The sequence below is a fragment of the Agelaius tricolor genome, unplaced genomic scaffold, assembly GCF_023055355.1.
Source record: "Agelaius tricolor isolate 1412-34295 unplaced genomic scaffold, bAgeTri1.0.p SCAF_14, whole genome shotgun sequence".
NCBI lineage: Eukaryota > Metazoa > Chordata > Aves > Passeriformes > Icteridae > Agelaius > Agelaius tricolor.
In genome coordinates this window covers 11785727-11892546 of record NW_027269274.1, presented here as the reverse complement: position 1 = coordinate 11892546, position 106820 = coordinate 11785727, and the positions used below count along the sequence as shown (strand labels likewise).

The 106820-nt window shown below is 55.4% G+C and overlaps 8 protein-coding genes across 9 annotated transcripts; 7 read left to right on the top strand and 1 right to left on the bottom strand.

The window, feature by feature from the left end:
* The first annotated feature begins 1388 nt into the window (after window positions 1-1388).
* SLC26A6 (solute carrier family 26 member 6) lies at window positions 1389-7065 on the top strand. Its single transcript, XM_071439686.1, has 19 exons — window positions 1389-1531; window positions 1825-1970; window positions 2067-2177; window positions 2447-2619; window positions 2698-2862; window positions 2990-3142; window positions 3327-3409; window positions 3502-3649; window positions 3757-3870; window positions 3976-4053; window positions 4185-4280; window positions 4403-4509; window positions 4598-4667; window positions 4820-4912; window positions 5019-5123; window positions 5629-5805; window positions 5924-5978; window positions 6260-6381; window positions 6461-7065. Exons 1-19 carry the CDS (start codon window positions 1404-1406, stop codon window positions 6482-6484), a joined length of 2148 nt encoding a protein of 715 aa, XP_071295787.1. The 5' UTR covers window positions 1389-1403; the 3' UTR covers window positions 6485-7065.
* Window positions 7066-10118: 3053 nt separating this feature from the next.
* UQCRC1 (ubiquinol-cytochrome c reductase core protein 1) lies at window positions 10119-18954 on the top strand. Its single transcript, XM_071439682.1, has 13 exons — window positions 10119-10250; window positions 10606-10746; window positions 11175-11261; window positions 12261-12390; window positions 13135-13333; window positions 13895-13974; window positions 14118-14233; window positions 14640-14783; window positions 15527-15687; window positions 16653-16738; window positions 17190-17278; window positions 17844-17919; window positions 18735-18954. The coding sequence occupies exons 1-13, from the start codon at window positions 10179-10181 to the stop codon at window positions 18797-18799; spliced, it is 1446 nt and encodes a 481-aa protein (XP_071295783.1). The 5' UTR covers window positions 10119-10178; the 3' UTR covers window positions 18800-18954.
* Window positions 18955-30232: 11278 nt separating this feature from the next.
* COL7A1 (collagen type VII alpha 1 chain) lies at window positions 30233-61489 on the top strand. Of its 2 annotated transcripts, none has more exons than XM_071439679.1 (120): window positions 30233-30426; window positions 32391-32481; window positions 32590-32770; window positions 32851-33010; window positions 33106-33199; window positions 33283-33441; window positions 33638-33801; window positions 33899-34028; window positions 34107-34229; window positions 34785-34934; window positions 35634-35753; window positions 35874-36020; window positions 36187-36303; window positions 36378-36527; window positions 36757-36885; window positions 36970-37116; window positions 37278-37403; window positions 37473-37616; window positions 37698-37823; window positions 37897-38043; window positions 38124-38252; window positions 38331-38477; window positions 38637-38756; window positions 38841-38987; window positions 39064-39200; window positions 39282-39408; window positions 39486-39629; window positions 39701-39858; window positions 39951-39992; window positions 40134-40160; window positions 40276-40320; window positions 40532-40624; window positions 40948-41019; window positions 41359-41394; window positions 41469-41522; window positions 41716-41784; window positions 41876-41989; window positions 42271-42297; window positions 42442-42495; window positions 42608-42670; window positions 42793-42852; window positions 43000-43035; window positions 43168-43212; window positions 43411-43446; window positions 43557-43601; window positions 43705-43740; window positions 43821-43847; window positions 43948-43977; window positions 44151-44222; window positions 44320-44379; window positions 44495-44530; window positions 44672-44752; window positions 44878-44913; window positions 45013-45057; window positions 45155-45226; window positions 45333-45377; window positions 45484-45510; window positions 45587-45628; window positions 46236-46316; window positions 46476-46511; window positions 46616-46651; window positions 46737-46817; window positions 46999-47034; window positions 47236-47307; window positions 47501-47545; window positions 47729-47764; window positions 47910-47945; window positions 48039-48143; window positions 48302-48337; window positions 48514-48549; window positions 48718-48765; window positions 48885-48920; window positions 49158-49289; window positions 49424-49633; window positions 49727-49762; window positions 49941-49985; window positions 50154-50225; window positions 50347-50391; window positions 50533-50595; window positions 50682-50726; window positions 51009-51044; window positions 51322-51357; window positions 51544-51588; window positions 51820-51852; window positions 52011-52073; window positions 52157-52192; window positions 52281-52361; window positions 52449-52517; window positions 52600-52635; window positions 52732-52773; window positions 52909-52953; window positions 53483-53527; window positions 53651-53686; window positions 53785-53844; window positions 53970-54095; window positions 54228-54299; window positions 54579-54614; window positions 54831-54890; window positions 55045-55089; window positions 55166-55201; window positions 55305-55340; window positions 55425-55481; window positions 55711-55782; window positions 56030-56101; window positions 56187-56222; window positions 56303-56383; window positions 56457-56510; window positions 56726-56779; window positions 56856-56918; window positions 57020-57082; window positions 57372-57488; window positions 57820-57897; window positions 57977-58030; window positions 58226-58274; window positions 58373-58486; window positions 58848-58937; window positions 59288-59371; window positions 59464-59580; window positions 60181-60360; window positions 60478-61489. In XM_071439679.1, exons 1-120 carry the CDS (start codon window positions 30349-30351, stop codon window positions 60525-60527), a joined length of 9246 nt encoding a protein of 3081 aa, XP_071295780.1. In that variant the 5' UTR covers window positions 30233-30348; the 3' UTR covers window positions 60528-61489. The 2 variants fall into 2 exon arrangements, with proteins under 2 accessions (XP_071295780.1, XP_071295782.1); XM_071439681.1 differs by having other exon boundaries at window positions 35850-36020; window positions 58373-58408.
* Window positions 61490-63758: 2269 nt separating this feature from the next.
* On the top strand, window positions 63759-64235 carry UCN3 (urocortin 3). The gene has a single exon (XM_071440140.1). The coding sequence runs from the start codon at window positions 63759-63761 to the stop codon at window positions 64233-64235; it is 477 nt and encodes a 158-aa protein (XP_071296241.1).
* A 2096-nt stretch (window positions 64236-66331) lies between these two features.
* On the top strand, window positions 66332-85805 carry COPG1 (COPI coat complex subunit gamma 1). The gene is made up of 24 exons (XM_071439677.1): window positions 66332-66535; window positions 68961-69013; window positions 69764-69844; window positions 69941-70012; window positions 70801-70880; window positions 72135-72210; window positions 72329-72421; window positions 72764-72850; window positions 73001-73158; window positions 73756-73889; window positions 74459-74526; window positions 75262-75450; window positions 75901-75996; window positions 77378-77621; window positions 77991-78066; window positions 78366-78469; window positions 78582-78707; window positions 79104-79172; window positions 79547-79689; window positions 81149-81320; window positions 82275-82372; window positions 83693-83831; window positions 84771-84869; window positions 85436-85805. Exons 1-24 carry the CDS (start codon window positions 66499-66501, stop codon window positions 85564-85566), a joined length of 2625 nt encoding a protein of 874 aa, XP_071295778.1. The 5' UTR covers window positions 66332-66498; the 3' UTR covers window positions 85567-85805.
* A 118-nt stretch (window positions 85806-85923) lies between these two features.
* On the top strand, window positions 85924-91305 carry HMCES (5-hydroxymethylcytosine binding, ES cell specific). The gene is made up of 6 exons (XM_071439678.1): window positions 85924-86111; window positions 87813-87956; window positions 88297-88416; window positions 88961-89121; window positions 89580-89772; window positions 90187-91305. The coding sequence occupies exons 1-6, from the start codon at window positions 85929-85931 to the stop codon at window positions 90391-90393; spliced, it is 1008 nt and encodes a 335-aa protein (XP_071295779.1). The 5' UTR covers window positions 85924-85928; the 3' UTR covers window positions 90394-91305.
* Window positions 91306-92755: 1450 nt separating this feature from the next.
* Window positions 92756-95220, top strand: LOC139595896 (histone H2A type 2-B). The gene is made up of 2 exons (XM_071439676.1): window positions 92756-92900; window positions 92972-95220. Exon 2 carries the CDS (start codon window positions 93038-93040, stop codon window positions 93416-93418), a length of 381 nt encoding a protein of 126 aa, XP_071295777.1. The 5' UTR covers window positions 92756-92900; window positions 92972-93037; the 3' UTR covers window positions 93419-95220.
* Window positions 95221-98576: 3356 nt separating this feature from the next.
* On the bottom strand, window positions 98577-99632 carry H1-10 (H1.10 linker histone). The gene has a single exon (XM_071439674.1). The coding sequence runs from the start codon at window positions 99446-99448 to the stop codon at window positions 98792-98794; it is 657 nt and encodes a 218-aa protein (XP_071295775.1). The 5' UTR covers window positions 99449-99632; the 3' UTR covers window positions 98577-98791.
* Between the last annotated feature and the right edge of the window lie 7188 nt (window positions 99633-106820).

Here is a 106820-nt window from a genome sequence, read left to right as displayed (position 1 = left end):
GGGTCTGGGGAAAATACCCTGGATGCCATGACCAGAGGCTCTGGGTAAGCCTTCTTGTCCTGGTCACAGCTCCTGCTCCAGGGCATGGGTTGGGGAGCAGACATCCATGGGAGCCATGGGGGCACAGCAGTGCTCTGGGGAGGCAGCTCTTGGCAGGAGGGTGGCACCAGGTTGTGCCCAGTGGCAAGAAGCCCCCTGCCTTGCACGTGACATGGGTGGTCAGGCATGGCAGCATCCTGGATGGAGCTGGAGACCAGGAGCTGAGACTGTGGTAGACAGTCCCCAGAAGGGGATGGCTCTTGGCACAGTGGAACAGTACTGGGTCTGCCACAGCTGCTGAACCCAGGGCACCAAGGGGAGCATGGTGGGTGCTGTGCATCCATGGGAGTGGGAAGCGGGGTGGCTTCTTGGCAGGGCAGGAGGAAGGGCAGGAGGCAAGGAACACTGTCTCAAAGATCACTGGCTGGTTTTAATAAATAGGAGGAAGCTGAGCACACGCCTGACTGGTGGCTCCTGACCAAGTTGAGCACATCAGGTAGGAGGGCTGGGGTAACACAGGAGCTCAGGCTGGCACAGCCCCAGGCACTCAGGGAAGGGATTGTGGGTCCAGCTGCAAGTGGATGAGCACCTTAACACTGATCAGGCCACCAGCTGGGTGGGCTTGGAATGATGGTGCAGCTCTCAGAGCGAGCCCTGAGCAAGCACAAGCTGTAGATTTGTACAGGGGTTCCTCAGACCCACCATCCCAGCCCTGGGAAAGGCGAGACCTCAGCCCAGCCTGGCTCCTCTGCTCACAGGCTTATCCCACTCCGCACTACAGGGGTCAAGGGAGGGCACTGTTGGAGGGATGGTGAGCCATGACATTTGCCGGGGTTTCACATTCCTGCTTCTCTCATGTGTAAAGGGACAAAGTCTGCAGATGGGGCTGTGGGATGGATAGGGCTCTGCCCAGCAGCTGCACTGGCCCACTGCCCTGCCTTGCTGCAGTTCACAGAGGGGAAGGTGTTTGCACCGAGGTGGGTCCTGTGTGGGCAGGTGGAGAGGGAGCCCCCCAAGGCAGCTCTGCTGGCAGACCCCACCCGTGCATTTCAGTGGGGTGGATGGGGCTGCTCTGGGGCAGGAGTGGGCAGCATTGATTGCCAAAACCTTCCCTGCCCACCTGCTGACTGCCTACTGCTCTCCATTTTGAGGCAGTGCTGCTGCTTCGGGACTCCCAAAACTCAGCTGGTGCTTATCCTCAGGGCCATTCCTGCCCACCTGGTTGGCAGGTGGGATGGTTCCATGGGCAAGGGGAGCTGGAGGAGGGGCTTCAGGGTGGATGGGATGCCCCTGGCTGTGGGAATGCGGCTGAGCTGTCCCTTGTGTCCTTGCAGTGGACTGGCATTCCAGAGAGCCAGGTGGGCATGGCAGCAGAGATGGCCCTGAGCCACCGAGGGCCCCACAAGGTGCTGAGTGAGGCTGAACTGGAGGAGGTGGCACAGAGGAAACCTCCCACCAGGCCCTCTCTGCGTGGCTATCTCCGCAAGACCAGGTAAGACCATGTGGCCAGTGGGATGTGCCTGGACCTTGCCCCACACAGTGTGGGCCCCACCTTGCCCCATGCTGCACCCCAGCCCCGCCACCACAGGGAGCTGCAGACCTGGGGGTTCATTTCCCTATGCCCAGACACCCATGTGCCCACTCTGTCCTCCTGCCTGGAGGGACACCAGCCACCAGTGCATGGAGCTGATGGTCCCACATTGCTTCCCATGGGCCTCATCCACCCTCACTGATGTCCCCAAGCCCCCTGCAGTTGTGCTCAAGTTCAGCTCCTGCTCCTTCCAGGAGCAGATGCTCGGGCTCTGCTGCCAAGTCCCTGCTGTTCCGCTTCCTGCCCTTCCTGCGCTGGCTGCCCCGTTACCCCATCAAGGACTGGCTCCTGGGTGACATCGTCTCAGGCTTCAGTGTGGGCATCATGCACCTGCCCCAGGGTGAGTGATGCCATGCCCAGGCTGCCAGGGGCCCCCCACAGCTGGGGTGGTCAGGGGTTGGCCATTGGTGACATGTCTCCCTTCTCCACCTTCTAGGGCTTGCCTATGCGCTGCTGGCTGGGCTGCCGCCGGTCACAGGGCTCTACTCCTCCTTCTACCCCGTCTTCCTCTACTTCTTCTTTGGAACGTCAAGGCACAACTCCGTGGGTGAGCTGAGGGACCATGTGCTTGCACAGCAATGGTGGGCAGGGAGCAAGGATGTCCATGGCACAGCATTACCACATCAGCAGCTGGGGGAACCCTTCCTGCCTTTACTTTGCTCCACCAAGAAGGGGGTTGGCCAAGCCAGAGCCAAAGTACAGTGTGTGTGCTTTGAGCCTGGCCTAAGGAGAGAGGAGCTGACACCTTAAGTTGTCCTCTCAGAGAGGTCCTGGTGCCCACCTTGGGCTCCCTGCCCACACTGTACCTGTTCTCAGGTCCCTTTGCTGTAATCTCTGTCATGATTGGGAGCTTGACAGAGTCCCTGATGCCCAGTGAGAACTTCCTGGTGTCCATCAATGGCAGCAATGCAACGGTTGATGAGGAAATGCGTGATGCTGCCAGGGTGGAGCTGGTGGCCACCATCACTGTCCTGACGGGTATCTTCCAGGTAAGGTGGTCCCAACCTAGTGTAGCAGAGAACAGGAGACTGTAACCTGTGGGTCATTTCTGCCATCTGTTCTTCCAGGTGGCCCTGGGCCTCCTGCAGTTTGGATTTGTGGTGACCTACCTCTCAGACCCGCTGGTGCGTGGCTACACCACTGCTGCCTCTGTGCATGTCCTCGTCTCCCAGCTCAAAAATGTTTTTGGAATCTCCCAAGGCGAGGCCTCAGGGCCACTCTCGCTGTTTGTGGTGAGTGGGGGCTTGCTGGCACCCAAAGACCCCTGGTGCTCACCTCTGGGGCACATAGAGGCCTCCAAAAACCTTCTGGGGAGGCATCTGCTTTCCTGAGCACATTCCCTCCTCCTGTGTTCTCTAGACTGTCATCGATCTCTGCAAGAAGCTGCCAGACACCAATGTGGGCACCCTGGTGACCGCCATCATTGCCATGGTGGCCATCTTGATTGTGAAGGAGCTCAACCACAAGTTTGCTGCCAAATTGCCCATGCCCATCCCCATCGAGCTTATCACGGTACCCAGAGCTGCCCCAGCCTCCTGTGGCGACACAGCCAGGAATCCCTGCTACATCCCTGCCCCCTTCAGGGTGGGGAGTGGTGGGATTGAGTTCCTTGGCAAGTGCAGCTCCAGGGCATGTGTTCCTCCACCACAGTCCCTGTGCAGGAAGACCCTGCCTCACTCCAGTCATTCTCCCCCAGATCATCGTTTCCACTGGCATTTCCTATGGGGTCAACCTGAAAGACAAGTTTGGCATCTCCGTGGTGGGCAACATCCCCAGTGGGTGAGCAGGGCCTGAGGGTGCAGGGGGCTGTGCCAGGGCACCATGCTGCCCACAGCACCCCTGTTTGAGCCCCATCTCTCTCTTGAATGTAGGTTGAAGCCACCTGTGGTCCCTAACATGAGCTACTTTGGGCAGGTGGCAGGCAATGCCTTTGCCATTGCTGTGGTAGGCTATGCCATCTGCATCTCCCTGGGCAAAATCTTTGCCCTGAAACATGGCTACAAAGTGGACAGCAACCAGGTGATGCTCTGAGGCACAGGACCCCCACCCTGGGTGAAAGCTAATCTTGCCCTTCTTGCAGGCAGATGAAAGCACGGTGCTGCCCTCCCACTGCTCTGTCCCTGCAGGAGCTGATTGCACTGGGTCTCTGCAACTTCTTAGGAGGATTCTTCCAGTGTTTTGCCATCAGCTGCTCCATGTCGAGGAGCTTGGTACAGGAGAGCACAGGGGGCAACAGCCAGGTGGGTCTGGGCAGCGCTGCCCCCCTCTCTGGGGCTGAACCAAGGGCAGGCAGCACAGCAAGCAGTGGGGGCTCACCCCTTGCCTCCTGCTCTCCTTCTGCACAGGTAGCTGGTGTCATCGCATCCCTGGTCATCCTGGTGACCATTCTGAAGATTGGAGAGCTCTTCCGAGACCTGCCCAAGGTACATCTAGTCCCACAGCCCCAGTGTCACATCCCTCACCTGTGCCTGTCCCATGGCACGGTGATATGGTAAGTGAACAGCAAAGAGATTTGTCCTCAGCTTCCTCACAGCTGCAGAGATTTCTCTCCTAGGCCATCTTAGCTGCCATCATCATTGCCAACCTCAAGGGCATGTTCAAGCAGTTCAAGGACTTAAGCACTCTCTGGAAGTCCAACAAGGTGGACCTGGTAAGGTGCTGGCCAGCCCTGGGGCTGTGCTCTTGTTCCTGGAGAGGATTTCTCCACCCTCCCTGAGGCTTGTGGGTGCCAGTGGAGAGGCTGTGCTGCAGCTGACTGTGTCCCCTCTCCAGCTGGTCTGGGTTGTGACATTCATAGCCACCCTCCTGCTGAACCTGGACATCGGCCTGGCGGCCTCGGTGGCATTTGGGCTGCTCACGGTCATCTTCCGTACCCAGCTGTGAGTACCCCGGGGCTGGGGCCTGTGCCACGTCCCAAGGGCAGGAGGAGCCTGTGCTGACCTCAGCCCCTTGCTCTCCTCCCTGCAGCCCCCACTACTCCATCCTGGGGCGCATCTCCGACACCGATGTCTACAGGGATGTGGTGGAATATGAGATGGTAACAGCACCAGCCATGGCGGAAGAGCTGCCCGCACTGGGAGGCAGCTCAAAGCTCACTGGAAAAAGGGGCTGGGGGCATTTTGGTGGGGGGAAGGGGAGGGGAACAGGTGGCTCCATTGCTGGGGTAGCACCCTCCCCATCTGCCCCCAGGCACAGGAGGTCCCTGGTGTGAAGATCTTCCGCTCTTCCTCCACCATCTATTTTGCCAATGTGGAGCTGTACGCCGAGGCCCTGAAGAAAAAGGTAGGAGAGCCACCAGCCTCAGAGTGCTTCCTCTGTCTCCTGCCTGGCTGCTAGCAGCAGGGTGGTGTTGGGGCAGCTGGGGACACAGGGCCACATTGCTTTGCAGAGCGGCATTGATGTGGACCGCCTGATTGAGAAGAAGAAGAAGGCCCTCAAGAAGCTGAAGAAACAGCAGAAGAAACTGGAGAAGGAAAAGGCAAAGAGGAAAAAGGTGCTTCCTTGATGCAGGGGACCACCCCTCCAGTGATATCCTGCACCTCTTCCCTCCCCAGCTCTGACATTTGTGTCAGTGCACTGGTGGGGCTTGGTGGCCCACACTGTTCCCAGTTCAGTTTAGGGCCAATGAGTGAGAAAGGCACTGGGACTGAACTGAGTCACACCACCCAAGGTTGGTAGGAAAGCTGGGCTGTTAATGATTATGTGCTGGAGCTGCCAAGTCATTAACCTTTTGCAAGTTAATCAGAATTAAGAGCAAGGGCAAAGGCTGGCCTGGCGCCAGATAATGAGCCTGGCTCTGCAGAGTGCTGCTGGGGAGAGGGATTTTGATACATCTGAAAAGAGTCCAAAAGTTGGTGAAGATGTGAGAGGGGCACCCACTCCTGTGGCCACCCACTGCCTGTGCCCTCATACGGCCAAAGAGCCTCACCAAGGTGAGCCTGGGGGAACACAGCCATGACCAGGGTGCTGCTGACACCGGGTCTCCTTCCCTTCCCCAGAACGTAGAGGATGGCCCAGGCGTGTCGGTGATTGAGTTGAGTGCAGGAGAGAGCAGTGCACCCTCAGAGCCCACCCTGCAGAGCCTAGGGCTGCCCAAGCCCAGCTTCTATGCTGTCATCTTGGACTTCAGCCCCATCAGCTTCGTGGACACTGTCGCCATCAAGATCCTGAAGAATGTAAGGGGCTGGGGAGCAGGCAGGACAGCAGCCTCACTGATGGTGTCTCCGGGGCCCTGTGGGGTGCCCTGATGGCTGCTGCCCATTCCTCTTCTGGGTAAAATGTTCCCATTTGCAGATCTTCAGGGATTTCCATGAGATAGAAGTGGACGTCTTCATTGCCAGCTGCCCAGGTGAGGGGGATCTGCAGAGTCATGAGCCCTGTCTGTGTGCCCCTTTGGCCACACAGCTGATAGCTTGGGGGGTCCCTCCATGGTGCTCCCACCCCCAGGGTTTCCTCAGGGGATGGGTCCTGCAGGTTGGATCCCATGGATCCAATCTGAGTTTTGAAGCTGGGTCCCTGGTGGTGACCCTGGTGTCCCCCACAACACAGGAGGTGGGAGGAGGCTGCTGCAGGTGGGTGACAGGGGCTCAGCTGGGTGCCATCACTTTAGATGCTTATCCCTCCACACAGTATCTGTCCTAGCCCAGCTGGAGCGAGGCAACTTCTTCAGTTCAGCCATCACCAAGCACTCCTTCTTCCCCTCGGTGCATGATGCCGTGGTGCACATCAGCAGGGAGCGGCAACAGGCCTCGGTGAGCACCCAGCCTTGCTGTCCCCAGCATGCTGATGGAGAGGGCAGCCACACCAACCCCTCCCTATCTGCCCCCTCAGGTGGAGCACGGCACCAGAATGTAGCCCTTCAAGAGGAAGACATCTCCCCCAGGAGACGGGTGGGCAAGGAAGGCTTTGCCCCCCTGATGGCAGCAACTCACCCACCCTGGGGCCCAGATGCCCCAATCCCCACCAGCCCCTCTGGACTCTCAGTACTGGGGCTCTGCCCTGTCCATGAGCCTTGCTTTGATGGGGCTGCTGCTGGAGGATGGAGCTGCTGCTGGCTGTCACACCGAGGGGCTGCCTGCTGCCCCCACACTGCCCAGCACGGCCTGCCCCACCAGGCCAGGACATGGTTTGGGGGTGATGGAGGGACCAAAGGCTTCCTGCTCTCAGCAGCGGGCTGGCATCATGAATAAAGCTCCATGGTGTTCACCAGGGTTGGTTTGAATGCCCTTTCCTCAATAATGGTACTTTTGGGCCAGACCACCCAGCTGCACCCTGGCAGTGCTGGGAATGGCCTCCCTGTGGGTGGGCTCCCAGCACCCTCCCTGTGGCTCTTTTCTGCCACTTCTTGCCATCACCTGCTCTGGGTAGCAATATGGGCAGGGATCCTCATCCTCAGAAGGGTCACAGCACCCTCCTTGCCTGACTAGGGAGCCACCAGTGCCTGCTGGCTGCAGTCATACCCACACCAAAGGGGCAAGTGCTTGCAGCCAAGAGAAGGCTGATACGGGGTTTTGGGGGGCAGGGGTAAGGCTGGTTCCACAATTTCAATATCTAGCATTCATTCAATTTTTTTTTTTCTGTTTCTGTGTCTTTAATTATAGAGTTGCTGCCTGTATGATGATTAATAGGAATAGTTCTTTATGATCCTTCCCTTGCTGACATGAATAACTTTCATCTTTTCCTGGTTGTACCCGTGGCTATGCATTAAGGAAGAATAGAAGGGAATAAGTTTTAGGGATATGTTGCAAGGAACCAGATTGGTAGTTCTGGTTCCATTTCTCATTGTCTAAGAAGAACTCAGATTATTTTTGGACTTTTCATAGACCTCTGTCTAGGTTAGTATTAGTCTTTGATTGACCCAGTCAACTTTAGGCTTCTAAGCTTGACTAGTGAATGTAAAAGAGAAAGTCACAGAGCTTGGGTGGTTCCTGTGTCAGCAGCTTCTCAGAAGTAGGGAGATTTATGTTCTCAAGTTTATTACTTCAGCTACCAGATTATGCTCAGCCCAAAAGACGGTGAGAAGGTTGGTTTCACCAAATGGTGAAATAAGTGTTTCTGCTATTTGTGACTATTTTGTATTAACTGGGGTTTATTACAAGAAAGTTTGATTAAATGGCATGCATCTGGTCTTGGGGGAAACAAAATATTCTTTGTAGGCTGAGATGGTCTTAAAGGACATAAAACTTAAAATACAGTCCTTCCTGCTTGTTTCAGTTCCATTTTTGGGCTCTACAAACAAAATATGAAACCTCCACCAATAGGGAGGGAAATTTAATTTGACTTCCTCCTTTTTAGAGAGAAGCTAATTATAAAACTTTAACCAGGATCAGAGCAGGCTGTAAAACAAGAAGAGTGCAATGCAAAAGACCAATCCTATCCTCTTAGTATTAATACTTGTGACTGAACTTGAGTGAAATGTGTCAAATCTTGGGTATCACATCAGTAATAGGTACTTCAGCTGCTGTACTTCTCTCCTAAAGCTAAAAATATAATCCAAAATATCGTGATTCCATGGTCACAGTTCACCCTGTGATGTTGACAGGTGAAAAAGGAGCAGAAGGTGCACATTACCTGCAAGTTTAATTGTCTCTCTAAATTTATTGGCTGCTGATTTCCTGAAGGTTTAAACAGGTCAGTTGCCCATATCTTTCAGGAGTTTTGGTCATGTTTTTCTTGGGATTCTTCTAATCTTTTCCCACTAGTTCAGCCTCTGCTCTCAATCCTTTTCTGAAGTACCTCAATAGCCTGGAAATGTATTGTTTTTATTTATCACACCATTATTCTCTTCAAAGGGCTGTTTGCTTTAAGTGCCATTTATGCTGATTTTTTGCTAGCTTATTTTCAGATGCCAGCAGGTGTTTTGTAATAGCAAGTACACAATCCTATAGCTTGGTTTTCTTTTTATTTAGTCTGTCTAGAAAATAGAATGACTGAACATCTCAGGCAGGATTTTCTCTCCACAATATGCTTCACTTGAAGGGCATAGATTTGTATCACTAAGATCATGTACCTAAAATCTTGGCACTGAAGAAACTAGTGGTTTGCCAAAAAGGGGATCAGGAGAAATGTTGTAGAGCTGCTCTGTGCATATTAATGAAATGCCAGACAGTGAAGCAGTGGACATTTCTGGGGTTTAGTACCATGTTGCTGCATTGGTGTCCATTTTCTCAGTGTATGTTAAAAAAGCCAATCACTTGTTTTCAAAATTTTTAAAAGTTTAAGAGTAATAAAATGGTTATGAAAATAGTAATACAATTAGAGTAATAATAATTTGGACAAATTGAATTAGGACAATATGAGACAATAAAGACAAAGAGTTACAGACGTCCGGGTACCTTTTTCTGGGCAACACGAGCCTGAAAAAGGACACACGTTAACAAAGGATTAACCCTTAAAAGCAACAGCCTGTTGCATATTCATACACTTCATACATGATGCATAAATTCCATACAAATACAGGATTCTATCTGGTCAGCATCAACTTCTTCCTCTGAATGCTAACAGCACCTTCGAGGTGGGAAGAAGTTCGTTTCTTCTGATAAGAGGGCAATAAATTCTTCTCTGAAAGATTTAGGTGTCCTGTGGCTGCTATCTCGCTGCGAGTCCTTTCTTTAAAAAAAAGTATCCTACATAGCATCGTTTCTATTTTAACAATTTTTATAACCTAAAACGATATTTAACACACTACTTAAGAGAATTAATACAGCATTACTTTCTAACACAACACATAGAATATTCATTTTATTATTTGTGAAAGCCAATCATAAAATACATGCATTTTTCACAGTGTATCAGTGGCATATCTGTCTATAAGTACGCTGACTAAGATTTCTAGCATTTCATGCCGTTTCCTAACTGTAATTTTAATGCCTTCCTTCAGATTAAAGGATGATATAATCTTTACATTTTGAAAATTTTTGTTAGGAAACACTATGCCACAGTAGGCATCAGTCCCCCTTCCTTTTTTTTTTTTTTTTTTTTTGCCTAGTTTGTAATTTTCAGAGACTCATTGAAATTTCTGCTAATGTCAATAAGAATACAGTCATTTCTTATACCACTTACCAGGGTTGATGCTGATGCATGTTGCTTCATTCTGTATCTGACCTGCCACTTTTTGTGATCTGCAGTTTGCTGTGATTTGGTAAGAGCTGGCATACACTGCCAACTCACAGCTGGTGTGTTGGGATTTAAAGGGCTTTGATGGGTTCCTTTCTGAGACTGCCACGCACTGGACTTTTACATCTACAACCACTTCACCTTCCATAGGTTGTTTCAGTATTTAATACTCTTTCTCTGAATGTAAGCAATAGACTCCCATTCCCGGTACCCCCATTCCCGGTACCCCCATTCCCGGATCCCCATTCCCGGACCCCCATTCCCGGTACCCCCATCCCGGCCTGTCCCGCCCCCGCGCCCCCCCCCGCTGCGCCCTCCCGCCACCAGGGGGCGCGCCCGCCCGCCGGCCCGTTTCGCGCGCGCCCAGCACCGCCCCGGCCCCGCCCCCGCGCATGCGCGCCGCGCTGGGGCAGTCGGTCTGCGGAAGAAGAAGATGGCGGCGCGCTCAGTGTGCCGGGCGGGCAGCGCGGCCGGGCGGGCGCTGCTGTGGGGCCCGCGCCCCTCCGTGAGTCACCGCGCCCCGCGGGGGCAGCGCGGGGGAGAGCCCGGCCGCGCCGCGGGCGGCCCCGCGGTGCGGAGTGGTTGCCGGGCCCGCCTGTGTCCCGTCCGGGAAGGTCATGGGGACGCGGCGGGCGGTGGGAGCCCCCGAGCCCCGGAGCAGGGCAGGGCGGGCGGGGAGCAGCGGCTGTCACTGTCACCCGGTGCGGGGCTTGCTAGCGAGCCGCTCTCCGCCCGGTTCTGGGGTGTGACCGGTTTGTGCGGCTTTTCCCTTGGGGTTTCCCATCTCTTCAAACCTCTGAGTTCCCGGCCCTGCCGAGGGAACAGCCTGTTAGTAGTGATGATAGCCTTTATTTTTACAGGCAGCTTTATTGACTTTGACAAGGAAGCGAGGTGCTGCCACCTATGCCCAGACACTCCAGAATATCCCTGAGACCCAGGTCACCACCCTGGAGAACGGCCTCCGTGTAGCCTCAGAGGAGTCCAATCACCCAACCTGCACCGTAAGTTTAACATAAGTTAGGGTCTTATTTGAAACAATCAGCCTTGCCTAGCCTGCAGCTGGTGTTCCACAAGGGAACAAACCCCACTGCTTTTCTTTGTGAACAGGTGGGATTAATACAGCAGCAGGAGACCCAGACTGGTGTTGTATTGTCTTTAGACAAGTTTTTGTGCTCTACAAATTTGCTCAGCCTTTTGTATGAGCAGTAAGTGAGCAGTAAAAGTTATCTCTGTGGCAAAACCAGATTTGGTGAAGCTGAGAGAGAAAAAGCCAAAATAGTGCAGGGAACAGTTGCTACTTTGTTCTTATTTTGGTTCTTGTAGTGTAACGTCTGTGGAGCAGACTTCTTGTCCTTGCTGCTGTGTTTGTGTCATTAGGATGCTGGTTGTTTTCCTCTCTGATGTTGGTACTGGCTGGTTTTGCTGCCAGGTGGGTGTGTGGATCGAGGCTGGGAGCCGCTATGAAGACCAGAAGACCAACGGGGCTGCTTTCTTTGTGGAGCACATGGCCTTGAAGGTGAGGATGTGTGCCAGGTCTGCACACAGCTGCCCTGAATGTTCTGCCCATATATTGGCCCCTCGTTTTGGAGGCTGTGGCTGTTGATTGAGGGTGTAAATCAGGTCATCTGAGTCCTAGAGTCTTTGCACACAGTATTAAAATAAGTCTAAAAAGGCATCTAACTTATGTGGTGCTTATTGGTTGAATGTGCAGCAACTTGCAAGTATGCATAAATTAAAAATAACTCTTATTTACTACTTGCTGGTTTTTCCTCTTAAAGGAAAAAATGCTGTAATTAAAAAGTGTGGCACATATAGAGCACTGTGTTATGAAGCATCTTTCCTCAGGTTAGCACAGAGAGTTTAAAGCAGCATTTCCTGTTGCCATTTATTTTACTTCTCTTACTGGACTAGCAAAATTCAGAGGCTACAATTCTTGCTTTTCAAATTATGCAGGTGTCTGCTGAACAGGGCAGAAGACATCTAAGCCTGGGACTTGCTGACTCAAGTTCAGCCTGTGCCTTCATAGGCAACTACAGCATCTAGCTAGCTCTTTAAGAGATGGGCCCTGTGTTAGAAAAAGTCTTCTGCATCTATTTATCTTCTTCTCTATGTCACTGCTTGGATAGCCAGAAACCTGTTTATTTTTGGTTTGGGCTTGTTGTTAGTTTACTTCCAGGGATGTGCTGTTCAACCACTGTTGTCTCAGCATAGGTTGTCTCCTTCCCTGCTGAGTTTGTGTTGGTTAGTGGTAATGACAGCCTTTATTTTTTCAGGCAGCTTTATTGTGTTTCAATAAACACAAGCTTTATTGGCAGTTTGTCTTGGTCTTTCAAAATACACCTCAGCCATCCTTTATCTAGAGGAAATAAACCAGGTATTAAATCTCCTGTCTTGTGCACCTGCTCTTGGCTTTTATGAATCACAAGACAGTGTTTATTGTTATTTTCATTGCTTTAATTCTGACCTAAAGGGAAGTTTGTTCATTTCATAGCTGAGTTTGTCTGGTTTCCTTTAGGGCACAAAGAAGCGCCCTGGCTCAGCCTTTGAGAAGGAAGTGGAGAGTCTGGGAGCTCACCTGAACGGGTACACCTCCCGTGAGCAAACTGCCTTCTACATAAAAGCCTTGTCCAAGGACATGCCCAAAGGTAGGATGGCCAGGGCAAAGTCTGATTGGGAGGTTAAGTAAGTGCATGTGCTTCTGTTTCTCATCCCCAAGCAGCTTTTCTATCAGCAGACCAGGACTGAAGTTGAAGCTGAGCAGTAAATTGGAGGTTCTGGCTGGTAGCTGAAGAGAGCAGTGCAGTGATGTGGTGCTTCAAGGCTGTGTGTTCATGTGTCCCTAAACCAAGGGTTCCAGTTATGTCAGGCTGAACTGCCTTGTCAGGAGGGAAGATGGGAGGCATTCACCAGTTTGTGGTTGTTTTATGGAGCTTAGCAACTGAGGTCAGCAAGAGCTACTGTGTGAGGAGTCCTCAGTGCAGCTCTTGCAGGTGCTTCTCATGCTCTGTGCTGCCATGGGCTGCCTTTTCTGGGTCGGTTTTGGGCAGAGGCAGTGATTTGAGTAGGGGCCTTATTGTAGACATGGGGTGTGCTGTAAGCATCACAAACTCTCTGTGAAGATTCGGTGTGTATCTGGAAGAAAACCTCTTCACCTTCTGCAGATGTAGTCTGCACTTTGCTGGTGAGGGTGCTTGGCAAGCTGGTCTGGAGCCTTCTTACTAAACCAGTGTTGTTTGTTCCTCCCAGATGCTTTGGGAATGGGTAGCACTCAGCTCTGTTATGTTGCATGCCCTCCTCCTCATGGTTTTTGCTCACTCCTGTGTGTTTCCTTTCAGCAGCACTGGGTAGCAGTCAGGCAGTGGGATGCTAACTTAGGAATTGTGTTGCAGCTGTCGAGCTTCTGAGTGACCTTGTGCAGAACTGTGCACTGGAGGATTCTCAGATCGAGAAGGAGCGTGTTGTCATCCTTCAGGAGTTGAAGGAAATGGACAGCAACCTGGCAGATGTCACCTTTGATTACCTTCATGCCACTGCTTACCAGGGGACTTCGCTGGCCCACACCGTTGAAGGGACCACAGACAACATCAAGTGAGCAGCAGGCTGGATGTGGTGCACAGCCTTGGGATGCAGCCTGTGGGGTGCAGTGATGACTGCAGTGTGTACATGGAGGTGATCTGAGCCCGTGGGCTTCTCCTTGTGCCCTGACTCTGTTTTCCCCATTGGCACTGGTGAAAGTGTAATGCTGCAGGCATTCCTTAGAACCACCCCATGCAAGCCCTTCCTGAGGCTGGTAGGGACAGGTTGAACCTTCTCCCATAATTCCCAGTTTGTTAGAAAAATTAGAGAGCTAGGGATGCTAATTAAAGCAGTGGCCTTGTGTTAGCTCAGTGTCTGGGTTCAGTACTCTCCAGTCTGTATTGAAGTCTGTCTTGAACTCTCCATCTTGGCTGCTGGTTCCTGTTCTTTATGTTCTAGAATTAGAGCACAGGGCGAACACAGTACACAGTGCAGTCTTGCTTCTAAAAAGCATTGTTACCCTGCAGCCAAGACAGTCATTGCTGTCTCTGCACTGTGAACTTGCTTCTTTTAAGCCTCTCATTCCTGCAGAGTTGGAGATGCTGATGCTCTGGATCTCTGTGTTCTTTCCAGGAGGATGACTCGAGGAGATCTGGCTTCATATGTTGATACTCACTTCAAGGCACCGCGTATGGTCCTGGCAGCTGCTGGAGGTAACTTCTAGGTCCTTGTAATCCTGGGAAGCCTCAGTATTTTCATGTGATCAGACTTGTCTCATATCACTAATGTAAAATCAAATAATTTTGTTAAATTAGTCTGTTTTAAGACTGAAGATCTCTCTCTTTATCGTTGCCAGGTATTTCCCACAAAGAACTGGTAGATGCAGCTAAGCAGCACTTCACTGGGGCACCTTTTACATCCAAGGGGGATTCTGTGCCTGCCCTCAAGCGCTGTCGCTTCACAGGGAGTGAGGTAAATTTGTTTTGGTCTCCATCAAAATGAGCAGCTGTTGCCCAGCTGTGGAATGAATGTGAAAGCAATTAGAGCTGCTTCTCAGTGGAAAAGTCTGTTCATTTGTGTCAGAGAAGCTGATGATGCACCATCTTGGTAGTGCTCCCATGTTCTCTTCTTGGGGATTATTGCCACGTGTTGGGTTTTAGATGGGACCCAAACCCATTAGGAGTGTGGGGCTATTGCTCATATGATCTACTACAAAACTCACATCAGAACAGCTGGTTTGTGTTCAGTTCTGCCTGGGATTCTTTTATTTCACTGGAATAACATCAAGTGCCCCAGTTTGTCAGCCTGGCATTGCAGCAGGCTGCAGACAGATCACAGTGTTGATGCAGTTCTCCCCCACTCTTTGATGATTTTCCAGATCCGTGCCAGAGATGATGGTCTGCCCCTTGCCCATATTGCTCTTGCTGTGGAGGGGCCAGGATGGGCTGATCCAGACAACGTGGTCCTCAACGTGGCTAATGCTATCATAGGGCGCTACGACCGCACTTTCGGAGGTGGGAAGGTAAGAGTTGTGAGTGCAACAAGGAGAGCCTGGAGCCTTTTCATGTGAAGTATTATGGAGAATGTGCTTTTTTATTATGGTGGATGTGCTTTAGGAGAGGCTGTTGTGGTTGGCTTCCAACTGTGAAGGGGTTAGGAGCCTGGAAAGTAGAATAGAAGTGTAATCAAGGCTAATCCAGGACAGTTCTTGAGAGGTGATGCCGGCAAATGAACTGAACCTTTTGTGCAAGAGGTGTAGCTGGTGAATTCACAGCAGCTTGTTCCCACCCTCACAACTAACCACTTGGTGGGGGTGGTGATGGAAGCAGGACAGAATACTCTACAGTCTCATGATGCAAGCTTGTCTTACCACTGCAGAGCAAATGGAACTTGTTTAAAACCTCAGTATTGCATCCATTATTGTCTGAAATATGTCTGGCCTGTATGTCTGTGCTAACCCCTGCTGCTGGGAGACCTTGTCCTTCTCATTTTTTTCCACTCCTGCGGTGGTGTGCATACCAGCTTTTCATCTGCAGCTGGGAAAGGAAGTGGTTCTGCTGGATGGACTCCTAGGCCATTGTCTGTGGCTTTTCCAGCAGTGATTCTCATCTGTTGACCACATGAAGGCTCTAAATTAAGCTCTCCTTCAGCAAAGTGTTCCGCTCTGTCTTGTCTATGGTCTTTGTGAAAACAGCTCAGTGGGAAAGAATTTGAGCTGCGAGGAAACTGAAAATTAAATGGCTGACAGCATCTCCTTATTTACAGAATCAGTCTAGCAAGCTGGCTACGCTTGCTGTGGAGCATAATCTCTGCCACAGTTTCGAGCCATTCAACACCTGCTACTCTGACACCGGCCTCTTTGGTTTCCATTTTGTTTCTGATCCTCTCTCCGTAGATGATATGATGTTTTGTGCTCAGGGAGAGTGGTAAGTACAACTTTGGCACAAACTGGTGTTCAAGATCTGAGCCTCTTGTAGGAGACTGAGCTGCTGGGGGAGCATATTAGGTTTACAGAGAGCTGTGTCTCTTTATGAACTTCTTGATAATGTGCATTCTGGTTAAGTGATCCTGTAAGTAGTTTCTGTAAATCTCTAAGAATGTGGCTTTTGAGGAGTTGTTTTAGTCCCTTAGGGCTCCTCTGGTCTTTTGTTCATGCTTTCAAGTATTAGCACTGAGGCTTTGGGGCTTTTTATATACAAGTGAGATCATTCCTTAGACAAGGCTTTCCTGGGTGCCCAAGAGATTTATCTCCATTGTCTTGTTAAGCCTGAGCAAAGCAGGCAGAGTTCCTGCTGCTCAGGCTCTTGTGGCTGATGAATGACCTGCTGCTGGAATCATGCCAGTGTTTGGGAGCCTTCTGGCTGTCCATCTTATTGTGTCCATGAACCAGTTCAAGGCTACATCTGAGCTACAAGCCACTCTGTGTGGAGCAGGTGGAGTGAGCCCTTGCCCCAGAGACATGGCCCATTGGCAGGAGAAGAAGGGATGTAGCAGCTGGAGTCCAGACAGACTGTGGAGCTGTCTTGTTCTTTCAGCATCAGTTTCCATAGCAGCTTGCCATGCATGGGAATGGCTGACACACCTTCCCTCTCCTGTGATAGGGCAGTGCACAGCACGTGCTGCTGTGCCTGCTGGGCAAGCCAGAGCCAGCACCGGGCTGCTGAACCTCTGAGTGTAACTCAGCGTGTATCCTGCTGGCTGAATCCCCTGCCTGTGTGCTGGAGCTCTGCCTCCTGCTGCTCTGTGGAGATCCAGGATGAATGTCAGCCTGCAAGACAAGTAGTATTGCTAACAGCTTATTTTTGAGGAGACTGGGAAAGGGAGGAATTCATGTTCTGTCTGAGCAGACAAACATCTTAAGAGTTTTCGTCATCTTCCATGTCTTCTCCAGGATGCGTTTGTGCACCAGTACCACAGAGTCAGAAGTGACAAGAGCCAAGAACTATCTCCGAAATGCCATGGTGGCTCAGCTGGATGGTATGTTCTGGTTGATGGATTGACCACTGTGCAGCTTTCAGAGCGTTTCTGCTTGAGGTTCTCCTGGGGAGCAGGACCTGTGCTAAAGATTGCAGTTCTGCTGGCAGGCACTGGGCGGAACTTCCTTTTCCTGCTCCACACTCCTCCTGTCATGTTGTCAAAGCTGCTGACCCCAGCCTTCTGTGCTCCCAGGAGTGACATACTGCTGGTGACCTAAGAACTGAGACCCTCAAACTGGCCTGCCTTGGCTCTAACACTTGGGAGACAAGTAAAGAAATCTGTGTATCGTGTAGCTCCTGCTGGAGCTGCATAGAGTGGGAATTAGAACTGTGCTTTGTTAGCAGAGGGTTTAATGCTTAGACTTTCTACTCTGTGCTTTGGCTGATGATCAGGCTGTGCAATTCTGGAAGGCTTCTTGATGCACTGACCATGCAATATCTTCAACATCCAGGTACCACACGAGTGTGTGAGAATATTGGAAGCCATCTCTTGCACTACGGGCGCCGTATCCCTCTGGAGGAGTGGGATGCCAGGATTTCTGTAGGTATCCATTTGTTTTGGCTGGTATACCTGAGCGTGGTTGGTGTCAGCATTGTCTGGCCTTAGTCTGCTGCAGTAACACTGCAGTAACATGTGGCTTACTTATCCCTTAATCAACTGCCTGGAGTCAGTCCAGTGGTTATCCTGCTGACACTGATGTAACTGTCAGAATCTCTGGTTTAGACACAGTGTACACTGTGTCCCTGTGACTGGAGTCAGTCCATCCCAAGAAGAGGGCATACAATTGTGTTAAGGAGCACAACCTGAAATTCCTGTGACAGTTTTCCTAGTGGTGTCCCACACCTAGTTTGTGGAATTTCTGCAGCCACTCTATTGCTTAGAAGACTTCTGATTTTGGTCTTGTCTTCTGTACCCCCAGGGAGAATGCACTGTGTAGGGAGGTTAGCCATCCTTGCAGGCAGAGCTGGGCAGTTCATGCAATTGGCTCCAAGGGTCTGATTGTATCTTTTAATGATCTTGATATGTAATGGCAACAGTTAGCTGCAACTTTGAGAAGTGTAGATCTGCTGGAAGAGTCATTAATTGCTTGTTGGATCTTTTTTAGGCCGTTGATGCAAAAATGGTGAGAGATGTGTGCAGTAAATACATCTATGACAAATGCCCGGCAATTGCAGCAGTTGGTGAGTAGTAGGTGACAATGAGTACACACTTAAAAAACAAGGCAGGGCGAGAGCTGAGTGGAATTGTTACAGGCAGTCCTCATGTGTCTGTCCTGACTCGTTAAGCCACTCTGGTTCTTCACTGATACCCTCCTGCCTGTGCACATGAGGTGTGCCAAGGCACATTTGCCACGAGATCAGACTTGCAGGTGATGGAGATGCAGTGGCAGTGAGCTGCTGGCTGTGCTCCCACCTCTGCCTGCTGTGGAGCTGTGACTAAGACTGGGAGTCCTGTAGCTGGGTGCGGGCCCAGCACATCTGCCAGGTGTCCTTACCCTGGGGTCAGGGTGGTTTATGTAAGGGAAGTGAAGGGACCTGATTCTCCTGTGCTGCTCTGGCATGTCTGTCTGGCCAAGGACAAATTCCTTTCGGAAAACCTGCCTAAGCAGCTCAGCTCTGCTGCCTCCTTCCTGTGTGTTGAGAATTCCCCTCCTCCTTGCAGCTGTTTCCTCTGGCCTTCAAAGTGGAGCAGGCTGGAAAAGGGAGACAGTGTTTGAGCAGGAAGTTGAAATGACTTGGTGGTTCCCTGTATTTGATACCTGTATGGGAGCTGTACTGAGCATTGTGGGGCAATGTGAGAAAACACCTTATTCTGTCAGGAGCTGGTATCTGCTAGTTTTCCTGATGAAAATTTGAGCTGTGGTTGCCTGGTTTTGTGCAGAGCTGCTATGATTGCAAGCACAGGCTGCTCTGCCACCATCTGCTGTAAAAACCATAAGAAACTGTAGAGGGATATTTTAACTGTGTCTCAAAGTAACTTTACTCTGTTCACTCAGGTCCCATTGAGCAGCTCTTGGATTACAACCGCCTCCGCAGTGCCATGTACTGGGTCCGTCTCTAGGATGTGTTGCCTGCAGATTGGAAATAATGAAGCTGTGGACTGTGCCAGGTTCCCTCTGGCTCTGAATGTCCTGGGCACCACGGGCAAGCTGAGTCCATTCAAAGCAGCTGTCTTCTCTGTGTTAAATGTATAAAAATAAATACATCCTATGTGGAGTTGGTTCTGCTGGTAGTCAGCTGTTCTTCCTGGGTGGTTTGTGTAGACAGTGCTTAAGAGCCAAACTGGGGAGATGGGATGTAAGGAGCTGGAGCTGTTGATAGGTTAACATCTGTCCAGAGGGGCTATGTTATAATAACCTATATGATTCTATATGGAGATGTGGTACCTCTCATCTTAAGCTTCCTGGTTATCTGTAAACCAGCTCAGCAATGAGCAGAGATTATTGTGTAGTGGTGGTGTTGGACTACACGTTCCTCTTTTACTCTCCATGCAGTCAGGCTCAGCTAGGCAATAACTGAGAACCTTCTTACTGGCCTGTACCCATAAGATAATCTCTAGGTCTGAGTAGTTGGAAGAGCTACCCAGCCCTGCCTTTTTGGTGTTAAACGGGTTGTTACTCCGTTGTCTTGCCTCTGGGAAGTTGGAACATGGAACAGAAAGCTGAGAAGGGGGATGGAGAAGTTTCCCACCAGGTGGCACTAGCCTGTCACAGCTACCCTTGGAAGCTGCAAGGTATTCCTGTTTGATTTTTCTCTTTGGGATAAATGTCTCTGAGGTTCTCATTTAATTTCCAGGTTCTGCCCTGACAAGGGAGATTTAAAAATAGTGTAGAAGTTTCTCAGAGTTAGTCATTACACTTGAGACTAATCCAGTGTACTAAATAATTTGTGCTGAATCTGGATTCTTGATCAGAGAGTCAGTGTGTCTGAGCCCATTGCATATACTAGGCAAGTTTGAAACTGTTAAATGCTCTTGATGCAATTTGGGTTTAACTATTGTCACAAGCTCTGGCTTGTTACTAGTGCACTGAGGGCTGAACAACTAAACAAGCTCACTTATGCCTCCAGCCTTGTGGAAGCAGTAAATGGTTCTGTCTTGGTTTTGTGACTGCAATCAGACTGTAATCCTCTTTTATCTTCCATTGCTATATATTTTCCCCTCTTGGTTAATTTTCCAAAGTGTTATGCAGTTGGTGAGAAATACAAGGAAAGAGATCCTTGCTTAGCATTTCCTACAAGTTTTCTTCTTTGGAGGTATCTCTTTGGGAATGTATGTTTTCCTTGAGTAATTAATTCCTCAGGCTCTCTAGTTTATTCTAGGAACACATTCAGACCCCTCAGCAACGGATGCTTTCCAAATTGCTCTGTTTTTCTGGAAAAGCAGCTGCCTGTGCTGAGCCTTGCTCCCAGCACTTCAGCAAGGACCAACTCCTGGCCAAAGGCTGCAGCTCTGCTAGGCTGCTGGCTTATGCAGCCTTTAATGGATTTTGTAGATGCTTTTGCCATGTAGAACTCTGAGTATCTGGGCTGATCTGGATTAGAAACCATGCCCTGGTGGGTGGCACTGGATGCAGAGGACTGTTGGGTGCCTGTTAAGAGTTAAGGCTGAGCTGTGCCCAGGATGTTGGCACTTTCAGGCTGCAGTTGTGGTGGCACTGTGCCTTGTAGTGCCTGTTGTGTTTGTGTGCTGTGGCAGTCCATGCTTCCAGAAACATGAGCGTCTCACCAGCTCCAAGGATTGAGAGGTTTGCCATATTATTTTTTTCCTTGGTAAACAACAATTGTGGATGTAAAAGGTGGGAAAGGGAAGCCCATTCAGGAGTCAAGTGTTCCTGCTTGGCAAAGGCACCATGCTCTGAGCCTTATCAGGGGCTTGGGAAGTGTAACCTGGAATTGGTGCAGAGTCATTAAGCATTTGGCAGCCGAGTGCTTTGATACTGGAGGAACTGAAGCTCTAATCTCATTGGCAGGTCTCTTGCTTTTGGAGGTGTTTCTGTTCCTCCACCAGAGTATCCAAACTGGGAAATGTCTGGCATGGCAGAAGTGTCCTATCTCAGCTTTTCCTGAACCTTGAAAAAGAGATCTTTTGCTGGACCTCTCCCCCTTCCCTCCCCGCAGTTTCCGCTGCCCAGTGAAGGACAGTGCCAGAGGATGGAGTTGGAACCATCCCTAGAAGCATCCCAAGTTCACTGTAACTGGAGATGGCCTGGGTGACCTAATAAATCTGTTTCCTGGCTCCATGGACAATGCAGGATTGTTCAGTGAGGCTCTTTGACCAGTTAAGTTTTCAATGGCTTAAGTGTTTTATTTTGCTACTTGGAAGGTTACTTGGGATCCCATTAGTCTGTGCTGATAAATTTAGCCTAGTGTATGGATTGGCCTTTGCTCCCTCCCCTCCTGCATGGTCTTACCCTCTCCAGATTAAGTCCCCTCTTTCAAGCTGTTGTGGTTTTTTACTCCATGACACCTTGGCATTCCATCTGTTGGCTGCTAAAGGAGATTTGGAAAGGAGGATACTCTGTGCACCCCGTGCAAGGCTGTGCAGTTTCCTGCACAGGATTTCAGTGGCTTGTCTCCACTACACAGAGCTATTCCAGGAATGTAAATCTAGCAGTGAAAATGGTGAGTGCTCACCAGAGCCCTGTGCTGAGTGCTCCATGTTGTCCTGGTCTCTGCAGGGAGAGCTGCTGGTACCCCCAGTGCAGGGCTGCAGGGCCCAGCAGATGTACAGGGTGGATCTGCTGTGGAGCAGGCAGCCCCTTTGATATGTGAGATGCTTGTTTGTGATTCGGGTGCTTGCCAAGAGAGGGGCCACAGCAGCCAATTGTCAAGAGTTGCCTCACCTGAGCTAATTACCCACCCTGGAAAGTACAGTTGATACTCATCATGGGTGCTGAGCCAAGCCTCTCCTGGGGAAGCAGGGAGCTGCAGGGAGTCTTTCACAGAAATGAGAGGCTTGGAGCTGTGCCATTCCTTGGTGCCAGAGAGCTTTTGGGAGGAGAGCCCACAGCCCTCTGGGCCTGCTTCTCTACCTGCTGTCCTGCTAAGGCTGGTGAAAAATGGCAGTGGGAGCCATAGGTGAGTGGGGTTTAGAAGGCAGGGCAGCTCTGTAGTGTCTTGTGTTGCTGGAGCCTTGCTGTGCTCAGCCCCCTGCTGCAGGGATTGACTGAGGTGTTGGCATGGCTGTGAGCAGGGGCTTTCTCCCCCATCCAGCCCCTGTCTAGTGTGGTTTGCCCAGGAAAGGGATGGGTTCTCCCTGTGATGATGTCACTCAGGGGGGCTGCAGGATTGCCAGGCTGAGGGAGGTACCTGGTGCTTGGTAGTGCTGACCAGGACTCCTGCACTTCACTGCTGAGACTCTCACCAGGAGAGAGGAACAGTGAGCAGTGGTATCTGGACACATATCCAGCAATCCTGTTTCCTATTTGGGAAAGGAAATGCCTCGTGTAAAGCTTTTAGTGTATTCATTGCGTGGAAAAGCAGTGGACAAAAGGCCCATCCAGGCCTGACTGCCAGCAACAGCCATCCCAGGCTGCTGTGAGGCACGAGGCATGGTGGCAGGAGCTGCCTTTGTCTGCACTGGTGTGCCTGGAAGGGCTGAGCTGCAGCCCTGAACACCCTCATTAAAAGCTGCTTTACCCCACACGCCATCCAAAAAGGTTGGATGGTTCTCACTTTTCCATGCAAGTCTCTGCTTTCCAGTCTTTTCCCCTTATACATTTTCCTTCCTCGGGGCTGTGAGGTTTTAGTGGGGCTGCCAGGCTGAGGTTTGGCTTTGTTGCCCATTCAGACCATCACTGGGGATGCCCAGAAAAGCTGTTTGAAGTGTGGGGTGTGGAGAAGGATCTGCCCAGGAATGGAAAATGGAGCTGCTGGGATGGCAGCCTGGGGAGCTCCCAGCCCTGATCTGTGGGAGCAAGAGGGATTTTTTTTTCTGTACTAAGAGGTGTCAACAGTACCTGTGCTGGATCACCTGCCAGGTGCCCTGGAGACACTGCTCCTGCTCAGTGTCCCACCATCCACTGCTGAGCCTCTGCCATGACCTGGGGTTATTTAAGGCTCCATATCCTGCTGTAGTGGGAGAGCTGCACAGCCGGGACAGCATGAGGACAATGAAGGAAGCAGGATTAAATGCCTGAAGCAAGGTTTGAGCAAGGCTTAAGATACTGAAACAGGAGCCTGAATATCTGAGTGCTGTTCCTGGTTCCACCAAGAGCCTGCAGTGTGACATGGGGCATTCAGGTTTTCGGGGCACTGTGTTAAGATGGGTGCTGACACCAGGTGCAATGCACAGAAATAAAGCTGCTCCCCATGCACTGCCCTCAGGACACAGTGACTGAGGTGTGCAAAGCATTTTGTAAAGCAGCCCCAGTACTGTGCACTGCTTTCTGCTTTGCATGTGACTTTTATTCCGAGTAGGCACTTGGATAATGCTCTGAAGGGAATGTGCTGCTTATCTTTGATTTGTTATATTTAGGGAAGAATGAGTTGGCTCTTCTGGAGGGGATTTTTTTCTTCCTCATTTGAATGTTTAATCTAGGGAACTACAGTGATGTTGCTTCAAGATTTAGCAGTGGATGTATTTCAGCTTCAGGAAAGTGCACTCTGAGTTTATCGGGGTGCACTGTAGGGCTCAGCATTGTGCAGATTCCTGTATACCAAACCCATGGCCCCCATTCAGGTCATGTCACTCTTGAGCAAAGCTCAGAGTGATGGAGAAACAGGCTCAGTGCTACCCATGGAACATGGAGGGTGGGATTTCCAGGTAGGGATAACTGCCCGTGCCAGGGGGTGTCTCACAGGGAGCTTGGTGCAGAGTGGCTCTAGGAACTGGAGCAGCATGTGTCTGTGGCAAGTTCCTGCCTCTGCTCCCCTGGCACAAAGAGCCTGCCAGGGGGAGGAGATGGCAGGTGAGTGTGCTTGAGTTTTGGCCATCCCAGCTCCACGTGGCAGTTCTGCTTTTTGCACCCCTTCCCCCCGCTGCCTGCTGCGAGGCTGGAGGTCCCTGCTGCCCCTGGCTGCTGTCCACTCTGGTTCTGTGGCTTCCCCTGCTTTGTTTACTGCTGTTCCAGATGTGCAGCACTTGGCAGGAGCCCCTATGACGTGGGAACACAAGTATCTCCTGTTCCTGCCTCGCACGCGCAGCACTGACTCACAGGTGACCTTGCCCCAGCCCTGCTGAGGGGGACGGAGGATGAGATCCTCACGGTTCAAGGTGACTGCTGAAGGTGGTGAGGGGGCACAGACAGGATGCTGTGCTCTTCCCTTCTTGGTGGCCACACAGAGGGGTGCAGAGGTGCTGGTGATGTGGTTTCTGCAAGGACCTGGAGCTCTGAGAGCCCCTAAGTTGTCACTGCTCTGGGGATGCACAGCGTGGATGCAGATCGTGCCCCACCGCCATTGGGACCCCCACCTGTGCTGCTCAGCCTTCCCCTGGAGCTCCCCAGCACCCTGCCCCACAGTGTGGGGTCCCTGTGTGGGATGGACGTGTCCACCCGCCCTGTGCCATCCTGGTGACGCCCTCCTGCTCCACGAGATGTGAAATCATCCAGGGGAGGTCTGGGGAGGGAGGAGTTCCCATGGTGACAGACAGCGATTCACCCGGCAGGGCAGGGCGGGTACTTCGTCCTTTTTATTCTTTTCTTCTGGAGTCGGGCACCCGGCCAAGGAGCTGAAGGAGCAATGGCACAGCCTCGCGGGGGAGAGACACAGGGCAAGTCTGGTCTCGTGAACTGCATTAATCCCTCTGGAGCAGCTTCCCCTGCAGCCTGGCTGCTGCCCCACACGTAGGGGTGAGCCTGACCCTTCCTGCAGTGTTGATCCCCTGGATGCTGGCTCCCTGCAGTTTCCTCAGCACCCCAACAGACTGACAAACAGACCTTGATCCTCCTTCCCATGGATCATCGGTCATGTGTGAAACATTCAGGGCAGTATCCTGCAGCTGCTGGGGATCCAACACTGTTAGCCAACACACCCTGCTATGGGCAAGTGTGGGTAAAAGAGCTTTGTGCCATCCACGTGCCTTTATCAGTGCCCAAGGCTGCAAAAACCCCTTACCCAGAAGCTGCAGCATGGCCCAAACTCTCCACGGGTAAGAACCCCTTCCTGAGCCCCTGCCTGTCCCAGGCAAGGCCCCTGCCACACCCAGGTGTGAGCTGTGCCATCCCCTCCCTGGGAGCACTGCCTGCAGGTCCTTGCTGGGCTGCATGTCCCAGATCCCCTTGTGCAAGCAGCAGCCAAACCCCAGGAGAGTGGGACAGGGGCTCTTTCATGAGCCCTGCCAGAAATTTATATAGAGCTGCAGGTAGTTTTTGGGGGGGTTGATGCAGATTGTGAAACACTTGAATAGAGGCAGAGAGGAAGCATTGAGCAACCACCCTGTCCTCCCAGCCATCAGGCCTGCATCCCAGATGCAGAAGTGGGGAAGTGAGAGCAGGATCATGCAAAAGAGGAGTGAGAGAGGGACAGCCTTTCCCTGGCACAGGGGCTGTGAGAAATCTGGATTTGGAGAGATGAGGTGGGCAAACTCCTTGTGCAGCTCCAGAGTGTGAGTCTCTTGCTGTCACTTGTGAGCACAAGCTGGTGTGTTGCTCTGCCAGGGCCAGTGGAACCAGAGCCTGTGGGCTGGCAGCAGGAGGGACTGAGCACAAGGCATTAGTGACTGGTTATTGCCATGTCTTGGGAAGGCAGTGTCAGTCCACTGTGAGCTGTGTGCAGCAGCAGGGTCCAGCATGTCCATCCCTGAGGGTTGGGATAGCCAAGGTACTCCTCCCCTGGGAATAGAGCTATCCTGAGCTATCCTGAGCTCCTGCAGCCAGGGAGGCATCTGTTGTTGCCATTGAAAGGAAGAACAAATATACCCAGCCCCATCAAGCTGTGCAAAGTCCCTGCAAGGAGCAGCTCCTTGCAGCACAGCTGGCAGCATCCCTGGAACAGCTCCAGCTCCCTGGGCCCACATGCTGCCTCTCTGCCTTTCTTCCCCCCTGCTTGGCCATTGCTGTGAGCCCCTGTCACCACCCTACTCCCCCCCAGCACCCCATGCCATGCTGCTGCCTTCTCCTGCAGGTTCTCCAGGGGGCTCCCAGGGCTGGCTTAGCCTGCAGCTGGCCTTGTGTCCCTGGGTGCTGTGCTGGGAGCTGGGCAACTGCTGTTTCCTAGAAAAGCTCAACAATAGGCACAGAACAGATTCCATGTGCAGGGAAGGTGGTGCTGCCTTGTCCATCTAGCCCTGTACCATCTGCTCCCAGCAGTGCTGGGAAGGAGGGATGGGGCAGCCATGGCTTCATGGTGCTTGTCCCACTCTTATAGGGAGTGGAGATGGTGCCAGGTTTGGGAACTGATGGGCAGCTTGTCCCCACATGTGACAGGAGCTGCTGTGTCCCCCCTGGCTCTGCAGGTCTGGGCTCTGTCCTGGCCTCCTGCAAACAGTCCTGCCTGGCTGCTCCCGTGGCCCCTCCCGTCCCCTGAAGCCGTGGTGCCCCTGGAAGCCAAATGTGGGGCAGAGCACCCTGCAAGGCCAGGAGGAGCCCCTGCTGTGGCAGCCCCCGGCAGGGCCTGAGCAGTCCCATGTGTCACACACCTCCTCGGAGGGATGCTGGTGAGGCCGGGAGGCGTCCAGAGGCGCGGGTGGCACCGCGCTGCTTGCAGGTAAGATGATTTCCTGGCTTTCCCCGGCGCTCTAGGGAAGCACCAGTGACCCGGCCTCGCCCCGAGCTGCTCTCCCAGCTGTAGGAATGCCACCTTTCACCTCTGCATCCCTCCCCTGGCCCGAGGCTGGGCCGGACAGCGCTGGTTCCCGGGGAGCCCGGCAGGGCAGGGCAGGGCGGGCTCAGCCGCCCAGCCCAGCGTGTCCAGTCACGCCCTGCGCGCCCCGGCCCAGCCCGCACATGCCCGAGGGTGTGCGACGTGGGCTGGCAGCGCTCCCTCGGCTTCCCTTCATCTCCTCCTTCCTGCAGGCACCCGGAGGAAGCCGCTCCCTGTGCTCTGCCGGTGCCGGCGCCTGCATTGCAGTGGGTCCCTGGGTCTCTCTGTGCACCCCAAGCCCGGCTGTGCCCCAGGCTCTGCCAGCCACTGCCTGCTGCTCCCTGCACACCCTGCAGCCAGGACTGGGCTGGGAGCACCTCAATCCTCATAACCCCAGGGCAGGGAATCTTTATCTGCCCCTACAAAGAAGCAGAAGTTTCCTTTCCACACTGTGTGTGATGGGCTGGCTGGGGGATCTCTGGGGCATAAACACCCCATGGGATTGTCAGCTTGAGGAAAAGGCAGCCCTGGCCCCATGCAGAGGTGCTGGGGGAGCTTTGCTGCACCTGGGCCCCGCATTTCTGCCATCTCCTACATGCCCCTTCTCAAGGGCAAGGTAGGTTGATTTTCCTGAGTCTGGACCCAGCTGCAAGTGTGGACTGCAGGGCCAGGAGTGAAGGGCAGCAGCTCGTGCCTCAGTCAGTCGAGGAGCTGGACTCCTGCAGAAGAGCCAGGCTGTGTGTGTGGCCACCTGCAGCATGGGCACTTCAGCCCCTGCCTGCATTCTGCTTACACCTTCCTCTTGCCTTCCCCTGGATCCCTGACACCCACCCCAGCCTCTCTGGGTATCCCCAGCACCACCCAAAGCCCGGCCACAAGATGCAGCTGAAGGCAGCTTTTTAACTAGGGGCTCTAGAGCCCCATTCACTGCTGCTGGCTCCTTATCCTGCTTCCATCATCCCCATTGTCACCTTCCCTTTCTGGCATGCTGGCCCCATGCCATTGCAAAGCACTGCCAGCCCTTGGCAGAGCCCTGGTGGTGCCTGGCTCTCCCCTCACTTGCTGTCCCTGAGAAGCAGCCTGGCCTCTGTGGTCAGGCTGACCAGGGCTGCCTTCTCCTGCACTGCTTGGCCAAGGGGAGGGTCACATCCTCGTGGTGTCACCATTCCCTCCTGAGCCCGTTTTGCACGGCCAGTGGGGCCACAGTGCAGCACAGGTTCGTGCGATGCTGATGTGCAGCTGTGCTGGCAGCAGCCTCCAGACACAACAGTTTACAGACAGGAAAAACTTTCCATCCCTCCACAGCAGTTGTGGGAGAGCCAGGACATGCACCCACCCCATGGGGAGCCCTGGTGGGGGGGCACAGCAGGCTCAGCCTGACCCCAAGCTTGGCTACAGTGGGATCACTTACCTCCATCATCATTCTGTCACCAGACTGCTGCTGCCTCCACAGTAGGTAAGGTCCCCCAAAAATGGGGCATCCCCTTCACTTTGGACATCTCAAGAGCTGCTGGGCAGAGAGGGAAGCTCGTTGGTCGTGGCTTCATCCTGATATCATACCTTGATCCCCTTTTCCACAGGGATGTGGCCTTGGGCAGCAGCAGGATGGAGGGTGCTCTGGCACAGAGGACCTGGGGAGGCTTCTATGTGTTTCCCTTGTGAAGTGCAGCCTGGAGGGCTGGCATGGCTTTTTCCCACCCCAGACCCATCAGGGTAGGTCAGCAGGAGGTAAGGGCTGACTATTTCCCACCCTGGTCTATTTTGTGGTCTCTTGGGTTGCTGGGTTGTCTCGTGGGGTGACACAAGCATTCCCTAAGGCTGCAGCCTGTCCCTCTGGGCTCTCCCTGAGCTGACTGGTGATAGCCAGGGGTCATGGGCCCCTTTTCTGGGATGCTGGGCTGCGTGGCTGGGTGCCACATCATGGAGCTGGCGGTGGCTGGTGCTGGAAGACATTCCTGGAGCATGTCTCAACTGGCCTCTGTGGCAGACAAGGTTCCCCCTCCAGGCTCTGGCCAGCTTCTCCACTCCTCCCCTGCCTCAGCACTAGCCTCCTGCTGCTCCCCTCCCCAGTGTGAAAGTGCTGGGAGAGGTGGCTTCTCCCTCCCAGCAGCCCCAGAGCTGTGCCATGCATCTCCACTGGCTGGGAATGCTGATATCTGCTGGAGTGAGGAGCACTGCAGGAACACAGCAGGGCCAGAAAACTGAAATCCTGTAAGGGTTGTGCTGAATCCTGGCCCATGGCAGATCAGCACCAGAGGCAGTGGCTGCAGCATGGAGAGGGTGGGCAGGGGATGGGGGCAGCAATCCCCAGAGCACCACAAGTGCAGCAGGCTCTGTACCCCACCATGATGTGGGACTGTGCAGCAGGCTCTGTACCCCATCATGGTGTGTGATTCATCCCGTCCCAGAGAGCTGAAACCTCACCTGGGGCTGAAGATTTTCTTCTTGTTTCCCGCTAAGGCAGCAGTGAGGCCTCATGCCTGGCAAGCAGGGGCAAGGAAAAGCTCAGCTCTTGTCCTACCCTTGTGCACACTCTCAAACCAAGGGGTTCCCTTCCCAGGGGTAATATGACCCCTGTGAGGCTCAGGGGTAGTGCTTGCCTGGGCAGTGCCCTGCAAAGATCAGGGCTGTTGGGACCCGTGGAGGTGTCCTGGAATGTCTCATGATGTGGCCAGCTGTTGAGTGTCATTTGGGAACTGGGTTGGCCTGCACAGGTGAGGAGCTGGGGTCGGGGTCAGCGCTACAAATGTTGTCTGTGTAGAGGAATCAGTACACTCTGGTGCCGAGCCAGCTGGGAGATGGGGAAGCCCAGGTCTGGGCTGTGGGAATGACTAGTGGCTGGGCTGCCAGCCGTCCAGGCTTTGAGAAGGCTTTTCAGCCTTTGAGGATGTCCCCGGAGGGGTTGGCGTGCAGCGGCGCGGGGGTGCCCGTGAGTCACTCACACCTGGCGCTCTCCATCTGCACAGGCATGACCGTCCCGCGCCGGCGGCCGCAGATTCCTTCCCTGCTCCTGGTATGCGGAGGGAAGCTGGGAAACACCGCGGAGGCGGAGACACTCCGGTTCTGGGGACCCAGCAGCCCTGCGTGCCCCGCTCCAGTGCACACGTAAGGGCAATGCTACTGGCAAGATGGTCAAGATGCTGCCGTGGGCGACTGGGGTTTGGGGAGCACCCCAAAGCAGTGCCTGCCGCAGTCCTGGGGGCCGAGGTGGTGGGCAGAGCCCCTGGCACGGCTGTGGAGTGTCGCTGCCCCGGTGTCGCTGCCCGGGTGCCCGCTGGGCGCTGCCCGCCCCGGCGCTGCCCCGCTGGCCGCGGTGACCCCCGGCCGCCCGTGCCCCGCCGCCGGCACCGCGCCGTGGGGCGGCTCCACAGCTCCGGGCCCGGGGCCAGCCACAGAGCCCTTGGCAGGCCCCTCCGCTCCCTGTCTAACCAAGCCCCTGGTCTAATTGGGACAGGCCGCCCTGTCTTCATTAAACGGGCTCTGGCGGGAGGAGGGTCTAGGGATGGTCCTGACCTGAGGATGCTGGACTGACGGCCGGAGCCGCAGGGCTGGGGCAGGCAGGGGCAAAGCTGCGGGCATGGCGAGCTCCGGAACCCGCCCGCCAGCCCTGGGGGCCAGGGCTGAGGTCTAAGGAGAGGAAGGCTAATGAAGAGGAGGGGATGCACTGCTTGCTGTACCTTTAAGAAGAGCGAGGGCATCGCCGCTCCTCCCCTGCCTGGGAACAGCTTGTGCCTGGGAAAGTTGCCTGCAGCCGACCCTGGAGCATCTTTGCTCGGTGGCCGGTGGCCCTGCCCCCGGCCCCCAGCTGTGAGGTGGCCCTGGGCCCCAGAGATCCCCACTCTTGCTCCTCTTGCTGCCCACAGGAAGATGCCTCTGGACCTGTCTGTGCATTGCCCTGCCAGGAGCCGGAGGGGAGACCCTGGGGCAGTGGCCAGGAGGGCACAGGTACGTGGGGTGCTGGGGACGGGGAATGAGGGCTGACCAAGGGGACAGAGGACAGGTGGCATGGGGTGCATAGCAGGTTCCTTGAGCCAGGATCAACCCCAGGTGAGCACAGGCACCAGTGGGGAGGATGAGGTGATGAGGTGCTGTGTGATGTGCCCCAAGGAGCGGTGTAGTCCCACAGGTGGCCCAGGGTGAGGAGCACCCTGAGGGTCAAGGGTGCACCCTGGGCTGAGGAGGAGCCTCAAGGGACTGTTCCACCAGCCACAGGATGGGCAGGAAGTGAGACCAGGGCAACACGAGCTCCCCGCCTGCCTTGCTGGGCATCTTCACCCTTTCGCCTCCTCCCAGCAACTGCAGCCACATCACCAGTGGCTTTCCAGCAAGTTTCTCCAGCTCTGGGGTAGGTCTCAGCCACAAGCCTGCTGTGAGATGGAGTTTGAGAAGGGCAGGATGATGTTCCCACAGCTGACTCCAGCGCAGTCCCTGTACTAGAACCATGCGTGCCAGGGCTCCGCATGCTGGGTACCCCAGCCCTGTGTGCAGGAGGGATCCTGGACGGGGCCTGGCTGTCCTGCAGCCTGGCAAGAGCTGTGCTGGCATGGGGAGCAGCCCTTCACCACCAGTGCCCTTCCCAGGGCTAGTGCTCAGAGCCAGGCTTTAACCCAGATGGTGCCAGGCGCTCAAGTCCCTGTGGCAGCTCCATCCAGGTCTGCCTGGATCCAGGCCCCAAGTCTCCATGACACATTCCCCTTGGATGGATGGATGGATGGATGGATGGATGGATGGATGGATGGATGGATGGAAGTGGGTGGCCAGCTCCTGGATGGCACGTTCCAGAGCTGCTCACCTTCCTGAAAGATGCAGATGCTGGAGGGAAAACTGCCTTGAGCCTTACTGGGGTCCACTCAGCCCCTCACGGAGGTCTCGGTGGCAAATCCAGCAGCAGCCGTTCCCGGGTGTCCAGCCCTCTCCTGCTCCATCTCCATGCCGTGCAGCCGCTGCACGCCGTGCAGCCGCGGGGCAGCCCGAGTGGCCCTGGAGCGGGAAGAGCCTCAGGAGCTGCTTTCCTTCCTTCCTTCCTTCCCTCTCAGGGGAGCGGTGGGAAAAGCCCTTTGGGAGGCCGGGCTGGGCGGGGGCCGCGCCGCTCCGCTCCCCCCGACCCGTGCTCCGGGCCGCCCTCCATAAAGGGGCGGGAGCGCCGGGGGCCGGTGCGCGCCGGCACCGCCTGCGCCCGGCACGGCTCGGCACGGAACGGCTCGGAGCGGTGCGGGACGGAGCGGCCCCGCGGGGGCGGCGGGTGAGCCTGGAGCCGGGGCGGGGGGCACTGCGGGGCAGGTCGGAGCCTCCGCGGGGGCACCGCGGGCACTCGGCCGCGCTCCGCGGCGGGGCTGGCACCGCCCGGGCCGGGCTCAGCTGGGGCTGGGACCCGGCGGAGCCATCGCGGGGGTACCGGGCCAGGTGCCGTCCGTGCGGCGGGGCTGGCACCGCCCGGGCCGGGCTCAGCTGGGGCTGGGACATCGCGGGGGTACCGGGCCAGGTGCCCTCCGCCGCGGCGGGGCAGGGGCTGGCGGGCAGGGCTGCCCGCGCTGGCTCCCGCTGCCCTGGAGCACCTTCCTGGGGCGGAGGAGCCCTGCGGGCGGGGGCCAAGCGCGCCGCTGCTGCCCGTGCCGTGGGGCAGGGGAAGGGGTGGCGGGGGCAGATCCCGGGCTGTAGCCGGGCTGGGGCTCTCTGTATCCCCCGCACCGCGGACAGCCCCACCGGCTGCTCACGGGCCAGCTCCTGCCGCCTGTCCCGGCCCGGAGCGGGGCTCTCCCCGCGCCGTGCGGTGCCTGGGGCGCACTGGCACCCTGCCCTCCCAGCGCTGCCAGGCGTTCTGGCACGGGTGGTGCTGGGAACCTCCCGAACTGCTGTCCCCAAGGCTTGGGGCTGCTGTGAGACTGTGGTGGCAGCATCCTGTCCTGCAGGCTCCCACGATGAGCAGCCAACTCCTGCTCCTGGCTGTGCTCCCGGCGCTCCTGCGTCCTCCAGCTGCCACGGCACAGAAGAGGAGCCAAGGTAGGTGATGAGCACTGGGTCCACACGGTGGGTGGCACAATAAGAGGGCTTCAGCACCAATGTGCCACAGCGCCAGTCTGTGCCCTGAGTGCTGTCACTGCTCCGCAGCAGTGTGTGAGGATGTGCTGGAGGCTGACATCGCCTTCCTGGTGGATGGCTCATCCAGCATCGGAAGGAACAACTTCCGTGCTGTCCGCACCTTCATGGAGGAGCTTGTGGGGCCCTTTGTGCAGGTGGTGGGTGAGAAGGCAGTGCGCTTTGCCATGGCACAGTACAGTGATGACCCACGGTGAGCCCAAGGGAAGGGGCATGTGGGATGCAGGGTGGCAGGGCTGGGTGACAGTGACAGTGTGCCCCTGCGCTCTCCAGGGTGGAGTTCTCGTTCTCCCAGCACACTGATGGCACAAGTGTCCGGAGGGCCATCCAGCAGCTGAGCTACAAGGGTGGCAATACTCGCACGGGCGCTGGCTTCCGCTACATTGCTGACAACTTCTTCAGCCCCACGCAGCGCCGGCCTGGGGTCCCCCAGGTATGTGTGCAGAGCAGTGACCCTGGCAACATGGGGAGAAGTGTCAGGCCCATGGACCCCAAGCTGGATCCCACAGTTCTTTCCTGGCCCTGCAGATCTGCATTCTCATCACGGATGGCAAGTCCCAGGATGATGCTGAGGGGCCGGCAGCGAAGCTGAAGAGCCAGGATATCAAGGTCTTTGCTGTGGGTGAGTGAGGCTTCTGCAGCACATGAAAGAGTCTTCTGCTTGGTTCAGGTTCCCCCCTCACCCATCATCTCCCTGTGTCCCAGGTATTAAGAATGCTGACCGCAAGGAGCTGATCCGTGTGGCCTCGATGCCTACTGATGCCTTCTTCTTCTACGTTGGTGATTTCAAGCTGCTGGACACGCTGGTGCCACTGATAACACGGAGGGTGTGCACCACTGTTGGGGGCACCCTGCGCCTGCTGGGTATGAGCCCCCATCCTCCTCCCTGAGGGGCACAGGTGCTGACAGTGCTGGGTGTCAGACTGTGCACCCTTAGCATCCGTCCCACCACCAAAATGACCTCCCGGCTATCCCATCCCATCGGGCACATGTGTGCTGCCACAGCAAGATCTCTCTGCTTCATGCATGTGCAGCCAACAGCCCCTGTGCTACTCCACAGATGGGCCAAGCCACACTGGCCCCTCCAACCTGGAGATCCCAGAGCGGGGCCTGGATCATCTGCGGGTCCGCTGGAGGGCAGCCAGTGGCCCCATCACTGGCTACCGGGTGCAGTACGTGCCACTGACAGGGCTAGGGCAGCCCATCCTGGCAGAGAGGCAGGAGGTGAGTGCTCCCACCTGACTGCTCAGAGCTCCTGGGGTTCCTGGTGGCTCCATGTGTGACCTGGGGAAGATGGGGGGGTGACATTGTTCCTACCCAGGTGAGCGTGGGGCCACGGGAGACAAATGCTGTGCTGCGGGGACTGCGCGTTGGGACAGAGTACCTGGTCACTGTCACCGCCCAGTACGCCAACAGCATTGGCGAGTCCGTGTCCGGCCGAGCACGGACACGTGAGTGTCCATGTCCATAGGGATGGGTGGGTGCAGGCATGGGGCTGGGGACTCATCCCTGCTTCTGTGTGCCTCCAGAAAGCCGTGCTGGCTCCGTGCTGGATTTTCGCGTGGTGGAGGCTGGACCAACCTTTCTGAGGCTGGCCTGGCAGCCTGGCCCCGAGCCCCCCCAGGGCTACAGCCTCAGCTATGCTGTGCAAGGTGAGGGCATGGGCCCGAGGAGGGTCAGTGCTGCCTGGGCACCCTGCCTTTGTGCACCCCCTGGGCAGAGGGAAGCAGGGATGAGTGTGAATGCAGGGATACATGCCCGGAGTGCAGTGGGTGTGTATCCACCCACCCTCACACGGCAGCCGGCACGCGTGCGCTGGGCGTGGGGTGCGTGGTGTGCAGAGCTGTGGAGGCAGCCTGTGTATTCCTACACCCCGAGGCTTCATGTGCAAGGTTCAGGGTGTGTGCTTGGGCGTGCACAATGGCTGGGGCCCTGGCATGTGCCCCCATGGCTGCTGCACATGGGGGGCAGGCAGCAGACCCCCGTTCCAGCCAGGGACGGGGCTGGAGCCACACACCTGGCAGCCTCACCCTGGCCTGGGGCGTTCCAGGGGATGCCCCTGCCCTGGCCCACGTCCCAGTCTCTTCCCAGTGCTCCCCACCCCTGGCACTGGCTGGCATCCTCAGGGCAGGGTGCAGGCCTACAGACACCCCTTCCCTGCTGGGCCTGGTGTGTGTTATGTCCCTGTGCCCCTCACACCCCTCCAGGAGCACCTCAAAGAGAGGAGAAGAGCCTGACAGCCAGCGCACAGTCAGCCACACTCAGCAACCTGCAGCCCAATACTGAGTACGTGGTGATGCTCCAGCCCCACTATGCACAGCAGCCTGCTGCCCCTGCCACCCTCACCGCCCGCACACGTAAGTGCTGAGCCCAGCCCTGGGCCCAGCCAGGGTTAGGAATGGGTTCCCAGCACAGGGATGCCCCCCTCCAATCACTGTGCCCCATTGGGATGGGGCTGCCTGGCCCATGGCTGCCTGTGGGGGTGGGATGGGGAAGCAGGTGAGCATGGCTACAAGGCGATGCTCTGGGCCCCAAAAGTTGCTCCCAGTGCAGGATGCAGCACTGTGTGCTCCCAATTTCCTTTGCAGCCTTCTGGGAGTGTTTCCACCAGAGCTTTCTTCCCATGACGTAAAAAATGTTGACTGAAAAAATGCAGGGTTTGAGTACAGTGCTCTGTGGGAGGAAAGTGTGGTTTCCACCAGGGCAGAGGCTGTTGGAAAGCATCTCCGGGTAGGAGTGGGGGTGAGGCTCCAGGGCAGCACCTTTGCAAGCATCTGATTTTGGCAAACCAATTCCTTCAGCTGCCCCAGGCAGTCTTAACCCACAGAAAGTATTTAAGGCATTAAGAGGAAGACATTTGAGCTCCGTTTTGCACAGTTTGATGCTTTGAAGGAGCCGCCTGAGCGCGGGCTGTGCTCAGTGACCTCAGTGTGGTTAGCACTGGTGAGCAGGGGCAAGGGGGCTTCCTGGAGACAGCAGTTTGCAGGTGAAGGTGCTTCCTGCTGCCTCCTGCCCCATTCTCATGGGGGAGATGGACAGTCACCTCACTCCCACAGGGCACCTGGTGGGCGTGCAGCACTTGACAGTGCACAACGTGTCAGCACACAGCATGCTGCTGGCCTGGCAGCCTGTCAGTGGCGCCACCGGCTACCGCCTCTCCTGGGCAACCCGCACAGGTAGGTGCTTCTCCCACAGCTTGTGCCCCTTCTGCTGGTGGCCCCTGAGGAGGGACAGGAGGGAGCTGGTGGCACCTTCTGCCTGACCTCCCCAAGGGACTGCTGCACTGGCTCCCACAGGGCAGGACAGGCACAGGGTGGACCTGGACGCCGGGCAGATGTCACATGCCTTGGTGGGGCTGCAGCCCAACACCGACTATGTGGTGATGGTGGCCCCACTCTTCAGGCAGCTGGAGGGGCCCACAGCCACTGTGCAGCAGAGGACAGGTAGGTGTTGGGTACAGGTGATGCCATCCTGCTGCTGTGCATGGGAGGGAGGAGGGACCAGCCCTTGTAGCCCCTGTCCTTGCCATGTGTGGGGACCAGGGACATGGGCTGGGTGGCTGCAGCAGGGTGGCACAAGGTACCCTGGCCCATGGGGTCCCTCTTGCAGAGGCAGGTACAGACCAGACACTGCAGACCAACATCCTGGGCCCCACATCCATCCAAGTGCTCTGGACCAGTGCCCGTGATGCTCGTGGCTACCGTCTGGAGTGGAAGAGAGCCACAGGTAGGCTCGAGGTGGCTGTTGCCCCTGTGGGCCCTCCATGCCAGCAGCTGGCTGTGATCCTTCCCTTCCTGCAGGACCAGAGCCCCCCAGAACAGTGTCTCTCCCCAGCAGCATCAATACTTACCAGCTGACGGGGCTGAAGCCGGGCACCGAGTACCGCATCACCCTCTACACACTCTATGATGGTGGGGAGGTGGCCACCCCTGTCACCACCTTTCAGACAGGTCAGTGCTGCTGTGGGTCTCCTGAGCTGTTCCCCAGCATTCCAGGCCTTTGGCATGGAGGGATGTGGGATGTCCCAATGGGCATTACTCAGGTTGAGGACTTCCTTGGCCATGACAACCCCCAGCTGTCTGGTCACAGCCCAGGATGAGTATGGGGGTTGTGCTGAGTATGGAGGTTGTGCTGTCCAGGCTGTGCCACTCCAGGTGTGCCTCACATGTGCCCTCACAGGCGTGGAGGCACCCGTGGGTGCTGTGTCAGACCTGCGGCTCATTGAGGAATCGGGCAGGCGGGTACGGCTGAGCTGGACCGCTGTCCCCGGTGCCACCGAGTACAAAGTGGTGCTGCGCAACAGCCAGGGTGAGTCTGTGGGCAGGGTCAGGGTGGTACCGGGGGATCCTGACCAGCTGACACTGAGCCACCGCACTGCCCTCCTCCTGGCAGATGGCACGGAGAGGATGAGGCGCATCCCCGGCAGCCAGACAGGGCTGGAGCTCGGTGACCTCCGGGAGGGTGTCCCCTACCTGGTGCGTGTCTCAGCACTGGCAGGCGGCCAGGAGGGCAGTGCTGCCACGCTCACCGTCCGCCTCAGTAAGTCCACGTCAGGATTTGGTGCCAGGAGTTCTGGTACTGCATGTTCCCACTGGCAGGCAGCTGTCTCTATCCCCCTGCAACCCCTTGGGATGGCAGCTTGGCTGTGGGGTCCCTTCGGACTACCCAGGGTGATGCTGTGGTGTTATGGGGTGGTGCAGAGTATCCAGAGGTGGGCAGCATTTCGGATCTGCGGGTGATGGAGGCCGGTCCCAGCCAGCTGCGGGTCACCTGGCGAGGGCTGCCAGGTGCCGGGGGCTACCTGCTGACGTGGCAAGGCAGTGACGGTGAGTGTATGGACCATGGGGTGCTGTGGCAGCACTGCTGGAGCCCTTCCTATCCCAGCCATCTCTTAGGTCTGAAGAAATCCCGCTTCCTCCCTGCTGACCCCACCACCTTCACCATCGATGGGCTGCACGCCAACATTGTCTACACCGTCAGTGTCTCAGCCATTGTGGATGGCCGTGAGGGCAGCCCCGTCACTGCCACAGGACGGATAGGTGAGGTAACCCCTGCCTGACAGAGCTGTCTGGTGCCATTGGCTGTGACCCAGGATGACAGTGGCCCTCTTGGTGTCACAGTGCCAGAGCAGGTGGGGAAGGTGACCCAGCTGGAGGTGCAGGCATCCAGGAGCAATGTTGCCCGTGTCACTTGGGTCGGTGTGCCGGGAGCCACTGCCTACCGTGTGGTGTGGAGCCGCAGGGACGGTACTGTGGGGTGGGGATGGGGGTGGGCTGTGAGGGCAGCAGGGTGGGGGCCTCATGCCACAGTCCTTGGCAGGGGGTTCGGAGAATAGCCGGCGAGTTCCTGGCCACACCAACTCCTTTGACATCCCCAACCTGGAGGGAGGCGTCTCCTACACCGTGAAGGTGACGGCACTCATTGGAAACCGGGAAGGCAACCCCGTCTCCATTGTCGTCACCACCCGTGAGTGCTGGGGCAGGGGGCATCACCCCAGGGTGGCACTGGGCACTCCTGCCTCTGACGCCTGCCCCTCTGCCCCGCAGCGGAGGCAGCCCCCCCACGCCCTGTCAGTGGCTTCCAGGTGACCGAGGCCTCGGAGCACCGCCTGCGCCTGACCTGGCTGCCAGTGGCTGGCAGCACTGGGTACCGCCTGTTCTGGCGCCTGGCTGAAGGTAAGCATAGCTGGCTGGAGCCCCTGCATCCCTGCCAGCTCCCACCCGCACCCCCTCACCCCTCTCTGCCCCTGCCAGGGGGGCCCCAGCACAGCCAGCAGCTCCCAGCCACCTCCAGCTCTTATACCCTGTCGGGACTGGAACCGGGCCGGCACTACCACATCAGCATCACCAGCCTGGCTGGCAGCCGGGAGAGCGAGCCAGCCACCATCACTGCCATCACCAGTAAGGGACTGACTGCCTGGGGCCAAGGCAGCATGAGCCCCCGACACATGGCTTGAGCCCAGAGGGGCACCCAGGGACTGACTGTCTCAGCATTGGGCTGGGGAGGGAGAACGTTGGCTGCCCCATGAAGCTGGGACACCCTTTCCTCCCCCTTGGTAGCTGCCCCGAGCCACATCACCAGCCTGCGGGTGACGGAGGTGCAGAGGGACTCTGTGACTCTCACCTGGACCCCAGTCCCCGGTGCCTCTGGCTATGTCCTCTCCTGGAGCCCTCCTGCAGGTGAGACGAGTGGGTGGCCCCAGGATGGTGGGCGGCATCCCCGCAGGGGCCTGCTGATCCCTCTGACTGTCCCGTGGGCGGCAGCTGGTGGGGACAGGGGGCGGACGCTGCCCAGCACTGCCAGCTCCCAGCAGGTCCCCGGGCTGCGCCTGGGCCAGCGCTACACCTTCACCCTGCGGCCGCTCCTGGGGAGCACTCCGGGTGCCGAGGCGTCCGTCAGTGAGCGCACAGGTACTGGGGGCTCCCTGCAGGGTGGGCTGGGCTTGTCCCCACTCTGGTGGTGGCTTCACCCCTTCCCATCCTGCAGTCTGCAGGGATGCCCTCGGTGACGTGGTCTTTCTGGTACATGGCACCCGCAACAGCTCCTCTGGAGCCAGCGCTGTGCGCACCCTCCTCTCCAACACCGTGTCAGCCCTGGGGCGCCTGGGCCCTGAGGGCACACAGGTAGGCTGCTGCCACAGCAGTGGGGGCACGGGGGGCTCGTGGGTGGGCCATGGTGCCCACTGCTGCCCTGCACCCTTGCAGGTGGCCCTGGCCACGTACAGCTACCGCAGCCTACCCTGGCTGCTCCTCAACCGCTCCAGTGACCTGCCCACCGTGCTGGAGCAGATCCGTGCCATGCGCTACGAGGAGCCCAGCGGCAACAACATCGGTGAGGGGCGGCTCTAGGAGCTGGGGCAGTGTTTCTGCGATCCTGCTGACTGTCCCTTCTTCCTTCTCTCTGTCTAGGGGCAGCCATGACCTTTGCCAGGACGTACCTGCTGAGTCCTGGTGCAGGGCGCCGTCCCGGGGTGCCAGCAGTGCTGGTGGTTCTGGCTGACAGCCCCTCGGGGGATGATGCCATCACAGTGGCCAGGGATGTCAAGGCTGGGGGTGAGGATTAATAGGGTCTCATCAGGGTGTGCAGGGACTTCTGTGGGGTGCTGAGGGTGCTCTCTGCTCAGGGGTCCAGGTGCTGGCAGTGAGCATGGAGGGGGCAGACCGGGAGCAGCTCCGGCGCATGGTCACCAGTGAGGACCCACGGTACATCTACCATGGCAGTGACCTGGCAGAGCTGGAGGGAGAGCTCACCGATGACCTCTGCACCATCATCTCCACCAGGGTAAGGGCCAGAACACCTCAGGGATGTGGAAGGGGAGCAGCCCATGTAAGCTCTGATCCCTGGGTTCACACAGGCTTATCTTTTCTTGCCAGCCGGAGCCAAAGCCAAAGCCCTGCACTATGGAGTGCCCCAAGGTGAGCTTCTCAAGGCTGTGCCATGCTGTGCCACAGGTGCTCAGCATGGGTCAGAGACCCCTAGCTGCTGACAGCAGAAGCCCAGTGGGGAGTTAAGCACAAGAGTGCCAGCCCCTAACCCCTTCCCTCTGTCCCTTGCAGGGCGAGAAGGGAGAGCGCGGTGAGGCAGTGAGTGCTTTGGGGACACCCCGCCACCAGCTGGTGGCTTTGGGAGGTTTGCATCTCCCAAACCAGGCTAACATCAGTTCACAGGGGATGCTCACTACTGGCTTTGTCTCTGCAGGGACTGCAAGGACGTATGGGACCACCAGGTCTCCCTGGGCAGCCGGTAATAACCTGATGGAGGGGAGCATAAGAGGGGCAGCTCCCTGGAGAGGGCAGTGCCATGGTCCCCACGTCCTCACATTCCCTTGTCCCTTTGTCCTGCCAGTGGGTGGGTGTGGGGCAAGGACCTGTCCAGCCCTTGCTACAGGGGTGGACAGGCAACACCTCTTGACCACCACCTGCCACTCAGCCTGTCCTCTCCCCTGTGTCTCCAGGGTCGCCACGGGCTTCCCGGCTCTCCAGGACCACCAGGACCACGGGGTCCACCAGGAGAGAGTGCTGAGGGTCCAGGCAAGAAGGGGGACAGGGTGAGTACCTCTGGCCCCTCACCTAGGCACCCCAGGATCCCTGGACACAGTGACTTGGCTCCATGGGGCCTCTCACTGCCCCTTGTCCTTTTGGTCTCCACACCTGCGCTGGAGGGGAAATCCCGCAGAAGAACCCCAGGCCAGCCCCACACTGCAGCCTCACACCCCAGCTCAGCACATGGGGAAAGGCACCCCGGAACCCAGCTCTGCCTTGGGGCTGCCCTGAGCTCCCAGGGCTGGGGCCAGCACTGCCTGGAGCACTGAAGGAGTCTGGCAGTGCTGGGGTACACCAGATGCTGGCATGATGCTCCTCTGTCCTGCAGGGATTTCCTGGAGCTGATGGGGCACCAGGAAGCCCTGGACGCCCTGGGAATCCTGGATCACCTGGGCAGCCAGTGAGTAAGGGTGTCCCCTGGCTTTGCTGCTGCACAATGGGCTCTCCATCACCCTGCCTGCTCCCTGAGCCAGCCTCTGCTTCCCTGTTCCCTGTGCTGGGGAGTCTCAGCAGCTGGCAGGGGCACTGCTGTCTCCTGTGTGTGTATCCCCGGCAAAGTGTACTGTCTAGCCTTACTTTGGCTGGAGATGCCATGCCATGCCATGCCATGCCATGCCATGCCATGCCATGCCATGCCATGCCGTGCCATGCCGTGCCAAGCCCCCCCATTCCATCTCATCCCATCCTCACTCCCCTGGCTGGCAGGGATGTGTTCACCTCCTCAGCTGTTGTTTTCTAGGGCATCCAGGGCATCCCTGGTCCTCGAGGGGATCCTGTGAGTATGGCCCCAACCGTCCCCAACCCTTCTCACACCCAGCACCCCCTCTCATCCTCATCTTTCCTTCCCAGGGGACACGTGGGCCCATGGGACTCCCTGGGCCAAAGGGGGAGAAAGGTGACCCGGTAGGTGATGGGCAGGGGGCTGCCCCACAGGGGTCCCTGGGGAGCTCTGGGGACCCTGGTGGGCACAGCTTGGTGCCTGGCATCTCCTGGCCCCACGGCCTCCCCATCTCCCTGCCAGACTCCTGGCACTGTGGCCACAGCAGGGCACATGTGGCACACGTGGTCACTGATTTTTCCTCCCCTCCTCATGCAGGGAGAGCCCAGGGTGTTCACGGATGGAGAGCAGGGGCTGCCAGGCCAGAGAGGGGAGCCAGGTGTGCCGGTAGGTGTGGGCATACAGGTGTGAAGGGGTCTCTGCCAGCACCCCCAGCCCACACCTCAGCCCCAGCTGATGGAGCCCCTCTGTCCTGCAGGGCAGCCCCGGCCCACCTGGGATCCCTGGCCCACGGGGGCCTCTTGGTGACCCAGGCCCCCCTGGTCCACTCGGACCCATGGGGCTACCAGGACCTCCTGGAGAGTTTGTGAAGGTAAATCCCCCGATGCTGCATGGGGAAGGCTGGGGATGTGTGGGCAGAGGGATGGGGAACAGGCAGCTGCTTGGAGCTGTTCCCCTGTGGGCTCCTCCTGGGCCTGCTTGTGGGCTGTGCCTGCACAAGATGCTCGTGGGGTGCAGTGTGGGGAGAGGCACTTGGCATGCACATACCCTGATGCCACTGATGATGGCTCTACCCAGCATGTTCCTCTTGTATTCAAGGAGGGCATGGGAACAGCCCAGAACTGCCCTGATTTGCTTTTTTCACCTTTGCAGGGAGAGAAGGGTGACCGAGGGGAAAGGGTGAGTGGCTGTGCATTACCCTGACTCCTCTACCCTACTGGATGGAGGCCCCTTGAGTGTCCAAGGGCACTGCAGCCCCTCAGGGTGCTGGGGAGGACTGAGCCCTCAGGGCAGCCACACAGGAGCTGACCCTTCTCTCTGCAGGGCCCCCCTGGATTCGTAGATGGGGCAGTACCTCGAGGGGACCCTGGACCCCCAGTGAGTTGAGCCTCCAGGCCACCAGGGCTGGCAGAGGGGATCCGGGCTGCACAGGCTGTGTGTGCCCAGGGCTGAGTCACATCCACAGGGGCTGAGATTTTCTGTCTTGCAGGGCCTCCCTGGGGACCCTGGGCCTCGGGGACCTGCTGGGCCCCCTGGGCTGAAGGGAGAGAAGGTAAGAAGGTGGCAGGGATGCTCCCCACTGGGGCTGGACCTCACACTACTCTCCAGTGAGGATTCCCATCTAATGGGCATCCCCGTGTCACGAGCATGGCTCTCACCTTTCCAAATCCCCAGGGTGATGGCACAGAAGGTTTCCCAGGGCCACCTGGCCGCCCCGGAGACCCAGGAGACAGGGTGAGTGTCCTGAGAGAAGGAAAGGCAGGCAGGAGCTGGCCATGCCAGGAGCCAAGCCTGAGGGCACGCTGAGCCCTCCTGCTTTGGGCAGCCTGGGTGTTTGCCTTGTCACACCAAAGGTGACAACGTCTCCATCCTCCTCTGCAGGGCCCTCGGGGACCGCCGGGGGAGCAGGGCAGGAAGGTGAGTGGTGCAGGGACCCAGGGATGCTCCTGCCATGCCTTGGCAGAGAGAAGGGGGTTCTGGTTCTGTGCCAGGACCCAGGATGTCCCCAAAGGTCCTGCTGTGTCTGACCCTTTGTTCCTCCTATACCAGGGGGACCGTGGGGTGCCGGGCGAGCTGGGAGAGACGGGCGAGAAGGTGAGAGGGTGCCCAGGCAGGGTCCTGGTGTCCCTGGGACCTGCTGGTGGCAGTGCCTGGGCATGGCTGTCACAACCCAAGGGTCTTGGGTGGGATCCAGGGCTGGCTTGTGAAGAGCTCTGGGGCAGTGTGTGGGGTGGGGGCAGTGTGATGTAGAGGGAGGAAGGCTCCCTGAACCCTCCTCTCTTTGCTCTGCAGGGAGACCGTGGTGTGCCAGGCCCACAGGGTGAGAAGGTAGGAGCACCCGGGGCATGGTGGAGTGATGCCCACTCTGCCCTGGAGCAGCCACGCTGGCAGGGGGTGGCAGGATGCCCCCACACCTTCCTCTTCCTCCTCTCCTGCAGGGTGAGGTGGGAGCCCCCGGGCACCCGGGGCCATCAGGCAGAGAGGTGAGTCAGGGTGGTGGCTGTGCTGCTGTGGAGCCGGGAGCTGCCATGCCCTGGGTGGTTCCCAGGCACTGCCAGCCCCCTGAGGTCTCCAATCTCACCACAGGGAGCTCCAGGACCGACTGGCCCCCGGGGGGAGAAGGTGAGGGCAAAGGGGGGTCCCAGTGGGGTGGCAGGGGTCTGTTGGGGAAGGGGCTGGCAGTGACACCTGTCTCTCTGCAGGGTGACCCAGGACCACCTGGCAGGCCAGTAAGTGATGCTGCCCAGCAGCTCCAGCTCTGCCTGCCCCAACCCCAGCACAGGGAGCCATGGGCAGTGCCCAGCATGGTCTCCTCTGCTTCCCCTGCAGGCTCCCAGCGTGGCTGGTGTTGGAGAGAAGGTAACCCTGGCCCAGCCGTGCCCTCCACCCTCTGGGCATGGCTGTGGGCATGGCTGTGGGCATGGCTGGGGAGGGGATTGCACAATTGGGCTCATCCTGGTCCTAAGCCTGGTGCACAGCTGCAGTGGGGGGAAAAAATGGGTGGGTTGGGGTGCTGATTTTGTCTGCTCCAGGGTGACAGAGGTTTCCCAGGACCAGAAGGACCTCCTGGCCCCAAGGGTGACACAGGAGATAAAGGTGCCCGTGTGAGTACTGCCATGAGGATAGGAAGCACAGGGCACAGCCCTGCCCAGCCTCATGGTGCCTGTGCTGTTGCTCCATGCTCTGTCCTTCCATGTCCAGGGTCCCCCTGGCCTGAGCATCCCCGGGCCAGCTGGCCCCAAAGGCGAGCAGGGCGATCGGGTGAGTCTGGGGGCACCCTGGGGACCCCAGCCCATGGGCCTGGCCCTCCCCTGGCCGGGGCTCGCCGAGCTGCCCCCTCCCCAAGTGACACCTGCTCTTCCTCTCCAACAACCAGGGTGTCGTTGGCCTCACAGGCAGGAGTGGCCCAAAGGTGATGTCACTGCCCTTCCATTTGTCTGTCTGTCCATTTGTCTGTCTGTCCGGCTCTAGAGGGGCTGTTCCTGCAGGCTGTGCCCCTTCTCTCTCCAGCTGCCCAGCCTCTGGCCTGACTGTTGTCCCTTCCCCTGCCTAGGGTGACCCAGGAGAGCCAGGAGAGAAGGGGGAGCCGGGCCGAGCGGGCGCCCCGGGGCAGCCGGGGCTGCGAGGCAAGGAGGTAGTGTGGGACACAGGGCTCTGGGGCACTGTGGCCCTGAGCAGACCGGGGCTGCCAGGGAGCAGGGGGATGCTGGTGACTTGTGCTTTTCTCTCCTGGCCGGTGCCCACTGATTTGTGCCTCAGGGAGAGCGAGGAGAGAAAGGTGACGAAGGCACCCCGGTGAGTGAGGGTCCCCAGGACCACTGCCCCTCTTCCCACTGCCCCTGTTTCCTCTGCCCCTCTTCCCACTGCCCCCACTCATCCCCTCTTTCCCCACAGGGAGAAGCAGGCCTGCCTGGCAAGCCTGGAGACAGGGGTCCCCGGGTAAGTGCAGGGCTGCTGGGCACCCTGGGTGGGACAGAGCCTCATGGCCTTGGGGTGGCTCCTGCTAATGCACATCTTCCCTTTGCCCCCCACCCAGGGCCTCCCTGGCTACCGTGGTCCCCCCGGGGAGAAGGGTGACTTGGGGGACCCAGGACCTGAAGGCAGGAATGTGAGTAGCCCCTTGTATGTGCCCAGGGCTCCATGGACACCCACCACCCCTCACAGCTCACTGCCCCACGCCACTCCCCCTCTGACTCCATCCCTCTTTCCTGCAGGGCAGCCCTGGAGCACCAGGGAGCAAGGGTGACCGTGGGGACCCAGTGAGTGATGGCAGGGCCACATGTGGCCCCCCACCCCAGAGCCAGCTGTGCCCTCCCCAGGGCTGTGCCAGCTCCCCTTAATCTGCTTCCCTTGCCCTTCTTTCAGGGGCTTCCTGGACCTCCAGGACGAGCTGTAAGTTCTGCCTCCCTCTTCTCCCTGCCCATGGGCTGGTGCCCAGCCCCATCAACATCTCCTCTCTGCCCCACAGGTCGATGTTGGGCTTGGAGGAGTGGGGGTAAAGGGTGAGAAGGTAATGACTGAGTCCTTGGGATGCTGGGGTGGGATACCCCCTGCTGTCCTCTGGGCTCTGCCTGCCCACTGGGATCCATCAAGCCCTCCCTGCCCAAAACAGCCTCTGCCACGAGCAGCTGATGTGCCCCACGACTGAGAGGCACGTGGAACTCAGGGCATAGGGGCTGACACTCATGTCCTGTGATGGAGGAGGCCCTGTAGCCCTGAGGTTTCCAAAGGAGCTGGTGTGCTCCTGGCTGCCCAGCCCCACAGCGGTCCCATGGCAGCACCCAACACTCTGGGCATTCTGCTTTTACAACCCAGCTGAGGCTCAGGACCATTTTGGCCAGAGGTTGTGCCCTGTGCAGGGTGGCACTGTGGTCCCCAGCTGTGGCTCTGTGGCTCAGCAGTGCTGCTCAGTGCCTTCCTTCTGCAGCCATGGCCTGGCCCCCACTGCCCCAGCAGGAGCTGCACTGAGCCCAGCCACCTCTTTTTCAGCCTGTTCCTCTTATTTTGAGACCATTTCTCTCACCCCAGCCCTAAACCACACAGCACCAGCACTGTGCACTCTGGCACAGGTTTGGTACAGCACAGTAGTCTCTGACCACCATGCCCTTCCCTGGCAGGGGGACGCTGGGGACCCGGGCGAGGACGGTGCCAAGGGTGCCCGGGGTGATGCTGGCGCCCCTGGAGTGCCTGGAGAGAGGGTAGGTGCTGGGGCCTGCTGTGGGGGGCACTGGGGCAGCATCAGGGCTGATGTTCTGCAGGAGAGCCGGGGGTCCTGGCGTGCAGGCACTGCCTGCTGAGCAGCCAGGATCCCTCCTGTCCCCCCATGCCCCACTGCTGAGTGTGTCTCTTTCTTGCAGGGTGTGGAGGGTCCCCGTGGCCCCCCTGGCACACGGGTGAGTGTCCCCTTTCCCCTTTCCTATGGGGGTCTGAATGGGGACCCTGCCCTGTGCAGCTCCTAGTAATGGGAGATGATGCTCATTTCTCTTCTACCCTGTAGGGTGACCCTGGGGACCGAGGCCTGCCAGGAGAGAAGGTGAGAGGGCTGAGGGCTGAGGGTTGTCCCACAGCCCTCCCATCCCACCCCAGAGCTCCAACCACCCTTCCCTGCTCTCCCACAGGGGGACCGTGGCCCACCAGGGATGGATGGCCGCAATGGGCTGGAAGGCAAACCTGGGCCCCCGGGGCCTGCTGGGCTAAGGGTGAGTGTGGGCCAGGCTGGGGGAAGCTCTGTGCCTGGGTGGGAGCTGTGGGACAGAGGGATGATGGGCTGGGAGGAGCTGTCCCCATGGACACCCCGTGCTCCAGGCTGGGGATGCTCTGGAGGGGGGGGCCTTTGGCAGGGTAGCAATGTCCCTGTCCTCACCTCCTCCTTGTCTGCAGGGGGACCCGGGAAAGCAGGGAGATCCTGGCCGGGATGTAAGTACCTCTGGAGAGGGCAGGTTTAGGTTTGTGTTCCTGCTGGGGCCATCAGGCATGCAAGGGACCAGTGTCCTGTGCCATGCTTCTCCCCTGTCCCCAGCAGAGTGCCACTGCCAGTGACACTCCCTGCTCGCAGGGCTGGCTGTGGCAGACGGGTGCCCTGCTGCCCTGTGCTCCCACTATCTCCTTTCCCTGCAGGGGCTGCCTGGGCTGCGTGGGGAGCAGGGACCCCCTGGCCCTGTGGGTCCCCTGGGCCCACCTGGCGTGCCTGTGAGTACCAGCCAGCACCCTAGGGACACATCCTGTCCCGTGCCCTCTGTGGACCCCAGCTGGATCCATCTGGCACGGCTCACCCTGTGCCCAGCTCCCCCTGCCATGCACCTTGAGCCTCCAGTGGGGCCCAGGCACCCCTGGCTGGTGGAGAGCCTGGGGGGCTCCCTCACTGCCTTTCTTTTCCTGCCAGGGCAAACCCGGTGAGGATGGCAAACCTGGCCTGAATGGCAAGAATGTGAGTAGGGGAAACAGGGCTTGACTCTGGGGCTCTCCCAGGATGTTGAGGGATAGTGATCCCAGTACAGCATAAGGCAAGGGGAGGATGTGGCAAGGAACCCCCCTGCTCTGAGCCATCCTTGGGTTTGTACCCATGTTGAGAGAATTGAGCTGGGCACTGACAGGCAGCCTTTGTTCCCAGGGAGAAGATGGGACACCAGGAGAGGATGGGAGAAAGGTAAGGAGGTGATCCACGGGTGGTTCCTGTGTGGTCCCCATGTGATCCCCACAAGCCTGGTGGCTCCACCCTGCCCGGACCAGGAGCACCATCCTGGGGCAGTGGATGGGGCAGCATCCCTCCAACTGCTTTCTCTCCTGGTTAGGGAGACAAAGGTGATGCAGGACTGCCTGGGAGAGAGGTGAGTACTCCCCGAGGAGGAGTGTGTGACGGGGGTGCTGGGTGCCTGCCCCCCTCAGGCACAGACCCTGGGGTGATGCTGCTCTCTCGGCAGGGCCGCAGCGGTGCCAAGGGCGAGCAGGGGGACAGAGGTGTGCCAGGCCCCCTCGGCCCCCCTGGCCTCCCCGGCGTCCCAGGGCAGGTTGGCCCCCCTGGCCAGGTGTGTAGTTCTCTCTCCACCCCATGGTGCCCCTCAGCACCAGACCCTGGAGTCCAGACTGCTCTAAGGCAGGCAGGACCCCCATCCATGGCTGCCTTGGGGCACTGCCCTGTGTCCCTGGGGGCCGGGTGCTATTGTGTCACCTCCATGTCTTCTAGGGCTCCCCAGGCCTCCGTGGGGTGGCTGGACCAAAGGTAAGTGTGCTCCTACCCCCCAGTCCCCCAAGGCAAAGGTCTGGGGGGACCACATGCCAGAGGGAATAATCCCCTGTCAGGAGTCCCCACCCCCAAGATAACAGGGCTGGACCCTGGTGCTGCAGCTGGTGCTGGGAAGCCTGACTGCTCCCCTTGATCCCTTTGCTGTGTTTCAGGGGGACCCAGGGGAGCCTGGACTGCGAGGGGAGCCGGTGAGTACCCAGCACAGAGCCTGACAAGCTATAAGCACCCCAGTCACAGCCACAGCCCCTGCCAGGCAGCAAAGTGTTAACTCTGAAACCTACCAAGGGCGAGCACTGCTCACCCCTCTTGCTGCAGCTCTGTACATCTTCCCATTCCCTCTTTTCCTCTAAACCTAGGGGCGACCTGGCAGCCCTGGAGCACGTGGAGACCCTGGCACTACAGTGGTGAGTCCCTACCCTGACCTGCTGTGCTGGGACAGCAGCCTCAGCCCTGGGGGACAGAGAACCATCCACAGCCTCTGTGGTGGGAACCTACTTTGTTTTTAATGTCTTTTTTATTGCAGAATATTGAACGTAGCCTGGAAGCACTTGGCATTAAGGTATGTATTTCCTGACTGTCAGGCTGGGGCTTTTTTCTGCCTCATGGCAGCAGAAGGAGGGCACTGGAGGTGCTGGGGGATGCGAGCAATTTAGGATGGGTTGGCAGGACTGTGGGGTGCTGCTGGTTCCACTTTATGCTCTCTCCTCCTTCCCCATGTTCCTGGAGCAGCATCGTGGGCTGGGGCTGAGGATGGTGGTCAGCAAGGGCTGATGGCACCTGTCTTCTTCCCTCCCAGGTTTCATCCCTGAAGGAGCTCACGGGTGCCTATGATGGGAGCTCAGACTCGTTTCCGCCGGCGGTCGAGCGGCTGCGGGGCCAGAAGGGCAGTCGGGGGGATCCAGGAGAAAGGGGGCCCCCGGGCCGAGAGGTGAGTGGAGCCAGGCTCGATGCCAGGCCCCAGCACTCTGCCCCACTCCTGCTTTCTGGGCTGGCTGGGGGTTCATGCAGCCGCCTCAGCCCCGCCTCAGGGCTGGCTCTGGCAGCGCAGCTTTTGTCTTGCAGGGCTCCTTAGGCTTCCCTGGCGAGCGAGGACCCAAAGGTGACAAGGGAGACCCAGGTACCCCCGGCCCCCAGGGCCCCATGGGCCGGGCCGTGGGTGAGCGGGGTCCCGAGGGCCCGCCTGGGCAGCCAGGGGAGCCTGGCAAGCCAGGCATTCCTGGGGTGCCGGGCCGGGCTGGGGAGCTGGGGGAATCCGGGAGGTCCGGCGAGAAGGTGAGTGTGTGTGCAGGTGCGAGGTGAGGTCTGGGGGACCTGCTCTGGGGGCTTGGGGACAGCCCCGTGACAGCCACCACGGTGTTTCCACAGGGCGACCGTGGCGAGAAGGGCGACCGAGGGGAGCAGGTGAGCTGGGACAGGGACAGGGTGCCCTCCATCCCCTCTGGTGGTGTGCCCCTCTTGAGGGGATGCAGGGCTCTCTGTGGGGCAGGCAGATGCCCATTTCCAGACCCTCCTGGCCATACCAGGAAGGCTCTGCTCTCCTGTGCCCTTTGACACTCAACCTCTTTCTCTGCCCTTTCAGGGAAGGGATGGCTTGCCTGGACCCCCAGGGCCCCCAGGGCCCAAGGTAGGTGATGGCTGCTGCTGGGGAGCATTGTCAAGGTGCCAGCCTGCTCCTCTGGGGATGGATGGCCACATCCAGTGCCTTGGCTCAGGGGCTTGGGGAGAGCTTTGCCCCTGAGGGATCCTTCCTGAGGTGCCCTGGGTGCTGGCCCTGACTGTGCCATGCCCACAGGTGGACGTGGTGGAGGGCAGCCTGATGGGCCTCCCAGGGGAACGCGGCCCCATCGGACCCAAAGGAGCCAAGGTGTGTGGCTGGTCTGAAAGGAGAAGGCAGCTGAGACAACTGAGCTGGGCCAACATCATGGGCTGGGGCTGAGGATGGTGGTCAGCAAGGGCTGATGGCATCTGTCTTCTTCCCCTCACAGGGTGAGCCCGGAGCTGAGGGCGAGCGGGGACCCAAAGGAGACAAGGTCTGAGGTTATAAGTCTCCCATGTCAAAAGGGAGCAAAGCCTTGGGTGAGGGCAAAGCTGGGCACAGCCCTCAGCAGGCCCTGGGAGGTCATGGGAAGGTCCCTGCTTATCTTGTGACCCCGTGCCTGTCCGCACTGCAGGGTGAAGGTGGCTTGAGGGGTGACCGAGGGGAGCCTGGCGAGAAGGGCAGGGACGGCAGCCCGGTGAGTGCCACACTGCTCCCCTGCCTGGCACTGCCCCCAGACCTGCCTGGCACTGACCCCACCCCTGTCTCCATCCTTTGCTCCAGGGCCTCCCGGGTGAGAGAGGGCTGGCAGGCCCTGAGGGGAAGCCGGTGAGTGGGGACGTGGTGGAGAGATGCAGGCTGGGACTGGGGGAGCTCCTGTGGTCTCACACCAGCCACCACCAGCATCAGCAGGAGCGTTTATGGCTCATTCACCTCCTTCTGCCCATGCAGGGCCTGGGATCTGGGGGCATCTTCCTATTCCTGCCCCTCCTAAGTGCCCTGGCTGGGTACCACACACTGGGAATGGGGAGCATCCCTGGGGGCGCAGGCAGGGCTGTGTGGAAGTGTGGGTTTCTGTTTGTTCACTGACTGTGATGTGGTTCTTTGCAGGGCGTGCCAGGCTTTCCTGGCGTGCTGGGACGCCCGGTAGGTGTCTGTGTGTCTCCCATGTCCCTGTGTCCCACCACCTCAGCACACAGCTGGGGGCTCCTGGCAGTGAATGCTTGGTGAAACCATGGGGGTCGCCTTGCTGCTGGGCTGGGTCCTTGGCCCCCTGCATCTTAGCAGGACCTGTCCAGGCTTGTCTTACTTGATGCTTACAAGAGCTGCTGGCACTGTCTGGGTCTGCTCTCCCTGGGGACACCCTCTGCTCCCACTGGGGAAAACCCACTTCTGCAGTGATCCCATTTCTTCCTCCCTTCAGGGCAATCAGGGAGACCCAGGACCCCCAGGACCTCCGGTAAGGAGCTACCTTGCCCCACCCTGTGCAGGGGACTGTCATGCAAGGGTGGTGTCTGCCAGGGTGGGCATTCCCCAGGGAGCAGTGGTGGGGTGGCATTGCTGGGACTGAGTGGTCCTGCTGCCCCCTCCCTGTTCTGTGCCACCAGCAAGCACCACCCCAATAATGTCCCCTTGTCCCCTGCAGGGCAGCACTGGCCCCCCAGGGACCCAGGGCCCCGCTGGTGCCAAGGTAAGGCAGCAGCACTGGCATCTGCATCAGCATTGCCACTCCAGCCTGGCAGAGGGAAAGGCTGCCTTGCCAGATTTGGGGACAGGAGGGAAGACCACATTTCAGGACGTTTTGGGCTGGGGGGAGGGACATTTGGCTGGACCCCCTCCTGGATCCAGCTATGAAGATGTGCCTGTGACCAAGTAGCTGGGTGGTTGGGGTGGTCAGGCTGATGCAGTGTGTTCTTCCCAGGGTGATCCAGGGGAACCTGGCTCCAGCATCCGTGTGAGTACTCATACCCTCCCTGCCTGTACCCACCTGGCTGCCCAAAACCATCCAGCCTCCCCTAAATCAGCCAGTCCCACCCCAACACATCTTCCCACGGGGGCAGCCAAGGTCCTGGCTGTGCCATCCCCTCTCTGATGTGTCTGTTTCCATTGCAGGGCTTGCCTGGCCCACAGGGCAACATGGGCCTGCCAGGACCCCTTGGCCCCCCCGGCCCAGGGGTAGGTATTTGCAGCACCCCAAACCCACCCCTTGGCTGCTCCTGGGGCCTGGGATGCTGCTTGATCTCACATCTCCATTGCAGGGCCCGCCGGGTGTCCCTGGGCTGCCGGGACAAGTGGTGAGTGTGCGACCCCCACATCTGGCTGCCATCAGTGAGGGTGCCTGGGGCTGCCTGCACAGCCCAGCCCCACTGTCACTGCCTGCAGGGGGAGAGTGGGAAGCCAGGAGTGCCGGGCAGGGATGGTGTGCCAGGGAAGGACGGCGAGGCAGGAGTGCCTGGGAAGATGGTACGGATGTGCTCACCCTGCCCCATGCCCACTCAGCTCAGCCTGGCTTTCTGCAGCCAAGGCTGAGGGCTGTGCCACTTGTGCCAGGGCTTACCAGGACCCTCAGGGCCTGCTGGTCCCAAGGGAGAGCCAGGGGATGCTGGAGCCCCAGGGCAGGTGAGTGCAGAGCTGCCTTGGCCAGGATCAGGGGAGCATCCCCGGGCAGCCCTGCTCACCTGCCCACTGTCCTCTGCCCCAGGCCATCACCGGCCCCCCTGGAGCCAAGGGAGAGAAGGTAAGGAGCCAGGCTGGGAGGGCTGGGCTGGGCAGGGGTCTGCTGGGCCCTGGCACCCGCAGTGGGCACAGCTGAGCACCTGTGTGTGCCCTGCAGGGAGAGCCGGCGCTGCTGGAGGGTGTGCTGCTGGGAGAGCCCGTGAGTCACACCCTGACACTGCCCTCATCTCCCTCACTGACCCTTCCCTACCATAACCTATCCACCACCCTGGCCTTGTGAGGGGCCAGCCAGCCCTGTGTGTGCCCTGTCCCCTGACACTGCTGTCCCTGACAGGGCTCCAAGGGTGACCGAGGCTTGCCAGGCCCCAAGGGTGACAAGGTGAGCGCTGCCCGGGGGGTCAGTGGGGAGGGGTTGTGTGGTCCTCAGCTCCCTGGCTGCTTGGCCACCGTGTGGGGATCCAGCTGCAGCTGCTTGTCACAGACATGTTTTAGGAGAAATCCTTTCCTCAAGATTTTTTCTCCTGAGAAGCTGAGAGGCCTCAGGAACAAAATGCAAACAATGGTTATCTGCTGCTGTGGAATGCAACAGGTGCATCTGTGACTGGTCCATGGTGGTTGTTTCTAATTAATGGCCAATCACAGTCAGCTGGCTTGGACTCCCTGAGAGTCAGAAGCTTTTGTTATCATTCCTTTTCTATTCTTAGCTAGCCTTCTGATGAAATCCTTTCTTCTATTCTTTTAGTATAGTATAGTTTTAAAATAATATATATATATCATAAAATAATAAATCAGCCTTCTGAAACATGGAGCCAGATCCTCGTCTCTTCCCTTGTCCTGGGACCCCTGTGAACACCACCACAGCTGCTCCTCCTGTTCATAATCCCACACATCTGCTTTTTCCCTGCCAGGGGGAGCCAGGAAAGTTTGGAGAGCCAGGAGATCCTGGGGAAGACGTGAGTAGAAGGCATATTGGGGTGGTGGGTGGATATTGGGGGCAGTGGATGCTGGTGGGGGCTGGGATCTGTGCCCCTGCCACCTACTGCCCAGGTGCTCCTGGGGGCTTGGTGTCTTCACAGGGAGCCAAGGGGTCCTCTGGAGCCAAAGGGGAGAAGGTATGTGTCCCTGGGGGATGCTCTGGGTGGCACGATGGCCCTGGCACTCCTGTGCCCCCAGCCTGGCGATGTGCCACATGCTCTGTGCCACCTTGCAGGGATCAGTGGGTGTCGGTGCACGGGGACCACCAGGACAGGACGGGCCTCCAGGTTTGAAGGTAACCCCTGTCCCCCTGTCACCCTGGCTCTGATCATGTCCCTTGTGCCCCAGTAATGCTCTAGCTTGGCTGCTGAAGGAAAAGCACACTCCTGAGGAGCTTCATCTTTTACTTCCCTGCCTCAGGGTGACACCGGCCTGCCAGGATTGCCAGGACCCCCAGGCTTGGCAGGCCCTGCTGGGATGCCAGGACAGCCAGGCCTGAGAGGGGACAATGGACAGCCTGGCCCTCCAGGTCCCCCAGGAGAGAGGGTAAAGACCAACTAGAACACAGCACCACTGGTCCTGGTGACCCTGGACCCTTGTGCAGTGGCACGGAGATCCCTGCAAGCCCCACTCCCTCCCAGCCCCAGGCACTGCCCATTCCCTGCTTCCTCCCTGCAGGGTCTGATCGGCTTTCCAGGCAGGGATGGCACTGCTGGACCACCAGGACCTGTGGGGCCCCCAGGGCCAGCGGTGAGTATGGTGGCACAGCATTCCTGGGGCTGTGGACTCTGCCCTGCTGGCTCAGACAGGCTGGCAGGGACCAGCTGGCACCTCCCTGGGCCCTGGGGCAGGCTGCTGCTGGAGTGTGCAGTGCTGTGCTATGGTGGGACTCTCAGGGATGTTTCACAGGGTGCAGGCTGCTGCTGGAGTGTGCAGTGCTGTGCTGTGGTGGGACTCTCAGGGATGTTTCACAGGGTATCTGGCATTGCTTTCCTCCCGTGACTTGCTCACCTTTCTCCTTTCTTTTAGGGCATACAAGGGGCCCCTGGCCTGAAGGGGGACAAGGTAGGACCAGGGGCAGCCCTACAGCATGAGAGGTGGGAGGCTGCTTCCCCTGTGCAGTGTCCCTGCAGCCAGCTCACCCCTGAGGGTGCTGAGCCCACTCTGGATGGTGGCACATGGCACCCAGAGAGCTGGTGGGGACTGTGGGGTGTCCCTGGCAGGGCTGGGAGGAGCTGTGGGCAGTGAGGATGGGGATGAGTTCTTGCCTTCCTCTGGCAGGGAGCTCCAGGGGCCGGGCTGCCAGGAGCCAGAGGTGAACGTGGTGACCCAGGACCACGGGTAGGTACTGCCACAGTCCCCCATGTCCCCACAGCCAGGAACAGGAAGGCTCACGGTGCCTGACAGGTCTCTGAGCCAGAGCTGCAGCTGTCCCTGGCCTGGGGTGATGCTGGGGTGCCCCCAACACCCTTCTCATATCCCTTCCTCCTTGCAGGGTGAGGATGGACGCCCAGGGCCTGAAGGGGATCGTGGGCCAGCTGTAGGTACCCCCCTTCCTCAGCTGCACCCTGGTCTGGGTGATCCCTTCCTGAGCACCCCTCTCTTGTCCCCCACAGGGCTTGCCTGGGAACCGTGGGGAGCGTGGGGACAAGGTAAGGGACTCTGTGTGATGCACCTCCAGGTACTGGGGTGCCCAGGGAGGTGCTGCCTGCTCCCTGCTGTGCATCTTTGGAGCATCTCCCCTCATCCTCACAGGGAGACCTTGGGGCCCCAGGACCCAAAGGAGACAAGGTGAGTCCTTGGGGAGGGGGCAGTGGGGAGGCAGGCGGCAGCCCTGGCCCCCTTCTCACCCCCTGCTCTGCTTTGGGTGTACAGGGTGATACTGTGGTGGTGGAGGGGCCGCCAGGAGCACGGGGCAGCAAGGGGGAGCCGGTAAGAGCTGTCCCTGTCCTCCCTCTCCCCATCCTTCCTGTCCCTCTGGGAAGAGCTGGAGGAGCTTTTCCCTGCTGGGGGACCCTCCTTGCAGAGTGTATTGTCCCCACCTCCAGCCACCCTACAGACCCCATGGTCCTGCCCCCATAGGAGTCTGTCCTCCCCACCCTGATGTGTGTCTGAGCTTCTCCTCATCCCCTGACCCCTCCCTGTGTTTCCTCCTTTGCAGGGAGAGCGTGGCCTGAAGGGCACAGAAGGGGACAAGGGGGACAAGGGGCAGCAAGGCATGCTTGGAGAGAAGGTACGGGGCTGGGGGACTTGTGCAGGGCTGGGAGCTGCTGGGTTGGGGATCATGGAGGGCTATTGACAGGGCAAGGGACAGAGGAAGCAGGGCATGACAGCATCCCTGTGCCCTATGTGCTGGTGGTGCAGGGACATGGTGCAAGGGGACCATGGCCTGGAGGTGACTGTGGCTGTGCTGTGGCCATGCAGTGGCTGTGGCTGGAGCTCTCCCTCCTGGCCTGTGCTGATCTGGGTTTCTGTTGCAGGGCACGAGGGGTGAACAAGGAGAGAAGGGCTCCATGGGCTTCCCTGGGGCACGTGGCCCCAGTGGGCAGAAGGTATGAAGCTGGGCAGCCCCTCTGCTGGGTTTGCTGGTGGCACCATCCCCTCACCTGCCCTGACTGGTGCCTTTGCCTTCCCCAGGGAGAGGTTGGAGCACCAGGAGAGCCTGGCGAGCCGGTGAGGAGCTGTGCCTGTGCCTCTGCCACCCCAGTGCAGGGCAGGAGCAGACCCTGGTCATGCTGTGTGCTCTCCCACAGGGCCAGCCTGGCCGTGATGGCATCCCCGGGGCCCGGGGAGACAAGGGGGACATGGGACCCCTGGGCATGCGTGGCCTCAAGGTGAGTTGGTTTCTCTGGCTGCCAGCACTCTCCAGTGCTGGCTTGGCATGGCTCTGACTTCCCATCCTTGCAGGGTGAGCGGGGCATGAAAGGTGCCTGTGGCCTCAATGGGGACAAGGGTGACAAGGTGAGTGGGTGCCTGCAAGGTGCTGCAGGAGCCTGGTTGTTCCCTGGGGGCTGTGGCCCTTTGGAGCCCCTCCATCAGCCAGAGAGTGGGGAGATGGCTGAGGCCAGACCTTGACCCCGTGACAGGCTCAGGGGGTCCCTCCTCAGCCTGTGGCTCTGGGGTGAGCACTGAGGGGTGAAGAACTGACTGCCCTGCCTCTCTCCTGCCTGCTGTAGGGAGAGCCAGGGATCCCGGGGCGCTCGGGGCTGTCAGGGAGGAAAGGCGAGCCGGTAAGCACCTCAGTGACAGCAGGGTGGGACAGGAAAGCGTGGCTGGTGGCTGATGGACACCTGCATTGTCCCCCAGGGAGAGCTGGGCCTCTCAGGACCACCAGGCATTCCTGGAAAGGAAGGGCTCATGGGACCCAAGGTAGGTTAGAGCAGTGCTGGGAAAAGCTGTGCTGGCACTTCATCCCCTCACTGCCTGCCCCTGCTGTGTGTCCCCTGCTGCCTGTCCCTTCCTCTTTGCAGGGTGACCGGGGATTTGATGGGCAGCAGGGAGCCAAAGGAGACCAGGGGGAGAAAGGAGACCGGGTGAGCAGGCTGCAAAGGGATGGGATGCATTGCACCACATTGCTTGTACCAGGATACAGCCTTGGTTGGAAGCACATCAGAGCCTGGTGCTCCCAGAAGAGCCATTCAGTGCTGCTCTAAGTTATGTCACTAAGCAAGGACTGACAACAATTCCCTGCTCTTTATAAGGAGGCACCAGTGCTGCTTTTTTGGGGATGCCCAGCTGTGGGGTCAGAGGATGTCCATGGCATCTGCTCTGAAGCTGGGGGCTGACACCCCTGGCCTCACCCTCTGCTCTCCTCTCCTCCAGGGTGCCCCGGGTGTTATGGGTGGCCCTGGTCCCCGGGGCAGTGATGGTGCTCCTGGCCCCCCCGGGCCCTCAGGGAGCGTTGGCCCACGAGGTCCTGAGGGCATGCAGGGCCAGAAGGTAAGGCCTCACCAAAGGTGACTGCTCCCTCTGGGGCTGTGAGGATGGGAGGGCCCAGTCCCCCTCGTGGGTGAGGGGTGGGTGGCATCTGGAGTCATGTCCCAGCTCTGTCCTGCCCTGCCATCTCGCTGGTTTGTGTCCTCCCTTGTGTCCCCCTGCCCAGAGGATGGAGTCTGGAACCCTGCTTGTCCTTGAGTTGGGCTGGACCTGTCCCCATCCCCACCTGCACTAGCATCCCTGGGGGGCAGGCCTGGGGAAAGCAGCACCTCCATGGTGCTGGGGAGAGCAGAGAGACTCCAGCAGCCAGATGCTGAGCACGTGTCCTTTGCAGGGGGAGAGAGGCCCCCCTGGACAGTCAGTGCCCGGTGCACGTGGCATGCCTGGCATCCCTGGTGAGAGAGGAGAGCAGGTAAGTGTCTGGGTGCCTGGCCCTGCCTGGATGGGCTCCAGCCAGGGCCAGCTTCCCACCTCCTTTCTGCTGTCCCCAGGGCAGTCCTGGCACCCACGGGCTCCGTGGGGAGAAGGGGGAGCCAGGCATGACGGTAAGGAGCCAGAAGGGAGCCAGCACAGGCTCGTGGCACTCAGGTCACTGGGGTGGGAAGGGGTGCTGGATCCATGCCACTGAGGTAGGGGCTGCCCTCACCTCTGGGCTCTGCTAGACCCTGGGGAAAGGGCTTTTCCTCCTCTTGAATTGTACCATCCCCCATTGCTACCCTTGCCCTTCGTGTGCCCGGCAGGAGGAGGAGATCCGTGCCTTTGTCAGGCAGGAGATGAGCCAGCACTGCGGTGAGCATCCCCTCTGCTGCTCTGGGGCTGGGGGTACACACTTACCTGCTCTCCTCTCTGGACCCACTGCCCCTAACCCCACCCTGTCTCTCCCACAGCCTGTGGTGGCCACTTTCCACGGCACCAGGACTCACGTGAGCACTCAGGTTGCAGCTCTTCCTTCCTATCCCCCTGCCCCACACGTGTGGCACAAAGAGAGCCCTGGCACCCAGGTGTGCCACTGGTTTTGGGGAGCTGGAGGTGGCTGGCACCCTCCATGGCCCTTCAGTCAGGGTCAGCATCAGTGCAGGACCCTGCACAGGGAGAAGGGATGATGTGTGGCAGAAATGATGGCACAGGGATCCCCAGGGACAGCTGGCTCAGGGTGGTGCCAGTGGGGTCTGGGTGCTGCCAGGGTGTGCCCAACTGAGGGGATCCCAGGAACTGTACCCCATCTATTCTTGGGTGTCAGAACTGGGCCAGGGGTCTTGCAGGGGGTCAGCAATGCTGGAGGGAAGGGTAGGCTGGAGGAGTGGGATTGGAGGGATGGAGGCAAGGGGTGGGCTGGGATGAGGTGGGTGCTTTCTCTCCAAGGAGGCTGGGGGGCTCAGGCCAGGAGCAGCTTCCACTCTGCCCAGGGAGCAGGAAGAATCGTCCGTCAGGAGAACGAGCAGGACCAAACAGGTGATGGAGAGTCTGGAGGATCTGTGAGATCTGGTGACATGGGCATGTGTGCCTCCCTGTGCCCTCCCCTGTCCCTGTCCTGCTGGGCTCTGAGTGGGTGCTGTCTCTCTGGGCCTCCCCTGCCTGTGCCTCCTCCAGAAGCGCCCGTGGCAGCCCTGGTCTGTTGTGCAGACAGAGGAGGGGGTATCTCCAGGTCCATCATCCCTGTCCATGTACCCTGTTAGGCTGCAACAGGGTTGGGCAGTGCTGCACTGCTCCACATCTGAGAGGGGTGGTTTTCCCTTGGGAAATAAGGGGAAAGCAGCCCAGACTCCTTTGCCTCTTCCCTGATGCCCGTGTCCCCTTGACAGGGTCCTTCTCCACTCAGCCGTTCCTTGCTGGCAGCGCTCACATAGTCCCTGTGCTCAAGCTCTCGCACGCTGAGGAAGATGAGGGTGTGTTATCCCTGTGCTTTCAGTCCTTGTCCCCCTTTTCCTGCCCTCCATGTGTGTGGTGAGGACTGCTCACGTGTGATGCTGTCTCCCAGGGCAGGACAGGCAGACCATGCTCGACGATGACGACCTCGCGTATGACATGGATGGAGAGGAGGATGACTACGATGAGATCTCGGAGATGGACAGCTTGGAGCAGCCCACAGGGGATGGTGAGCTTCCCTGCACTCACCTGGCACTCAGAGCTAAGCTGCTGGGGAAACCATGGAGCTGCCCCGGGTTTTGCTGGGGTTGTGTCTTCACATCAGCTGGGCAGTGGGTCCCTGTGCCATCTGTCTGGGGGATTTGGGATTTCCTGCCCTCTTGCTGGTACTTGGGGGGGTTGCACCTTCTCTATCACTGTGCTGCCCACACTGTGCAGACCTTGTGCTCTATCCCTCTCACTGAAGCCATCACCAGCAGTGATGGGTGGTGTGCTGGGCTGGTGGCACCTGCTGCCCTGGTAGGATTCCTGTGTTCTGCTCATGAGCCACAGGACAGATCCCAAAGGACAGATCAGGGAAGCCCCAGTGGCAGCAGCCTTTGGAGAGTCTCTCTATAATCCTTTCAAGGGGTGCTGTGGCCATCATGTCCCCAGCTCTTTGCTGGGAGCTGTCCCAGGAGACAGAGTGGAGTCTCCTGCCCTCAATTCCAGCACTTGGGCAGAGCACAGAGAGTCTCCTCCAACCAAACCCTTCCCATGCTCAGCCTTTCCCTTCTGGGGTTTCCCTTCTGTGCCTGGTGGGTTCCCTCACAGCAGCGTTTGCCCACAGCTGAGCCCTGCAGGCTGCCTCTGGACGAGGGGCACTGCCAGCACTACACCCTGCGCTGGTACTACAACCAAAGAGCCACCGAGTGCCGGCCCTTCGTCTACAGCGGCTGCCAGGGCAACCCCAACCGCTTCCAGAGCAAGGAGGAGTGTGAGCTGCACTGTGGACAGCACCCCGGGGCAGGTGGGCAGGGCTGGGCACAGCAGCACCTCCACCCTGTGGCCCGGGCTCAGCCATGCAGAGCTGGGGACAGTGCTGCTCCCCGGCCCAGCTCTGACAGCGCCTCGCTTCTCTCCACAGATTCCCGTGGCAGTGCTGGCAGCAAGGAAGGAGGGCAGCCAAAGGTGTAGGTGCAGGTGGTGTCTGGGCAGGCAGGGCTGCCTGGAGCTGCCCAGATGCTGCCCTGGCCGGGGCTGGGCTGCCCATGGGGGCAGCAGCCATGTGCCTACCATCCCCAGCAGGAACCTGGTGCTATTTCTAACCTGTCTTTATGCTGCTCATGGGTTTTTCATTTCATATCAGTTTATTGTCATTAAGGTGAAATTTATGTCAAATGGGAAATTGCCTCCCAGCAAGGCTCTGAACCCCCTTTCCCACTGGGCTGTTCTCAGTTTGATTTTTAAATTATTTGTTGCCAACAGAAGGGTTCTTAGTCCTGTTCCCTCTCTCTGGAAGCAGAGGTAGGACTTGGCATAGTTGGGCTCCCTCCCCTCCCATAATGTCCTTGTACCCTTTCCTGCCCCCCATAGACCCCCAAACTCCCTCTCTGTTCCCTGTCTCTGCTGGGAGAGCTGCCCACATCCTTGTGCCAGGCAGTGCCTCTCTGCACAGCATCCCTCACCCTGCAATGAGCTCCATCTGAATAAATTTCACCTTAACCTCAACTAGGGCCCAGTTCCCCTTTTGTGGCTGCAATGGTTTGGCAATGAGCTGTGGGGAGACTGGAGGCTCTTGCCATGTGCTGCCCTCCAGCTCACACATCTGCCAGCAGCACATCTGGCCTTAATCTGGGGGATCTCGCCTGCCTCCCCAGGCCTGTCAGGGAAACCCTGAGGATGGTGCTATGTTAGAAGCGGTTCCTGCTCGCCCACACTTACTCTCAAAGGCTTTGTGAAAGTGATGTCGCAGCCCCTGCTTCCCCCCATCCCCAGGGCTGGGTAGGGACATGCCCTTCACTGCCCCAGAGCCCCAGGGCTGCTGGGTGGGCTGTGTGGCCCCCACACGTCCTGCTGTTCTCTGTGTATATTATATACAGCAAATGTCTATGTGTACCAATGCAGGGGGATGTGTATTAAAGCTGTGCTCACAGGGAGATGTCACATTCTTGGCTCATTGCTGGAGATGCCTGTGGAGTTTGGGGACAGCTCTTGACTCAGGCATGCCCCCTGCTCCTGCCAGCTGGGCTGCCCTTTCCAGCTGCCCACTGCACTGGCTGGCAGTGCTGGCTGGGATTCCTCACCCCTTCCAGGGAGCCCAGTGTCCCATCCCTGTGCCCAGCACGTGCCCAGCTGATGCAAGCCAGGCCATGACCCCCTGTGCAGGCCCTGACGTGTCAGCACGTGGCTCTGTGGTGCTGCATGATGTGCTGTGTGAATCAGTGCTGCCAGCTAATTTTGGCTACTGGGTGTAAGTTCCTGGCTGTCCCTGGGAGGAGGAACAAAGCTGGCATTATTTCTGTTCCCTGCTGTCCTGGGGAGGGTGGCATAGGCTCGGTCACCCATGGGTTCAGACCACAGGGGTGGGCAGAGGCCCAGTGCTCTGAACCCTGGGCACCCTGACTCCTGCCCTTGGCTGTGGGGCTGAGCACCCACAACTCACCCCATGTGGTGCCCACCCAGCCTAAGAGCCTTGGGATGCTCCCACACTCCCTAAGGGGGGAATTTTGGAGCAAAACCCTTGTATATGGAGCTCAGCAGACAGCAATGCCTACAGGCTGCCACCCACCTTGGGCAGCTGGGCCAGGCTGGACTGGTGCAGGTGCCTGCAAACCACTGGTGTCCCAGCTGGAATGCATTAAGGTGAGCTGCAAACCAGTGATGTCCCAGCTGGAATGCATTAAGGTGAGCTGCAAGCCACTGGTGTCCTGCAAACCAGTGGCCAAAGCAGTGCCTGGGTTTGGCACAGCAGGGAGGTGACACGTCTCTGGACATGCCCTCCATGTGGCCAGGGAGCCTGTCAGGACACAGTGCCAAACTGGCACCAGGAGCTGTCCTTGTGAGGCACAATGCCCATGATCCCAGCAATGTGCATGTTCTCTCCCTCCCTGAAGTGATCACCAAGTCTGACAGGAGCAGGGAGGCCTAATTAGATGGAGAAAAAACATCTTGCAAGTCAAACATGAAACAATTACAAGTGAGCTGTCCCAGGTTCCCGGAATCCCCTCCGAACGCAGCTGGGGGAGCTGCAAGGGGGCAACACCCACCCACATCCTGGGATGATTTCATCTGCCATTAGGCAAAATGTATTAAAAAGATTTCCACACAGTGCCCCCCCACCTTCCCCCTGTCACCGTCACCCCCTCTGCGGGTCGGAGGTGGAGCTGGGACAGGATAAGAGCCAGGGCTTGGCAGGGAGCAGAGCAAACCCCCAGCCCGTGGTCCCTGCAGCCTGGGAGCACTGCTGAACGTCGAGGAGACGAGGACCTGCTGCAAATGGTGAGGCTGTGCCCTCAGTGGTGCTTTTCAGGGGCTTTTAGCTGGGAAATAGATTGAAGGGGGTTAGATACTTTTCATTCCTCACTTTGCAGCGGGTTAACCACCTCTGGCTGCCTACTCTGGTACTTTCCAGAGGGTTTCACCCCAGAGATGCTCTGCTGGGCGACTGATTTTGGGGAGAGGCAGCTGTATAGCAGGATTTGTGCAGCAGTGTCCCTGCACCTGCTCTGACCCCCACCCCACGTCCCAGCACCCTGATCCCCACCCCATAGCACAGCATCCTGCAATCCCTGGGGCCCTCCCTGTGACCAAGGTGAGGGATGGGCTGGAGAAAGTTGCTGAGGCTTGACACAGCTCAGGACCTGTGGCCAGTCTCCTGCCCCAATATCCTGTGTATTTTAGTCCAAGTGGCTCGTGTCCCCCCTTGGTGGGTGGCTGTTGCCCCAAAGAGCCCAGCAACACAGTGGGGAATGGCACCTGCCAGGGAAGGCGTGGCAGGAAGAAAGCTCCACTGCCCGCCCAGCCCTGAAACCCCAGGCATTTCCCTGGCCAAAGGGCAGGAATGGGCTGGGGAGCAGCCACAGCACCCTGGCAGGACAGGGTTGTCTCCTTCCCTGGGTGACAAAGGGCTGAAGGGTGTGAATTTGAGGGCACAGCATCTGGCCAGGGGCTGTGTGAAAGGACAAGGACACCCAGGGGATTTGCTTCCCATGCCCCCTTCAGCCTCCCCAAAACTCCCCACCCTGTTCAGGAGGGTTAAAATCAGGGTGGAATAATGAAAGGCTCCTGAAAGGAGGGTGAAGCCCCACCAGGTGCACCTGCAGGGAGTGGAGGGGTTCTGTGGGTGACACCCTGGTGGGGATGTGACCTGCCTGGTGGGCTGTGGGGCAGTGCCAGGGTGATGGGAGTGATGCTCAGAGCCAAGCCATGTGCTCCCTGCAGGCACCCCCGGGCACGCTGCGAGGCAGGATGCTGCTCTCCTTCCTGCTGCTCCTCGGGCCACCAGCAGGAGCCTGGGAGGGGCCCAGCCATGAGTGGCTCTCACCAGCCCCCCGAGGTGTGGATGGAGGGAAGCTGCTGAGGCAGGAAAGCACCAGCCACAACAAGATGCTGCCAGCTCTCTCCAACATGAGGAGGGCTGACGGTGGCTCTGGGGCAGGGTCTCATCCAGATGAAGCCAGCCTGCCACTGCTGGAGGGATCAGAAAGACAAGCCCTGCCCTGGCTGATGAGCCCAGCCACGGAGAGAGCAGCTCCAAGCAAAAGGAGGAGGAAGGTGTCCCTGTCACTCGATGTCCACACTCACTTACTGAAAATCCTGCTCGACCTGGACCGAGAGAAGGAGCTGCAGGCCAAGGCAGCTGCTAATGCTGAGCTGATGGCCCGGCTGGGGCGCAGGAGATGAACTGTGCTGGGATCCAGCAGGGCTGGAGGGGACAGCAGGGCTGGCACAGGGAGGTGTGGAGCAGCATCAGCGTTTCTGCAGGGAACTGGACATGGCACCTCATCCCCCTGGCCCCAGTGCTCGTGGCACAGGCAGCAGCCATGGCAGGATTTGGTTTAACCACTCTCACCTCAGCACCACTGGAGAAGACACAGCTGGGTTTACCTTGGCCAGTGCTTGAGCACAGCTGGTCCCAGCCCCAGGCACTACAGGGATTTCTGTGCTTGGCTTTGCTCCCTGCTCATCCACCACCTAGATGTCTGCAAAGGGGCTGCATCCAGCCAGGCAGCTTTTCCTGGGTGCTTCTTCTCTCTGGGTGACTGAAGCACACAAAATCCTCCACAAAGCTTGGCCAAGCCTCAAAGCCGGAATTTTGAGTGACCACACACAATAAAATGTGACACCAAACACAGCTTGTGCTTTATACCTGCTCTGCACCCCTATCACAGACATATTTTATGAAAAATCCTTTCCTCAGGATTTTTTCTCCTGAGAAGCTGAGAGGCCTCAGGAACAAAATGTAAACAATGGTTATCTGCTGCTGTGGAATGCAACAGGTGCATCTGTGATTGGTCTCATGTGGTTGTTTCTAATTAATGACCAATCACAGTCAGCTGGCTCAGACTCTCTGTCCGAGATACAAGTCTTTGTTTTTCATTCCTTTTTTTTCTATTCTTAGCTAGCCTTCTGATGAAATCCTTTCTTCTATTCTTTTAGTATAGTTTCGATATAATATATATCATTAAATAATAAATCAAGCCTTCTGAAGCATAGAGTCATATCCTCATCTCTTCCCTCATCCTTGGACCCTTGTGAACACTGTCACACATTCCTTCACACTCCCGTTTTGTGTTCCTTTTCTCCAGAGATGCTGTGAGGGCATGTGCTCGGCCAGGGCCAGCATGGGAGGTCATTAAATTCCACATGAGGGGTGTCAGACCTGGCACCAACAGCAGAGCCAGCCCCTGGCCCAGGGAGCCCACAGCGGCTCTGGGCCAACAGGGAAATCGTGTTGTGCCCCTGGAGCTGCTGCTTTCAGCCCAGCTGGGAGATAAGAGCAGAGCAGAGCAGAGTGCGGCCGCCCCGTGCAAAGTACAGGGTGGTGCAAGCCAGGCTGAGGCCAGGAGACACCGCCAGGGGGGCCACTGGAGCTGCTGGGGGACACAATGCTCTTTGAGGACTACCTGCTGCAGGGTGAGTGAGCCCTCACACTGTGGGGTGGGCACTGCCTCTGGGAAAGGGGCAGAAGCAACTGGGGTGACCCCACATTCCATGGAAGGGATGGATTTCAGGAAGGGATATGCCAGCAGATGGTGGGTTGGGGTGAGGTGGCAAGGTGGGTAAGAGGTATTTTGCCATCCCTGCCCGACCTGAGGTTCAGGTGATGCCCAGGCAGTGCCTGGCCCCTTGAGATACCCCCTGCCCCCCCGGGTGTATGCTGTGGGGCTGAACCTGGAGTTTGGGGTCCAGGGTAGAGACAGGGTACCAGTAGCAGTGGGGGACAGCAGTCATAGGAAGATCTGCCAAGTGGGACACTCCAGGGCAGGCAGCCTGAGTGACAACTGTCCATTCCCTAGAATGGGATTCTCCCCTGCCACTCCCAATTGTTCCTAGGACGCTGAGCCCTCGAGGATCTCCTCATTTCCATGTTCTGCCCGTGTCTCATCTGTCCACCCCGAGACCCAGCATGCCCCCATGCTTCAGCCCTCTCTGCCCCTAGTGCCCCGTCACCTCCCCAGCTCAGGAATCCCAGTGCCAGCCCCATCACCAGTGTTTCCCCTGGTGCCAGTGCCTCCTGCCCTGCGCTTTCCCAGCCCCAGTGCTGCCCCTGCAGTCCCGGGGTCCCCTGCAGTCCCGGGGTCCCTCCAGCGCTGACCCCAGCCCGGACCCCCGCCAGCCCCGCCCCCGCCCCGTCCTCCGCCAATCAGACCGCGCCGCTGTCGATTGGACCCGCCCTCTCCCTGTCAATCACGGTTCCGTGCCACTCCCTGTACACGTCCGGGGGGCGGTGCCGCGCCTGCGCAGTGCGGAGGCCGCGGTGACAGTGACAGGCTGGCAGGAAAGGGCGGGGGCAGGAAGGGGCGGGGGCCGTGCCGGGACCGGGAGCAGGACCAGGATCAGGATCGGGATCAGGATCGAAATCGGGACCGGGACCGGGACCTAGGCTGGGACTGTCACTGCCACGGGACGGGAGGGCTGCAGTCACAGGCCGCTCGATAGCACCATGCTGAAGAAGTTCGACAAAAAGGACGAGGAGTCGGGTGAGGGGAGGCCGGGGCGCTGTTAGGGGAGAGACCCCTCTGTGGGCACGGAGGGGATCGGGGAGGGGGAGCCCTTCGTGGCTGCGGGGAGAGCTGTGAGGGAAGAGACCCCTCCTGTGGAAATGGGGGAATCTGTGGGGGACAGAGGGAGCTGGGAGGGGAGGCTCGGTGCCAGCTTGGCGGCGGGGGCTTGTGGTGTGCATGGAACCAGTGGGGAGCACTATGGAAGCACTATGGAACCGCTAGGGGAACACTATGGGGGCACTAGAGCAGTCTGCTGCCTCCTTCTCGCAGCCGCAGCCGAGGATAAACTGGTTGTATCGGCACAGCACACCGAGGTTACTGCCACATCAGCAGGTGCAGAGCCTGAGACTAAATGTTGAGCACATTAGCGCTGCTCACAGTTGCCCAGCTCTGGAACCAGGTGCTATAGCCAGGTAGAATCCAGTTCATCGTTTCTGGCCTCACAATCACTGCTACTTTGAATGGATCAGAAAATCTGAGAGCATGAAGTTTCATGCCTGACTTCAAAACTTTAGGCCGATTAGTAAGGAAAAGGTTGATATTTTATGTGGTGTGTAATTCAGGTGGAAGCAATGCATCATAGGACAGTGTTTCCTTTCATGGTTTAGCTTTGTGGTATCTTTTTCATCTTCCTATGAAGCTTTCTACACATCTTGCTGTGCATAACAAATCAGTGTGTCCTGAAGCAAATTGATTCAGCTTACATCTTGGTGATTATTCTGTGTGACTGTGCTTTCTTTTTATCTTAATGGGCATTCAATGCTTTACCCTTGATTCCCTTTTCCAAGGCCTCTAGTGGCATCTTGATAAGCAGAGAATTTAGTGAGGTAGCTGTTGGAGGGGAATTGCTCTTGGCTTTAATTTTGAGGGCTGTTCTTCGTTTGTACCTTGCCACACCCATCAAGGTATTGACATTACCTTTCGCTGGGGCTGGCAGGAGAAGCACAGATCCATTTAATTGGCTTCTGTGTCTTTGCTTTCCATGTATGGTTTTGCTAGCCTTGGATGACCTGCTCCCACTCCCTTTGACATGTCATTTGGCCACAAAATTATGTTTCTCTACAAATCAGAACAAATTGTTGTTAGTTACCCAATATTAGGAACTTTATGAACACACAACCTCTGTCCTCCCTGCATTTTTCTCCCTTTCCATGGAAGAAAACTGATGCAGGGTGCTGTGAGGACTGAGACCCCATGTAGAATGTATTTCAGGATCCTTAGTGCTATGAAGGATAAAGAGGTGATGCAGTGTTGTTCATGGCTGATTTAAGGATTGTAGACATGCTGGACCATGGAAATACTGGGCTGCTGGGCAGGTTTTTTGGAACACATTAGCATATTTATCTTAGAACTGGTTCATACTCATACTAGAGACATTTTTGCTCTTTCCCCTTGTTTTGTTCTACCTCTTCAACCTCACATAAGTGTCTGTGTTTTGTTCAGCCACCTGCTGCCTTTGCAAACTTCTCCTGAGCCAGAGGAGGCATTTATGAACCAGGAAGGAGCCAGAGTGCAGATGTGTTTACCTTTTGTGTGTAAGACTTACTCTAGAAAAGGCTCCTGGCACCAGCCTGGGATGCTACAAGCTTGGGTCAGGTCAGATTTTGGCCCAGGAGATGTTCTCTCTAGTGGACCAGGCTTTGGAACAAACACTAGAACAACTCTGAAAAAGGCTGCATTTTGTCCCAGGGCCAGGCTGAACATAAGCCCCTATCAATAACTAGCAGCCTTTGAAAAGCTGCAGCTCACAAATGCTTGGGAGGCAATCTAATAGAGACCATGCAGAATGATAGTGCTTTTCCCTCTGATTATTTCATCCTTAATTGCTGGGGGATTCTAATTATTTAGTATAATTTACTTTGTTAAGTGGAACAATGAAAGTTACTTTGTGCCCAGCCTTTCTGGTCTGCTGTCTTGTTCTCTTAATTAGTGATAGAGCCAAAAATACTTTACTGGTGGATTTTTGTTTGGTTTATATGGGAGGGATAAAACACTCCTGACTCACCAGTCTGGCAAGCAGTACCTCTTTCTGTCTAAGCTTTTGTTCCTAGGCCTGTCCTATTGATGCTCTAACTGCCAGCAAGCTCCCAGCCCAGGGTGGAAATTGTCTTTGGGGATACAGTGGAGCACAGTTATTTTACAGCTGATCAGTCTGCCTCAGCTCATAGTCAGTTACTTCTGGAGGGGATGGCAAATTGAAGAATGTCCCATCTGCTCTGCCTTCCCTGCCTGCCATGAAGACATCCAATCAATATTACTTCAAAGAGGGTTCTCTCATTGCTTGGTGTTCATGAAAAAAATAATCCCAAAATCAGACTTCTTTTAAAGTATGGGCATGGTTCAAAAGTTGCTTTCCCATGGCACTCTCCTTGGAGAGACTTTTACTCTCTCTGTTTTGCAGGTGGGAATTCCAACCCATTCCAGCACCTGGAGAAGAGTGCAGTCTTGCAAGAGGTAAATCTTCAGACCATCTCCTCTGTGCATACCCCACTGGATAGAGTCTCTCCCTCTCTTGAGTAGGTCACTGGAGAACTTCAGCAAGGAAATGAGGGTTTGTTACAGTCCTGCTTGCTCTGAAAGAGATGAGCAACAGTTCTTATTTTATTACTGGACAGATGAAGGGAGAAGGTTGAAATGGTCTCTGGAACAAATTAAAGACTGTGAACTAGAAATAGTAATAAAGGAATAAAATTATCTGAGAAAGCTTACCCCAAACCAGGAAGAATGGGAAAGTGGCCTTGGACACCCCAAATGTCTTGTGGATGACAATATTAGTGAGAGGGGTGTGAGTGGTTATGAAACAGTTTTATGAATTTTCTCTGAAGAAATGCCATTCTCAATCCCCAGCCCCTGTTGTTTCAGCATTCTCTGCTTGTGAGGTTGGGAATGGTGTTGGTTCCTGTAGCCTCAGCAAGCTCAAGTTCATCTGTTGGAAGAGTGTTTTAGCTAGCACACAGTACAGACCAGTGTGGGTGAAAGTGTGATGAGAATTTAGCCTTTAAACCTCTATTGCTCTTGGATTTGTAATCCCAGACTGCAAAACCAGCTGTTTAAAGGGGTCCATGTTTAACAGGAATTAAAGGGAAATCTGATCCAAAGTCATAAAGTATCTTGCCATACCTCACTCACAGTGTGTAGTTGGGACAGGCAGGACAATGTTTGCAAGGGGGTCAGTGTCACTCCTTGTCTGTGCTTTGTTTCCAGGCTCGAGTGTTTAATGAGACTCCCATAAACCCACGAAAATGTGCTCATATCCTCACCAAGATCTTGTATCTCATAAACCAGGTAAGAGAGAGAAAATATACATCTATACAGACATGTGCATCAGCCCAAAGCTGGCTGTGCTAATTGGGATTTCCTTTCTTCTTTCCACACAACTAGGGGGAGCACCTTGGTGTCATGGAAGCCACCGAATCCTTCTTTGCTATGACCAAGCTGTTTCAGTCCAATGATGTAAGTCTGCCTTTGGTTTTCTCTATTTACCTGGTGGGATAATTTGTCCCATTTTTATACAGTCAGCTTTTCTGTCCTGTCTGAAGCTACCTGATCTGAGTGGGAAGAGTAGGGTGAAAGTTTAGAAGTGGTGATCAGCTTCCTAGCCCTTCCCAGATCTTGTAGCAGCTTAACTGAAGTGTGCACTGCTCTTGAGGCAGAGATTCCTCTCTCTAAATTGCCATTTAACTCTGAGATTGTGGTAGGCAGGTGGATTTTCCTGTGCTTTGTGCCCAGCATTAAAATATCCTGTTGAGAGTCAACAGTTGTGTGTTTGGAGGAGGCTGGGAGTGAGTGCCCACTCACAGCAGTAGCACTGTCATTAGTTGTCCCCCAAACTGCAAGGCTTTAAAATCATGAGACCAGTGCAGAAATCCCCAGACTCAGGAATATAAATTGTTTGCTTTCTTGCTTTTGGAGCAACACATGGTTTTTAACCACCAAACCATCAAATAGTTTCAAGGCTTTCTCCTTGTTCATATGAATGACAAGTGGAAGATGAAACTGTAGATCTAGCTAAATCTGGTATCTCAATGGCCTCACCCTAAGACTGAGGGATTAGAAGAGGAAGAGGTGTTTTGTTCATCAGTCTGGATTTTGTACATCTTTTACGCTCAAGGAGTGATGCACTCTGAAGGTATCAAGTTCTTGTGATCTTCATGATAAAATTATGTAAGCAGGGAAAACTGAGGTCCCTTCCTATCTGGGATCATCTCAGCTGATGTTCTTCCTGCTTATTTCCTTGCCAGCCAACTCTTCGCAGGATGTGTTACCTCACTATCAAGGAGATGTCTTCTATTGCAGAAGATGTGATCATTGTTACTAGCAGGTCAGTCACTTCATTTTCCTTGCTGTAATACTGACATGCTCTTCAGTAATGTCTGTCCAGCTTCTTGAAGTAGTCCCTGAGCAGGGTGATGATAGGGAATGCCTTTGGTGAGGAAAAAGTTTTCCTTTATAAAAGACCAATAAAATACAGACATTAAACTCATAGTGATGTATGCAGAACATGCTGTGTCCCTGTACCCCATGCCCATGGATGTCTGGGGTATTTCTTGGTTACATGATATGGTAGCACTGCTGGCTTTTCCCCTTTTGCAAAGGCTTTTTCATTAACTCTTGTCAGAATGCTTTGAAATGTTTTGAAGACTTCTGGCATAAACCCCAAGGCTTTCAACAGGTAGACAAGGATTTACTTCTGTAGCAGCACTGAATATGACTTCACCAGGGAACAAAATTCCCTCTGTGAGTCATTCCTGAATTGCTGATCATGTGTTCTGGTTTGAAAGCAAAACCAGTGAGAGACTCTTAAGTCAGAAATACAATTTATTAGGAAAAGGGAAAAAATCAAATACATACAATAATACAAAAGAAAAAAAACCACTGACAGAGTCAGAATACAACCTGACACCCTGATAGTTAGGGTGGCGGTAGCAGTCCAGATGAAATGATCTTGTTGAAGTGGTGATCTCATAGAAAAGATCTGGTAGCTCTTGTCCTCTGGAAACCAGTGGGTAAGGGCTGCCTGTTCTGTCCCAAAGCCCAGATTATATCCAGGTAGGGATGCTTAGCTCCTCTCCCTTGGGCAGAGCATCTCACAATGGGCTGATATCACTCTGAGTCATGTGGTGAGTCCTTGATATCTCTGAGTCATTGGCAAGGTATTGATGGGCCCATTAACAGGAGATAAGGAAAAAAACAATGCCCCTCCTGTTTTCAACTGTTCTTGAGGATGGGAATAGAATACATCTTTGTATTGTAACCTAGGACATCATGCCAGTCAAATGTCCTGTGGGGGAGTCAGGAGCATGCCTGTACAGGGTCTGTAAAGGGCTGAGGCAGAAGCCAGTCTCAAGTGCTGCAATGTGATGAATTCCTGGCCCTTCACAGATGGTCTCACACTGACCTGAGTACTGATCTTTTCCTCCTGCCTTCCCACCCCAGTGGGATTTGCCTGAGACCTGCAGCTGCCTGCTTGGCATTCAGCCGTGATGCTGGCTGCCTGCTGCTCTGTGTGCACTGTGTGTGCACCTGAGAGCTGCTGGCTCAGGAGTGCCATATTGAGAGCTTCCTGTTTTCCCAGCTTAACCAAAGACATGACTGGGAAGGATGACAATTACCGAGGCCCTGCTGTGAGAGCACTCTGTCAGATCACTGATGTAAGTGCTGCTTTTCCCATGGGGCAGCTCTGTGCCCTTCACTTTTTCCTACTTTTCCCCATGCCTTTCACAGTCAGAAAGGCTTTCCCATATCAGTGTTGTTTCCCTCTCCCTGCAGAGTACCATGTTGCAGGCCATTGAGCGCTACATGAAGCAGGCGATTGTTGACAAAGTGCCAAGTGTCTCCAGCTCTGCTCTCGTGTCTTCCTTGGTATGTACTCTCTGCAGCACAGGCCTGAGGGACAATCAAGCAGGGAAGCAGTCATCTGTGGTGGGACTACACATCTTGGGAGTTTCAGGATTTTGTTGCTATTCCTGTCTTTGTGAACTGAGGGACTGGCACTGACTTTGTTAAGAGATCATCAACCTCCTGAGGCTGCAGCTGTTATGGCCAGATCTCTGCATGCTGATCCCTTGTTCTTCTATAAATTGCTGCTGCCAGCACACTCATGGGGAAGGCTCATTGCTTCTTAATGTAAGCTGAAATTCCCAAAGCTTCCTCCATTTTTATCTCATGGGTTGTTGTGGTTGTTGTGGCTTCATCTCCTTCCAGCACTTGCTGAAGACCAGTTATGATGTGGTGAAGCGCTGGGTGAATGAGGCTCAGGAGGCAGCTTCCAGTGACAATATCATGGTGCAGGTAGGACGCCCACCTCCAGCAGGGGAATAGCCACCAGCATCTGAGCATGGAGCAGATTGCTGGAGCTCAGCCAGGCACTTCTGGGTGATAGAGGGGACAAAGGGGGAAAGAACCCACCATGGGTTTGTGACGTTCTCTTTCCCTGCACAGTACCACGCCCTGGGCCTGCTGTACCACGTGCGGAAGAACGACCGCCTGGCAGTCAACAAGATGCTCAGCAAGTTCACACGCCACGGCCTCAAGTCCCCGTTTGCCTACTGCTTGATGATCCGAATAGCCAGCAAGCTGCTGGAGGAGGAGGCTGGCAGGTGAGCGGGCTCCTTTGCCCTGCTGAAGGAACTTCCTGGTCTTGCTTCCATCTCCTCTTGTAGACTCACTTGCCATCTCATTTGTTCTGTCTTTGAAGAGCAGCATGCAGCTTCTACCCTCTTATTGTTAGATAAAAGCAGAGAAAATATAGGATGTCCTCCTGGTTGTTTTGAGATGGCTTCTGTGAGTCTTGTGTGCATCAAATACTATCTTGTTTCTCTGAGTGTTTTGCATAGCTGTTATTTGTTTTACTCCATTTTCTCTATCTTCTGTAATTGTTTATCTAGCATGTATGCAGTGTGGCTTCCTGGTGGATAAGAGTTGTGCTGTGTACAGTCATTTCCTACTGTGTGAGAATTGAGGGGGATTCCCTTTAGGCTGTAAGGCAAAGGGTGTCTTCTCAGAAGGCAGCCTGACTTTCAAGCATGCTGGAAGTACAGTATAATGACCACTACAAAATCTGGGGACAAAGTGGGTTTATGGCTGCTTTTACCTTTCCATGGGCTGTGGGACCTGCCCATTTCTGCTGCTGAATTCTTAACTTCTGTTAGTACCTTTGCTTTAATTCAATCTTGTGGGGTTTGTTTGTCCCTTAGCCGCGATAGCCCTCTGTTTGATTTCATTGAGAGCTGCCTGAGAAACAAGCATGAGATGGTGGTGTATGAAGCTGCATCTGCCATTGTTAACCTGCCCAACTGCACTGCCAAGGAGTTGGCTCCAGCTGTCTCAGGTAAGTGTGGTGCTCATGGTCATGGTGAGGGAGTTATGAGCCTCCAGTAGTGACCCTGCTGTTTGCCCCAAGAAACAAGGGCCTTGTGCACTTTCAAGCTTTTATGCTGCTCTGTTCTTTGTTGCTTTATGCTGCTGCTGAGAGCCTGTGGTGTGTGGGAGTAGCTTTGTTCTTGTAAAGGTATTTCCTGGTGTGTTCAAGTGTTGTTACTTTATGGGTCAGTCCTGGGAAAGGAGCAGGGTTTGCACAAAATGGAGAACAGCAGTTCAAATTAACTTAATAGGAAAGATGACAAGGTGATGAATTTGGCTTTCACAAGCAGCAGAGGATAGGAGCACTGTGGAAGAAGGGGGAGGTAGGTGAGTTAGTTGTCAGCAGGGGTGTGACAAAGGCAAAGGGGACAAGAAGGAGGGAGGAATCTGTTAAAGGTACAATTGCTTCTTAAGCATTTTTCTAGGTACCTTATGCTTGCAACTGTCTCTTTGCTGAAGCTCTTGCTTTAGGTATGAAATGCTTCTCAATAACAGAGTGCCTAAACATCTGCCTGTGTTGGTTTTCCCACCTTGCAGTTCTGCAGCTGTTCTGCAGCTCCCCGAAAGCAGCACTAAGATACGCAGCCGTCCGTACCCTCAACAAGGTAGGAGCCAGTCCCTTGGGAGCTCCAGTAGTGTCTCATGTGCATGGAGGTGCAGACTGCAGAAGGCAGCCAGATCATGTGATGATTTAGTGTGAATAACCTCTGTCTTGTGCTACAGCCTTACATTTCATTGCTTTCTGTCTGGAGTAAAACCTCAAAGAACATTCTACAGAAGAAAAAAAAGCCCTGATAATTTTCACTGGTCTCTTAGAATGTCACTAGTCTTAGTATTACTGCTTTCTCTTCTGAGCTTCCCATGGTGTGGAAGCTCCTTGTAAAACAGGGATCAAACCTTGGTGATGCTTCTTGCCTGCTCTGTGGTAGTCTTTGCTGCAGCTTTTCCCTTCTCCTTATAAACACTATAAAAGAAAAAGAGAGAATGGCAGTGTCTGGTAACTGCTGTGCTTCTGCCTACAGAACTGTTTTGCACAGCTAGTCTGGCTAAATTTTTGTTGGGAATTCATAGCTTTCTTTTCTTATTATATAGAGCAAAATCAGAGAGTTAAAAATAATAAAAGACTGTTTACTGCTACTGCTTTTCTTCCAGCAAGGGGTGCAATTCTGCAGGAAACAAGAGCTTGCTACCTTAACTCCAAATTAGCTATTTGTCTGAGATGTCTCTCATGTGCAGTCTATACCACTTATTTCTGTGGGAAGGAGTGAGTTTTGTTGGGTTTTGCCAGCTGGGCCTTTTGCATCTCTTGAGGGATTTTCATTCTTCCTTGGCTGTTGCAGGTGGCCATGAAGCACCCATCTGCTGTGACTGCCTGTAACCTGGACCTGGAGAACCTTGTGACAGACTCCAACCGCAGCATCGCCACCCTGGCCATCACCACGCTGCTGAAAACCGGCAGTGAGAGCAGCATTGACCGGCTCATGAAGCAGATCTCCTCTTTCATGTCAGAAATCTCAGACGAGTTCAAAGTAAGGAAGTGGGAGGAGGAGGGACACCCAGATTCCTGAAGAAACCTCATGGTCTTTGTCCATGTTTGTGTGTGTGCTCTAAACCTGCATGGAGCTGCTTCCAGAAGAGCAGAATATTTGCAGGGAGGAGAAAGTATTTGAGGCTGTCTGTCTAAGCCATGCCTCAGTCCTACATCTCCGAAGTCACATGCCCTTTTCTGGGGAGACGCCTTCTGAGAATCAAATCTCCTTCTTTCCAGTTGTGTGGGCTTTCTTTAGGGGCTGCCCAGTGCATAAAGATCTATCTCCTCCAATTCTTAAGATTGTACCTCCTGGAACTGCATTTGTTGAATAAATAAAGACAAAAGCATGATTTCCAGTCTAGGGAGCCAGCAGAAAATTGATACAACTCAGCTATTTTTTCCTGCAGGGTGAAACAGAATTGTTTTTACTTGTCCCCTTTTCCTGCAGGTGGTAGTGGTGCAGGCCATCAATGCTCTGTGTCAGAAGTACCCTCGCAAGCACGCTGTCCTCATGAACTTCCTCTTCACTATGCTCCGGGAGGAGGTGAGTTTGCAGGACAGCTGTGTCTGCCTTGCTTGTGTGCATAACAGTGCTCCCTGTGAGTGTCAGGCTTTTACTGATAAGGCTGTGCAGTGAAAACCTCTCTCTAAAAGGCTTGCAGTCTAACTGCAGAAATGCCCAGCTGTGCACAATAGTTATAAGCATACTGCTAGACATATTTTTAGTGTGGTTTTCATTCTGTGATTTTTTTAATGGGGGTTTATTAACTCTCAAAGCAAATGCAAGCAACAGCAGATCTGTTGGCAGTCCATGTGTGTTCCACATTTGAACCAGCTTTCTTTTATACTTTGACAGCAAATTCCAAGAAGTTTTGTCTTGTACACAAAGATTCAATGACAACCTATTTATTGATGACACGGGACCACTTTTGTTCTGGTGTCTGTGCTCTGGCAGTGAAGGGATCACGAGTACCTATAATCATTCTCTGCATTCAGCCAGACAAAAATCAAAGAAAGACAGCTTTACAGAGGTTTGCTGAGGCTGTTTCTAAATGATCCAACATGCCTGCAGCACAGCTGGCACCACTGCTTGCTCTGACATCACTTCCTGCCAATACAGCCTCTCATTTGGGAACAAACTGGAGCATCTCATTTTGCTCCTGTGAAAAATGGACTATTCTTCTTTCCCATATTTTCTGTGGGTGGATGGTATCATTTTGAATATGGTTTTGTACTTCAAAGCATTCTGTTTTAAAGCTTTTTTAATCTGAAGTAGCTCCAGAAGGATCCAAATGCCCAGCACTGTGCATGTAATTGGCAGAGGGTAGTGTACAGATTAATCCCCAGGTGTGTATTGAGGACATCAGTAAATAACGTCTGAAGATTGCCAAGCATTACTGGCGTGTCAGCTTTGGCTCTACCTGGGGAGGTATTGATTGCCTATCATCCCACACTAATGGAGCTATTTGCTGTGTCCTGCTGGGGCAGATATGATCCTTCATACATTTCTCTTGTGATTCATCCTCAGATGTCTAGTGCTGAAGGGGAGAGGGTTGCGTTTTTTCTCTTTCCATATGGCTGATTTTAAGCACTAATTCTAGCAGCAGAGGATTTTGATGGAGATAAAAACCCTTCAGCCAGATGAATCCTTTTACTCTTGGGTTAGGACTCTGGATTTGTTTTGGTTTTTTTTCTCCAGTACAGCCATTCTGAAGGGAGCTGGCAAGAGAGCTTGAATATTAGCTGGCCCTCTGGGTGTAAAGAGGGTCAAAAGTGAGGGCAGAATTACTGCCCTCCTCCTTTCAAGCACACATTAAAAAGCACTGAGTGTGAGTGACCTTTCAAAGCAATGTTTCTCCTGGCTAGCTCAGAGTCTCTAAAATACTTTGATGTTTCCAGCTGAGCAGTTCCCTTTTGCTCCTCAGGGTGGCTTTGAATACAAGAGAGCCATCGTGGACTGCATCATCAGCATTATTGAGGAGAACTCAGAGAGCAAAGAGACAGGCCTGTCTCACCTCTGTGAATTCATTGAGGACTGTGAGTTCACTGTGCTGGCCACTCGTATCCTCCACCTCCTGGGGCAGGAAGGGCCCAAAACCAACAACCCCTCCAAATATATTCGCTTCATCTACAACAGGGTTGTTCTGGAGCATGAAGAAGTCCGGGCAGGTAAGTGACAGACCTGGAAAGTTCTCTGCCCTTGCACAGATCTTCAGGGAGCCATAGTATATGAATGCCTCTGCTTTTGAGGGTTGTGATTGCTCTAGGCCTGAGCAGATTGTTTTATACAGCAAGGATCCTGCAGTAGTACTGATGGAAGAGGCGGCCTGTGGCTGGGAAGTGGGAAGGAATATGCACTGGTTCTGAAACCAGACAAAGGGTTGCAGGCTAACACTTCACCTCTGCTTCTTTCTAGTCACAATTTTACTAATGTACGTACTTTACTAGTGTAGCATCTCTGACATGATCAAGGCCAAGCAATGGAGGAAACTTCAACTCCTTTGTTTTCTAATTCAGTTTTCATTACTTTTGCTACAGGTGCTGTAAGTGCCCTTGCCAAGTTTGGAGCTCAGAATGAGGAGATGTTACCCAGTATCTTGGTGTTACTGAGAAGGTCAGTTGGGCCTCAGAGTCTTTCAAAATCCTGGGTGAAATACCCTGTTTGCTTGAGAGCTTGTCTAGTCTCTTCTGCCTGTGGGTCTGAGAAGGTGCAGGGGGTACCTGTGATCCTGTGATAGGATCACCAGTGCATTCAGCACCACAAAGTGCACAGAAGCCATGTGTGGCAAATTACTGCTTTTCTAATATAATTACTAGGAGATTGCTGGATCTTCCCTATGGCATGTTTTTTCTGGCCCTGTGATGTTTCTTAGTGATGGGGATTCTGAAGAAAGTTTTCCACTTTCCCCTCAGGTGTGTGATGGATGATGACAATGAAGTGAGAGACAGAGCCACCTTCTACCTGAATGTTCTGGAGCAGAAGCAGAAGGCCCTCAATGCTGGCTACATCCTGAATGGTACTGCAGGAAGGCCTTAAAACAAGTCTGAACCTCTTTCCTGGTCTAACAAGAGTTAAACTAAGATCCTGGCGTTGTTGTGGTTTCAGTGACCTGTCCTTTCTGTCCCCAGGGTTGACAGTGTCCATCCCTGGCCTGGAGAGGGCTCTGCATCAGTACACCCTGGAGCCCTCTGAGAAACCCTTTGACTTGAAATCTGTTCCTTTGGCAACAGCTCCTATCATCGAGCAAAGAGCAGGTGAGCAATCAGGTCCCCTGAATGCTAGTGATATTCTGCACTGGGCTTGCTGAGAACTGCTGGGCTCCATCCTATTTGAATTTTGTGGGATTGCATCTCCTGGAAAGACTAAGGACTGCAAATCTGGTTGCTCCCACATTAATGTTTCAGTTTAGTCCAACTGCTAATAATAGTAGTAGCTGGCAATCCTCACTGGAGCTGCTGCAGTTCTAAAGCTGCTTAGGAAGCCAAGTACGGGTGTCTAGTCTATATCAAATGAGAAATGAGCTCCCTTGCTTTCCTTACTCAAATTCCTCTTTAGACATTGATCTCTTTTCTGATTTAGTCATTTCTTACTGTTCTCTTTCAACTTTTTTGGGTTTATTTTTGTTTGAGTGTTTTCTTTTTCATTTGCAGAAAATGCCCCTGTTGCTGTAGTGAAACAGCCAGAGAAAGTGGCAGCAACACGGCAAGAAATATTCCAAGGTAAATATTTAAATTGATGCAAGGCCTCTGCTCTGTCCATGTGTGAGAACTCTGTAGCCATCTCTTGCTGAGCCTGCCTTAGCCCCTCTGGCTTCTTCTTACTTTCTTGCAGGGAGTGACATGAGCTCCCAACTTAAGGTCAGCTGTTCACTCCTGGAGGGTGGAGGTGCCTGCAGTCCTCTTTTTTCTGTCTTGCAGTAGACATGAGCAAAGGATGACTCTTTTTCATTTTAAAAGTCTCTAGGGAATGTTTATGAGTATTTAATGGATAGTTCTTTGCTGTAGCAGCTTCTGGCAGCTGAAACAAGGGGTTTGACACTGCTAACACCTCCTTGTGTCTTGAGGAAGGCAGTAATTTGTGTCCTCTATTTCAGAGCAACTGGGGGCCATCCCAGAGTTTCGGGGGCTGGGCCCACTCTTCAAGTCTTCCCCAGAGCCTGTAGCCCTGACAGAGCTGGAGACAGAGTATGTGGTTCGTTGCACAAAGCACACCTTTGTCAACCACATGGTGTTCCAGGTGGGTAGCTATGGGGTGTGCTGCTGAGGGCTCTCAGAAGATAAGCCCCTGACTGGCAAAAACTTCATTGTGAAGATATCTCTCAGGGATATCATAGAATCATAGAATGGCCTAAGTTGGAAGTGACTTTAAAGATAATCTAGTGTCAACCCCTCTGCCATGGACAGGGACACCTTTCACTGGACCAGGTTTCTCAGAACTCCATCCAGCCTGGCCTTGAACACTTCCAGAAAGGCAGCACCCACAGTCTGTGTTCAAAGCAGGACACTGCAATGAGTAGTCCTTAATTTTTTATCCATGGTAGCAGAGCCCCAAAGAAAATGAATAAGAGTGGGGGGAGTGTGTCTGAGCAATGCTTACAGGTATAGTCAAATCCAACAAGCACTAGGTGGGGCTGTTCTCACTCAGGAGTTGGCAGGGGGATCTGTGTTCTTTCTTCAGAGTCCCCAAGCCTATGGTTTGGGCATGAAAGAGTGAAGCTTACTACATCTGAGAAGCTGAAAAGGGTACCCAAGAAAGGGATTCAGTGGGGCAGAGCTCTTCATCTGCTGTGTTTTGTTTTAGCCTGTAGCACAGGTGCTTTCTTCTGTACACCCTGGCTTTGGCTGTACCACACTGCTGCTACATGTGAGATATTAGAATTGATGTGCCAGTCCCCTTGCCTGGGCTTCAGAGAGTCTGAGGCACAGTGAGTCCTTTGCTAGCTTGTGAGCTGCAGTGTTTTGTCCTTAGCCAGCTCCTTCCTCAAAGCTCAGACCTGCTTACACTGCCTTTTGCAAAGAGGTTGACCTTTGTTTCTATTGTCCATCCACCAGATGCAATTGTGTGAGCTTAAGACATTTGGCATTGCAGCTGGAACAAAGTCTAATCAGCAAGTTTGGACTTGCTGAAAACTTCAGGCTTGCTGAAACTTGCTCAAGCTCTACCTTGTTCAAGCCATGCAAACAATCATCTTTCCATCTGCAGTGAAGGCACTGTGTCCCTGTAGCTTCAAGTGGGATGACATGGGCAACACAGTACTTGTGTTTCTGTAGAGCAAAGAATTAACCCAGGAATTACTGGAAATTACAGGAAAAAGTTCCATACTAACTGGTGGAACTGAAACAGGCAAAATCTGACACATCCCTGCCCTCATTGAGTTTGTGATCCTGCCTGAGTTGCAGAGGGCAGGCCTTGGATTGGTGTGTGCTGGTTCGTTTTAAGTCTTGTTTCCTTAAAAAAAAAAAAGCTTCTGGAGCACTGGACTCCCCAGCAGGGTTTTAGTTTCTCCCCTAAAGCATTTAAATGAGCACTCTTTAGTCAAGTTGCTCTGTCCTGAGCCAGCTGATAGTGAGGTGCACCCTGGAAGCACAGAGAGCTGGGGGTTCACACCAGGCTCCCACTGTGCCTCAGCTGGGGCTGCTCTGCAAGGAGTAGTGAGCAGCTTCAAGCTGTTGCTGCTTTCCCCTTTCCTGTTTAGTTTGACTGCACGAACACCCTGAATGATCAGATCCTGGAGAATGTCACAGTGCAGATGGAGCCAACAGAGGGGTATGAGGTCATTGGCTATGTACCTGCCAAAACCCTGGTGTACAACCAGCCAGGTACCTGCTACACGCTGGTGGCACTGTCTGAAGAGGATCCAACAGCAGGTAAACAGTCTGCACTCTTTTTTCCTGTGTTGTTTATCCTCACACATTCTACCTTACATCTCAGCCAGATATTTATAGCCTGTGTATGAGTGCAGCCCTGAGTGATGCTGATCATGACATGTCTTTGCTGTTTTGGGGGTTATCAAGCCTTTATTCTCCTCTGCTAGTTACTTTGTGCTGTAGTACTGCCAAGTTGGGCTGTGAGAGCTGGCAGATGAGTTGTCTTTTGTGCACCCTGGCATGTCCTTCATCCTTTCTTTGTGTTAGACATGGGGAAGCTGATGCTTGTAAAATGCTGAGAGTGCCCAGATGCTCTGGGTAGCAAAGGGGTATTTCAGACAAACCGCTAGAATTTATGGGATGTCTGTTTGAATAGAACATCCCCCTCCCTGTTTGCCACTGTCCAGAACATGAATCAGGCTTTACCTGTGCTTTGGTCTCCCTGGTTTGTGCTCTGGAACTGCTCTGCTGTCTTGTTGCTGCTGTTCACTCAGCAGTACCCATCTTCTAGGGATGAGTCATCACTTCTTCTCCCAGCTGAGTGGTATTAATGAGCTGCAGCATTGCAGTGCAAGGGGCTTTCATTTCAGAGGCACAGGAACTGATCCCTGTATGTGGATCTCGCCTCTTCACAAGGTGCTGATGGGACATGTTTAGTTAGTATTCCCAACACAATGTCAGGTTCACTAGTAATAGCACTTGATCTGAGGATTGTAGTCTTGTACAACCATCATGAGCCTGTCTTTATCACTGTTTGCTTAATATTATAAATAAATAGCTTGTCCTTGAGAGACAGAAACTGTTGGAGAGCTCTCTCTAGGTCAGTGGCTAAGCCTGTGCTGCTGACAGTGATGGGGAGAGCCTGGCTGCCCCAAACCTCCCAGCCCCATTCTACCTCAGGGCAGTGTGGCTGTGGTGATAATGTGAGCTTTGCCTTTGCTTTCTTGCCTCCAGTGGCCTGCACGTTCAGCTGCATGATGAAGTTCACTGTCAAGGACTGTGATCCCAACACAGGCGAGACGGACGACGAGGGTTATGAGGATGAGTATGTGGTAAGAAGCTGGGCATGTACCTGATCCTGGAAACTGCTGTCATTTTGTGGGGTTTTGCAATCTGAACTTGGATCCCCCTGCAAGCAATGATGTGATCACCATCACTGAAGTGGGCAGCATCATGTAAAGGGAGCTCTTGCTGTTTCTGATGCACAAGAGAGTTTGCAGAGCTTGCTTTGTCTCATTTGGAGTTTTCTCCTGTTGCACTGTGGATGGACATCTGACTGTGCAGGATATGTGTGTTTTGGGAGGCCATGGTGCATCCTCCAGGTTTGGGTGACTGTGCCCTATGGGCTCCAGCAATGGCACACTCAGGGTTTTAGAGACAGAGGGCACTCAAGCATCTTTTGTTCTCCACAAGTTGCTCCTGTGGTGGCACAGTTAATTGTCTAGAGGCTTGCCTGGCACAGGGAAGTTGCCATCCTCGTTCTTATTCTGGGGAAGGTGGAGCTCTTCCCTCCCCACCACTGACACTGCTGAAAGCAGTGGTGCTGCAGAAGCACCTCTCTTCCTTGGAGAGGAAGGGATGTTGTTCACAGCCTCAGCTTGGCCTGTTAGCTCCAGAGACTGTTTTCTGTGCGTTGCCTGTCACTGCTGTGAATCTCATTAGAGGCACTGCTGTGCAGTGAGTCACTGTCTTCCCAGAAAGAGTGAGGAGAGTTTTTCACAATGGAACAAAAGAAGTTAACACTTCTTTCAGCTTCCTACCAGTCACCAAGGCAATTGAGTGATACTTAAACTCTTCCATGTGTTTCAGCTAGGATCAGGAGGAAATTATTTTCTGAAGTAATTGTTGGAATTAATGCAGGCTGGTGTCCTTCAGGGCATTGCCTGTCCTTCATTACATACTCTGGAGGGACAAGCCTGGTTCTGCCTTGCACAGGTGCAGTCACAGCAGCTGCTCAGCTACCTTGGTGCCAGTGTTAGGTGATGGCACACATCTGACAGTGTCTCACTGTACCAGCCTACAAATTGATAAGCCAGAAAGGCAAAACACAAGCTTACATGCATTTCAGGGAAGCAAATGCTCAAGCAGCTATTTATAAGCTTTTGTTTTTCCCTCTGTTTTTGCCATTTGTCCAGTGCTTTGATCTCTGTCAGACCAAGGGTTGTGCTCAGAGCAGGAACATGGTTTGTAAGCCCTGGAAATGGCATCACTGTGCATTTCTCTGGCCTAGCAGTTGCTCAGTAGCAAACCAGAAGTGGAAGTGGAGGCACTCTACTGCATTCACCTGATCTTAGGGGATCCAGTTAAAGTTGACTCTGAGGATAACAGGATTAAGAACAACCATGTTTCACTTGAACCTCTTCTACCACCAGCTTGAAGACCTGGAGGTCACAGTGGCTGATCACATCCAGCGAGTTCTGAAGCCAAACTTTGGAGCAGCCTGGGATGAAGTGGGTGATGAGTTTGAAAAGGAAGAAACCTTTACTTTATCTGCTATTAAAACCCTTGAAGGTAAGGAAGGGTGTGTGAGCACAGCAGAGCTCTTATTTTCCCTCTGGCAGGCAGAGTCCAGAGGCCCAGTCTGGCTCACTTTAGATCTGTCACAGGAAGGCTAATGGGGCAAAACCCCTCACAAGCTTTACACCACAGCTGTTAAATAGGGAGCTGCAGTTACTGTCATAATAAGTTAGTTCAAGTTTCAAATAAACTAGTGAGTGTTTTGTGACCAGTAGAGACCAGGCTGGATTGTGGAGGCAAGAGAATAGCTTGCTTTGCTCTTGTACTTAACCCTTCCAAGCAGACAGACCATAATTCAGTTATGAACTCCCACCATTCTTCTTGAGACCACTAATAAGAAATGAAAACATCAGAAGACATGAGGCTGGTGAGCAGGCTGGTGGGGTAAACCCTCTTCTCTTTCATCATGTATCAGATTCTGTTTTACTCACAAACCTGTGAAAACTCAGTTCTTTTGATGCCTTACAGAGTGTCCTTGTCCTGTAGCCATTTCTGTGCTCCCTTGAACAGCCCCTTGGGGTTTGAAATACTCTCCCTGAGCCTTTTCATATTTCTCCTGAAGACCTGTGTTTCCTGCAAGACATCTCCTCCCTTTTATAGTCTCCAGAGAAGCAAGCAGGCTGACAGGGCTGTGCAGTAAGTGCAGCCAGCTGCATTCTCCTTCTGCCCTTGTCTGACTCATTCCTCCTCTTCTTTGTCGCCAATTTGCTACATCAGATAACAGAACTCTCCTATGGTGGTGGGGGTTTTTGTGTGTTGTCTTTGTAGTCCTTGTGGCCTCCAAAACCACGATTCTGACCAGTGTGTCCCTCAGGACAAGGAACATGAACTCTAACATGTAGGGAGAGCTTGAGTCACTTTTAGTTGCTCTTTATGTGCCCCTGTTAAGATATCTGTGACACAGAGCCCATTTTATTGCTTTTTTTCTAACAGAGGCAGTGAGCAATATTGTGAAGTTCCTGGGGATGCAGCCCTGTGAGCGCTCAGATAAAGTGCCAGATAACAAGAACTCTCACACACTGTACCTGGCAGGTGAGCTGTGGGGTGAGGTTCTGCTCGAGGAGCAGCTCTGGGAGGTTGCACAGAGCTGCCTGTTTAAAATCAGGGCAGGAGTTCCTGATGGAGTCCACTGTGCTCTGGGTTGGATTTTGAGGTTTGTTCCTGCCGTGATTTCCGTCTCTGCAGTGCAGAGCAACTGGTTTTGGGATCAGGGAGGGTGCTTTGGTGGAAGGGATGTTGGGATCAGCCCCAGGCTCAGCTGGGTGGAATTTGCTGCCTTTGTGATCTGTGGCATCCTGCTTTGGAGTGAGCCTGGTGTGGGAAATACAGCAGCCTTATCCAGCAGAACAGATGAGTACCAGAGCTCTTAGACAATCCTGGATCTCTTCTCACCTGGAGTTTATTTTACACTTTGGTTTCATGGGTTTTACAGTAGCAGGAGTCCCAGGTATGTTATCATGAATGGGAACTGAGCTGCTTTAGGGTCTCTCCTGGCCCAGTACAAGGACTTGCCAGATTTTGCAGTGGTGTTCATCTTCAGACTTGCAGGGGAAAGCAGCCTGCAGCGTTGTGACCCCTCCTCCCCCTGTCCTCTGCAGGTGTGTTCCGGGGTGGCCATGACCTCCTGGTGCGGTCTCGCCTTGTTCTCACCGACACGGTGACCATGCAGGTCACGGCCCGCAGTGCGGAGGAGCTCCCTGTGGATGTGATCATGGCCTCCGTCGGATAAACCCCCTTTCCAGGACTGTCCTAACTCTGAGCCTCCACCGACAGCAGAACAAGGATCACGGTCACTACAGCAGCTTTTGTGTTCTCTGCAGTACAGCTGTACTTGGGGCTTTGTCTATAAAATCACCACGTTTTTAATCTCCGGCTACGCCGCGCTCTGTCCCCGCGTCGCAGCATCGTAGCGGCCGCTCCCCGTGCTCCTCCCGCTGTGGTTCCAATAAAGCAGTGTTGTGGCTCTTCCTGGCTGTGTCGGGGGCGGGACCGGCGTTTCGGCGGCGGGGGCCGGCCCTGTCCCCGGCCGCAGCCCCTCCCCGGGGCGGGCGGGAGCGGAGCGCGGAGCGCGGTGCCCGCAGAGCGGGCGGGATGTGCGGCCGCACCGCCTGCTCGCTGGCCGCCGACAACCTGCGCCGGGCCTGCGCCTACCGCGACCGCCGGGGCCGGCACCGCCAGCCCGACTGGGTGCGGCAGGAGCGCTACCAGCCCTCCTACAACAAGGGCCCGCAGTCCAGCGGCCCCGTGCTGCTCTCCCGCCGCCACCTCCACCAGGTATCCCCTCCCGGGCTCCGCGGGGCCGCATCCCGGCGGGGGGCGGGGGCTGGGTATCTTGCGGCTCAAAGCGGAGCGGAGGGAAGGAGGCCGTGCCTCCTCGGGGGTCAGGGACTCGCCCTGAACGGCCGTGGTTTGTTTCGTTTCGCTTTGCTGTACGTGGCAGGTATTGAATTTTCTAATTGCTGAAATGTCGCTTCTTGTTAATATTTACATGTTCAGAAGGAGGAGGGGAATCGGTACTGTGTTTCCACCACAGTGTTTATGTTTTCTGCAAAAATTTGTATAAGTGCTTAACCTTCGTAGAGGTTTTTTGCAAGTGTCTGTAATTATTCTGCTGGTTTGAATTGGCTTTCCTGAGGCACCGTTTTTTTTTTTTTTGATTTCATAACTCTGCGGCGGGTGTCCAGGTCACATTGGTAGTAGGAGATAGCAGAGAGAAAAAGAAAATCTCAACTCCCGAGCCGCACAGTAGCTGTACACCTGTGGTGACTGTTGTCCCGCATAATTTAAGCCTCATATGACCTCCCCCGGTCAACCTGGGCTGCCTCTACGGCTGTTGGTGCTGCTCGTTTGGTTTCACACACAAAGGGTGCCCGGCCAACTGCTGCTCTTTGGCGTTCAGCGGGGTGAAACGGGGTGTGCTCAGTCGGAACACCCCAATCTGGACCCGCTCTGCTCTCCCTCCCCAGCTGCTGGGGCAGCTGCACTTCGCAGCCGTTACTGGCACTGGTGATCAGGTGGGACCCTCGGTGGGTCCACTCAGGAGTGCTGTGGGCAATGCCATCAGCCCCATGCCCTCCTTTCCTGCTTTAGGGGTCCCACATACCCCCATGAGTAGGTGGAGCTGGTGGAGCAGAGGAATATGGGGCAGGGAGTGTGGTACAGGTCACAGGCAGACACTTGCTTCGTTGTCCATCACTGTTCACGTTGTTGGGATGCTGGTGCTGTGCAGGGTGTCCCTTTTTGCCACTGCTGCCCTGAGAGAGGCTCTGAAAGACTTCACAGAACTGCACACATACACGTCCCTGCATACCCACACCTATAGTAGGTGTATTTGTGTGTCTGTCTGCTGCAGTCCTTTGGGAGCAAACAGCCCAGCAGGCGCTGCCAGCAGTGACAGCTGTGGGCAGAAAGTGAGAGCAGGCTGGGGGAGAATCGAAAGCCACAAACTGTTTCCATTGTCCAAAGACAGGTAATATGCAAAACACAAGCAGTGAAAGTGCACCAGGTTAGCAGAAATCACATTATTAAAATGAAAATGAGGCTTTTGCCCCTTTGGGCTTTTCGGTGTCACCAGGGGACTTTGACACCAGCCTGACATGGCTGTTTACTCAAGAGCTCTGGAGTTTGTGTCTCCAGCCATTTCCACTAAAGAGAAGCTGTGTTCATTCTTCCAGAGAGTTGGGTGAGCCTCATGGAGACAGTTCTTTATTCCTGCAAAATACTCATGTGCTTTCTGCTGAAGATTTATTCTTACATGAAGGCTGTTAAGAATATGCAAAGGGTTATAATTAGGGGCTATTTCTGCATGGCTTGGGAGGGGCTGTGAGCCCCAGCTTGTCTCTTAGCAGAGATGCTGACCAGATCCCCACTTTTAGCCACTTCCACAGGACTTCCCAAAACACCTGTGTGAAGCTGTGGGGATGCTCGTGGTCTCTGTGACGTTGCTCTGACCTGAGGTGTTTCTCTGTTCAAAAGGATGCTGACTCCTCCGAGCGGGTCCTCATGGACATGCGCTGGGGCCTGGTGCCCTCCTGGTTCAAGCAGGACAACCCCTCCAAACTGCAGTTCAACACCTCCAACTGCCGCAGTGATACCATGCTGAGCAAGTCCTCCTACAAGGTGAGCTGCTGCCACCTTTGTGTCCTGCCTGAAGAAATCCTGTAGTCAGCAAAACCAGGGCAGAAACATCTGCTGGGCCAGTACTTGTCACCACTTGCCATTGCACAGGGGGGCAAGTCCCTGTACTGCAAAACTGGGGGTTTCACTAAAACAGAAGAACTGAAAAGGCACATACTGGTAAAGCTCAGCATAGCACTGCTGGTGGCATTTGTGCATCCCAGGGGCAATTTAGGAAAGTCCTGAGAGGGAGTGAGAGGGCTGGGTGGTTGCAGGAGCCCTTCTGCCATTACAGGCTGCCTGGGGCTGCTGTTCACTGCTCACTTGTGCTGTCTCTCCCCAGGGTGCTCTCCTCAAGGGCAAGCGCTGCGTGGTCCTGGCAGATGGCTTCTATGAGTGGCAGCAGCAGACTGGGGGGAAGCAGCCCTATTTCATTTACTTTCCCCAGACCAAGGATGCCACGGTATGGAGTCCCTTGCTGTGTCTGAGCACTTGCACCCAGCTCTGGGCCCCTGCTCCCTTCAGCTGCCTGGGGAAATGCCCTCTTCCCTCCTACTCTGCCGTCCCAGCAGGGCCGTGCTCTGTGCTGGCTCGGCACTCTGTCACCCCCTGCGGCTGGCGGTCCCCATCGCAGCGGTCTCCGGGCTGTGAAAGGTGACACAGCGTCCCTGCCGTCACGGTCACTGCTCCCCACGTGCCAGATATTTGCATGGGTGGGCAGTGTGGCTCACAGGGGACTGGGCTGGGAGTTTCACTACCTCTTTCATTTGGCTGAACCAGTGGCTGGGATATTCAGATGGGGAGGAGAGCACTGGCTTGCCTGTGGGAAGATGAGGGTTCTGGTACCTCTCCTGGAGTCACCTCAGATCAGTAGAAAGACTCCTGGAGAGCCTCAGATTAGTTCTGTTCATGACTCAGATCCGAGTCACTGACCTGCCTCAGCACTGGAGATCTGTGCTGCTTTGGCTGACCATGGTGACCAGGACAATGGGGCCTCTCTCCTGCAGAACAAGGAGATGGAGGGAGATGAAGAATGGAAAGGATGGAGGTTGCTTACTATGGCTGGGATTTTTGACTGCTGGGAGCCACCAGGGGGAGGAGAAATGCTGTACACTTACACCATCATCACCGTGGATGCCTCCAAGGACGTGAGCTTCATCCATCACAGGTAAGTGAGAGCAGGCAAGGGGGTTGCAGGGTGGAGGGGGATGAAGTAGGAGACCTGCACCTCTAGACACCAGTCTGGCAGCACGCAGGCACGGAGTGCAGCAGCCTCCTCCTGCTCTAGGGGAGAAGTGCTCCTGACGCATTTTGGGCCACCAGCTCATGCCCTTTCCATAAATCACCATCTCTGTGCTCTGTGGATGGCAGTTGGAATTGGATCACTTTCTGGAACTGGTCTCCCTGCCTGATCAGGGCCTGGCAGTCAACCCCTCTGCCTCTTCCAGCAAATCAGTTACCTGGATGAATTGAATGCACACTCTGCCTTGCAGAAGAGCATTCTGCTGCTTCAGTTTTCCCTGTTTCCCCCTAGATGCCAGCTCCTTGCTAGCTTACAAGTCTGGCTTTTGCCACCACACTAACATACTGCTGCTGAGCTTTGGCTCCAACTGTCTTATCCCTTAGGATGCCAGCCATCCTGGATGGGGACGAGGCCATCAGGAAATGGCTGGACTTTGCTGAAGTGTCAACCCAAGAAGCTGTTAAACTCATCCAGCCCACGGAGAAAATTGTTTTCCACCCAGTGTCCACCTTTGTCAACAACATCCGCAACAACACACCCGAGTGTGTTGCACCCATCGAGCTGGGAGCCAAGAAGGTGGGTGCTGCTGGGGGCTTGGCAGGGGGCAGCTCAGCCACGAGGATGTCTCAGAGCTGGGTCAGAGCTGCCAGGCTGCAGGAGGAGTGGCAGTAGGCAATGTCTGCAGAGCATGCCCGTGCTTGATGCTGGAGTGCTGAGCCCTGGACAGATTCCCTTCCCTCTGCTTCCAGAAATAAAACTGGCAGCCTATGCCAGGATTTTGCTGCCAAATGAGGCAAATTCCATGTGAAATGGGTCTTGGAACAAGCCTGTTCACAGCAGTCTGGGGAACCTCCCACAGATGTGCCTGGTTGCAGGCAGGGCTATTGCTCCAGCCTCCACATCCTGCTCTGGACCAGCTCTTGCAGCTGGCTGGCTGCCCTGCTCCCTCTGTGCCTCTGACTTCTCTCACACTGTCTTTTGTCTATGCAGGAGGTGAAAGCCACCCCAAGCAACAAAGGGATGCTGGACTGGTTAAAAAAATCCCAAGAGAGCTCTCCCCAGAAGAAAGAAAACGATTTGCCCAAGTGGACAAGTCAGTTCATCCACAGCCCTTCGCCCAAGAAAACCAGCGCAGATGTCCTGCAGCAGTGGCTGGGGAAGCAGGGACAGCCAGCTGCGAAGAAGCACAAGGCTTAGGCACCAGCTGAGATGGCTGGCCATCTCTTTTACCCCTGATTTTCCTAAGTAGAGTGAGAAATGATATTTTTGGCAGGCTTTGCAGACTGGTGTTGAAATCATCCAAGCCTCTCAGGTGTTGATCTGCTGCTCTAGGTTGTTGTCTGTCTTGTTTGTGTTTTGTTAAAGGTTGATGTCTGTAAAGGTTATAGCTTTGTCTTGTGCTGATGGGAGTGAATATAACCTGTTGTGGCCTCCCTCCCTGCCAGTCCTGCAGGGAGACAAGCGAAGATAAAGCCCTGAGAACCCTGAGAAGCATCTCAGCCTGCTGGGGAAGAATAGCTTCTGCCTCCTGACAATGTTCATAGTTCATGTCTCTTTCTGTTTGGTTTTCTCTTCCCTTTTTTTGGTGTTAAACTTATACCTCTTTTCCACTTAAGTCCACACTCATTCTGTAAAAATTCCTCTTCAATGCTCTCGCCCTCAAAAGATGGCTGCAGTGCTGAGGAACAAGCAGTGAATATTATGAGGAAGCCCTAGGCTGGGAAGATCTGCACCAGTATTCATGGCTCCTAAACAGGGAGATGTTCAAGTGGCACAGGAAGGAACTGGACTTGGCTTAGGTTTCCCTGCTGTGGAACAGTGTGTCTGTCACGTTGCTTGTGCAATCATTTTGTTAATGGGATTTGAAGACTTAGAGAGGATTTCCTTGATCTGGGGAGGGATGCACTCTGCCTTATTTGAAAAGGCCAGTCATTAAAGCCCAGATAACCTAAGTGCCATTACAGAACAGCATAGGGCCGTTGTTTTTGAGGTCAGGGATTTTGTAAACAGAGCCAGATGTTACAGACCAAAAGCCTTACACACACTGAAATCCTTGCTAGAAATCAGTACTTCCTTTGTGTTGGAAACAATAAAATGGGCTTCACTGGCTGGCTGTGCCGTGCTCTTGTCCATGTCTGTGTCTGTGCCCCAGAGCTCCTGCTTTGCAGGCAGAGCTTGTACCTCCTCTGTCTGCTGAGGAGCCAACCACCTACCCACTGCTGAGCTCTCAGGGTCTGAGCTCTCAGGGTCTGAGCTCTGCAAGGCCATGTTGGGGGATCAAGTCCATTTGCCAGTGGTAAATATTCCCTGGGGGTTGGTTCTGGGGCTCCTCTAGAGTCATCTGTCCCTGGGGAGCTGCAAGGGTGGCTGTAGCTGAGCTTGTCCCTGGGGAGGGACAGCAGAGCCAGGGCAGGAGCCACAGGATGGACACCTGGGGAGACCCAAGTGCTCTTGGAATGAAATCTGCCTCTGAATCCCTTGTGTGCTCCGGAGGCAGCTGAGCGCTGGTTTCATGACTTAGGGGAAGCTGGGGTGGGATTAGGATTTCTATCCAGAGAGCCTGTTGCTAGCTGGCTCCTCATTGCTGTCACCATGACTTGAGGCAAGAGAGTCACTGTATTAGCAGCTCCTGGCAGGATAGACCTTCGGCTGCTGGCACTGTCACCTTGATGCCTGTCCTTGCAGGAGCCTCAACAGGAGGTTTCTCTCCCTGCCTGCCCCTCGCTGTTCCAGGATGAGCTGCTCAGCTGCCCCAGCCTAGTCAGTGCTAACTGCAGATGAAGCTTTTCTAAAGGTCACCAGCTCATCTGGAATTCATTTCAGGTCTCCAGTTGCTGTGGAGGGAGTGAAGATGCTGAGCACGAGTGGAGGGATGCTCAACTTTCCCAGCTCTGGAGAACATAATCCTTCCCTTGGGGATGCAGGGGTGATGCAAAGGCACAGGGTACAGGTTATCTCCCTCCAGACTGTGAGCACCAGCAGCATCACCCAAAAAACCCCAAAATCCCCTACACTGAGTGTTTAATGAGGATGTGTTATTACTGAGCTATATCACCCTTAAACTGGAGTCTGGCTGCTTGCCCAAGGCTATTTGAGGCAGTTCCTCTAACCTGGTGCAGAGATGACCACAATCAACCCGGCCTGTCCACAGAAACAGGTTTGGGAAAAACTTTCCCCTTTGATACGTGAGGAAACAAGGGAAGGTGGTACTCGCTGGGGATTGCCCTCGCTATCGGGGTTCTTTCCCCATAGCATCGCCCTCGTCCGCAGACTCTGGTATCCTCCCGGGAGAGACATCCCGCTGGCCGAGGAAGGGCCCGTGGGTTTGGGCAAGGCAAACGGGCACGGCTGCCGAGACACCCACGGGCGCTCGGGCCAACACCCCTCCCTCCAACCTGGGCCCCGACGCCGCCAGAAGCAGCTGGCGGGTGCAGGAGCCCCGGCGGGCTCCGGGGCTGGCCGAGCGCAGGCAGAGCCGCCTCGCCGCCCGCCCTGGGCGCCGGCCCGCGGCGGAGCCGGGGCGCTGGGAGCCCTATGCAAATCAGGGATCGGCACGATAACCAATCAGCGCCGTGGCGGCAGCGGCGGTGGCCAATGGGAGGCGGCGTGCGGCGGGCGGGCAGTGATATCCGCGGTGCGGCGGTGGCGGGCCGGGCAGTGCGGCGGCGGGCGGCGCGCAGCGCGGAGCGGCGGGAGCGCTTGCGGTAAGGGCGGCGCGGCGCGGGCGGGGACGGTGCGGGCCCCGCGCGGTGTAACGGCGTTTGTCTCCCCGCAGGCGCCGGGACCCTCTGTGCGCGGCGCTGCTTGAGAGGCGGGGGCGAGGGGCCGCTGCCTGCCGGCCATGTCGGGCCGGGGGAAGTCCGGCGGAAAGGCGCGGGCCAAGGCCAAGTCGCGCTCGTCGCGGGCCGGGCTGCAGTTCCCCGTGGGGCGGGTGCACCGGCTGCTGCGGAAGGGTAACTACGCGGAGCGGGTGGGCGCCGGGGCGCCGGTGTACCTGGCGGCCGTGCTGGAGTACCTGTCGGCCGAGATCCTGGAGCTGGCGGGCAACGCGGCCCGCGACAACAAGAAGACGCGCATCATCCCGCGGCACCTGCAGCTCGCCATCCGCAACGACGAGGAGCTCAACAAGCTGCTGGGCGGCGTGACCATCGCCCAGGGCGGCGTCCTGCCCAACATCCAGGCCGTGCTGCTGCCCAAGAAGACGCAGAGCTCCAAGAAGTGAGCGCTGCGCCCCGTCCCCCCGCCCCCAGCTCCCTTCTCACCACTGCCTCACCTCTCCTCCCGCTGGGGCTGCGGTTCCCCGTCCTGCCCCTCAGCCCTGGCCGGGTGGTGAGCCCTGGCAGCACCCACCAGCCCTTCACTGCCCCTCTGGCCTGGGCCGTGGCAGGGTGCTGGGTGAGCATGGGTGAGGTCAGGCCCTGCTTGTGCCCCCACTCTGCCTCTCTTCCCTCTGGAAGAAGTGGTTTTGGAGGAGGCAGCTGGATCGCAGTTGCTGGCAGTGGTGACATCTGGAGCCGTGCGGTTAGGTCACGGTGCAGGGCTGCTGGTAGCTGCTGAGGATTGTTGTAGCTGGCCAAGGGATGGACGCGGGCACCCCCGGCTGCCTCTCCCCTCCGCCAGCCCCGGGACTGTGCAGGGCCCCCCCGGCTGGCCCTGCTCGCCCCGGTGTGTGCTCGCTGCTGCCGTGCCCCCGCCTCCATCCTCAGCAATGCCATCCTGGCCGCACTGCAGCTGCGAGGGCAGGGGGCTGGAAAACGTGAAGAGGAGAAAAAGTTTCTCCATTGGCAAGGAGTGGCTGTTAGTCTTAGTTTTGTTCATGGTAAAACTAGTGCATTGCCTACTGTAAAGAAGCTTTAGTCCTATTTATTTTAAGGTCTCTATTTTTGGGTACATCCCTGTAAAGTCACCTCCCCGCAGCTCCCTGGCTCGGTGGGTGCTGGGGTACTCGGTGTTCCCACAGGCCGTGGGTCCCGGTGGCAGGGTGGGGCGGAGGCTGCGGTGACAAATCCCCTCGGAGAGCGTCGCAAGGTCAGGCGCCCGCCGGGAGCGGGAGCTGCCATCTTCTGCCATGGCTCCCCTCCTCTCCCAGCTGCAGAAGCCCTTCGTCTCGCTGAGAGCTGCCCTGTACCCTGGTTGCACTTCTGGAAATTGCATACTCTGTCTCTTTTTTTGTTGTTGTTTGTTTGTTCAGCACTATTTCTGGCTCTGAGAAATAAAAGTGACGATGATATCTGTTAACTGTAACCCTTGATGGATTAATATTTCTTTTGAAAACCACTAGAGTTTGTATTAAAGCCCACTCCTGGCTAGTGCCATGTTTATTTCCTGGCTGTGTGGCTAATGTTGAGCATGGGGGCAGGATAGCTGTCCCGTGACCCCGTGAATAGGTGATGCAGAGACAGCTTTCCTGCTGCCCAGCTGCTTCTGTGAGGCTGATACTTGTGTGCATGCAGCAGTGTCGAGGCAGTCCCACCTAGACCTTCATCACACGGTTTTTTAAGTAAAAAAAAAAGTATCTTCTATTTATGTGCTGTAAGTAGCATGTGTTCAACCTATTGAATCAGCTGTTAATCTTGTGGATGAAGTATCTTACCCTGGATCTGAGTTTAATGTTACCTAGAGTAGAACCTGGATGCTTGTCAGCTGGCTAATGCAGGGGTTTTCTATTCGGGTGTGTGGGAGCGGTGTGTGCATTGGTGTGGTGCTGGTGGGGGTCTGGAGGTGTCCCACCATCCCACTGGGGTGGGGACAGCAGGGCACAGCCCCCCCGGGAGCTCTCTGCCTCCTGCAGGGCTGTTGCCATCAGCGAGGTGGGGATCAGCAGTTTCCTTCCTGCTGCCCAGTATCATCCTTAGTGTCTGTATCTTAGTGTCTTGTTCTCTCCCTCTTGTTTTCTCCAGGACCAGCATTCTGTAAACCTGAGAGTGCTTTGTATTTCTTAGAAAATGCAGAACTTGTGATTCTGAAAAGAATGGTGCAAACCTGATATCTGATTAAACTGGTTCCCTGTTGAATGCTCTTAAATGTGCCGTGTCTTGTCACCTCACCAAACCCACGGAATCTGGCAGGCTCTGATGTCTGGGCTCTGTACTCTCTCTCCAAGGGGAAGGACTAGTAAAACACCAGACAGGACCACTGCCAGACTGTGGGCTTGCCCTTCACTCAGACGGGGAGCCTTTTCCTACCCTGGGAGAAGATAATGCTGTTGTGTGGCTCTTCTCCCTGCTGGGGGGATGCCACACTGCCTGCCTGTTCTGTCACAAGTGCCAGGAAGCTTCAGCTGCTCCTGGCTGGGTGCAGTGGAGGAGGAGTGAGGCTGGACCCAGGACCTTCCCCCAGTGCTGAAGGTGCCCCATGGCTGCTCCAGGAGCCTTTGGGTGACCTTGCAGAGATGAGAAAATTCCCTTCAGAGATCCTGAAGTGAAGGAAGGAACCTGGAGCTGCAAGGCAGTTTGTTACTCTCACACCCTCTCATTTGTTGGACATTCCCAGATGGCTGTTCTGGAGGATGCTCTGCAAGCCAGTGTTGCACCTGTTTGGGTTCTAGGGAGGAATAAGGGTTGTGGAAGCTTGGATGACTCCCAGTGGTGTTCGGGTTGGTCTGTGCAGGGCTGTAGGAGGTGTGGGTGCTGGGCAGGTCCCTGTAGGGCAGTGTCACCTGCTGCCCAGGGCTTGCAGCCTCCCTGGGTGTGGTGTGGTTCTGCTGTGGCTGGGTGCTGGTGGCACGCAGTGCCCTCCACACTGAGCTCCAGCTGGGCTCTGAGCTGCCTCTGCTGGCATGTGACAGACCAGCTGGGATGGTGCAAGGCAGACCGAAGGAAATCCTGTCTGTCACAGCAAGCATTGCTGAAGTGCTTGGCCTTTATCACCTCATAAGCTTCACAGCTGAACAGTGTTGTGACCAGGAGCTTTGGAAGTCTTGGTCTTTACTATAAAGCTGGAATAAATGTGGTCACTGTCGAGCCTGCAGCTTCAGGGACAGGTCTTGTCCTTTCTGGAGGGCTGTTACTGGTCCACAGCCCATGTGAAGGACTTGGCTGAGCAGAGCCTTCCCCAGAGGTCAGGTGAGCCTGGAAGGGTCTCTTGGTCTGTGCTTCCCTTACGGAGAGGCCTGGGAGGCTGCAGGGTTGTTCCCTTGTCTCTTGGGTACCTGAAGATGGGATGAGCACAGACTGGGAGCTGAAAGCTGCCTGCTGTGGGAGGCTGCTGTGCATCACCACGTGCAGCACAGTCTCTGCCAGCTGTGTCCCTCAGCTCTGGCACTTGGATGAGATGAGTCACTGGCTCTTGAAAGTCCCCAGGGCTTGGGTTTCTCTCCAGAGCCTGGTCCTCATGGTTGGCAGCACCCAGGGGAGCTCACTCAGGGATGCCCCAGCATTATGGCTCTGGCAGGCTCAGCCTGTGAGGTAAGGCAGCTCCAGCTGGATTGGCAGAGTGTCACCCTGCTGCCTTCCCTGTGCTGGGCAGCTGGAGGGTCACTGCCTTGTTTCTGCCTTTATCTGCCCACAGGAATGTGCCTGCAGGTCTGCCTGGTTACAGTTTGCCATGCAAGAGAGCTGAGGAGAGCTGAGCCTTGAGATGGGCTTGGTTTAACCTCCCCTCCTGGGGAGCAGGGTGGCCCCTCTGTCCCAGCCCTTGGTGAGGGCATCCCCTCTGATCCTCCCAAACCTGCAGCTACTGACTCAGGACACAGTGTGGGGCAGTGCCAGAATGCAGCAGATCTGTCCCAGGCTTGCTGAGGGCCAGCAGGATGGGAACTGCTGCTTCTAAATGCAGACCTGGAGGGAGGCTGCAGCCTCTGTAGCAGACCAGGGCTGGTCTCTTCCAGGAGCATGGCTGCCTTCTCTTCTGGATGTAGCAAAAGGACATTTCTTCAGGGAGTAAAACTTGCTTCCCTTCTCCCTGCTTGTTCTCCAGGGAACAAAGGGATAAAGCAGGTCTGACTGGGGCCCTGAGGAAGGGGCTGTGCCTTTCCCAGGAGTGCTGAAAGGACTGGTGTGACAGTCCCTAGGCCCCACTGTCTGCTGTCCCTGTCACCTGCTCCGGGGGATGCTGGATGGGCCTGATCCATGGGGTGTTCCCTAGGCACCGGGAACATGTCGATGCTCCAGCACAGGGCTCACCAGGGCTGGAGCAGCCCTCGGGCAGTGCTGCTGCTGAAACTCTCCCTGGCTGGTGGCAGCAGCGGGGCAGGGCCGTGCTGTGGGGCTGGAGCTGCGGCGATGGCAGCGCTGCCGGGGCTCACCACAGCCGGCTGGGGGTCCCTGCACCCAGCGCTGCCGGGGTTCACCAGAGCCGGCCTGGGGGATTCCTGCCCCCCCCCCGTGCTCCGGGCTGGGCTGCCCCTTTTTGTCCCCCCTCTGCGGCAGTCCCGGGACACGGAGGGCGATAAGCTCGTCCCTCGGTGCCTCCCGCAGCCGGCAGAAAAAGATGGCCCAGATCCCGCCGGGATTTACGCAACCGCGCCGGGTGCGCTATAAATAGACAGCGCCGGGGGGGCTCCGGCTGTGCCCCGCTGCCGCTCCGGCTGCGGGACCGGGGAGCGCTCCCGGCCGGAGAGGGGCGAGGGCTGTGCCCCGGGAGCTGCCCTGTCCAACCGGGTGCTGCGGGGGATCGATGCCGGCTGTGGCGGTGCGTGTGCTGCGGGTGTCCGCCGGGGCTACCCCCGCCCCGCTGCTCCGGGAGCGCAGCTGCGCAACGATCGCGCTCCTCCCCTGCCTCCATGGCCGGGGACCTTCCTCTCTCTGCTCCTGCCCTCCACTCGGAGCAAGGGTGCGGGCTCTGCGCATCGGCACCCGGACGGACCCCGAAGAGCAGGAAAGCCCCCCCCGAGAGCAGCCCCCTTCCTGCCCGGTCCCCGACGCCTGCAGGGAGCACACGGGAGACTCGTTTTGTACCAATTTATTTGAAACGACGATAAATGAAAAGGAAAAAAAAAAAAGAAAATAAACCAAAAAACGACCCCACTAACCCAAACCCTCCCCACCCACCCCCAGACCCATACAAAAACATTGAAGGCCATTGCAGGTGCGGCCGGCGGCCGCCAGGGGGCGCCACTCCAGCGCGCCGGGCCGTTGCCATGGCGGCGGGGCCGCGGGCCGCCAGGGGGCGCCCTGACCCTTCGGTGCGGCCGCGAGAGGGCGGCGCGCGGCGGGGGGGGCGGGGCCAGGCGGGGCGCGCGCGGGCGGCGGGAGCGGGACCGGCCCACGTGGCGCGGGGGGGGCCCCGTGCAAAATGGCTGCTATGGAAACCGGGCGGGAAAAAACCCCGGGAAGAACCGGGGGGACGGGGAGGGGGTGAGGGCCGGGAACCGTCTACAGGCGGGGAGGGGCACGGCCGAAAACAAAAGGGCGCGATCGGGGAAAAGCCGCGGAATGGGATGGGGGGAGAAGGGGTGGACAAAATAAGGCGGCAGAGAAGGGGAAGGGAGGGGGGCTGGGGCGGCCGCAGCCCCGCTCACCGCGCACGGCGGTGGCTGCGGAGGCGAGTCAGCAACACAAAGACAAAGCGGGTCCCCTGGGGTCTGTCCTCAGAGCAGTCTGTGCCGCGGGGCTCTCAGCCCGGAGGGCGGCGGGAGGCTCCCTGCGCCTCGGTCTCATGCCTTCCGGCTCTTGAGCGCCTTGGGCTTTGCCGACTTCTTCACCTTCTTGCCCCCGGGGGACGCGGCTCCCTTCTTGGTGGCCTTCTTGGCTTTGCCCTTGTCCTTCTTCGCCGCCGCGCCGCCGGCTCCCTTCTTGTGCGATTTCTTCTCGGGCTTCTTGCTCTTGGCCGCCGGCTTCTCCGCCCTCCGGGTCGAGGAGACCGTCGCCTTCTTGAGGGACTTGTGGGCGCTGTTGCCCGCGCCCCCCTCCCCGCCGCCTTCCAGTTTCTTCCTGTTGAGCTTGAAGGAGCCGTTGGCGCCGGTGCCCTTGACCTGGAGCAGCGTGTCGTTCTGTACCAGTGCCTTGATTGAGTACTTCAGGTAAGTCCTGCCGTTCTGCTGGTCGAACCAAGCCACTTTCTTGGCCTCGTTATAGATCTTGGCCAGCGAGGAGCCATTGCGCTCGCCCAGCTTGCGGATCGTCTCCACCACTAGCTGGCTGTATTTGCCCGGCTGGTTCTTCTTCTTGTTGTTCTTCCTTTTCTTCGATGGCGACAACGAGGCGCCGCCGCCTCCTTTCGCCTTCTTAGCAGCCGCTTTCTTCTCCGGGGAGAGCGGCGCCTCCTCTGCCTCGGCCATGGGCAGATCGGTTTCTTCTAGGTCTACCGACATGGTGCGGGGAGTGGCGGGCCGCGGGCCGGCGCGGGGGCAGCGGCGGCGTGGCGGGGCCCGGCGAGCGCAGCGCGCTGTGCCGGCTCTACTCGGTGCGCGTTCTGCCAGGGCGGGCGCCGCCGCCGCCTCTTATATGGGCGCGGGGCGGACCACGTTGAGAACAACAACAGCCTGGTCCGCCGCCAGCCCCAGTTTGTGCTTCTTGGGGCTCGCTCGCGGGGCCCCCGCGCCGCCGCCCGGCCCCCCCGCGCCGCCGCGCCCCGCGCCCCCCCGGCCCGGGCCCGCCGCCGCCCCCGCTGCCCCCGCCGAGCGCCGCCCGACCACCCCCGCCCAGATTTTGGGGGCGCGGCCGGCGCGGCGGCGGCGGCGAGGAGGGGGGCGCCCAGTACGGCGGCGACTGGGGCCTCACCTCGGCCCCCCCGCCCACCGCCGGCGCCGTCGCCCGCCGCCCAAGAGGGGCCTCCGCGGGCGGGGCGAGGCGGCGGGGGCCGGGGGGCGGTGGCGGCGGCACTGGCCCTGGGTTCTCCGGAGGGAACTAACACAGGCGACGCCCTCCCGCGGCCGCCGGCAGCAGCAGCGCGGAGATGCCCCTCCGTGGCCGGGGGTCCCCGCCCCGGCGACTGGGGCCATCCCCCCACCGACCCTCACCCCCCTGGTCAACGGGGGGGCGGCTCCCGGGGGAGCCCTGCGTGCCCGGTGTGACCCCCCGCTCCCGGCGGAGGATGCGAAAAGCGCGGCGGGGCCGGGGCAGGGCTGGGGAGGGGCCGGGAAGCCTCCCGGCCGGGCTCAGGGCCGTGGGTATGGGGGCGTGTGTGACTCGTGTCCGCCCCTGCAGCCTCTGCCTGCCGTGGTACCGGGGCGGGCGGGGGGCTCAAGCCCCGCTGCAGGCGCGGCTTCTGTGAGCGGGGGGGAAGGGGGCAGCAGCGATGCTCTGAACACCCACCCCCCATAATTCACCCCATCTCCCCAAATCCCAGCGGGGAAACGCGGCTGAGGGGGGAAGGGAGCGCACGACCCCTCCCTAGCCGAGCCCCGGCGCTTCCCCCGCTCCTGGGAGTGGGATCCGTGTGCCCCCGCTGCGGGTGGGCCGGGACACGGGGCACAGGAACGGGGGCGTGCCCGGCTGTGCACACACCCCTGCACACGCACACACACAAAATGCACACACACGTACGGACACACGCACATACACACACACACACACAGGCACCCACACACACACAGGCACACACACACACACACGCACCCACACACACACAGGCACACCCGCACACGCTGTCGCACCCGCCCCCTGCCCACGCACGCCGAGCCCGCACAGCCCCGCCGCCCTCCCTCCCTCCCTTCCTCCTCCCCCTCTCCCCCTCTCCCATCCCCCGGCTCTCTCCGCCATTTCCCTCGCCCGCAGCCCCCGCCGCCGGCGGGACGAGTCCCCGCGCTCTCGGGGCTCCGGGGGCGGCCGGATCCTGCCCAGCCGCGGCTGTGAGCCCATCCCGAAGCGATGAGCAGAGATCCCCCGAACAGCGGGGCTGTGCCCCCCGAGCAGCCGTGCCAGGCATCCCTGTGATGAGTTCTGCCCGCCTCGGGCTCGGAGAGAGGGCACAGCCCCGGCATCCCCCACCGAGAGCCCCCCGGAGCACCGGGAGCATCGAGCACCACCCCGGGACCCGGCAGCCACCGCCTGCACGGCTGTCAGCGGGGGGTGAATGATGTGCATGTGTGTAACATGCAAACACACACCTGTACATGTGTAAATGTGACCCTGTAGCCGGGTGGAAGCTTATAGCTAAGCCGGCTACAGAGCGTGGTTGGTATGTATGTTGTGTCTGTTATAGATGTGTGATATCTAATAGTTGTTGTTTAATGTAATAGCTACAGTAAATTTAAAATAAATGTGCCTGCATACACATAAAGACATAGCTATATATTTTTTTAAATTGACATAAACATATGAAAATTTAAGAGCAGTACACGTGTGTGGGTGGTTGGATGTGAGAGCAGGGCTGGGCAGTGAGTGCACTGATCTCAGCCCGGCTGTGTGGCTGGGAGCAGCACAGGGACCATCCAGCACCAACCCCCAGCCACAGAGAGCCAGCGCTGTCAGTCAGGGCTGCTCTCCCTCCCCTCCAAGGACAGGGCAGGGAATGGAACACACACGTGGAAATATGTGTGTGAATAGAATGTGTGGGGGAGGCTGCTTGTGTGTGTCAGAGAGAAACACAGAGGATGGGAGAAAATAGCCCCAACACACACACACACACACACACACAAACACACACATAGAGACACACAACACACACACACAGACACAACACACACACACAGACAAACACACAGCACACACACAGACACACACACAGAGACACAACACACACACACAGACACACAACACAAACACAAACACACACATAGAGACACACAACACACACACACAGACACAACACACACACAGACAAACACACAGCACACACACAGACACACACACAGAGACACAACACACACACACAGACACACAACACACACACAAACACACACATAGAGACACACACACACACACAGACAAACACACACACGCACACAGACAAACACAGCACACACAGAGACACAATACACAGAGACACACAACACACACACAGACACACAACACACACACACAGACAAACACACACAGAGACACACAACACACACACAGACAAACACACACATAGAGACACACAACACACACAGACACAACACACACACACACACAGAGACACACACACAGAGGCACACAAGACACACACACAGACACAACACACACACACACAGAGACACACACACAGAGGCACACAAGACACACACACAGACACAACACACACACACAGACACAGAGAGACAAACACACACACACACAGACACACAACACACACAGAGACACAACACACACACAAATAGACACACAGACACAGAGACACACAACACACATACACAGAGACACATAGAGATACAGAGACACAGCACACACACAAACACACACACAGACACACACACACAGAAACACAGACTCACAGACACACACTCACAGAAACACAGACACACAGACACACACACAGAGACACACAACACACACAGAGACACAAAACACAGAGACACACACAGACTCACAGAGACACACAACACACACACAGACACACACACACACAGACATTCTGTCCCCACATGAACACACACACTTACATGGACACAGCCAGACTTGTTCACACACACAGCTCTCACACATGCATACATACAGAGATAACTCCACAGGCAGCTCTCTCTGGCTATATATACCCACACATTGGCATTTATAGAAACAGGGGATGAGAGCGAGCGTGCTGTTCAAACATTCTCACTGTGCACACACAGACATACATAATGTATGCAATATGTACTGATCTGGGGATAAGCTCTCACACTCTTTTCTCCTGCCCTCTCTGTGCACACAAATGCATGCACACTATTTCTGCCACTGTATACATCCATATAGGTATGCTTAGAGACACACAGTGAGAGCTGGTCACACACATTATTCTCTCCTCCTGTCTGTAAATACATGTGCATATATACCTGAGGAAAAGAGCAAGACTATTGTCTCTCACACACACATTTTCTATCACTCTCTCTCCCTGTCCTATATAATTGTCTCATCTCTGTATCATTCTTTCTCAGTATGTGATATATTATAGAGAGAGAGCTTTTCTCACTCATTACTGGCTCTGTATAATGTACATGTGTACAGAGTGTTCACTAATAATTATCTATATATGATTTTATACTATATAATTAGAGAGAGCATTGCTTATACATATTGTTCTCTGTTCATATATATGCATATATACCTATATACTGAGTGTTTTCACACATGACAGTCTCCTTTCTGTTCCTGTATAGATGTGTATATATGCATATATATATTTATATATACACACACCCTTATGGACACAGATGTTCACACGTAATTCTAACAGAACATAGAGAGTTAGGGGAGAGCTGTTCACACACATAATTTCATAATTTGCTCACTACATGGGTATACATATACTATTTAGGGAGAAAGCTGTAACATATATATATATGTTAAAAAAGCTGTAATATATATATATGTTATATATATGATATATTATATATATTTTATATATAAATATATATACATATATATATGAACTTCTATATGGAGAGAGAACCTATTTTATTACAGAATTCTCTACATATTTATACATACATTATACATGTAGACTTTGCACACACACAACTCTCTCTTGTTATATATAAATAAATGCACGCATACACAAAGATCTTCACTCAGCAATAGTCCGTGTGAAGAGTTCACACTAACAATAATCTCTGCTCACACATATCCTCTCTCTTGCCATATCTATAGATTTAGACATATATAAATAACAAAATGAGTGAGCAATTCATATACATGAACACATTTGCCATGACTCTCTCTCTCTCTTTGCCCCCCCCATATAAACTCTCTGGGATACATAAATATATGTATATCTATGTATATATGTTGATCTATTCTCTCTCCATATGTACACACATGGGTAGAGCTAGTAAGAGCCATTCTCACACACAGTACTCTCTCTTGCCTTATATATGAGTATATAGATGCATATATGCATATACATACAGATTTCATGCACAGTTCCCACTCTGTATTGTACTTAAAGAGCTGTTAACACTCACAATTCTCTTCCTCTCTTCCTGCACACAGATATACATATTTATATACCTGTATCTATAGAGAGACAGTCGTTCTTCCTTTCCTGCTACACACACGTGCACACACTCCATGTGTGTATACATATATGTACATAGATACTAGGGGGATGAAGTAGCAGGTATGGGATTTATAAAGTATAGTTCTATATTATATAGACTGTGTATTTATAGATGTGCATATATACATGCACTGAGCTGTTCAGAGATCTGTTTTCACATACAACACTTTCTGATGTATATTCTCTCTGTATGCATATGTTCTCACCCATGAAATGCCTTTTTTTGTAATAAACTATATACATACATATATTTGTGTATATATATATAAACTTCCCACAGAGAATTCTCTTTATATATGCATATATACATCTATAACTGGAGAAAGCACTGTTTGCACACTCATGTATATTTATAGAACAAGAACCTGTGAGCTGTTCACAAATGTGCATAATTCTCTCACTCCATGTACATACATAGATCTGTGCTTAGGAAGGGATGAGAGCTCTTTGCATACAAGTTCACCTGAAATATATTTATTTTTATATATGCACATAGGTATATATGCATCTACAGAGAGAGAGTTGTTCTCACACACACACTTTTCCCTTTCTATGAATATACACATATATATGCATAAATACTATATATGGAGGGCAGAGAGAGTGACCTGTTCATTCACCTCTCTCTGCATTTATGTGGGTGTGGATATGGTTATTCACCAAGACTGTTCATACTAACACACAATCTCTTTTGCTATATATCCACATACATATCAATGCATAATTCTGTATATTATTACATATATATATAATTAGAGATATTCACACACACACACACTGTATCCTTAAAACCACACAATGTCCTTTCTCTCCCTGCATGCACATATACATATATGTGAAATTGTACATATATATACAGTGAGATTGTGAGCTGCTGTCTTTCTCTTGCTGCACACACACCTATGTGCATGTGTAACAGATATGAAGCACACATGCACTATCCACACACACAGAGCATTCCCCATGTCTCCAGCCACACACACTTTATTTAAACATTTACTTATATATGTAACTCATTCTTATATATGTAACTGATTGTGTGTGTGTCTGTTTTCTACCATTCTTCCCATTTTTTTCCCTTTTTCCCCAAGAAGGAGGGAAAGACTTACACAGAGCATGGTAAAAAATACCCCCATCACATCCCTCTCCCTGTAAAAATGCATGTGGGGTATCTGTGTGTGGGTGTGAGGCTGTGGTGTCTCCCACCCTTTCTTCTGCCCCCATATGTAATATCTGGGATGCATACACAGTGTGTGTGTGTGCATGTATTGATCTGGATATATATATTATCTGCCTGCATGCATGTGTACATGGAGCAAGCACAAGGGAGCCAGTCATTCCCCCTCCCAACTCACAAATGTTCCCATATCCACCTCTACATCCAATTTAATTAGATATTTATTTACGTGTCTGTATTTCCTTTCATTTTCTTTCTCTGTCTCCCTCCCCCTCCTCTCTTTCTCAAAGAAATATAAAAATAGCTAAACTACACATACAGAGCTGCATGTAAATGACCCTTTTATATAAAGACCAGACAGTAATAAAGAAATAGTATACAAGTATATAAAAATATTTATATATATAATAGACACAGAGAAGTGTATAAATAGTAAGAAAAATCTCTGTGTGTAGACAAAGAGAAAAAAACCCACACCCATAAAAATACAAGCATAAAATAATTTAAAATGTGTCTGAATGTGTGTGATCATCTCTGTCTCTCCATGTATGGGGGCAGTAACTAACACAAAAACATGCACACCTTTGTATATGTGCATATCCATGTAATTAATATTTAAATTTTCTTATGTAAATATATAAATAAAGTATATGTGGGTGTAGCCATATCTATGTGTGAGATATTTTTTGTCCTTTTCTGAGTATATATATATATATGTATATGAAGAAAAAGATGCTTTATGCTACATGTGTGTACATGGGTAAGGCTGCAACCACTCGTGTCTCAAACAGAAACCTGTAATGACTCGTGCTGTCTCTGAGCCTTGGGAGATTTGCCTGTGTAACACAGAATTTACACTCACACAACTCCATGCCTGTGCTTCTTTGTGCTCTCCTGCTTCCCCTGTGGTTTTGCTCTCCAAAAGATATGTCCTGGTAAATAAATACATACACACTGTGAAAAATGTGTATTTTATGATTGGCTTTTCGCAAATATTAAAATGAATATTATATGTGTTGTGTTAGAAAGTAATGCTGTATTAATTCTCTTAAGTAGTGTGTTAAATATAGTTTTAAGTTATAACAAAATATTAAAATAGAAACTACGCTATGTAGGATACTTTTTTTTAAAGAAAGGACTTGCAGTGAGATAGCAGCCACAGGACACCTAAATCTTTCAGAGAAAGAGAATTTATTGCTCTCTTATCAGAAGAAACTAACTTCTTCCCGCCTCGAAGGTGCTGTTAGCATTCAGGGGAAGGAGTTGACAGTGACCAGACAGAATCCTGTGTTTGAATGGAATTTATGCATCATGTATGAGGTGTATGAATATGCAACAGGCTATTGTTTTTAAGGGTTAATTCTTTGTTAACGTGTGTCCTTTTTCAGGC

What these genes read in the sequence shown, in the direction of transcription:
- SLC26A6 (XM_071439686.1), top strand. Translation starts at nt 1,404, where the DNA reads ATGGCAGCAGAGATGGCCCTGAGCCACCGAGGGCCCCACAAGGTGCTG. An exon ending in CATCATGCACCTGCCCCAGG is followed by an intron (nt 1,971 to 2,066) that starts GTGAGTGATGCC and finishes TCCACCTTCTAG; the next exon opens with GGCTTGCCTATGCGCTGCTG. An exon ending in AGTCCAACAAGGTGGACCTG is followed by an intron (nt 4,281 to 4,402) that starts GTAAGGTGCTGG and finishes TCCCCTCTCCAG; the next exon opens with CTGGTCTGGGTTGTGACATT.
- HMCES (XM_071439678.1), top strand. Translation starts at nt 85,929, where the DNA reads ATGTGCGGCCGCACCGCCTGCTCGCTGGCCGCCGACAACCTGCGCCGG. An exon ending in CCCGCCGCCACCTCCACCAG is followed by an intron (nt 86,112 to 87,812) that starts GTATCCCCTCCC and finishes TCTGTTCAAAAG; the next exon opens with GATGCTGACTCCTCCGAGCG. An exon ending in TCGAGCTGGGAGCCAAGAAG is followed by an intron (nt 89,773 to 90,186) that starts GTGGGTGCTGCT and finishes TTGTCTATGCAG; the next exon opens with GAGGTGAAAGCCACCCCAAG.
- LOC139595896 (XM_071439676.1), top strand. Translation starts at nt 93,038, where the DNA reads ATGTCGGGCCGGGGGAAGTCCGGCGGAAAGGCGCGGGCCAAGGCCAAG.
- H1-10 (XM_071439674.1), bottom strand. Translation starts at nt 99,448, where the DNA reads ATGTCGGTAGACCTAGAAGAAACCGATCTGCCCATGGCCGAGGCAGAG.
- UQCRC1 (XM_071439682.1), top strand. Translation starts at nt 10,179, where the DNA reads ATGGCGGCGCGCTCAGTGTGCCGGGCGGGCAGCGCGGCCGGGCGGGCG. An exon ending in TGTGGGGCCCGCGCCCCTCC is followed by an intron (nt 10,251 to 10,605) that starts GTGAGTCACCGC and finishes TTATTTTTACAG; the next exon opens with GCAGCTTTATTGACTTTGAC. An exon ending in CCCGGCAATTGCAGCAGTTG is followed by an intron (nt 17,920 to 18,734) that starts GTGAGTAGTAGG and finishes CTGTTCACTCAG; the next exon opens with GTCCCATTGAGCAGCTCTTG.
- COL7A1 (XM_071439679.1), top strand. Translation starts at nt 30,349, where the DNA reads ATGCCTCTGGACCTGTCTGTGCATTGCCCTGCCAGGAGCCGGAGGGGA. An exon ending in TATCAAGGTCTTTGCTGTGG is followed by an intron (nt 33,200 to 33,282) that starts GTGAGTGAGGCT and finishes CCTGTGTCCCAG; the next exon opens with GTATTAAGAATGCTGACCGC. An exon ending in TGGGCATGCGTGGCCTCAAG is followed by an intron (nt 56,384 to 56,456) that starts GTGAGTTGGTTT and finishes CCATCCTTGCAG; the next exon opens with GGTGAGCGGGGCATGAAAGG.
- UCN3 (XM_071440140.1), top strand. Translation starts at nt 63,759, where the DNA reads ATGTGCTCCCTGCAGGCACCCCCGGGCACGCTGCGAGGCAGGATGCTG.
- COPG1 (XM_071439677.1), top strand. Translation starts at nt 66,499, where the DNA reads ATGCTGAAGAAGTTCGACAAAAAGGACGAGGAGTCGG. An exon ending in AAATCTCAGACGAGTTCAAA is followed by an intron (nt 75,451 to 75,900) that starts GTAAGGAAGTGG and finishes CTTTTCCTGCAG; the next exon opens with GTGGTAGTGGTGCAGGCCAT. An exon ending in ACGGCAAGAAATATTCCAAG is followed by an intron (nt 79,173 to 79,546) that starts GTAAATATTTAA and finishes CCTCTATTTCAG; the next exon opens with AGCAACTGGGGGCCATCCCA.